The sequence below is a fragment of the Melospiza melodia genome, chromosome 3 (genome assembly GCF_035770615.1).
Source record: "Melospiza melodia melodia isolate bMelMel2 chromosome 3, bMelMel2.pri, whole genome shotgun sequence".
NCBI classification, from domain to species: Eukaryota; Metazoa; Chordata; class Aves; order Passeriformes; family Passerellidae; genus Melospiza; species Melospiza melodia.
Genome location: NC_086196.1, coordinates 118,888,050 through 119,032,228, shown reverse-complemented (window position 1 = coordinate 119,032,228; position 144,179 = coordinate 118,888,050). Strand labels below are relative to the sequence as shown.

The window sequence follows — 144,179 nt, the reverse complement described above, 5'->3', positions numbered from 1 at the left end:
CAATTTAAATAATATCTATCTGTAATGTGACAGGCTTGAAGGAACTTGATTACTTGTCTAGTAGTCTAATTTGAAACCCCAGAGGTAATCACTGAAATCCAAAGGAAACAAAGTTTAATTTGACTATGTGACCTCGTGTGTTGATCTAGATTAGTTGTTTGATGATCTCCAAAACCCTTATCAGTTTAACAGCCACCCTGTAATAAGCTCCCAGTAAACAAATCTTCCTCCTCCATCTACCTATTTTTTATTTTAAAGAAGGCAAAAATTGGTTACATACAGAATGAAAACTAAAAAACAGTGAAGCAAATACTCAACTAGATAGAAAATAGCAAACTGTCACAATACCCAGACCCCTTATTCTGTTTTGATTGCAAGTCCTAACTTCTGGATACATCTAATTTAAATGCAAAATAAAACTTCAGAGCTATACTATGTATTGCTAGTTTACAGCTGTTTTCACAGTTTTACATTAGATTTTCTTCATATTTCTTATTTGAAAGAAATAGATCTGTTCTCTTGCAAAAAAGTTTGGTTTGGTTGTTTTTATGTTATTTGCCTGATCTAATGGTAAGGATTTTAATGTACCTCATCTTCACTTGATTTATTCATCTGCTTGATTGGTTAAACAGTGATCACACATGCAGATCTTCCTAGGATGTGCTTTCTCTTCTTTTTTTTATGAACTTGGAGTCCTGTGTGCTGAATACTTACCAGTTGTCATCTTGGCAAGGTCTGAATTCAATTACAGGACTTTGTGTTTCACTTCGCTGTTTGAGTTGGGTGATTCCATTCAGAAGGTTATTTAACCTGTCCATTATCTTGCAAAATAGTGTTTCCAAATAACTTTCTTCATTTCTTATCTATAATTTGCTTTCTCATGGCCTTTTCTGACTGCTTCAAAATTTTCTTATTCGAATTCCCATGGTCTGACTCTTCCTTCAGCATCAGAACAGGACAACCTGGACAATATAACTAAGTGTTTTGAAGTTCCTAGAATTGTAAATCCTGGTTTTCTTTCCCCCAAGCTTGACTTTCCTATACTTCCCCGTGTCATTACTTCAGCAAACTTTTTTTTGGACATTTTTCAGAGCCAGCATCCTGTGGGTAATATGGGGTTTTGTGGTTCTTTAATGCCATTTCTCTTGTCCTGTTTCTTATCCTATTTCTCCACCCTGGAAGACTTCCAGTACAGCTCGGCCTCTAGCAATGCAGTTGTCAAGATGTTTAAAGAGTAGAGAAGTTACTTTTTAGCTCTTTACACTTTTAAATGAGGCTTTCTTGTACTTTTTTGTAGAATTTTTGAAATACAAGGAAGCTTTTCCAGCATCTGGAAATCATTACGCAAAGGGGCAAATGCTACAGCAGCCTCTGCACCATGAGCAGGTTGTCTGTATGCCAGTAAAAGGTCTGGGGACACAAAAATGCTAACTGCTGGACATAAATCTCTGTGCTTCAGGAGCTATAATATTAGAAGTTCTTGAACTCCCAGACCTTCTGATAGCAGCAAATAAAGACTTTGGCACTACTTCTAATATCCAACTGTGAGAAGGGGCAATTCTCAGGAGTTCAAAAGAAAATATATGCATATGGGTGGGATGGGTATGTTTCATGGTATGGAACCATCTTGTTACTGAGCACTTGGGAATGCCTTACAGAACTGCAGCTGGACAAAATCCCCAGGGAGGACAGGTCAGTGGGGTCTGACCATCCCATCTGACAACCTCAGCAACTGCAGCCTAACCTTTTCATAGTAGAAGTCACCCTGAAATGGGCATGAGAGGGGAGAGCCTGAAATGCAGCCTGTTTTCAATATGCAGGTAGCAACTAGGATTTGCATGGAAGGGCAAGGAGGGGACTTTATAGAGGGACATTGTATTTGGGAAATGAGCTTTAGGAACCTCTGGCACAAACCACCACAGATGGTCCAGAGAACATCTGCTGTTCTACCCTGAGAGGGAGCTCTTGGGGTTACTGCTGGCTGGTAGTAGGCCTAGCACTGTAAATTTTCTTGCTCCATAAGATTTTTGCATACTTTCAGAGGAAAAAAAGCATCTTTATGGACCACTGTAAACATACATCTGATTCAACCAGATTTACCTGTGAACAGAGAAAAGGAGAGAGCAAAGACAGCTAATAAAGGTGTGTCATACTGACTAACTATACAAACCAAAAGGGAAAGCAGTATCTTTTAGATGTTAGACCTCCTAATAGTTATTTCACATCTGCAACACCTGGGACCTGTGCAGAACAGGATTTGTTTTCAGACCTCATGGCCATGATTTCCTATGGTCATTCATTTCTTGTATACTCCTGCATTCTTAGAAATATGCATAAAATACTGCTGATCAGTCTGGATCTTTTTAAATCAACTGATTCTTTCCTGTAAAACAACCAGAAGCATAACAAAAATACAGTCATTAATGGATAATAAGTTTGTACTCTCCAGGAAAGACAAGATTACAGTGTGGGACTGTCAATCATTGTGGTAATAAAAAAGAGTGAAATAAAGATTATATGGATGAAAACAGAAAGGATTTTGGTCAGTTGTATTGTGGAAAGCTTGCAAAAGAGATTTCACTGAGGCAGTCTCTGAAATACTGCACAGGCAGGTGAACAGACATCTCTATATTTCCAGTAAATTCTTATCGCTGTGATTACAATTTTTCCAGGTGTATGCTGGAGGACATGTATAAATAATACTGATAAAGCTCAGTTATTACAACATAGCCACATGTACAGGAATAAAAGACAATGGAATGCCAACCATAGATGGGACAGAGGTTTCTGCACCCTGATGAGTTGAGTTGATGATTGAGTTTACAGAAATGGGACAACATTCAGTGGCATTTGTGAAGATTCTTCATAAGGCCAAGAATTAAGGAGTAGTATCTAGAGTTTCTGCATTAAATCAAGTCATATTTTGGAACAATGCAAAAAAAAAAAAGATATCTAGTAGAGATCCTGTGATAGCCTGATTTGATGCAGCCATATGAAAACATCTTCTCATGAATAGAAATGTAATAAACAGTATTCTAGCAAGAGTTTACCTGGAATATAGTGTACAATTACAGCTGCTTACACAAGATAATTAAGCATGCTGAAAAGCAAAGAAAGGCATCTAAGATGCTTAGAGGGAAGAAAGTTTTCACATGATCAGAGGCTTAGAGTACCTCTCCTATGAAGACAGGCTGATAGAGCTGGGGTTGTTAGCCTGGAATAAAGAAAGCTCTAGGAAAAGCTTATTCCAGCCTTTCAATACTTAGAGGGGTGGGTCATAAGAAAGAAGGGAGAGACTTTTAACCAGAGTCAGTAGCAATAGGACAAGAGGGAATGGGATTAACCTAGAAGAGGAGAGATTTAGGTTAGGTGTTAGGGAAGATGGTCTTTACTGTGAGGGTGGGGAGGCATCGGCACAGGTTGCCCAGAAAAGTTGTGGACGTGTCATCCGTGGAAGTGTTCAAGGCCAACTTGGATGCAGCTTAAAGCAACCTGATGTTGTGAAAGACATCCCTGCCCAAGGCAGAGGAGTTGGACTAGATGACCTTTAAAGCTCCTTTCCAACACAAACCATTTTGTGGTTCTGTCTTTCAAAAGGAACTTGGTTTTCATAGCCTAACAAAATGTTGCATGTCCATAATATTGCATGTTAATACACCAGAGAAAAGCCATTTGAACTAATAGCCACTGCTGGCACAAGAACAAATGGGTATGAACTGGCTATTTATAAATTTATCCTGAAAAGGTTTCTAAGCATCAGAGCAACAACAATTTGGAACAATTTTTCTAGTTGCAGCACAAAATTTATTGTGGTTAAACAGAACAATAACAACCTGGATTAAATTGTATGATCAACCAACTAAGCAGAACTCCTGTGCTTTCCTATGGCCTATATTATTAGAAAGAAATGTAATACAAGGGTTTGGGCAATACAGATATAGCTCCTATATCTCTAGATAAGGTTCTGAGTTCAGCACACACCAAAAAATGCATTTGGTGCTGCTGATTTTTTGTGCTTCACCTAATACTTAGTTTCTGTGTCTGTTGTTCATTACAACACTTATGACCTTGATTATGCTTTGGTTTTATCACTGTTTAGGTACTTAATTGCATTTCCATCACTAAATATGCACTAATTCTTTCAAATGAAACTTTTAAAAAATATTTTTTCATTAGATTATATCTTTCCAATATATTGTGAATCTTGCTGTTATAGTATTACATTTCAGCTTGGCATGCTGATGTGTAATGTCCATTCCCCTCTCCTGTTAGGGTTTTATTGGTTGCTATAGTTACCGACCATTGCTCCGTTCATGTCATTTATGTAGGCTAAATTCTTAGTGACCCTAAATCTGTTATCATGCACACCTTGTTGTTCCTATATTGTGAGATGTCAAGGCACCCAACATGTTATGAGGAAGACTTCCAAAAAAATTAGTAGAGCTTGTCTGCATGACAGTCTGGATTTGCAGGGCTGATCCCTCCATGCATTGCCATATTTTTACATCCACCTTAAGAGTAAATCAGCCAGGTCTTGTACATGCTGCAACACAGTCTATCTTGATATTTATTATTTAATCTATTAAAACATTTGGCTGTCTCCACACACAGTTGGGGGACCAATTAAAAGTCCAGAAAAACTATACAAAGTTTCTCATGTAATTAGACGTTTCAGGGCATGCTATTAAGGGCCATCTGTTCTCCTGGATGACTGAGTATGACTGAGAAATGAGATGTTTCCTTCTGTGCTTGAGGTTCCGTCTGTCTTGATTCTATATTTGATTAACTCTGTATGGGGGTGGGGACTGAATTTATTTATAATGGTCTTAATCTGTATAGCAGGTTAAGTATGATTCGGGTAGGATATTGAGCTGTTTAGCATTTGAGATACCCTTTATTGTTTCAGAGCAAATAACTGTCTTGAACGTTTTTCTAGGAGAATCCCCACTGCTTTTCTGTTGTTTACATTTCCCCACTGCCTGTTTTTTCCCTTTGTTATCAGTGATCCAATTTTCCCATAGAATAAATGGTTACAACTAGAGAAAAATCACTGCCATTTTATGCATTTTGAATTTGGCTAGTAAAGCCAGGCAGATCTGAGCAGTGCAGCAAAACATATGCTGTAAACTTATGACAACTGGCTTGCTTTCCCCATGGTAACATCTGTGCAGGCTCACCAAAGGTAACGTAGAACATGCCAGACTGCTGCAAAACGTGGAGATACCCAAATTAACTTTTAATTTAGGTATTTCTGCTGTTCTGCCAGCTGTGATGTGCCAATACCCTTAAGAGCAGATTTCAGTCGCTTTTTATCAGTGCAGCTGGCTGCCTACACTTTTCCCTCTAAGTGCCTCTAAATCCTAACAGAGCAATGACATGCAGCAATACTTGTGTTTAACATTTCTAACAACAACTGGTGGCTTTAGCCAGACTTTTGCATTATCACACACACATTTAAAACTTAAATCTGGCTATAAATAATACTTCAGCTTCTTTGTATAAATTTTTGCAAATAAGATCAAAGGTCTCCTATGCTCTGCATATAGCAAAGTATTTAAAAATCTGTGCCAAGCCAAGACATCTGGTCATTGTGTTTTGGTCATAGTAATGTGGGTTTTTATATCTACCATGTTTTCTTTGACATTTCACCCACTTTACACACAGCAGCAAGTACAGTTATATCGATATTCAAAGAACACATTCACTTATTCATTTAAATGCAATATTGTTTGAAAAATTAAACAGGAAATAGTTTATGACACTCTGTTGCACACTTTGCACTGCTAATGCCACTGCCCTAGCATCACCCTTAGGCATGTAAACCTGGCACTTTCCCAGGCTTCCAGTTGATTTCAGGAATGGTTATCATACACAGTTTAAGACTAGTATTTGATGATAATTGTAGGCACTTAGAATAGAAACATATCAACAAAATTTAGATACAGCTAGCTATCAAGGAGTGAGTTAGTTACCTTTCACCTCCTTTATGTCAGCAAATAATACCAAGGAATTTCCAATTTGAAGTAACTTTTCCTGACTTAGAGAAGATGTGTAATTGGGTATCTCCCTTGGAGTGAGGTATATCACCTGGGAGCCCACATTCCTCATCCCTTTGAAGAGGTCAGTCTTAACTTCTCTTTTAATTCCTTGAAGTTAACTTCACCGCTCCCCTAAGTTTCCTTGGCCTGCAATGTGATGAACTCAGTATTTTTTAGCAATTAGTATCTGACTCTAGAAACTACTTCATTTTCTCTCTCTTGAGGAGAAAGTGCGTGGTTCTTTCTACAAAGAAAATATAAGTGCAGCTATCGTGACCATGCAGCTATAGCTGTTAATGATGCACATCACAGTGAACATGATTCATACAGTCATCTGGAATTTATTATCTACTGTGAAGGAGATGTGGACTTTTTTGTGTAATCAGAAAGAGAATATAAATTCTGTTTTAAAGAATTTTTCCTGAAATGAAAAGCCTAATTTCTCTTATTATTATTCAAAGTGAGTAAAGTTGTTTAAAGAACACCACAAAAGCTATTAAAACTTTGACAGATGTTCTGGTGAAATGTGAAACTGTTTTTTTTACCTTCAGGAATGACATTATTTTACTATTGTGATAATTCTATGATCAGAAAACTGGAAAAATTAACTTTGATGGATTTTCTTTTTTCCTGGAATGTTTCTTTCATAAGAGAAGAGCACAAGAAATCTGGAAGCATCAAGATTTGGCAAGCAATTAAATCATTCAGAAAGTGGAATTTTAATCCTTATTGGAGCTCTACTTAAAGTGTCATCTCACAAATGTGTTTTCATCTTGGGAATGGTCATGTTGGCTGTCTGCTCCCTTGACAATAATAATGTACATCTGTTCTCACAGTTTTCATAAAATGGAGGATAGTATAAATCACTGCAGATTATAAAATCACTGCATAGTGAAAACACTGAGTTTATAGATGTTTTTACATCGTTTTCTATGTATTTTAATATGTATATTGCTCATGTGCTACAGGAGTGGCTTTGCTTTCTGAAAATTCAATAATAATCAGAAATCCTTAACACATTCCTTAATACAAGTTATGTTACAGAGAACTAAAAAAAGGTGTGCGCATGAAAATCAAGGTTTATATAATCTTCCTGCTACACTAGGAGCAGGATGGAAAAAGGTGAGTTTTCTGTCCCTCTTGGTTTTTCTGGGCCCTGTTAAAAGTATCTGGGTTTTTCAGGCTCCTCCCCTGTCTCAGCTAGAAACATGGGACATGTTTTCTTATAATTGAGACAGTAAAGCCTCTGCTATTCAGTGGCATCATTTTCCAATACAATACTTCACCTATAGACACAGCAGATCCTTTTTCTCTCAGGATCTAAATTAATTACAGGTTTTTATCCTATGTAGAAATTCCTTTGTGATAACGTGTTGTTTTGCATGCTAGAGAGGAGGTCACGGGAGATCACTACAGCCTGATCTGGCTGCAAGAACCTGTGAAAAGTTCAGAGCTGTTACCAGTGACAATCCTGTTCACGGGGGAATTGCAGGTGAAGTCATTTGTCCCCCAATGACCCCTGAAGCTTGTGTCCCATCTGCCTCAGCCTGTTGAGCCCCAAGAGCCTGGGTCCCTTGTGCCTGGTGCATTTCTCCACGAGGATGAAGCCCCAGCAGCACAAAGGGGGTGCTCCTGCTTTGAGGAGCAGTTGTCCAAAAGATACTTGGGGAGCTTCTGCATCAGTGGGGTTAGTAGCTTTTTGGGGGCTTAAAGCTTGTTTTTGTTGAGGAACAAATGAGAATGGATATGTGAAAACTCTCCTGTCAGGCAGAATAATATAGACTGTGTTCAAGCTGTATTTTAATTAACGGTATCAAAAATAGAGTGTCATACAGACTGAATGCTAGGGATGATTTAACAGGCAGAAAGAACAATGAGTGAGAGCTTAGCAAACTAATATAAGGTTGGAAAACAAGATTTGATGACCTTTTAATCACTGAATTTCTCAGTATGTAGAGGAAGATAATTTATTTTCTCAATGCTTCAGTTTTTTTCTGTACAGTGGGGACAATAAAACTCCTTTAAATAAGCCTTTTAGGGAGAAATGTTAAATATTGGCAATTGCTTACAGCTTTGATCAAAGAATCACACTGGCTATTTACTTTGGGAAGTAAATGCTATGTGTAGATACAGAATTTCAAAGTATAATAGGTCATGAAACCATGATATGAGAAGGCATTCCTCTCAGACTTGTGAAGTAAAAAAGCCAACTGGACATGAAAGGGCCTTTGACAATCTTCAGAGGAAAGAACAGGTGAGCACCTTTAAATCTGAAATTACAGATAAATACATTTTCCTTCCTTAAACCCACTGCAGATCCAATTAGGGATTTTACTTCTCCCTTCCCTCCCAAAGTGTGGCACAATGCTGCTATGCATTATTGAACATGCTGCTGTGCCTTACTTGACCCCAGAGGTGACTGCTTCTGGCACCGGACAAAACGAGTCACACAGATTCCTTGAGTACCTCACTGAGAGATTGTGACTAGCTTAATTAGAGAATGCTCAAGAAGTGTTGTGAGAGACTTGGATTACAGGCATTGTGTAAGGCCAAATTAGTTATGAGCATTAATACAATCTTGATCTAAAGAGTAATTTGAATAAGGGATGAAATAATAACAAGATCCCTTTGAGTCCCATACAGCACAATTTGTTTTCCCACATAAAATATCTCGCACATCATTTAAAATGTTTCTGTGGAGCAGAGCAAGGCAGTGCCACTCAGAAGTGCCAGGAAAATGCACTACCAGATGTGAGTCATTGCTGAACTCCAGCATTTGTTTTTTTGTTCACCTTTCAAGCACAAGACAACCTGTTCCCTACTGCAGAGTTGCCTGCAGGTGCCTTGATGGAACTTGCAGTGAGGAGCCTGCCAGTCAAGGGGGGGTTGTTTGATTTTCTTCTGAAGTTTGAGGAATTACCTTCATTTCCTGAGAACACCTGGGGTGATGTGGCACAACCATCTTTGTCCTTGGGTGAAATCTTAGCATTTCTGAAGTCAAAGAAATCTTCCCTTTTATCTTTCAGTGGTATACCAGGATTTCCACCATACACATGTTTCAGTGCCATGCTCTTTCAGGTAAGGAAACAGTGAAGTGCTGGAAATGACATGAATTTCTGTAGCCATGTGGTCAATTTCCCTACCAAGGTGGAAGAATCAGACTGGATGTAAATGACCAATCACCAAATCAGTCTTGGAAGTTGGATGGCCAGAATGGGTTTCCACTGCAGCTTTTTGCATGGTAAGCTTCACACATTTTGTGGATACCTAGAAAGTTTGGTAGCAGGTTTACTTTAATGAAATCTGAACACAAGGAGATCAGATTTCTAAGTCTAAACTTCGTATATTTCTAGGATAGATTCTTTTGATTAAATACACATATCCACAGTGTATTTAGGACATCCCAATTCTAAGATGAATTGAGTTACTCCCTAGATCTGCATTGACTCTTAAGAGTAACTGGCTACAATTAGTCACACAAATCTCATACTTTTATACTTATTCTTTGTAAGTACTCTAGGGTTTTAATGAAATGGGGCTGGAATACTAAATTATTTATTGTTACTAAGCTAGTTAGCACAGAAACGTGAGCAGAGAATTGTATTTTAACTTTACAAGCAGGCTATCTCTGCAAAATTTTCCCTTTGATTACTACCAAATGAAATATCTCAGCTGAATAACCATTTTATTTTCAGATATTGAACAAATATCCCTAACAAATACTCTTCACACAAGCTCCACTTGTAAGACCAGAATTCCACATGCAAATTTCCTTTGAATGTAAAACCTAGGGTGGCTATCTAAAGCTAAGCATACAAATGGCATTCTGAACATTTAGTTCTATTCCATTTATTTTTGTTTAGTTCTGTGCTCCATTATAATGAGATACACGTTTTTGTGTATCGAGGACTATAATTACTCGTGTCCATAGAGCAGCTCAGCAGAGAGTATAATTATTGCTCACATTCAGCTCAAGGGAAGAATTAGACTCAAAAGTCTGACATGGTCATTACTCCTACATTTTAATTTTTTCACCTCCAGGAAGCACCTAACAGATCACCTATGCCTGTTCTAATTTTTCAATACAAAGAGATTAAACTCCTGCCTCTGTATCCTTTTTTTGTGAGGGAGACAGTCATACCTGAGAATGAAGCTGGTTCTTCATTCATGTCAGAAGGACACAGAGCTGGTTCTGGGAGAGGACCACAGGGCAGCACAGGGCCACGTGTGCAGCACTGCCAACATCACAGACACATCTGAGGCTGCAAAGATGTGACAGATGGGCCTGGGTGCACAGAGGTGGAGGGTGTTCTCTTTCTTTGGAAAAATCAAGCAAGGTCTTGGGGCAAGCTAAGCATTTGCCACAGCTGGAGAGATTTTTTTCAGTCTGGAAGTGACATAGCCATTGCTCATGAGCTATGTGTAGATCAAAAACTGGTTTGATGTGGCTGCCAAAGACCCCTTCAAGACAGGGGCTACAGCAGGGGTGACCAGAGAGCCTGCATTGTATGCTCTCTGTAGGTGCCCCTCATGCCCACCTACCTCCAAGTGCAACTTGCTCCAGAATTGAAAAGCACTTTTAGCACAGGAAGACACTGGACTGTCCCTTACTCAGCTGGAGAATGGGAGCAGACAAGGGCTGCTGTCCAGCACAGGTACCCACCCACTGCTGTTGCACTGGCCTGTGCACTGCTGACACTTCTCTTTTCTTCTGTTTTTTTGTTTTCTGTCTTAATGGGGCACCATTAAATTTCCTGAGAACTATCACAGTTCAGTACAACAAAAACCTTCAGGCTTTAACACAGTGTATTGGGTTTGTGGTTTGTGCTATTATGTTGAGCAAAACCAAACAAGTTATAAAGCCACAAAAAACCTTCAAACATCCCTCCTTTGCCTATTACCAGTGAATCCTGGCTCTCTAAATAATTAAAAAATATCTGGTACTTAGGCTTTTTTTGGCTGACTTTCTCTGAGTTTGTGTGAAGACTTTCCTCCACAACAGAAAGCCCTGACCATCTCAGTGCTATATATTCAGGGCATGTCTGCATACTTTCCATTATTTTGGGAACTACAGACAGAGATACAATGCTACAGTTGGCCAAGATTTCTCCATAAGGCCCTGGTAAGGTACAGGAGCCTACACAGAGATAATCATCTCATCACAGAGATGATTACCCTGCTCTCTACCCTATGACTGAGTGAATAAAGGAACCACTTTTTCCTCTATATTCATACAACTAATCACAAAACAATAATATTTTTTCAGAAAATTGTCTCCATTACAGCAATGTTGGAAGTAGTAGGGTGAAAGTGAGTCAGCTGCGAAAATTAAAAATTCTGTTTTAATATATTTTAGTAATAAATGTTCAGAAACAAGCACAAATTAAGTTTGTTCTCTATATTTTAAATTAATTTTTACTCTTCAGTTTATAAGACTCATGTCTCACTATATGATTTTAAGTGGTTTCACAAAATTGCTTCAAAAGAAATGATTCTGTAGAGTTTGCATATACTTGATACATATCTTTGAAATTATTTGCTCTTGTGCATGTTTTTAGTTACAGAATAAAGACTGCTTAAAGTTTTATTGAGAAAATTCAAGTAATTCCCTTATAACTAAATGAAAAGCACATCATTAAAAGAAGATTTAAAGGCAAGAAAAAATCCTTTTATGAGGGCACAACTCTTGAATAATTACTTCAGCTCTGGCAGTGAATACTTTGTTATTTAATGAAATCATAGTATGCAGTACTTTATCCCAAATGTGTCACGCATTTTCAGTGAGAGAAAATGAACTTTGGTCCTAATGTGTACTCTGGGAGTGAGAGGCACATGGCAAATATTACAGCAGTTCACTTTGAATGTTATTTGCTCAGGTATCTTTGCTCAGGTAGTATCTGGGGCGTCAATAACAGCAATTTCATGTTCTCTGTCAGGCTCTACAGGAAAAAATGCATCAGAGTCCTTTGCCTCCTCACCCACTGGCTATGGATCTCTCAGGCTGATGCACAGTCCGTGTCCCCAGGTGTCCCCCAGCACCCTCACTGTGACTCAGCTGCAGCTCTTCACCCCCTGTGGTGTTCACTGATGCACAGTCCGTGTCCCCAGGTGTCCCCCAGCACCCTCCCTGTGTCTCAGCTGCAGCTCCTGTGGTGCTCACCCGAGCCCCTCTGTGCCCGTTCCGTGCGATGCTCGGGGGCACACAGCCGCACACTGCTGGCCGTGCCTGAACCCCAGAGTGCAGCACAGTGTCTGCACTGGTGCTGCAATTCCTCTCACCTAACCTCAGCTTTCCAAAGGTTAGAAATATAGATATTACTCTAGTCCCTTTCCAGCTAATGGAAGGAGACAGGCACAGCTGGCCAAGATTTCTCTGGGTGGACCTCACCGCTCTCCAAAGGTGTCAGTCCTGCACCTGCAGGGACATCAGCTGGATAACGCTAACTGCATGTGGCAATGCCAGGTCTCAAGAGTTTGCAGAGACAGAGCTTGACCTTAATGTGCACCAAAATGATTTTAGCATTAACAGGACCATTTTTGGCAATCACGTTGCTCTACATAATGAAAGATCTGCACATGTTCCTCCCAGTGCTTGGGCCTGATATTTCAAATGCTGCAGATTATAAGATGCAAGAGCAATACAAACAAAAAGTTTTATCAGTGATAATGAAACATCATTCGAAGTTAGTGAAATACTTTTCTAAACCATTTAAAACCATTTTGCCAATAGGTCGGCTGCAAACTAAGTTAACTCAAAAGGACTACAAATACTGATTTTTGAAAATAATTAAAATAAATAAAACAATACTAATATTACCTGAGCAAAATTAAAGTTGGAGCCAAGAAAAGTAGATGCAAATTATGTATATTTCTCAAAGATAATTGCTGGAAGTATATTTATGTCTCTAAGTACAAAGGGGAAATTGAAAATAACATTATTTAAATCTCACACATTTAAAGTAATATTACATATGTAATTCCAATAAGGATAAGTTAAATTAAAAGCCATACAGCATAGAAGAACTGTGCTCTCATTATGTGAAGTGCTTCCTAATACGTAAGTGAACCACTGAGCAAATTCTTTTTATTCATAACCTGCACAGAAGAAGACAGGGGTAATCAGTGGAACAAAAAACTCTGTCAGTGTCCAATATGAAGTTCTTGTTTAGTGCCAGATTAAACTTCTCAGCTTTTGTCTGTCACTATTCTTTGGTTTTTTATGTTAAAGATATATTTCAATGGAAAGCCATTTGTAAATATGAAATAATCTAAAATATTATTAAATACATTTATCAGTATGTGATTTTACAGACCTTGTGGTTTATTGAATAGATTTTAAGCTCTTTTTGGAGGAAAAAAAACCCAAACAACTTACTTGCTTTCTTTCTAAAAGCAAGCACTACCAGTTACTTTTTTACAAATACACTTTCTGTACCTTATTTTTTCGTGATGGAGATGTTTTGACTGATGTCACAGTTTTAAAAGTCTGTGAAAAATCTATTTCACTGAAGTGGAAGCCCTGATCAGGCATTGCTTTTTCTTCTTAAACCTGAAGCAAGTATAAAAGCATGTCTCTTAGAACATTTAGATCAAGCTTTTTTTCCTGCTCATGAGCAAAGAATTCAGGAGTAAAAGAAAAAGACAAAGGATTTCTCTGTGACAGGAGAGAAAGGCAGGGGAAAAAAACCAAGACAAAACAATATAAAAGCCCAACCATTTCTCCTTAAAATCCTTAGGAGACCAACTCTCCTCCTCACTTTGTGTTTTGTGGATGGAGAGGTTTGAGCTGATTGATGACAGAGTTGGGTTAGCACAAGGACCATTTACTGAAGTGAGGAAAAGTAGCTCTTCAGTCAAATACTTCCATATCTTTTGCTTTTTCCAGTGGCTCCTTTGTACTGTTTTCTGAAACAACATTACTATGTTGATTACTGCTCCAAGAAGATTATTACTGTAAAAATGTTCAACTGACAAAGATTTCAGAGTGGGTATTATCAATTTGTGTGAGTCAGACCTTTGTTGGCAAAATCTCAATGGAATTGCAAAATACAGTTTTTCAGCTTGGCAGACTTGTACCAGACACGTACAATGCTACGCAGAAATGTCAGTTCCATGCATCAGAGGAAAGGTTTTCAGCATGTTGCAAAGCAAACAAACAAACAAACAAAACAAAAAACTGTATTCATCTCAGAAGATGAAAAACAACTGTCTGAATGTGAATAAACACATACACACACACACACACACACACTTATCTACACACGTGCTCTAACACACATGAAACATCAGTCAGGCTTCTAATATCTGCACTCAAAATAGCAAAGAGGAACTCTTTGACACAAGACCATACTGACAAATGCCAATACTGAACTGAAAAGGTGAGGATATATTTTTTTAACTGTTCCTCTTACTGTCAGCACCAATATAACTGACAGAGCTATCCTATCTCTCATCAATTACTTTTTTAATTGCTGTAGGTGAAAGCTAGATTTAAACAAAAGCTTTGGAGGCATGAAGTTTCATATAATATTTCAGTAAACAGCCAGTATTATCAGTTTAGATTTCATTCACTTGTGAGGAAAGTATAAAAGATTCTGGACATTTTATTTGAGCTGTTTACAAGAATTTACAGAACAATTGTAAAAATCAAGTTATAATAGTATTGCTGATACAAAAAAAAATAGAATTAGTGAAGAAATTTACATTAAAATGTCCAAAACTTCCAAGAATTTTAGAAGACTGGATTTCTTCTAAAAGCCTTTTTTCTCAATTTAGCAGTGCTCAATAAAACTGAAAAGCTATTAAGCTAAGTGAATAAACTATCAGAAGCTATTCACTTTTTGATGAGTCAGCATATCCAGTTGTAACAACAGCCCTGGTGTCAGATTAGGAAAACTCATGGGTCTAGATAGGATCTTAGAGGACAAATTTCAATGTAAAAATAACAAATGGTTTCCATGTAGCTTTGAATTTTTATTTAGCTTCTTTAAACTATATTAGGAAATGAAATTTTATTCTCTCACATACCAAGGAGGAGCTAGGCAAGTTTAGCAACAATATTCTGGATAGATGGTTACACAATACTGAGTATTGCAATAGGATGTGACATGCTGCACATTGCAAATTACATAAATCATTAAATGTTTTAATGCTGAAGGCTTTAAAGTAATTTATGCAATTTACTGGTTGGTCTACAAGTCAGTGTTTCAAGATTATTCTTATACTGCTATGAGTTGTTCAACAATGTCAGCAATCAGTTCTCTTCCCTCTGCCTTATTTTGTGGTTGTCATTAGCAATATTGCTTAATGCTTTATTGAACCTCCACTTGCCTGTTTCTCACTATGTAGATATATTTCTATTCCCTGTAGCCAAGTACCCACAGAATGATATGAATACTATTAACTTTAAAATGTAATGTCATTATGAATACTTGCTTAAATGAAGCACACAAAAATTGTTTGGGTTCAGAGGCCAGTGAATAAGGACTCAAGCCAATCTCTGATGCTATTGTCAAAGTCTTCTTATTTTTCTTAGGTTTGTACAGAATCATATACAGAATCATATGATTGCCTTGTTAAAAAAAAATACTGGGATCACATTCATAATTTCTGTTGGTTTTGTACTAGTATACACTCCACTTTATCATCTTAGACAATTAAGAAAAGAGAATTGTGGGTTTGGTTCATCACTGCTCAAAATACAAAGTGTTACTCCAATCTATTTGAAGTTTTATCTGAAAATTTTAGCACTGAGTGATTATTGAAATACTCACAGAACAGAAAGGAGAATCCTATAAACTCAATTAAAATGGAAACACAAATATCAAGCACCAAAAATCTCACAAACTGTCAATTATTCCTTTAACATCATCCTGTTCTATTAGGCAACTGTGAAAGTAAATTCCTCATTGTTGGAGGAAATACCAAGCCATATGCTATTACTGTACCCTGTGATTTTAAAGAAGATGCATAAAGTCAAAATGTTTTATTCCCAAAATGTACCTGACATTTTATTTTTCATTATGCCTGTTTGTACGTGTTACAAGATTTATTTTGATGAAATGAATGGAAAAAAATAGGGCAGTAGAAATAAAAAGTGAAATCAAGGCAAAAATAAATTATCTATATTTTATTAGTTATTATAGTATATCAGCATCTCTCTGTAAAAATAGCAAATATCTCTGGCACTGCGATAATTAGGTGCTTTCTGTGACAAAGGATATACAGGAGGCACTACTTCACCACAAACTGTATGGGCTTTCATTGGTGGTATCCAGTCTTCTCAGGTCCATGCAGCCCAAAGTCCACCTGGAGAGAAGCTCCAGTTCCAGCTGCAGATCCACATCTCTGGGTCCCCTGACCTGGTCACTCCTGTCACATGAAATCTTCAAGGTCAGCATGAAGAAACTTGTGCTTTTCTAGAGAGGCAGGACAGGAACAGTAAGTCCTGCCTTGGGCTGGTGCAAGCAGTGTTTGTCTCATTTTTATATCATGATTTCCTTTCGTCACCTGTTGATGCAAAGAATGTAATTAGACTAATACAAAATACAAAACCACCAGCCATGAGCAGTGTTATTGTAGTGTAAATTCATGCCAGTGAATGGAGGATGGATGAACAGAGATATTTTTCTCCTGTGCCTTTGTCTTATTAATAATATCAATGAGCAACATCAGTTGTCTTGTTAGGCAGGTTGGGGAACACAAGCAACTGTGCCTGCTCATTATCTCATTTACCCAAGTAGTCTTTGCTAAACAGGCACATATTCTTGTATCCTCACTGCACAGACAAGACAAGATTGATGGAGATAAACCCCCCCCCCCCAAAAAAAAAAAAAAAAAAACCACAAAAAAAACCCCCACAAAAAACCCCCCAAAGATAAACCCAGATGGACAGCAGGTATTTATTTAATGACAGGACTTGATTTTCGTAAGGTATTTGCTTACTTGAATTGAAACCATTCATAATAAGGAATAAGCAATTCACTGAAATTTCACTGAAATTTGAGCATTAGACATCAAACCAAGTCTATTTTATCTGTTGAAGTAAACTGAAAAGAAAATTTCACAGTGTCTGACACAGTCAAAGGTAGAAATCCTTCCTCTTCATTACCCTCCCCCAGATGCTTAGACCTTGTCTCCAGGAATACATCACGTGAGAAACTTGTCAATTATCAAAACTTTTAACTCTAATACTGTGATTAGACAGAAAATAGAAATATGTTTCAAAATTAATGCAGTAAAGAACTATGGCAGTAATAAAAGAAGCCTTAAGCTTCCTTTCAATATTTCCTCATTTTAGTTATTGGTTTGCAATATCAGCATCCCATTACAGTCTAAGCTACAAAGACTTCAGGATAATAGATCTTCCTTTAGGCATCAGTGTTTGAAGGGAGGACAATTTAATATTCTAAAATCAGTGGAACTGTGTGGGCAGTAAGGAAGAGGGGCTTATCTGTAGATTTACTGTGAAACAATTATGCTTCTGCAAGCTCTAAATCCCTCTCCTACTCACAATTAAAGGCATAGATAACTTCCTAATGTACAGCAGCTGACAGATCAGATGATGGAAAGCCAATATCTATCACTCTCTGTTTACTTCTTACTTTGTATGGGAAAAATCAGCCATATGCAGAATTCATTTGGGATAAAAAGAGCTTGGGTAGCAGAGCATAGTAGGAAACTGTTTCATCCATCAACTCTCCCCAGAAAGACAGGACTGGATGTTTCATTTGCAGGGCAGAGGAAGAGATACCAAAGGATGAAGTAATCGGTTCAATAACAAAGGGAAAACTCACAAGCAGAATTTCAAGCTCTTAAATGACTTCCTGAAAGGCCCTTGCACAGCTCCTTATTGGTTCTTTTGTTTGTCCTCAGAAAGGTAATTGCCAGAAACTTGATTTCAATTTGAAAGCTTTCATTTATAAAGAATGCAGCACCAAAGGAACCAACCAGTGTGGCATATTAACTGGTACAGTGAATCAAATCTTGAAGACTTTCTTCAGAGTTTGTGTTTTACAGCCTATAAAAACTCTAGAAATCAGACCTTGCAGAATCTTTAGCACTTCAGGAACCCCAGAATTTGGCCTGCTGGGTTTATCTGTGAAGCTCCTGCCTTTAATTTTTAAACAGTTTGTACATCCAAACTCAGTTTATGTCACTAGTAAAATTAATCCAATCCACCAACAAAGCTTACATTTAATGCACATTACTGTTCTCTTATGTCAGAGAAAGCTATGAAAGTGATCCTGCTGAATCCAAAGCATCCTATGACTCTCCTAAAGCTCTTTGGAGGCAGAGAGACTTGCCCACTGCAGGAGGAGGGATTTACTGCCTGCGAACTCAACATCTGTGATACTTAGATTGTCAGCTTAAGTACTTTAAAACTTTCTTCTGTGTCCTTATTTTTCCCATTAATCTCTTATCTTATTCAATATAAAAAGAAGACTGACAAAATAAATTGTGCAAGTAGGAATCCAAATGGGTAGTTTGGCTTGTCTCCAAAATATCAGTAGAAACATCCCCATTTTCACAATACTTTTCAAATTTCTGTATTCTTCCTTCTCCCCTTCTCTTAAATTCACAGGAGATTCCTGGCTGATCCTTACTTGTCATAAAGATTTTCCAAGGAATTTTTGAAGGGAGATTTAATTAGGATGGCCAGTAATAGCTCGCTTTTGTTAACTCAAGCACAGCATCACCAGCTGGGCAAGGGAGGGGATTGTCCTGCTCTGCTCTGCACTGGGGCAGCCTCACCTCCAGTGCTGGGGGCAGCTCTGGGCACCACAAGGTAAGAAAGACATTAAACTATCAGAGAGTGTCCGAGGAGGGCAACAAAGATGGGGAAGGGCCTTGAGGGGAAGCTGTGTGAGGAGCGGCTGAGGGCACTGGGTCTGTTCAGCCTGGAGGAGACTGAGGGGAGACCTCACTGCAGTGGCAGCTTCCTTGGGAGGGGACAAGAAAGGGCAGGCACTGATCTCTGCTCTGTGGGGACAGTGACAGGACCCAAGGGAATGGCCTGAAGCTGTGTCAGGAGAGGTTTAGGCTGGATATCAGGAAAAGTTTTTTAACCCAGAGGGTGGCTGGGCACTGGAACAGGCTCCCCAGGGAAGTGATCACAGCACCAGCCTGACAGAGTTCGACATGTTTGGACAATGCTCTCAGGCACAGGGTGTGATTCTTGGGAATGGTGCTGTGCAGAACATTGATGGACTCAGTGATCCTTGTGGGTCCCTTCCAACTGTGCATTTTCTGTGATTCTATGACTGAGGAGACCTACACCTTCCTCCATCTGCCAACATTTCCGGGTCCAAGCCCTGATGCCTGATATATAAGTGCAAATCTGCATGAAACAACTTGCACACAGAGTCTGCTTGCCTGGCCCAACAACTACACAGAAGCCTGATAGATTCCAGCTAAGAGCAGGTCCTCTGAAGGAAACATACCAGTTTCCTGGGCGCTACCCCAAAGGCCCACTGCTCTAAGGGATATGTGAAAGGAGCTGAATCAAACCAATGACAAATCTTTATTGAAAAAAAGAGTCTATTCTTCACATCTCCTGATGACATAAGCAACACCTTAACCTCCAAAACATTTACCTAAGGGGAAACGTTATCTCAGTCTTCAGAAAATCTGGATACTTTTCACAGTGTTATATGTCAATGACTGAAATGAAGTCAAAACCACTGTGTCAATTGTGCTTCTTCAGGATTACATTTCAGTTGCAGTGAGACTGATGCAAATAAGTAATGACCATAGCAGATACCGGTCAACAAGTAAATTACTTCCTTTTTATTCACTGACCCATAGCTGAAGTGACTGGAAATCACCCTCCCAGAAAATGGTATGAAAAAAGCAGGTTCAGCTGTTTTTCATCCAACTGGCTGTTTATGTTTAAATCTTTGCAGCAGAGTTTTGGGGTTTTTTGAAAGAAAGGATGCTTGCTTTGATCTTACAAATGTGTATCATTATTTTTTTAATCAGTTCAATTGTGAACGTGAGAAGCATGTTTTTGTGCTTAAACATATTGTGCAGAGACTTGCACAAAGGAAAACAATAAAAGGAATTGTAACAATTCTTGTTTCCAGTTTCTGTAGAAGTTTCTACAGTTACTTCCATCCAGTTTCAAAGTCTTGGTGTTAATTTCAGTTGTTATTATTAATGGCTATTTAAACAAGAAAACACTTTTTAATGAGGCTTTGGGGGGCTTATTTTAATGTTAGACATCAGAAGACAATGACCTGTTTTGACAGATTAAAAAACATAATTTAAAATGAGATGCTACTGTATTGGATGTGTCTGAGACAGGGCTAGTTTCCCCATTGCAGCCCTCATAGTGCTGTGCAGTGTAGGAGATCTAGAAAGGTGTTGATACTGCAGCATCAGTGCTGTCCCTCCAAGACTCCCCTACTGAACCCAGTAGACTGGGGGACAAGGTCTTGGGAGGGGACAGCTGACCCAAAGTAACCAAAGGGATATCCAAACCATAGGGCATCAGTTCAGCAGATGTTCTCAGCAGAGTAGTGCAGCATTTGTCTTCCAAAGCAACTGCTATTCATACTAATACCCCTACATGTGAAGTGACTGGACATTACCTGCTGATGGGAAGTACAGAAGAAATATTTTGGTCTTCCTTTGCTTCCATGTACAACCTTTGCTTTTGCTTTATTAAAGTGCCTTTACCTTGAATCATGAGTTTTCCTGCTTCTTATTTGCTCCACCTGTATCCTGCTAAGGAGGGTAGAAAATAGGGTGTCTTGGAAGGCATCTGGCACCCAGCCCAGGTTAACCATCACAACTATCAAGTATTTTTAGCATCTTTTAGAATCAAAGGTGCATTTACCCTTATAATTTTTGTCACATGTTTTTTGGCAGTATTTATAACTAGGGCATCAAACAACTCACTACCAAGCATGACTGCTTACTTTTTTCTCTCTCTTTGAAATATTCAGCAGATTGTTCTATGTGCTAATCATCATGCAAGAAACTTTAGCTTCTAGGTGATTCCAGAAATCACGACTCAAACTAGGGGAAAATAATGAACAGCATGTGAAACTTTCCAATGCACAGATTTACCCTGTAGGTTTTGTGGAGACTCAAAATTATTTTATAGTCTTATTGGTTTTTTGTTTTAAATTGAAAAACACAAATCCATGCTTTATCATTTTTTCATTTCAGTTTGAACTGTTTTAATCACCTAGCAATCAATCCAATGTTCATGATTTTCTGATATTTATAACTCAGTATTTCCTTTAAATTATTTCCTTTGAAATCTCACTGTCTAAGCCCTTATAAAAGTCCAATTTGAGTGGCATTTATGATTTTATAATTTTTTTAGATTTTCCCATATTTGACAGGATTTTGCAAGGTTTCTGTGAGCTACTTAGATATTTCACAGGGGCTTTCTTAGCCTTGTGGTGCAAACTAACTGCATCACAGTCATTCAAACTGTAATTTAAGCACAGAAAATCTGTATGGGATGACATTTGATGCAGTACTTAATAGCAACTCTTTCAGTTACAAATGCTATAGTATCTTCTGAGTTCTGTTAGAAAAATATAAATCTGAAAACGTACAAAAATTTAGGTTGGAGGAATAATGGTTTGGACACATGTAAAAACCTACTCTATTTAATTTAAAACCAATTTAGCACCCAGTTTTTCAAAACTGAATTAACATCTCTGATGCATAAATATACATGTATTTGGAAAATATAAATAGTGATATTTTTTATACAGCCTGACTTACAGCTGTCATTTCACCAAAGAAGGAGAAAAAAAACATTGCATAATTTCAACCCATCAAAATAAGTCCTCTAGCAAAAAAAATGAAGTAAGGCTCTGTAAAATTTAGTTGATGAGCTTTGATGGTAATATAAATGGAAAGCAGCCACTTTTGAGAAAGGCAAATTAACAGAAACCAACTGCTCTTTGATGTCTCCAAATTCTTTGTTGCTTTAAGTTCTCTGTCAACCTTATTGAACTCCTCCCTTTTGCTTTACTGAAGACAGTTTCATCTTACAATCTAAATTTAAAAGAGTTTGGTATTTTCTGCTAATGGAGTGTCCAATGGCTATCAGGTGACTTATCTCCTGTGGATAATTAGCTGAAATCATCTAACTATGATCAATAACACTTGGAAGGAGATACGGTTAAAAAGCATTACTTATATTAGTAAAGACTATGTGTATAAATTGCATTTTTCCTTTGAACATAACAGACAAGAAAACTTAGTGGACGATCTTGGAAACAAATATTACCACACCGAAGAAGGCTAAATAAATGAACATTGAAGAAAGCAACTAGGTTAAAAAAAGTTGGCAAAACTTAAGTCCAACTTAGTTGCTAATCAGTATTTTTCTTAATCACATGGGTCAAATAGGGTAACTGACCTTATTAGATAGGGTGCTAGTAGAGAAGCTGGAGACAAAAGTTTAGTTCCCTCACTCCGTGGCTGATCTCCTATCTCACTCTGTTCAATAAAATTGAAGCAATGGCACATTCTTACCAAAAAGATACAAGCAAAACAGAAGGATCATAGAATCATAAGATTATAGAATAGTTAGGGTTGGAAGGAACCTTAAAGATCATCTAGTACCAAGCCCCCCACCATGTGCCAGGACACACCTCACTAGACCAGGTTGCTCAGAGCCCCATCCAACTTGATTTTGATGGGGCATCTTCAACTTCCCTGGGCAACCTGTACCAGTGTCTCACCACCCTCACACAGTAAAGAAGTTCCTCCTGATATCTAATCTAAACCTACTCTCTTTTAAGTTGAATCCATTCCCCCTTGTCCAATTAACAAAAGCCCTTATAAAAAGTTCCTCTCTGTCTTTCTTGTAGGCTCCCTTTGGGTACTGGAAGGCTGCAAATAGGTCACCTCAATATGTTCTCTTTTCCAGGCTGAATAAACCAAATTCTTTCAGCCTTTCCTCATTGGAGAGGTGCTACATCCCTGTAATCATCTTTAGAGGTGGCCTCCTCTGGGCTTGTTTCAATAGGTCCATGTATTTCTTATGCTGAGGACCCCAGAGCTGGACACAGTACAGGAAACATATACTGACCAGGACTGAAGGACGATCATTTACAGCAGTAATGAAGAGCTCAACAGTGTCTACAAGCTGAAACAGCACACACTGAAGAAAATACATGCCAGCAAATAAACTCTAAAAAACATTCTAACAGCCTTTCCCACTGCACTAGATGAGAGACAAAACTGGGCTAGGTAGACCCTGTGTCTCACTTACTGAGGTGTGTATTATGTTTCCAATGTGTGCTTCCCTCCTTGGTGTTACTTGCTACTTGACATACTAGTTAGAGAGATCCAGGTGAAATGTATTGATTGACAGTCCAAGGAATGATCTGTGGGACATTGGGACCATCTCTTTGGCTCAGTATTGACTTTAAACTGAATGAATTCCCAGAGCATTCAGGCAGTCTACCTGATCTGTTTTCCACAAATAAAATGTAAGTAGCAAGGACAAGCTCATCTTCATGAATATTGGCAGAACAACTTTTAGCCCTGAAAACAAGTGTACAAGTAATTCCTTATGAGGAAAGAGGGTTTCTTAGCACATGAAGAAATGCCAGCAGCACAGATATCTTTAGTTTGACAGTACTTCAAAAACTCTGGACAGTGTGAAACAGTTAAAAGCTGCAGCATTCTAAATGTTGGAAGACATTTAATAGCAAGGAATAGTGTTCTGAAGGCTACATATATGAATATTTCAATGAGGAAACAAAGAGGAAAACATTTTTTTAATAGAACCTCACTTGCAATGGCAACAATTCAGATTGAGAAGGTATTTAATTTCTATTATGACATACAGAGGTTTAAGAACATGATCTGTTGTGCTAATATTGTTCATGTTTGTTCATTACCCAACAATAAATTATTATCAAAGGGTAGAAAAAATCCAGTCTGGCTAGTTCTGAGGTATGGAATACAAACTAACAGATTCCTGAATACTTTGAAAAATGTTAAGGTTGCCCTTTTACACTCCAACTCATGTAGCTTTTATCTTGACATATATCTGCCTTTGGCATGTTTGAAGAAATCTGGTTTTGAAATAATCAAGTTATGCATCTTAGAACTGCCTGCCCTGGTCACAAATGTGCCACATTGCATATTTATTGACAGACAACTTTTCTCTTGAGAGAATTATATTCATATGTGCATGGCTCTCAATGTATTCCTTCACATTATCTGTGTGTCAGATATGAGAATAAAGCATAAATAATATATTAGAGTTGAAGAGGAAATAAAAATATGAAAGCTATTGGAAAAACAACTCCTCTCCAAATGCAAGGTGCATGGGAATACAAGAGGATCATCTCCATAAATACATTTCTTCATCCAATTTCACCTTAGGTTCTCACACATCAGTGCAGAGCACAACTTCTGATTAAACTTCAATTTAATTTTCTTACAGACCTTAAGGAAATTATATACAAAGCACATATATCAAGTATCACATGCACTCCACAGAATTCATATTTCTTTATTCTCAGATATGAATTATCCAAGTAACCTACATAAGAATTTCACTCTGCTGAGTTGCTGCTTTCATTGTTTCCCAAATCCTTGAGACAAGAAGTTATACAGTCACTCAAGCTTAGAGAGCAAATGAATGTCACAGCTGAAATGAAGAACTGTGCATTTATTTTACATAACTGAAAGATCAAACAGTGAATTATTTCAACAAAAGTCTAGAATTTAGTTAGAACAAAATTCAATAGAACTTAGTTAAGTGAATTTAGTTCACTTTATGAACTACACTTATACAGTAGTTTCCACGGATTTAGGTGGAATTTGAAGCGTCCCTCCCTTTAATAGGGGTTTTATGTTGTTGTAAGTCATGACATCTATGTCTAGTCCCAAAATTACGCATGTAATAAAATTTAGGTTCACTTTTATTGCAGCCAATTCCTTTTAATCGCTTGTTTTCTTCATAATTACAGGGTTTAGCAATCCTGGTTTTGGTTTGGTTTTGTGGGGTTTTTGGGGGGATATTGTTTTGGGTTTTTTTTTTATTTTTTTGTTTTGTTTTCTACTCATTCAGCAGAAACATGATTAAAGACAGCAAAGATATTTTAGTAGATGGGTAATTATCTCTTAAAACCTTCTATGGAATGGCTGTTTGTAGCAACTTAAGAGCACATGCAATTTTCTCCCTTTAAAATATGCACAGCCCAATCTTTCTAGTTCTAATCTTTCTGAGTCCCACATATGGACGTTCAGATTTCTGACCAGCTGCATGAGGACATAACTTCTACAGACTGATTTGAATTTCAAATTGTATCACTTGATTCACATCATGCAACTTTTATATGGCATCTTCATTTGTACCTACTGGTGCTCACATTTGTATGTCACCACCATTTCATATCAGGCGTGGGAACCATGGTAATGTGACCCTCTCATGCTGGAAGCAGATGATCTTCTCTGAAGCAAAAGCCCAGCTGCTGGGAGAAAGGATTTATGTCAGTCCATGGCCCTTCCCTGGTGAGTGCCTGGAGCCACAGGAAGCACAGGTTAAGAGTTCCAAAGCAGATACAATATTGATTACAGCTACCTTGATCTGTTGGAATTATCTACAGCCCTTCAGCTGTAAGGCAGAGCAACCATTGACCCAGGATATGTGATGGGATTTTTCTGAGGAAAGGAAGTTTCATGTAAAGGAAATCTTAGGAAGCCTGTTATAGTTGAAACATATTCATCAGATAAATAAAAATACTTTCTTTGCCTTTTTACCACACCCTGGTCACCTTGTCACTTCTGTACCTATCTATCCATCCATCTAAAAGCATATATGCTTATATATATTTGGTAAATGGATACCTCTATAAATGACCTATTCTATTTATACAGCATTTGCATTAGAAATTCCTTTTACTAGATGAAAAGATTTAATTTTTTCTGAGGAGTGTTTTTTTCTTCTCCAATCTTCTTTACACAGTTGCCAGATACAAGGAATTCTGGGCTTCAAGAATCTACATTTTTAATATTAACCTGAAGCCTACATTTTGCACTAGGAAAAATGAATGAATTAATGGTTTAAGCTTGTTAAATTCCGTTGGACATATTTACAATTAGAGCAAACTGACAAAACTCATTTTAAGTGAATGAAATGGTGACAATTTGCATGGCTGAGCAGATGGCACTCCCTCTCCTCGCCTACAAGAGCAGTACAGCATGGTCGTTTTGAGGAAAGACATTAGCATAACTTTGAATACTAAACTGGACTGCACAGTCTATAAGAATAAATTTATTAAGCACTACTTATGTGTGCACCTAGCCTAACATGCCAGCGCATGACCATGATAGTGCCACAATATAGCACAAGTCCTTAAAACAGCTTCCAGGTTGCTATGCAGTGCAAAGATTGTGGATTTTTTAGTAGGGGACTTCTCAGCACTATTGCCAAGGATCCTGGGAGGGATGAAACTGGCAAATGCAGGTGCCATGGGGGAGAGTCTTGCATTAATCAAAAGTCTTACCTGTGTGTAAGACTGCCAGACCACATGCTATTTTCTCCAGTGTAGATCAGACATATGTCCATATAGAGCTAAGAACCTCCAAAAACTCTCCTGTGATTTTATGTCTGGAATACTAAAGTTATTACAAAATACAGGTAATAGCTATGCTAACCAATTTCTGTCCAATAACTCAGTAGTCAGAGTGCTGGCACACGCAAACTCCTTTCACTTCTGTGTCAGTGTTAAAGCTCACCTTTTTCACCTTGCAAACCAATTAACCAGGCTACAACCAATCTTCAGATGGGTCAGATAGAATATCAGAGCAGAATACTGAGTTTGGTTTGGTTTAGTTTGGCTCAGTTTGATTTGGTTTGAAAGAAGTTCTAGAAGTTCTTACTTACTTCTAGAACTTCTTACTAGTCAAGTAAGACTATCACTAAGACAACACTGCTATTACAGCTCTTCCATCAAAGCAATGATGGATGAGACAGCACAGGATCATAGAAACACTTGGAATCATTGGAAAAGGCCTCTAAGATCATTGAGTCCAGCCCTTCACCCAACACTATCAAGTCCAACACTAAACCATGCCTTGAAGAATCACATTTGCAAGTCATGTGGTATCATACATAACCCTTCACAGGAAGGTAATTTGATTTCTTATCTGAAAATAGGGCAAATTTCACTTGTCTCGAATGAAAAATATATGCTACCTGGACCAGAGATACAAAATTGGAGCCCTCATCTTCCTGCCTGTTAATTACTTTTTCACCACATTAAAGCTCCCTGTAGCCTAAACACTATTTAATTTCACCCAAAGCAGGGCATTTTGGCAAAGGGTATTGAAACAAATCCCTTCCAGAACATCACTGTGATTACTGGGTGCAATGCTCCTTTGGGAAACAGGGTGCAAACTACCTGAATAAAAAAACAAACAACTGTATCCTTTAAGCTCTAAGCAGGTTAGACAGGCAAGGTGCTAGAAGCAATAGCACAACCACTGTGTCTCAAGTGGGCACCTGCCCTTTCCAGTGTTTGAAGTGTTTTAAGTGTGTTAAGTCAGTATGGTCCAGGAAATGTAACTCACTTCATCAAAACTTATGCCTGACCCAGCTGAGTCAACAGAAAAAAATGGACACTGTAACCCAGGGTTGAGCTGACACCTCATGCTTGCACAGAAGAACTAATCAAAATGTCTCAGGATTCAATCACCTTCATGTGGATATTCTAATGCATTCAATTATCTGTATTATGAGGCAGTTAAAAAGGACTGCTCACATGTTGCTTGGTTAAAGTTCTGTGTATAGAACTGTAATCTGTATTTTCTACATCCTAGGACATCTATATTGTAGCAATTACCTACTTACCTCTTTGCCTTTTTAAAAACTTCATGAAGAAAACCTTGTGAAACTACAATAAAAAAGTACTAAATTAAATGAAAACTCTTTATATGTTCTTTAATTCTTCTTTCTTCTCAGGCATCTGTTGCCGTATAGAAGGAAAGTCTTGCAACATTCCTGTTTTGTTACCCTTAGATAAATGATGAAATTTAAATGCAGAAAATTACCTGCTATATTGTCACATTAATTTTTAAGTACCATTCTGACTACTTGCTAACATGCTTTTATCGTTTTTCTTACCTAGTGGAGTGAGAATCTTTCAGTACTGATTTCCAGGCAGTGAAATTCTTTGAGGGAAAGGTTTTATCTTTCCTTAGGATATATTGTATAGAAAGAATTGGAATCTGTTGTCATTAATTTTATGTGATGACAAAGCACTATGAAGTATCTATTCATAATTGATGGTATGATGCCTATAAACAGTAGCAATTTTTTTAGTTTCCCTGTTCTCCTCATATCATGTCTAACTTTTTATATTGTTTTTATAGAACAAGGTTTTCATTGCATCAGACACTGAAATGTGATCCTTTTTTCCCTGATGATAATGCTTTGTTTCTCAACAGAAAAAAAAGATGTCATTGCATAACTCACTGAACATCCCGGATCAGATATGTTTAGAATTGCAGATTATGCTCAAAGGGACTGCTGGAGCCATACTGGTTCTATCAGAATTACACAGAAAATAGAGCCATCAAAACCACATTACATTCTGTTTTGAAAACAGCTTGATGCTGAGTAATAAAGTATCATGATGCCATTTTTTAAACATATTTTTAATTAAATATAGCACTGAAACACATGGGGGGAAAAGGGTCCAATGAGAAGATTTTGATGCTCCTGCACATGATTTTCACATGCATTTAAAAACATTCTACCTCTTGCCCTACCTCAGCTAAACAAAATTGCAGCTATGATAGTTGAGACAGGGGATTTCATATGTTGTCAGACACTTCCAGTTCTCAGGCAAAAAACCATGCATTAAAATATAAAGATGTCCTATAAATTCTAATAGCCTGTAGTTCTCCAAATGAAAATTATTTTTCCATGCTTAAATTGTTACTGATACCGTAACCATCCACTAGGCAGGGCATGCCTGTTTGACAGTAATGTAATCCACTTTTAACAACTGATTGAAGCCTGTGGTTTTGGGGTTTGGTTTTACTTCACCACTCAGTTGTTTGAAATCATTCAGCATGTGGATTAGTTAAATACTGAGAACTCATGACCTCTAGTGTGATTAAACACCTCACTGCTTTTATGTTTAATTAATAACAAAAGCAGCTAATAATTTTGTATGACCTTTTGGCACAAAGATATTCTTTGACTGTTCTTGAGATCAAAAGACATATTCACAAAAAGATCAAAATAATTTATGTGCAACTAGTAGAATCAGCTTCCTTCACAAACTACAAACTGCTTATTTCAAACTGAAGCTTCATTTCTCTGTTGTCTCATTTGAGTTTACATACAGTGCTAATCACCCCATGTTTGGATAGCTTATTTTTTATTTATCAGATATACTATTAATTTGCAGCATGCACCAATACATATGCACATACACATTGATCATTTATGAAAAAGTAATGTTAGATTATGCTGCTTGGATGTCACAAAGAAACTCTTCACTGAAAAGTTGGTCAGGCATTGGAATGGGGTGCCTAGGAGGGGATGGAGTCACTGTCCCTGGCGGTGTTCAGGAAATAACTGGATGTGGCACTCAGTGCCATGGTCTAATTAACAGTCAAAGATTGGATTTGATGATCTTGAAGGTCTTTTCCAGCCTTAATGATTCCATGATTCTATGTAATCACTGAGAATACTCACTGAATAAAGTTAATGCAAGTTCTACACATTATTTTTTAGAAGTGTTCTTCAATAGAACAGGAACACACATCTCAGTGATTCTGCAGTTGATTTCACCCAGATTTTGCTGCTTTCAGATTAATAAAAAAGTTGTTACAGACGCTCTGTTAATGGTGGGGGTGCAGCAGCATTTTTCCACCTTGAAAATATCAAGATTCTTCAACTTATTTTGAAAGCAAACTTAAAAATGGTAGTAGGTTGTACTTTGGTTGGTATTCTGAAGTGGTGCACAGTAACTCTGCAAGTTACTTAAACTTGCAAATTTAAGAAACATTCCTTCTAACTACTAGCTCCAAGTTAAAAAAAATATAAAAATGGGAACTGTGCATCTAAAACTGTATTTATACAGCTCTTTTTCTTTAATTAATATAGTTTAAGTACAAAACAATAAAGTGAAAAACATCTCTCCAGGCAGGTGCCTAATGGTAGAAGGCCTCAGGATTTTTAGGTGCCACTCAATAAGCCTACAATTGCAAGCAGAACTGCTACTCTCAGAAAAAGTAAAGCCAGTTTCTTTTTTAGAACAGTAATAATCTTGTCTCTGCCGAATTCTACTTTTTAGATTCAGCTCTCAGCATACAGGTGACAGGTTTGCAGGTAAAAGCACTGATGTCTCTGAATCTTTTATTTCAGTCTCAGCTGAAAAGATTAAATGAAAACATGTGTGTTCCAATCTATATAATGAGTGTCCAGTTTGCAAAGCATCCGCATCACTTACATGCACAAAAGATGCACAGAAAATGACAGGGTAGCTGCTGATATGTCAGTTATAGAAGACTGGAGAATGTTTTGTTATTTTTTTTCCCCTTGAATTTCATTGAGAAGTTAAGTAGTGCTGTCAGACTGAAAATGCTCTCCAACTTTTTCCATCTAATTCATTTTTCTAATTTGAAGTCTAAAATGAAAGTTCCAGTGTGTTAACAGTTCTCTGTAGTTCAGAAGGTAAATCCTTCAAAATCTTAAAAAAAAAGAAAATGCGTATTTGCTCAGAAATTTTCCACTATGTATATTGATAAAAAAGTTTTTTGCATTATTATTATTATTATTTAGTATTATTATTATTATTAAAGAGCATTATTAAAATAATACTCCTTAGATTATCCAAGAAATGGGGATGAGGTTACAAAAGTGTGTATTGTTTGTCACATCTAAATACTTACGCATTCAGAAAGATTGACTACCCTCTACTTAAAAACTTGACGTATTGTGATGAGCCTAACTGCACCTAATGCACCTGACTTCATTATTCATTTTTTATCTCTCCTGTCTTCCCTTCTCAGCCACCTCAACAAAGTATTAGTAAAAATTTCTTTGGGCTGTCAAGCATTAGAACAGGCTGTCCAGGGAAGTGGTGGAGTCACTCTCCGAGAAAAGTATTTAGAAGTTGTGTAGATGCGGCACTGAAGGACATGATTGAGTCATGGACTTGAAGTGCTGCGTTAATGGTTGGAATCAATGATCTTAAAGGTCTTCTCCAGCCAAAATGATTCTGATTCTATGCCTCTATAGATTCCATTTCTGGCCAAGAAGGCTTATCACAGCCTTTTCAGCACAGTTTGTGTAGAGAACATAATATTTCATACAAAGATAATTTCTTAACTGGTGAGCTTGGCTCATGGGAGTTTCTGCTAAAAGGCACCTTCTATTTCCAATGCATGGTTAAAGAAGTTTCATAATCCCATTTCCTCTTACGATATTGTGCTGGTTTTGGCCGGGATAGAGTTAATTTTCTTCAGAGTGGCTAGCATGGGGCTATGCTTTAGGTAAGAAAAGTTTAAAGAGGCGTAAGTTAATCAGCAAAACACTCTGAGAGACCTTAATGGAATTTATAGAAAAAAGAAGTGTAAAAAAGTGTCAAAAAGTGTAAGAAAGTGGGGGTGGTTTCGGTGGCCCAGGCGATGGGTGAGCTCTGCCACCCGGACCCCGAGCAGGCCCAGCGTGCGGCCGGACTCCAGGGCCGGGACAGGCAGGCCACGCTCCCTAAAAACCTGCCCACAGCTCCGCTCCCGTCCTTCCCTGGCGGAAGGACCAGGGGCCTTCAGATGGGTCCTGCGGGGTTCCACGGCTTCCCCCCTCCTGCACCTTCCCGACTGAGGCGGCCTTTGCAGCCAGCCGGCCTTCGCGCTTCCCTCTCATCCCAGCCCCCGCAGCGGGAAGCGAGGCCCGCGCGTCCGCGGGCTCTGCCGGCTCCCGCAGGGAACAGCCGCTTCGGTCCAGATAACCGCGGGCGGGAGCGAAGGAGCTGCCAGCCCTGCGCCCCGGGGCCGGGGCTGTGCCTGACCGCAGCGGGGCCGGGGAGGTGGCGGTCGGGCCCGGGCCATGGAGCCGGGGCGCGGCCCCCGCTGCGCTGCTGCAGGTGGGTGCGAGCCGGGGCCATCGCGGCTTCCGGGGAGGCTCTGAGGGAGGCTCCGAGAGGGCTCCGGGAGATGTCCCCAGCCCGCGGCGTCCCTGGCCTTAGGGGAAATCCCTCATGGGCAAAGGCTGCCTCGGGCAGCCCCCAGGTTCTCTTGGTTCCCCTGGAACCACCACCTGGTTCCCCTGGGACACCTACCTTGTCTCCGTGCAGGAGGCCTTACCTGGAGAGCCTCAGGTCATCAGAGTGGTTTCCTGGATGTGAAAAACGCCAATCACTTGCTTTTAAAATTTTAAAAGTTTAATAGTAATAAAATGGTTATGAAAACGGTAATACAAGTAGAGTAATAATAATTTGGACAATTTGAATTAGGACAATATGACACAACAAATACAAAGAGTTACGGACGTCCGGGTACCTTTTTCTGGGCAGCACGAGCCCGAAAAAGGACCCCCGTTAACAAAGGATTAACGCTATAAAGCCTTTTGCGTAGTCATACACTTCATACATGATGCATAAATTCCATTCAAATACAGGATTCTGTCTGGTCATCGTCAGCTTCTTTCTCCGAATTCTAACAGCACCTTCGAGGCGGGAAGAAGATCGTTTCTTCTGATAAGAGGGCCATAAATTCTTTTTCGCTGAAAGATTTAGGTGTCCTGTGGCTGGTATCTTGCTTCGAGTCCTTTCTTTAAGAAAAGTATCCTACATAGCATCGTTTCTATTTTAACAATTTTTATAACCTAAAACTATATTTGACACACTACTTAAGAGATTTAATACAGCATTACTTTCTAAAACAACACATATAATATTCATTTTAATATTTGCAAAAAGCCAATCATTTTTCACACTGAGGAAAGGTTGAGTTTATTTGGGAGGAAATGGGAGCCTTCTCATGAAAGCTTCACTGCTTTGGTTATTAACAATAAAGGAATCACCTATTGATTACTTGTCTCTATTAGTCACAAATCTGAAGTTTTCTCCTGTCCACTTCACCTGAGTCACAAGGAAAAATCATTATTGTGAAGTTTTGTTGGATAGATGCTGGGATTCAATTAATGTTGTTAGCGCTCCTGTTTAAAAAAATGGTTGTGTGAATATGCAGATATAATAGAGTATCAAAGAATTATCAGTTACCAATATTTTTCCCTGATTATTTCCAATGTTAGTGAATTGAAATGATAGTTTCTGATCACTGTGACCTTAGGAATCCAAAAATCATAGGGCTTAGTCACTTGCATTTTTCTCATTGACTGATGGAAGAAAGTAATGATTAATTTTGTATTATCGCAGAATGGCCTGGAATTAAAGGTCCTTAAAGATCCTCTGGTTCCAACCCTTCTGCCATGAGCAGGGTCATCTTCCACTAGACCAGGCTGCTCAAAATCCCATCCATCCTGGTCTTAAACAGTTCTAGAGATGGCGTTTAACCCCAGCTGGCAACTAAGTACCACACAGGCTTTTGTTCAGTCCCCCCACCCCAACGGGGATAATCATAAAGAAAAGGTAAATCTAATGGGTTGAGATAATAATAATCAAATAATTGAAATAAAATATTATAATTGTGATACTAAGTATGCTAATGACATGATTAATAGGATGAATTGTCAAAAGGAAAGGAAGAGAGAGTAAAAGAACCCAAGAGAAACAAGTGATGAACATGGTTGCTCAGCTCCTGATAACCAATGCTCAGCCCATTTCTGAGCAGAGATCCCAATATTCCTTTGGCCAGTTTGGGTCACCTGTCCTGGCCTTGCTCACATCCATAAATTAATATTTAGTCACTACATATTTAAATGTTGTTATAGTTACATTAGTGTCTACAGTATATGCAAGGATTCATTATTTATTGTATGCTGTATGCTTTTTAGACTACTGGATTCCTAGCAGTATTCCCTCTTTTCCCTGTCCTCTATAACAAACATTTCCTTTCTTCTGAACAATCTCATCTTTCTTTCTGCCAATATGAAATTTCTGTAAGAAACCCAAAACCAAGGGTTTTAAAATACAGTGGGTGCATTCTGGAAGGTTACCTGAATGAATCACTATCACTGAAAGATACTGATCTTGTAGATTTAAAAACTTGTGGAAACTGAACTGTTCAGGTTAAGGCTGGAAGTGTGAAACTGAAAAGGAAATTATGGTGATATTTTAGTCACTATATTTTAACATGGGAAGAGGAGATATGCAAACTAGTCTTCGTATAAAACTCCAAACTCTTGATTATTGCCTTTTTTTGAACTCTGCTTTGAAATTCTGCATTCAAAAGCTAATACAGTCATTGCAGTAGGTAAAAATGGGGAGATAAAGGCTGCTTTCTTGTTGGAACTTGGCAGTACATAAAGGCTGGGGTTGTTTTCCACAGTCCCTAATGCCAACTGTAAATTTACTCTTTATGTAATTATAATTAGCATTTTGAAACTTTGTAAAAGAATAAGGGTCTGAACTTCATGGTTTCATAAATTTCATCTCATAAAGCTATAATGAAAAGTACATCCTCAGTTCCCATACTAAATGGATTTACACCCAGCTGATGAAGTGAGCACAGTTCTGTTTTGGTAGCAGAAGAAATCTGTGCTGACATAAGAATAGATAAATTTGCACCACTGAGTTATACTTTAATTTCTGAACAGCAGGTTTTATAGAATAAATTCCCTATTCTGGAAACATATTCGTGTCTTTAGTAGTCAGAATAGTAAAGAAGAAAGATGGTAGTGGTACTGTGTGCCAGATTCACTATATATTGTTGTGAATGACACATAAAAAAATTTTCCTCCTGTTGGAGGAGGAAAAGGACTACCAAAGGAAGAAGTCTTAGCTTGTAAGGGGAATATATACACAATTTTAAACTGCCATAAAACTCAAGTTTAAATTACTGTTTCCAAGTGATCTTGTTGAAGAGTGAGGCCCAGAAACTTTGAGGAGCCAAACCAATTTTTTATGCTCATATAATTCCAAACATACTTGTAGTTTCTCATGTCTTTAATTTGCACCTGCCTGCTATTTGTACATTGTAATATGTTTGCAAGGTTATTCTCACAAACTTTTTTCCATGACTTCTGGGTTTTTTTCTAGAAAGCTTCCCCCCCCCCCCCCCCCAGAGGTATCAAAAAGATCTGGAATTACAAACTTCTTTTAAAGGGTGATGCTCTCAGCCTTGCAAAATTTCTCTTGTTAGCTAGGTACCTTAAATAGGTCTTTGAAGGTCTCAGCTTTAGCTGCCTGTGGTGCACCAGCTCATCTCAGTGCAGCCGGCTGTCCACAGTACACGTGTGTGCATCTGATGTAGTCATCTTAACACTCTTTGTAGTCCGTGGGGGGAAACAAATGTTTCTGGGTCATGACTTTACCACAAAATGCACAAATGACTTGGCTTATTTTTAACATTAGAAGTCTCTGTTTCTGCCCATTGATGATAAAAGAAGTCCAGACAGCTAGGTCAGTTGTGGCTACCTAAACTGTAGGTTTCTGTAGTTAAGAGGAGATAAATCCTACGTCAGAAACGTTACTGAAATCCTGAGGGATTATGTTTGCTTATCTTCTTAAATTCTCTGAAATGGTTATAATTAGGGAACATTAGTAAGTTCTAAAATGTTTTTTTCAACTCATTCATGTTACTTGGATTTGGAGGATTTGTAACATTTGATTTCAGAAGCTAAAATTATTTAAAAGTTAGAGTTTGAAGAAATAAATCATGCTACATCTAAGTTTCCTTATGATTTTGACATAAATTATTTTAAACATCTATTATTTTCAGTATTGTTTGACCATTTTGAGTTCATTTGAAAAAAATATGCTGGAGTTATTGTTAGGCTTGCTGTAGGAAGAGCAATTTCTTCCCTCACTATGTCCACATTACGTGTCTTCGTATATTTTGGCATAGGTTGTTTAAAGATGACACCATGGAGTAGCCTTGGTTTAACACACATTTTTACAATAAACACTGTGTAATTGGAGGCATACTTCAGTTCATCTTGATTGTGTAGCTGTCCCATTATCATTGTTTATAATATACGCAAATGTCATTTTGTTAGGCATACCAATTTAATCAAGTTTATTTTATTGTTGCTTAATGTTGTGGCCGTATGTCTCTGAGCTCAGCCCAGTTCCACTACAGCAATTGCAGCATTTTGTGCTCCATCATAATAAGTCAATATCTTGGTTTCTATTGTATAAAGCAGATGAGGTTACAAAGGTGTGGGTGATTTTTTCACCTTTATTTACACTGTGTAATGGACAGACTAGTTAAAGTAAAATCATGGTAAAAAACCAGTTTTTCCTTAACTGTTTGTACCTTTAAGGACAGACCATACTCTTAAATTTAGACGGAAAAGCTTTTTTTTTTTTTTATGTTTAGGGATGTCTGAAGATTCTTTGCTGTATAGTAGTGGTAAACAGCAATTTGTTTCTGTCCTGAGAAATCCTCTTATTTTTAAATAAAAATTTCACATATGGAGAAAACCGAGCTCTGGAATGGCCTGGAAGTTATATGAATTACAGTCTATTTTGTATTTTATACTATTAATTTTTGAAATCATTTTTTAAATTCATATGATAGTGGTCTGAATAACAAATGAGTGTCTTGACATAATCAATAAGGTTTTGTCTATGACATTTGCAGCAGTTTCCTCCATTATTAGCCATGAATTTCATGGCCAAATTTGCAAATCACACCTGAGGTCTGTAATTCTTTGACAGTGCTGATAACTACTCCAGTGTTGAATTATTCCAAGTGAATTTAGGTTTGAGGTTTGGTTCGAGGTACACTATAATTTTAAATCATAGCATAACTTAGCTAGCTTCCCCCCATTTCTCTCTGATTTACCCATTTCCAAGGTCAGTGAGAACTGACCTATGTGCCTCTTGGAAAAGTAAAGTATATAAAATTCACTTCCTTTACCCATAAACATCCCTGAAAGATTTCTTAAAACCTCTGCAGGTGAGTATTCACCTTCTTCTGCAAATGGCCAATTCTTTGAGTCATTAACCCTTAGCATTTCAATCTCTCCACATGAGCTGCTGCAGCAGATGCACCTGCAAAACTGCACAGGCAGATTGGTGGATTAGGGTAGTGCTTAGGAATCAGATTTATCCTGGTTCTTTCTGTTATCCTGTTTCCTGCTTATATCAGAGGTCTTCAATGGATCTTGCACCACATGTCAGTTCCCCCTGGTTATGTTACACAGAGCTGTGTGGGACGGTTCATCACTTCTTTTGTGATTATTTCAGCAGGTGAATAATTGCTCAGCAGCCTTCCATGGCTAGGATCTCAGCAGGTCTGTGGGTTCTCAGTACCCTCTCTCTGCATGAGAGCTGGAAGCGTGGAATGTCATTCTTGTGTTGGAAATCTATAGACTTAGCCCCGTTTTACAGTGTTGTTAATCCATTGTGTCCTCTGAGTGGTCTTCCAGTGTCAGTTTGTGGATTAAAGGGTTTGCATAGGGAACCTGTCACCAGGTGGTATCTGTTGTTAGGGTGCTGAGCCCTGCTTCCAGCAGAGTTTGCAAGGGATTACTGGTTCTCTCCTTAACACTGAGGTATCACAGGAATGGAGCTTTGGATAATTCTTGAACCTTTCTCTTTATGTCAGAGGTATTTTGGCATTAGCACCTGGAATTAGACGGAGACTCTGTTCTGCTCTTGGTCGGGTACTGTTCTCAGTCAAGGAAACTCTTTGGTCTGGTTCTAAAACTTTTCTGCCTAACCAGTGGTCTAATTTCTGTGCTGATAGGAGCAAAAACATTATTGATAAAACTCTGTAGCTGCCAATATGCTTTCAGTGGAATTTATTTGGTGGTTTAGCACTTCCTGAGAGCAACAGATTGCTGTGCAATTTTTGCTAATGCACAGTTGGCCCACATCACCATATTTCTAATAGTGTCATCCGGTGTGGTTTTTTCTAGAAGACTTACATAGTAGTTTCTGAGAGAGCAGTTGTTCCTTTAGGGGAATGGTGAAAAACCTCATTCAACTCTTAGAACTTCTGCTTTTTGATAAACAAACTTCTCTTTTCCTAATGAGAAAAGAAATAAAGAGACATAGTGTCAGTAACAGAAAGCAAGTGAAAGAGCTGTTTATTCTCCATAAAATCTTTAATAAATCCATTCTTTCTTGAAATACATCCAGGAATATTGCTATTTGTCATTAATTATCTGCTTTTAAACTAGAGATTTTGTGATCCAACAGAATGACTTCTCCAAAAACTATGTGAGTTGTTCCTAAGAAGAACCATCTGTGTTCTGTGATCTGTCCTGCTGGTGGGTTTTTTTTCTAACGACATCTTTACAAGTAATTTTTCCAGAAAAGTAGTGACTTTTTTCCTCCAAAGTAAGAATATCTCCCTAAACTCATTCAGTGTAAGGCACTCCTACTGCAGAAGTGACTCTGTATAAGATGTTAAAGAGGAAAAGGCCTCCCTCAAACTCCAAATTAATTCATTAATTAAATGTATGTCTTAAGTGTTAAGGTGGAATGCTATTTAAGATTCTCAAAGCCAAATCAGGTAATGGTTTATATGGTTTATCTGACTTACTAGGGATACATCTACTTTAGAAAAAATCTTTTTGGAATGTTGCAGTTGAAAGATCCTTTTACTTATCTCCATTGTACCATTATCTTGTGCACTAAGGTTTTTGTTATGCTTGAAACACAGTAGTCACTTTCCAGATAAAATGAAAAAGTGACTCTCTTTATTTTGGTAATGGGTGGCCAAAAATGCTACCACAGTAGCATTTCATACTGGTAGCATAGTGGTAATATGTCGGTGGTTGGACAGCAAACTTCTTATTTTTTTTTTTTTTTTGTATTTTCTCTGTATTTTCTGTGTAACAGTGTATTTTATGTGTAACAGTATGTCCTGTAAGGAGAAATAGAATGCAATAAATAATGTATTGGTGGTGACTCTGATGATAAAAGGCACCTGAGCATTCATGAAATGCTGGCACAAATACCACTTCCAAGTCCATACTGGAATGTTGGTCATTTTGCAACTTCTGTGAATGTAATTTAAAGGAGAAAACTTATATTGGCAAAGCATGTTATGAAGCAGAAAGTAAATATGTGTTTGTCCTTAAAAGGAAGATGAATCAGAAAGCTTTGGCAGAGTGGTCTCTGGAGGTACCAAAATGTTAAAGGGGCAGTGTAAGACATTTTTCTGCCTGCCCTAATTTATCATTCTGCTCTGCACAGGAACTTTGTAAGAATGGAGCTTGACAGACCCCGTTTGAATAAAATCTGGGTGAAATTTCTATTGATGAGGTAATCTGGGAAGCACCTTTCAGATTCAAAGCTAAATATTTTAGATACCTTACTTTTACTATTTAATCTTCTTTCAGTGTAGTTCCACATATTTCATTTTATTCACAGCTTTGAAGGCAGTTCATTTACTTGCATGCTTTTGTATTTGTAAACATTTCCTTTCATGTATAGGGCAAGCAAAAGTCTTACACCAGCTTGCTGTCCCAGAGGTGCTAATCCTTTGAGTTTGAGAGAATCACCTTCTGCTTTTCACTGAAATTCTAGATATGAATTGAAAAGTTGTATGAAAAAGATTTTCTTTATCAGAAATTTTGCAAAAGTACCATTTAACGTATAACTGCTTTAAGTAAAGGATATATATAGTATAGTTCAGTCTCTAAAGGCTTACTATTTAATTAAAGAATGCACAGGTGGCTTAGATTAGGTGATTTTGCCCTGACAAATGACAGAAATGGAATATTTCAGGTGGAGAAGAGTAGCTTAAAATATAGCAGTAGGTAAATTGATCCCAAGGAATGTTTGCACTCTTGTCCTTTGTGCTCTGTACGATGTAAAGTCTTAACTGGCTGCTGTGTCTGAATGGACAGAGTGCAAGGAGTACCCAGGAGTTCTTTGTGCATTTCAGAAGTATTTGAAAGGTGAAAGAAATACATAAAAAACAGTGCCTTCTGTAAGTGTCCCTGATGGATAAATGAATATTCGATGATTTATGACTTACTATCTAAAGTCAAGTACAACCAGGGGAAGAAATCAGCTTAGCGATAGCAGATGATGTGGTGAAAGGATGACCTAAAATACCTTTTTCAAATCTTTACTGTGACTATTTCAGAGCTGTTCAACACAAGTTATTAATGCTTAACCTGCAGCTTTGGTGGATAACAAGAAAAAAACAGCATTGTGAAAAAATTGTAGATGTCAAGGTCAGGGCAAAAGTGTAGGAAGTGATTTTTTTTTTCTTAAATTATTATTTTGGGAGTGATATTTTTTGAGGAAAAGAATACATCAAACAACTGAATGAAATGGTGTGGAATTAGGGAAAAAAAGTAACTTTGCTAATTAGGTAGGCTGGTTGATATTAGTTGGTTGTAATTTAATTTTTTCCTTCTCTGCTCCTAGGCCCTGTGCTGTTGCACATGATGTAATCATCTATTTAAATATTTTATTTCTCTGACTCTTTTAATGCCTTTTGCCCCATTCTCACTGTTTGTAACAAAGCTTATGAAATTGTCTTCTTCACTTACCTTACTAGCCACTTGCATCCCTTTGATGCTGTCTGCTTAGCCTTCTGCAGGCTTGAGGCTTAATATAGACTTAAAACTACAAGGGCACCAATACCAGGTGTCCAAAACCAGACACAACCTCAAAGTTTTATGTTTTGAGCACTGAGACCTTCTGGTACACTTTCAAGAAATTACATGTATTTTATTTAAGTATAAATAACCCCAAATGAATTCTTCTGTCATGTCAGAATTCTTTTGAGGGAGAGGGAGTATCAGGGTGAGTTTTTTGGGGTTAGTATTTTTACTTTCTTCATCCTTGCTTTAGTGGACATAACATTTGCATTAAAATTATGCTAGGATAAGCCTATTTGAAGTGCTTACTATTTCCACAGTTATTCTCAGACACTGTCTGAATTTTATTTTTATAGCTGACTGCAGCTCATGTATGTTCTGTTCTCACATTGTGCACAGATGCTTGTAGTTCTGTTCTTGATGATTTAGGAATGCACTAGAAATTAAAGAATTGGCCTCACTGTTGAACAGTCTTCAAAGCCAAGAAAATATTTTGTGTCATTTCCTTAATGGAGTCATAGTGAAGTAACCTTTTTTTTTCTGTTTTTCTAATGCAATAGAAATCAAAGGCGGAAGAGAAAATCAGATTTCGTATTTGAAAATATCAAAACTAGCATTGGCTTTTGCAATTATCCACTCAAAACCACCAGGGAAGAGTTCCAAAGAATACATAGAGTACCTTGCCAGAACTGTATCTGAACAAGATTTTGGATGGAAATGGAAAGTGGAAGTGCTGGAAGCTGAAGTTCTTCGATTACGACAGGAACTTCTTTTGAACAGGATCTCTCCAAGATTCTGCTTGGAAAATAGTAAGTTCCTCAAATAATTTCTGGCTATGTTGCAATAGCAAGGAACCAAACAGCTTTCATCTTGCCTGTACCATTTCTTGTACCTAGATGTGAGAGTCTTCAGTGTTGTACAGTTTTTTATTTTTCCCAAAGTTTTGACATAGTGGAACACTTAATTTATTTGTAGGGATTGTACTTGAGAATTTGATGCTCATGCAGAATTTATATATTTAACCTTCAGAATCAATGTGTATTATACAAAATAATTACAGACAAAAATTTTCAATACACAATGTTACTCTATAACCTTGGAAACACTAGTTTGTAATAACTAGTTTGTATTTACATTTGGAACATGTCTTAAAGACATATTGCATATTTTTTAACCACCCTACAGATTTTTAAATCAGAATTTAAGCCTAAAGTGTTGGAAGTGCTAATCTTTAATATGTGTAACAGGAGCGTAGGGCAGGCTATGTCTGTTGTTTCTGAAAGTGTATTGAGATTGTGGATATGGTGAATGTTTTTTATGGCATATGATAAAATATTGTGAGTCTGATATTATTGGATTCAGGAAAGCTTTTAATCAAAGAAGAGTAAAAAAAAATGCTCTCAAACAGCACTGTTTCTCTGACTTTTGATGTGTAGTAAGTCATGCTCAGTTCAGGATATTGGTGGCACTGTGTGAGCTTGGAAATCAGGCAGTGGAGGATTTCTGCAGGCTCTGGGAAGATACTTTCCTGGGAGATGAGGTCAAAACGCTCTGGGCTGAAGGAGAGAGAAAGTTCACTGCTGAGGGCATCTCTAAAATCAAAATGTATAGCGAATTGCTTTATAAATTGAGATTTTTAAAAGGTTCCCTGGTGGAAAACTTGATGAGGCTTTACCATACTGCTTTTGTACTGAAACAGTAGCTTCTTTATTGCCATCCCTAAAGAGTTCTAATTTGTAATGTTGACTGATGGAGAGATCATTAGACTTCAGTTAGAAGCTCTAATGGTTTATGTATTTAATTAGTATAATAGACCTTTCTCTACAGAGAAGTGATTTAATGACTATTCTTACTTTTTTATTGTCTGTGTGTCTATCTTCTGCAACCTATTGCAAACATGACATTTAAGACTAAAAGTAATTTTTAAATTCAGTTTCCAACAGGTGTCTTATATTTTGAAGAACTGGCTGTGTATTGTCAGGAGAAATTTATAAACATCTAGTGTCTGGAGAGGCTATTCTAATTTTAGATTAAGCAGAACACAGAAAACACTACCAATTAGCAAAACATAGCAAACAAGATCAATTCACTTGCAACTTCTGTGTTCTAAGTCTAATTTTTTGAAAGATTCTCTAACCTCTAAATTTTAATTTTGAGATAGGCAGAGAAAACTGTCCCTGGCAGATAACACCTCTTGCAAAGGATATTAATTTTCATTACCCTAGTGACACTGAAGTTTGTTCACAGACTTAAAATGTGATAATCTTTTCTAATTTTAGATGTCGTACACCTGCACTGTTTCTGCTGAGTGTGCATTCATGATTACAGTTCCACTGGAGACAAATGCTCAGTCTTGCTTTTGAGTAAAGAAAGATTGTTACTGGTACCTGGTGCAATATCTGTTGGTGAGATCTACGTTTTTTTTGGGAGGGCAAGTTGATGATATATGTTAGCAGTAGGGCATCTGTGGTTGACATGTATGGGAAGATGGTCAGAGAAACAAGGCCTGCCTGAAATAGAAGCCACTACACCACTGACATCTGCCCCAAGATAAAAAAAAACGCCTTTCTTGTGTGTTGTGTGCCAGTTTTGAGATTTGTCAAGCCTGTGGTGAATAGAAGCTAAAGGGTAGCTACTGCTGAGATACAAAGTCACAAGGATGTTAAATCTAAGAGGAAAAGTGGTAATAAGTGGTGTTTCATCCTTTCAAGTGAAACTACTATAGACCCATCAAGCCATCTTTATGGTTTCCCAGGTTTACCACCTAATATCACACCAAAAGTTTGCTCTTTAGGGCTGAGGATGATTGTTAGGACTGCTCTTAGCACCAAGTAATCTGCAGACATGGATCCTTTTCCTCTTCCACTCATTTCTCTAGCCTCATTTCTGGAGCTGGTGTTCTGCTTTAAAGAATGCAGCCTCATAAAAATATTTCAAAACCTCAGCCTTTCTATGGCTTTATTCTGTTTTGATTAATGACTTTAGATACAGGAATAGTTGGGTTTCACAAAATCCACCACCAGAAAATCTCATGCAGTGAGGATAAGACTGCGTATGTTCCTGCTGGTGCCTCTTGAGAACTGAAGAGTTTGAGTCCTTCAGACAAGGTTCACTTTGCAGCTGTATGTTCTCTGCTTTGCATCCCAGATGTGAGAGCTTTCCTCTCCCACCTGCTGTTTGTAATAATAGTAGTAGGTCTTTCAGAGACTTCAGGAATGATTAGAAACTGTCCATGGAGTTTTATTTCCCTTATGTGAGAAATTTGTGAGCTGTTTTCCCCCTTCACATACAGTTGAACACAGTACAGATTTGCTAATACATGAAGGATAAAGAACAGAGAGTCCATTTTTAAAATAAATGATGCCTAAATTTCTTTGTTGCACCTGAAAAGTTCTTTGTCCTTAGAGACACTAAAAAAGTTGTGGGTTCCTAACTTAGGGGGAGAAGCATGCTTTGGTGCAGGTAAACTACTTGGTGGTATGAGTTCTTACAGATTAATGTGTTTTTTGTGAAAGTGTTGAGTATTCACTGACTGTTCTGTGTCTGACAGGTTCTTATTTGACTTACTGTTCAGTTATCTTTCTGAATACAAGACTCTCTTCCTTGGTGGTGCTTTTGGCTGTATGTCAATCATATGTGGAGAAGGAGAAGCAAATATTTTTGCAATTATCTGTTATTTTTCACCTTGACAGTATTGTCCTGACAGCTAAGTCCGTGGGTAGAAAAAAAAAGTCAAATCTCATGTTAAATGAAAGTTTCATGCCTTTCTTTGATTTAGATTACAGTTTCACAAAAAGGAAGATAGAAACTTCTTGATGTAATTTCAAGAATAAGCATTTAAAGTATTTGAGCATTCTGTTGTCACTTTGCTTCAGAGCAACAAGAAAAGATAAAGGTTCTTACAAAGCATTGATGAATTGATAGGTTCATGGATTGAAGCACCTGTCCTCTAAAACAAATTCCTTCCCTCTTATCAGTTCATAAAATCAATGATCATATTGTTTCTTGGCAGGCTGTGTTAAAGAGCTCTGAGAAGCCTGCAGCTGTTACTCCAGCCCAAGAAGCCATAAATGCAGTATTCTACCCTTTTTTTGCCAAGCATGTATTTTAGGAATGACAATTTAGAGGATAGATGTTTATTACCTTGGTTGCTTCCAGCTGATACTCTTGAAGGTTCCAAATCGATTATCCAGGGTTTATGTTTAACAAAACTTGTCTCAAGTGTGTGTTCCCTCTTCCTTAGCTTCACCTTCAAACTTGGTTCAAGTTAGTCCCTTCTAATGCAGTGGGTAGGAATTTACTGAACTGCTTGCTCCTCTAATTGAAATTAAAACCATATTCTCTCCACCCTCTACCTTTTCAGAATTGGATTACTCTTCCTTTTATAGGTCATTTACAGTGGAATGTGTTCTGCCATGCCCTGGAGTTCCCTCCTGTTTTTAGCCTCCACAGTAGCACACAAGCCAGTCACCCCACCACAGTGTATCTGTGCTTAGGGAAATGCTGACCTCTGGGTCACACTGTGATTAACCTGAATGTCTGATTTTTAACTCTATCCTGGGGCTGTTTCACCTTTCAGGATACTGTCCTCTAAGTGTCAAAGAAGCAACTTCTATCTCTTTTGGGAATAATACCCAGAGAAAACAAGAATTTTTAATCTCCTGCTTCACTCCTTACCTTGATGTATTTCTTGAGGCATTTAGTTGTACATGTGGAAAAAGGGAACAACTTCCTTTGTACGTTAGTATGAATGAAGACACTTCAGTCTCATTTCTTCTCACTGGGAGCTTTATAGAACTGGAACTAGCCAGTTCAACAGCTGAAGTAAAACTGATTATAAGCATTACATAGCCACAGTTTACCAGCTGCCTTGCTTTGGGCCAGAGAATTCAGCCTTCTCTTCCCTTTCCACTTCCCTGTAAGTAATGGCTTGGTAATTTCTTGCTCAAGAGAGGCAGAAACTCTGGGTGTTCGTGTTACACCCCAGGATTTCCCTGGTAAGCAAAGACAGGATCAGGTACATCCTGCTTTAATGATGTCAAGAAAAATGATGGCCAGTCCAAATATTTTCTGAATAATTGGATTTCAAACTTCTGAAAGGGCAAAGCTCTCCATCATGACTTAAGTAATATAGCTTATGATGTTTTCTCTGCCTCCTTACACTAAAAGGAGTGGTGAGAGAACATAATTGATAATAGATTTTTTAAGCTCATTTTCAAAGAGAAACCAATCAGATGAATTCAGAAAGGTCAGACCAAAACCTGAAGGTTTCCTCAGTGGGTATGTTATCTGCAGCCTCATAAAGAAGTCTTCCTTGTTATGGAGTTAACAGCAGTCTGCATCTGACTGAATAGTAATGATACAAACACGTTAGTCTATTAGGGGAAATTATTTCCCTCTCCAGAAGACATGAAATAGTGTGAAATGTTCACATATGTTGTAAATAGCACTTAGCAACAATTTTAGTTCCTATGACATGGTACTGAGGTCGAGGACTACAGACTAGAATTTCCAAGCCATCATGGTGTGTTTAAGGAAAAGCTATTTTTTCATGTTGGCGTGTTTAAATGTGCTGCTGTTACAGGTTGCTGTGTCCTGTCATCACTTTCCTCTGCTGGTATTTGGAAGGAGTACAAAAGCACAGCAATTGCAGAGGAGCTGTCAGCCTCTGAGGGGTATCTTTTACTTCTTGCTTTTTCTATCTTCCTTTTTCTAAGGTCAGAGTATTCTCCATTGGGCAGCACTCAACTCTTAATTTGATGTTGCCATGGAAAACAGTTCTGATTATTTTTTCAGGTGCTTAGGGATCTTATGTTTCTGCATAAAGACATTCTACCTCCCTATTTCTTCCTTCCCCATCCCCCCAGATAAAAATTGGTGTCTTTCTCTTCATTCAGACCCATAAGGGCAGCCCAGTGTGTCATCTCAACATATTTTCTCTAAGGCTTAGGGGTGTCACGCAAACAGCACTTCAGAAATGAAATTTGACATTTTAAGTGTGCTGGTGTACTCCCATGCATCTACCAGTGGTAATAATGCAAGTAGGCAGCATGGCAAGGAATGTCTCACAACCTAAGAAGTATTTTATGTTTTTATGAGGAGAACAAAGAAATGAAAGCAGATCTGTGAGATGGCAAAAATGAAGTTAAATTGTGTTTATCACAGATTTATAGGAATATGGCTGTTGGAATATGATGATGAGATAAATCTGTTCTCCATAATTGTATTGACACAATGGGGAACTTCATGAAAGCTGAGGCCTTTTCAGGATAATTAAATAAGTTAATTTGCAATCTGTAAAAAGCACCAGCTGGAGTGTAATGATTCATTGAAATCTCAGAGTACTGCTCCTCCCATGGATAACAGGTCTGTTTTGGTTGTGGAAACTTTCTCCCTTTGAAAGCAGGTGCTGCCTGTCTTATCTGATGGCATTGCTACAGCTGTTCTAAGCACATAATTGGGGCAAAAGGACCCAAGAAACATCCTTGTCTTTGCAGATTTCTGTGTAAGGAAGGCGTCCAGAGGCAAAACCAACCCAATTTTTCCAGCAAGAGAAAGGGTTTGTTATTATTTTATTAATTGGTTATAAGATGTGTAGTAATTATTAGGAATAATATTCATAAAAATAAGTGGGATTTATAGTTTAGTGTAGATTATCTTCTTTTCTTCTTGGTAACATAACAATAGTTTTGGGGAAAACTGAATGTATATGGTAAGAACAGATTAAGAAGTAGCAATTAGGATCCTTTTGCCTTTAAGTCTACTGTGGAAAGCTAAGAATCAGTCAGTTTTTTTCCTGGAAATACAGAATCACAGAATGGTGGAGGTTGGATGGGGCCACTGAAGATCATTTTGTCCAAGCCTCTTGTCAAGCGTGGTCATGTAGAGCCAGTTGTGCAGCACCATGTCCAGACATTTTCTAAGTTTCTCTGAGTGGAGATTTCACAACCCTTTTGGACAACCTTGACCCAACTCAAACTTGGAATCTAGTTCCTCAAGCAGATCTTTGTTTGTGTCCTGGGTATACAGACAGAAAAGCAGGCATTTATACCATGTTGTATTCAAGAAAAGCAGTATTTTTAGCTAGGTACACTTTAGCTGACTTCTTAAGGAGTCCATCTCATTTTAGCCTCCATCTCACTAAGTTGCATCCAGATCATTGCACTCTTCATAGGCTGATATTTCCTGTCTCTTAGCAAAGCTCAGTTTGTTTCATAATGCAGAACATTTTTAATAAGACATAATGCTTACAGATTAGTACTACCAGTTCAGTCAGGTAGTCTATTTAGAGATAACATTAATTCATTTAGTATTTTGAAATATCCCCTATCTGGCTTAGAACTCACATTTCAGTCACATCATTGAGATGGTCAATATTGTAAAGCTTGTCAGATCTTTTGTTGTTGAAGCTGCTTAGTGAGCATTAACTGACCCAAATCTGTATGTTTGTCATCTGATTATTTACCCTTTCATATCTTCACTGCAAGTTTGCTTTGTTTGACCCAAACTACAGAAGATTTGTGCTGTCATCTACAGAGATCCCTTAAAAATGAAGGTTTATATCCTCAAAATCCTTCTCAGTTCTTACTGAATTCTAAACATTTAGGTGCCTTATGTGAGCAAAATACCTAACAAATTGAAGTATATGCTTCTAAGCCTTTAGAAAAGCACTTAAATCCTAGCATTGAACAATTTGAGAATTTAGATACTCAGTCCTATATTCATTTCTGTGAAATTATCCCTAAATGGGATAAACTATGTCAGCATCCACCTTTAGCGTTAAAAAGCACCTTCCATTCAAACAAAGGACCTTTCTCGTCCAAGTCAGTTATGGAAAAAACCCCATGGAGATGCAGAAGCAAAGTGTGGGATACAAGGCTTCTAAGAGTTCTTATTTGGACAATTCTAATAATATCTTGTCATATTTTTGAATTATTATTATGGAATAATTCAAATAGAAGTTTGGCTTCATTCCAATGGGGTGCTAAACACATAAGGGTTCATGACGAAGGGAGAGTTGCTTTTTCCTCAACCAGTCAGCTTAGTTAGTAATGAAAACAGCAGAAGAGAGGCAGCATTACACATGAAAGAAAGGCAAGGAAAATGTATGGCTTTTTAAATAAGAGAATAAACTTGATTCATTATTCATGGAAAGTGCACTTCAAACAAACTGATCAATGAAAATTAAATGAAGAATAACAGAGCTCTGAAAAATGTAGATGCGGACATAATTTCACATATGTTTTCATTTCCTTTTAGAGGTTACTGACTGAACACCTACTTGGAAAGCAGAATGCTATTATTGTCTCATTTTTAGTTGTCTCTTGTTTTTTCTTTTAGAAGTAGAACTGAGAGTATCAACTGTAACTGAGTTTTAAGAGAACTTTACATGTCTGATGTCAGTGGTCTTGATTTTCAAGTGATAATCCATGTGTCTGCTCATGAAATGAGGGAATATAAACAACAGCTAATGCTTGAAACGGTAGTAATTTTCTCTTTGCAGAATTCAGATCACATCTTCACTTTGCTTCTCACCTCTGCCACCTTCAAGCCACTTTTCTGTCACCATCTTATTACAGGCATTCCATACTGTTGCCTCCTTATTGCAAAAGTTTCACACTTTCTTGATATTATCTCATGGGCATCTCTTCAGAGCACTGCCTCTTTCTTCACAAAGCAGCCAAGTGACTCCAACTCAATTCTCAACCAGCCACCCCACTCTTTTATAGCATCTTCTTCCCATTGGTTACAGCTGTGGCCTGGGAAAGTCAGGCCTGTTCCGAGTCTTTAATAATTGGCACAGCTGCAACTCTTTAGGGGTAAGATTACTTTCTACACTATCTTTATTTTCTTATATTCTATCCCCCTACACTTTTCTGTTCTGCAGTCCCTGTTGGTGGTGAAACTGCAGGTAGATTAAGTTTTTCAGAAGACTTGAAGATCATTTTACCATTTCACAGTAATTTCATCAGTTGAGGACCCTTCTTCCAGGTTTTAATTGTAGAACTATTTGCAGCATTTGGCCTTTCTCTTTCAAATGCTCTCCAGTCTGAGGCAGCCACCAGCAGAGTGTCTTAGGAAAGCATCTTCCACCACTCCAGCTCCTACTACACAGATCTTAAACCTGCTGCTTCTTCTACTCCCCACTGGGTAGTGAGAGAATGAATGTGGGAGATAGGATTGACTTTGGTGTTTTCTAGAGCTCTGCTTCCTTAGGACTAGCTGAAGGCTCCCTATTCTCTAATCATGGGGCTGGTTGCTGTCTCACTGCCCTGATGAAAGCCTCTATTTTGTGATCCCACTGCAGTATGTAAGTTCCTAGTGCCAGCACACCCTGCTGACACACTGCAGTATGTAAGTCACTCCCTCATCCCTCGAGTGCCTTCTGATTTTCAGGTCACAGTTTTTCTGCAGGAATGTGTATGTGTAGAGGGATGTGAGTTCTTCAGCCTGTGCACCACAAGGCTCTTTGTGGTACCATATCTTGCTTTGCTTTTCAGCTCAGGAACTCAGTTTAGTAAGGAACTAAAGTACTAAATAGGAATTAAGAACTTAAATATTTCCTGAATTTGATGTGACAAAACTGTAAAATTGTTCACAACCAGATATTTCATTACTTATAGTGTTGTAAAATTTGTGGTCACTTTATCACACACACTATATTTTCATATTTCTTGTTCCAATACACTTAGAGTCAAATGTTCTTGAAATTAGTATTTAAAGATTCTTGTTAGTCTGAAGCAGGCTTAATGCCATTTCTGTTATTTTTTTTTTTACTTGATAACCACATGGTGTGAACATCAAGACTGCTTTCTCATTTGAATAGTAGGTAAGTACAAATTAATGAGTTTTGCTTCTTTCAAGAAAAAAAATTACAAGCTATTTCTAGACATGTAGAGGGAAGTAATGAGTATTTCCTGGTGCATTGTTATTTTTGTCTTACAACATAACTGCCACCTCCTCCCCAAATGACTGAAACATGTAAATCACTTAACAATTTTAAGAATTTTGTATTATTCATTTAGCTGGAAATACACTGATATTGGGGACTTACTGTAGCAGGGTTTTCTGGAAGCTCATCATGGAACAGGAGTTTGATATTGCAGTGACTAGGGACCTAACCATAAATGAAATATTGTTTCCTAGTAGATGGAGTGTTTCATTGAGTACCCTTCCTCTTTTATTTGGGAACATCTTAAGTTTGGTTTCTATGGGTATTGCTGTACTATTCTTCCCTTTTTCTTCTCATTACTTCACCTTTCTTTCACCTCTTCAGTGTTTGGTTGTTTGGGTTTTTTTTCCTATTACACTTCCACAAGAGAATCAGAAAACATACATATGGGGGTTTTTGCACATACTTCTTGCTTTGCAGCTTCTGACATTAAATCCTCATGAGCAATTTTCATGTTGTCCCCTGGGATTGAGAACAGGAACAAAATAACCACATAGTGGAACTCACAGTAGATGGATTCCCTGGAAAGGCCTATTTTCCTTAAATGGCACCAAAAAAACACTTTTCAATTTTTTTTTTTTCTGAAATGTGTTTTGCACAAAACCCAAGGGAGAGAAGACATGAAAGATGGATTCCTGTTCTTGTTAGTCAGACCATGGGAAGTGTGCTTTGCTTCTTTGCTTGCTTTCCAAGTTGAAAATGCTAGGCTGGCCTTAAATGTCCAGCTTTTCCTACTTTCTGGAAACAGCAGTTGATTTCCCTACAGTTAGCCCTTTGATTTTGAGTCAGTTGGTGCCAATACTGTGCAATTTCAAATATGTCTGAATGTTGAAGACATGAAACTCAATAATAAATAAACCACATTTCCAGTTTTGATCTCGATAATGGTACTTTCATTGATACTGGTATGTTTTCAGAGATTTGATGGTCAGAATTTAATTTGAATAGGTGAATTTAATGAAGTCCATATTAAAATTTTTGAATAGTTTTTTATTAACATACAGAATATTGTAGGTTGCTGCTTAGGGATGTTTTCTATGTTAAAAATGCTTTTTTTTAACTTGCTATGAAATGTAACATCTATTTCCTGTGCGGCAAAACCATCTATAATTTGTTTTAATTAATTTAAGAAGCGTATGGTACTGCATGGGATCCTTGTGGAAAATGAACAGTATAGTCAAGTTTTCCAAGACTGAGAAGGGAAGCAGGGCTGAGCCAGGAGTTGGTCAGATGGGGTTCAAGCTTTGCCTCGTGGCGCTGAGATGTTTATGGGTGTTGGTCTTACACTTCACTTCTCTGGCTTGTTTTGACTCTAATCCTTTGTCATAGGCAGCATGTAAAAAAGGTGTCTTTTGTCACCTAGAGCTGAGTTTATGTCAAGAGGCATTGCCTTAAATGTATTTAATGTGTGAAATGGGATGAAAGAGATTCTAAAGTAGCACGCAAAAGTAATTTATTGGTGTGAATGTACTGTATACTCTTGTAATGTAGTTTATGTGTCTTTGAAGGAGACGGTATGAGATAGGTGATGACTGAAAAAGCTTTTGATTCTCAGTGTTCCTCTTTGTTAAATAATGAAAAAATCAAACCTAATGTTCTGTTCAACTTTGACTGTTAGAATTTCCTACCTGACTAGGGAGAGAGAGTACACATAAAGCAGAATATTTTATTTGATGCAGTTATAGTAACAGACTTTCACTGCCTTCTAAAAGCAGTCTGAGTTTTTGAGAATAAAAGCAGTGAAAATGTTTGGAGGACCAGAAATTTACATGCATTTTCTTCCCTGGAAATTAATGGGAGTGTATATGTTCACTTAAATTGCTTGTTTACTTAAATTATATATAGGAAAAATTAAGATTTCTGACAGTTTTAAACTCAAAATTACTGTTCATATTACTATGAGCATAAAACATCTTGTTCACAAATAGATATTAACTTCTGAATTTTTAACTTTCATTTATAAATATCTTCTTCCACAGCTAAGTTCTAGTCATGGGAAGTTCTTGGGGAGCCAACACATGCATGCACTACATGAATTTTGCATGGAAGCAAAAAGGAGAAAGTATATATGGCACTTTCAATTAGCATGTATGTAAGCATTGCACAAATGTAATTTTCATGTTTGCATTTCAGGAAAACAGGATACCTCTGCTGAAACTCTTCTGGGTCAGGAATCTATAAACCCTACAAGTTACTCAAGCCAGCTAGAAGACTCTGGATGTGATGTCTGTAATGACTCTGCATTTGATTCTTTAGGCATAGCTTCAGATTTTCACCAATCTGAGCATAATTTCAACACTTCTAAACATTGGTTGGAAAGAGTTCCTCCCCTGAATCTTTGCCATACTAGCAAGGAGCAATCTCTGACTGCTCCAGTGCATTTTTTGCAACGTTTGCTTGAAATAAGAAAACTGTCAGAAAGAGGAGTTCTTCAAGCAGACTTCTCAGAGCTTGAGAATGATTCTTTCACCATATGCAATTCAGTGTCTCAGTTGCTTGATGGACTGACTTTTTTTTACAACAGCCCTAAATTCCCAGCTCCAGGTTTCCTTACTGAAGGGGTTTGTGTTTTGCTGAGTTTAATAACTGATACGAAATTATCAAATCATGTTTTGAAGAAGTGTTTCAAGAAGATTGAAGAATTTAAGAAAAATCTAATTCAAGTTATTTTAGGAAATAGGAGTGTCAATAGGGTAAGTTTAAAAAATTCCTTCTTTCATATCCTACTTCCATATACTGTAATATTCTCCTGGTTTTATGCACTCTTAAAACACCAGTTTGTCTTGTATTTTGAAGAGCACCAGAGATATTTGTGATTTTCTTTTTGGAATATGGATAATAAATCCTCTGAAGCACTTGAAAAAGTTCTTGCTCATGCATGCAAGAGCTTCTAGCCTATTCCCAAGTACAAGACTTCTAAATAACTGATAAAAATGCAGTTTAGAGCAATTTTATAGATAATATGCAGGAAAAACACATTGTTTCTCCTGCTATATGGAGATATACTGTAGATATTTATTTATATGCAATGAACTTCTTTCTTTAGCATCCACATAAAATAGTTTGTTTGCTTCAGATATCCATCATTCTGTAGCTACTTGCAAATTTGTGTTTTAAAAATATATAAGCAAATGAGTGAAGAGTTAAAAAATAATGTCCCCATCACAAACAACAAGTAGGACTGAATTGCATTTTTTTTGTATTCATTGGTGTGTGTAAAAATCAACATGTACCATCATGTTAATTTCCTCATTCAGCTGAAATTTGTCTTTCTTCACAAGATGCCCTGCAGATAGTGAATCCCATTGCCCGTTTTAGGATTTTTAGTTTTTATTCTGGATTTTAGAGTATCTTGGAACAGACATGATGGTTGTATTTTTTGACACTTAGATGTAACAATTTCGTGTCCCCATGTGAGTAACTGTGCTACCAGAGAAGCAAATTATCTTATCCCTGTAATCCTTGGAGCCTAAAGAATGTTTTCTGGGTACTAGGTCCCTATTCTAGGATAAATTCTAAAGTTGCCTTTCTCAAAATGAGAGCCTGGACATCTGATATGCCTATGGATGGATGTACCCATTTGTCTTAATTTAAAGTGAATCCAACGCACTGTGTATTGAATGTTTACCCCAGAACATGAACATCAAATAAATATTGTCACCAAATTAAGAGAGGATTGGGGGAAAAGGATGTAATTGTATTTTTGTTAGGAAGCATTCAGACTGAAATCTTTCCAGGACTAGAGCTTTGTGTTTCTAGTATCAGAAACATTTCCACTTTAGTGTCTGCATGGTGTAAGACTCAGTTTTTAACTAGAGGTGTCCCTGGTCAGTGTTTTGAAAGGATATGACCATACATTCCATTTATGTGACATCAGAAATGGAGTTATACAGGTGTGACTCCTTTTGTGTGTGTGTGTGTGATCACTGGATAAAAAAAAAGGTGTGAACAGTCCTTCATTAAGGACTTCTTTATAATTGATGATGTCCACTGTTTCCACCATTTCCCATCCTCTTCCTGAATGGGAAGTCAGTAAATAATTGAAATAAGTTTGTGTGGAAGAGCAACCCAGAGATTATCCAGAGACAGATTTTATGTTGATTGGAGAAATCTGGCAAAGTCTAAGTGAGAGGTGTCACATCTTAAATGGGAGAAGATGTTCTGATAGATCAGGGGTGTTTCAGGCCTGTAAAGTATTTTTATGAATCATTCAGGAGAGACAGAGTACGTCCACATAATTTGAAAGTGGCATGTTTTCTCTGAATAACTTCACTAAAACAGATGGCTTTTTATGAGATGTGTTGTATCTTGCTTCCACAAAATATTGACATAAGAGTCATTACTACTGGCAGCCATTACTTCAGTCAAACAGATCCAAAGAGTTTAAAAATTGTATAAACCAATTACTAAGGGGGATAATCTTGGATTCTAATCTCCTAGATTAGAGGTTTGGTTTTCTTTAAACTGAATTGAAAATGGAAACAAATGTGTAGCATTCAGAATTAGTAGTGTAAATTGTATAACTAATCCTTCATGTGCTGTGTACCAGATATCTCCCAGGAACACTTTATACAAGTGATGATTGAAATATCACAATTATAGGTTTAAAAAAGAATTACCATTACTTACAAGGCTATCTTCTGGAAAGGGTTGCAAATGGTATGAATTTCAGTTCCAGGAAAATACTTAAATCCCTCCAGCATAAAAATATAAAGAATTTTGTTGTATCTAACCTTACTGTCAGAAAGCATTTGTATAGACAGCCATGCAGCAATGTAGTATTTGACACAGCTTTCCCTTTATCATTCTCATCATTAAAACTGTCAGGATCTTGCAAGAAGGACAAAGGTCTGTGAGAAATGCCTTCAAAAACCTCACCAAGAGAAGTGGCGGTGGATTACACTTAACTAATTAATTACATCTTCAAAAGCAATCTCAGATTTTTTCAGAGCAAGTTAAATAACTTTAAATAATCTTTGAGAACTGGGAAATGAGTCATTATCTCTACCTTAGATGTAAAGGAATAAAAACAGCAGCAGAATTACTTTCTGTAACTCTGGAGTCCTATTGTTTGAAATGTTTCTAATTATAAAGCATTGAAGCTGTTAGAACCAGCAAAGATGTGTATTCAGAAATTTTTTCCTGAACTCAGCTGCCTAAAGCTGCCTAAACTCTTGGATAGAGTCTGACCTGAAACTCCAAACTGACATAGATATCAAAAAGAAAAAAAAAAAGTCAGTTGATTAAGGTATGTGACAGAAAATAAAAGGTAATTTTACATAAAATATTAAATTATTTATATCGAAAAATTAAAAATAGCCTCTTGAATTTTCCTTTTTTAAATTTTCTTTTTTCCCCTCCAAGTTTGGAGAGCAGCTCAGAAATATGCACATAGTTGTTAGATATACAATTTTTTGGAATAAACCTTCTGGAAATATCTCAAAAAGGGAGCCTCAAGTCACAGCTGCTCAGGGTGAAGCATGAATTTTCAGAGGTTCAACTGTCTGTGCAAGGCCTAACTTTGCACCTTCTGCTGTGGTGCAAAGCACAGCAGAAGGTGCAAAATTTTGCAGTTGTGCAGTTTTGCATCCCTGTATATCCCACAGAAAGTGGGATATAGAAAAGTTTTTGAGGATTCTGAGTCTAACTCTGGTATAGATGAGCTGTTGCTTTCATGCAGCAAAATGTGTGAGTCACTGGTGATCTGTGGTGCAAGTGCTTTGTTCATAACCAGTTTTTGACTCCTCAGCACTGAGACCTTGGAGGTTTGTAGAGGTGTGTATTGCCTTGCAGTTTGTAAGTTGTTCATTTATGTTCAGTCACTCCACTGACACACACTGTTATGTCAGCAGAACCACTGTTGTATTTATGTAGTTTCCTTGAAAGTCCTGCTTTCAAGCAGACCGAAGTGTACTATAAAACTCTGTGAGATTGTATTCAGTTGGCAGAGCCACTGGCTCTGGCTTTCAAATAGACTCTACAACCTGACAAAACATGGGAAAACATTTGGCATGGAAAACTCTGGTTGGAGTTATGGTATGTAATTTCAGCCCCAGTGGAGTAGAAACTTCAGAAAGGAAACACTGGAACATTGTTTGGTGCTTAATCTACCTGCTTGGGATTTGACAATGTCTGTCTTTGTCCACCTCTACAGAGACACAGCAAAATGTACATTTCTCCTGCTCCTAGTTGCATCACTCGCTCACTGGCACTGCAGTGTGCCTGTTGTGTTGATGTTTGTATCTGTTGTCCAGAATGTGTTCGAACAGGGGATCATCTCTCCTATATCAGAAGAATACAACAGTTGGAGGCACTGGGGATTCCCAACTCCCTGTGCTGTTTAGGGTAGCATATATGTTTTGTATTTCTGGTAGAGGTTTTGGCAGCAGAGCACTTCAGAGATGACATCCTGAAGCTTGCCTGGAAGCCTCCTGTGGTGAATCTGGGCTTGCTGTAAGTTCATAATATATGGAATTAGCTTTAAAAGTCAAAGCCATCTGACAGAAATTAAGACGCTTTGTATGTGTCATGTTTACATCTCTTGTCTATACAGCTGTGTGAAACTTCAAAACAGTTATTTGAGGGAATCCAGAGTCTCATTTATTACTTTGGAGATAGAAGAAAAATAGGTTTATTTTTAGCCTCTTTCAGTGCCATTCAGTTGTGTTCAAAGCTGTCATGGCCAAGTACATCACAGGATGCTGCATTACGTAGGATTTCTGTGGTGTGATCCTTAGTGGTGTCACAACAATTTGTCAGCATTGTAGACAATTCAGTTCACTGACTGTACTTCTTTTAGGTGCAGCTGATACTGTAATTCAGAGCCTGGTTAATGCATCTGTTACAGGCCAAAAGATCCTGGCCTTAGTCATGGGTTTTTTACAGAGATCTGTGTGTGTTTCTTGGACCTCATGTTTTAAGGAGTTAACCAAAACACAAAGACAGTACTTCTGGGATTCTAACGTTGAGCTGTATTGAGCTCCTGTTCAACAAATACCTCATCTCTCTGGCCCATCTCACTCATAATGTCTTTCAGGCAAGACCTGGAAAGAAAAGAGATATGTTTTGGTGGTCTGTTGTTTGTTTCTTCTCATGCTGTGTTTAAAACATCAGTACTGACTTTGAAGATGATGTTAAGTCATGAATTGCCATTCCAGTCAAACAGCACACACATAAAAAAAGGTTATGTGATGCTTCTTTCCTTTTTTTTAAACCTTTTTCTTTTTCAGAAATTGTCTGCCTTTAGGGTAGTTGTTTTGAATTTACTAGCGTTAACAGCACCTGGAGGGACACTGAGACATCAACATAGTTTTAGGAACTTCTTATGTCCTGTTTGGGACTTTACTACCCATTTTAATTTTTCTCTCATGTTTCACCTAAAAGCCTTTATGTAAAATTTTGCCACTGCTCAAAATACTACTATTGATAACATTTAACAGAAAAGCAATTGCAAGAGTTCGGAGTAGTATTTTGCTGCCTTTACTGGGTATTTGTGTGAGAAAGAATTCACAATTCTTCATGAAAATAACAAGTTGAAAAGTAATACATTGAAAAGCAGAAAGAGAAATGTTTAAATCTCAGTGGCAATTATATAATGAAATGTATATGTGTGCATGTGCAGTTTAAACAGCACACATTCATCAGAACCATGGTTTTGAATCTTTTCTTATCTAGGATACAGTTTGTATGATTCATTAATGACTGAATGATCCTGGAAGAGAGCCATCATAAACTTACTCTGATGCTTGAATACATGCAGCAGTATGCATTTAATACATGCTGCAGTCAGTTGTGGTTGACAATAAACTTCCCCAACTGTGCATAGCTTTGCAGTATCTTTTGTCAGCCACAGCCAAGACAGGCTGTGTCATTCATTGGTTTGCAAGAGCCTTTCCTGCTTAGGGACAAATAAGATTTGGAAATAGTTATTCATGTCACTGGTGGTTTTCAAGTGTAAAATGAGCAGGTTTCAGTTTTCCTAATTAATTGAGTCCCAAGGGGAATACTGTGGGTGCATTTTCATACACCAAAAGATTTTACTTTTATGGGGAAGAGCACTTCATTTGTATGAATATTAAAACATGTTGCCTAGATTTTGAGGTCTAGTAAGAGTCAATGCTTGAATCTCTTGATTATTGAATTAAATTTTCTCAGCAATCTGTTGTCCTTATGTAGAGAGTTAAGTCAAATGGTAATCAGAATCCATTGTTTTGAAAATTGCTACTGTCTAAAGCAATCACCAAACTGACTGACCCTCATTTACTTCAGTAAAGTGGATCATAGAAGTAACATAGACAAGAATGAATGGAAGAAAATGTTGTCTATCTTCCCCTTTCAGCTAGCTTCAGCTGATGCGGTGGATCATACCAAAGCTACAACTATGGAAGAATACAGAACAAAGTTGGCTTGTCCAGCAGATGCTGAGTGGGCTGAAGCTCCCCATCAAGACAAGAGCCTGTGAGCTTAATGCCTCTTGCAAAAAGACTTAGTCAATAGGCTCCCCTTGATCAGGGGCATGTAGTGAACCCCAGTCACAAGGTTCCCTTTGTTGCCTCTGATTCCTGCCCACAGGCTTTCAAGCTGCTCATGATTGTTCTTCTAAGACAAGTCTCCCCACTCAATCCAGCTCTTGAGGCAGAGAGCAATCTCTCCACTTCTCCTTCCTCCCCTGTCTATTCTGAACACTCTTTAGCCTTCCAATCATGCTCCAGTCATGGGATTTTTCCCGCTGAGCTTCAGTAATGGCAACAAGGTTGTAGCTTTCTAGCAGCACGTGGCTTCCAGCTCCTCCAGTTTTTGCCCATGCTGTGTGCACTGGTGTAAAGGCACCTCAACTGAGTTGTCAGCCATGTCACCTTCCTAGAGGAACACCCATAAATTCCTTTGAGACATTTGTCTCCCTGGTGTTTCCCTGTTGGCTTCTGTTACCTCAGGAGTCCCTGGCTCATCTCCCTAAGACTGCAAGTGTGCTTCAGTGCAGCTAGCACGTTTCTGAATCAGCAGCAGAGCATCCTCACCAGCACCCACGGCTCTAATCTTTGCATATCACCCCACAGCATGCCAGGGACAAGCCTGACAGTGACAGCCCCCAGCAGTGGAGCCAACTGATGGTTCTACTGTAGAACATAAGGTTGAGAAGAGTGGAGAAAAGCATGAACAAGATTATGAAAGAGGGGAAATTTAGCCCAAGTATTAAGAAGAAATTCTCTACTGTGAGGGCAGTGAGATGCTGAAACAGGTTGCCCTTAGAAGTTGTGGATGTGCCAGGCCTGCCACTGTTCAAGGTTGTGCTGGATAAGGCCTTGGGCAATCTGGTCTGGTGGGAGAGTCTCTGCCCATGGCAGAGAGGGTTGGGAGTAGATGATCTTTAAGGTCCCTTCCAACCTTTACATTCCATGATTGTATGATTCAGTGGAGGTGTAAGGGCAGAGTAAGGGCTGGAAATGTGGTCTGCAGAGCAAAGAGTTGAAATAATATGTATAAATTTTCAAGACTGATAGAAGAAATACTGGCAAGTAAACAGGAAGAGAGAGATACATGAGAAGCATCAATTAAAAAACGAAGCAACTTGAAGATAAGAAAAGGGGTGCTAATGTTCTCTGTATAGAAGTGAGGTTTTGAACTGGCTGTGATGATTAGGAGTGGAAGTCAGGCTGAACTAAATTGGCAAGGGTAATGTGAAATCAAAGATGAAAATAGTTTTGTTTGTAGGACTTCACAATTTGAGGATTCCTGCCATAATTATTTGCCTGTCCTGTATTGCCAAATATGTGAGTTTATTAGGAAAGAGAGCTGTTACTTGGGACAAAAACTGTAACCAGAAAAACAGAAAGTAATGTGCAGTTGACACAGCTGCATGGTGTAGTGAATCATGCAACTCATGAAGGAATTTAACTCAGAAATTTTAGATCTCCTCTATTAAAAAAAAATCTAAGATGCTGATAAATGAGTTCTAAAAAACTAATTTTTTAAGTTTTTTAAGCTGTTTCCTGGGGAACAGGGCTTACAGTGTGTGTGCTGTCTGCTTTGGTTATCAGTCATTTCCTCTGCAAGTAAATTTTGATAGCCAGGTTGAAATCACTTGGAAAGAAGTGAAAGGTCAATAATGCCTTTAAGTAGGCTTTAAAATCTTTAGCTGGGTGAAGGAGAGACCAGTTAGAACACCTGAGATAAGCTGAACATTGACATTATATATTCATTTTGGCAACAGCCAGGTTGACAATGCACACATCCTTCCCAGCTGCTGACACAGCATTGCCCTCTCCTGCTCTGCATCCTGAATAACATGAGAAGACAGTAGAACCTGGGATGTGGGAGGAGGGCTGGGAAGAGGTGATGCAGGACCTGAACAGTGAATCAGGCTCCATTGCTTCCTGTTTCTAATGGTATATATTTTACAATCCAGTTTTTTGACTGCTTTTACATGAGGATTCCTGAAATGCATTGGTTTTATTTCGTCTACAACATTAAACAAGCCTAAGGGATTAAAAGATTTCTGTTCCTTTTTAACATTGGATAGATTAGAGCATTGAATATATGCTTTTATCTTTAATGAAACTATATACTGTTAGATTTTTTGTTTGAATGTTTCCAGAGAAAAATTGGCAATACACGAGCATTGCTGTACAACAAGGTCTTACTTTTCTTTGCTATTTGCAGATTCATTGCTTATATGCTGCATTGCTTATATGCTTATTTGTTCTGTGTGCATTTAATCCACACAGTCTATGAGCATTATTTTAACCTTCTTTGTTGTCTCTTATTTTTTCAAAATATTCTTATAGGAATATAAGAGGTCCACCAAGATACAATGGAAAAACTGTGCTCTTTAACAAATCAGTGGGATGTAAAAAATCCGTATTAATATTTATTAAAGATAATTACAATATATTTTCTATAATATGTAACTGGGAAATATTTTATTATAAGGATACATTTAATAAGAATATGTATTAAGTATTAATAAATTCACCAGTGACATTTTTCAGTGCCATTGATACTCATATCTCAAGTACCCTAAGTGGCATCATTACTAAATAAAAAATACCTACTTACTTCTCTTAGTAGAGGCTGAGTCTTTAAATTTCAAGGTCCGTTGTTATCTAGTCTTCAAAAATTCCAAACAGAAAATGGCAACTCTTGCCGAACCATAAAAGATATGGAAATTTTGTGAAAGATTCTATTTTAGTTAAATCTCAGCTGGTAGCATTAATAATTGCACCAAAAATATCATTGCTGCATTAGCTATCATAAAAATTATGTAAGCAAATAGAAGGGAGCTTAAACAAGAACAATATTTATATTTTACTGTGATCTTTTGGAGAGGTTAACCTGAAAAACTGCTCTGGATTGCATAGCTTGCTTGCTCACCTAAGGAAAATTAGCAAGTATACTCAATGTTATGCTCTGAAAATATAGAACTGTAAAATTTGTATCCCTCCTTAATTTATTAAAAGAAATAAAAATGAATGGTAACTTTACTGAAAAATGTGCTATTTTTAAGGCATTTTTTAAACCTTGAGTTGAAGCAGTTGTAGCCTTGGGAACATGGGTGCTGTCAAAGCAGAACTATCCAGGTGTTGTAAACTTGTTTCTAGTAGATACTGCGGAATATGTTTTCAAAATGGTAATTTCTACCTTATTTTTAGAAAGAGGAGTCATTGTTTTGTTTGGAAGGGTGTATATTTCTAGTATATGAATGTCTCATTTTAATTTATATAGCCTTAAAGCATAGGTAGGTGCATGCATTACATTATCCCTTTATATAATTTTCATTATTCAGAAACCTATTTTTATCACATCTTCATTCACATTTCATATTTATAGACTCTTTGGTGTATGTGGTAATGAATAACTTTAATTACACAGGTTTTCAAAGCTGCATGTGTACAATTTATGAATTCTTTTTAATAGGAGGAGTTTGCTTTGTATCTCTGCATGAAGATTTGGTTCTGAACTTGAGACTTGTATCTCTTTTGTAGATTTCTTTTGATACTTGTTTTGGGATAACATGCAGAAGTGAGATGATTGAGGGCAAAGTTTTATTAAAGTTGGATTGGACTGTGCATAGGAGTCTCATGGTGGGCAGATGATAACCTAGCTGATCCAACTCTTTACCAGCTGGAAGAGGCTGGGAAATAGACATTGCATCACCCGCTGATCAGGCGGTCAAGCAAGAACTGTAAATGCGAAGCTGCCTAATAAATGGGTTTTACAGCAAAAGATTTCAGTCACCTCACTGTCCACTTCCCTGGCCCAAAATTTGATCAGTGACAATTTTACAGGAGGCTGTGTTGAAAACCATGGTAAAGTTGAGGTAAATGCTTCCCCTAAATAAAATCATGCTGACTGCTCCTGGAACACCTTCCTGCCCTTTGTGTGTTTGGAAAAGTTTTCCAGCAGGATTCAAACTTGTAAATGGTGGGCAAGTATTTTTTTTCATATATATGTCTGTGTGTATCTACATATATATAGATATATATTTGTCTGCATCTGTATACACATGTGAATTGGCTGGAGGTATAATCTAGATTGTTAGTAGGGTGCAGTGATCTGTTTGGAGTGGTTCAGACATCATAGTTATTCTTAGGCATACGGATTTGTGTAAGAAATAATTGTAATTAATGTGTCTTCTTTTTCCTTTGAAATAACTCCAGTATGTTTACATATAGAAAAATCTTGTGTACTTTGTAGAGAAGTATGCTTCATTACATAATAGCTATTTATTTCAATTTCAGGGAACAAAGAAAACAGTATTTTTTTTTTAGTAGAAGAAACTGTGGCAAAAAAATTACTAACATAATTCTCATGTAAGTCTACATCACTCCTCTTGTGGTTCAGGAGAAATGCATTGTTAAAGAACAATATGAAAGTGAATTACTTGAATTTGAAAATACATACAGATACATAGTGTGTCTTCTAGCAGTTAGCAATTGTTTTTTTCCTGATAACTATATTGACAACACCCTAGTACAGCTCTCAGCTTGCATGTTTGAATTTCTAAGAGTTTGTTCATTTATTTGTCTATCTCTGAAAAGCAGAAGAACTGTATGTGCAGAGTAGTCACCAATTTGCTATGTGAGGAGATGGGTATGGTGACATCTAATCCTGAAAAGCAGTGTCCTGGGGAGTTCACACTTTTGGAGGAGTTTGTTCCTGTGACAGTTTCCTATAGTGTTATTCTTGTGAGGATGGATGTCGATTTCTCATAGATCTCATAGTCTGTAATCAATAGAATTTTGAACTGGACTTTTTCCTTTAACATGTTAATATGTAAATCCCATTTCTACTTAAAGTAATAATTTGGGATAAAAAAAGACTGAGATGCATTTTGAAAGATTAAATTTACTGTTATTTCTCTTTAGTTTCAGGCACTGCACTCTGTATCACAAACGCTGGGTTTACTAGGAAGGAACAACATACTAAGAAATTCTTTAATACCCCTTCTCCTATCGGGAGTCCGTCAGTTTGCTGAGCAGTTGTTGCAGGCTCACCAGGTACTGTCATCTTTTCTTTTCAAGAAAGCCCAGAGAGTGGTGTTGGGCAGTGTTTTGGCTGTATTTATTTGTTTCTTAAAATGTAGAAAATCATCATTCTATAGAATATTCAAATTTATGAACCCAGAAAATGCTAGGAGCTACCTTAAACAGCAAATTCAAAAAGAGAGGCATAAAGTAAGAGAAAATTCCATACAGAAAGGTAAAATTATCAGACTGGATAATAAATAGACTGTATAGGTTTTTAGATCATACTATATAATTTGCAAAATACTTAAAATAATGAGTTAGAAGATTTAGTACAATGTATAAATTGTTGACTGTGCAGGCAATACAACTTTGGTATTCAGCTAAACAGACTATATAACTTTGATATTCTCTCCTTAGCTCATGTAAAACTGGAAAGTCAGCTGCTTTATTTTATTTCAGAATCAGATGTCATGTTTCACATTATTGTTATTTCAAATTATTAATTTTCCTGATGCAAAAGTTGTCCAGCACATATTTAATTTGTTACAATGAGTAGGAGCTAAATAGCAGAATAGAACTTTTGGTAAAATTTATTCTTAACTTAAATTATTTCCAGTAAACTATAGAGGAAAGAGAGAGACAATAGATGTTCCTTTAACATTTGAAAAAAAGATATATGCGCTAAATAGGGGTTTCATAGATTTTTCATGCATTTGTATGTGTTGGTGTGTATTTTATGCAAAAAGGTTCAGCTTCACTTGGGATTGCAACTGGATTTTACACTATCCTAAAAACTTTTTATTTGGTGGAAGATAAACTCTTAGATTTATTTTGCGGTGGTCTAATTTAACAAAAGGCTTAAGTGTTGCTCAAGCAGTTTTAATTTTTTCTCTGTAGGGTATGATGTAGTAGTAAGTTGGACTGTTGGAGAAAGAATATGTAATTGCCAACCCAGATTTCTAGTGTGTTTGAATCATGTTCTGAAAATGCCAGTTTTGAAAAAATAAGACAATGAGCTGTGCCTTATTTTAGGTTACTGTTTGCATACAAGATTTATTGATGGCAACCAAGTCAAAAGACTTTTGACAATTGTAAGGATAGGGTAGAGTGTAATTAAAAACAATAATTGTTTTTTTAAGTTTAAAGCAGCTGTTCATTTTTAACGTTATTAAATCTCACCTGTTTAACAGAATTAGTCATCTTTCTTTTCAGAGTTTTGCCAGTGGCAATGCAGAACCTTTCAGTTCTCCACAGTGATGTCAAGCTCATACTGAGCATTGTGCTTTGCTGAGTTAGTTACTATGGAACTGCTTAACCTTGCCATACTGTAATTATTTTTATTGCTTTTATATTTGGTGAAGCCTCAGGAGCTGGGCATCTATCAATCTGTAGCTGACACTGTAGGAATTTGTAAAGATGCAGTACGTGTAGGGCAAGTAACTGAAGTTCTGGTTTGCTTAGCTTGTGATGAAGTCAGTGTTTTTAAAGTTCATGCATTCTTGCACTTAGTCCCAATAGATGTATTGTGTTCACTTAAAATCCCTCATATATTCTGTATGTGATAATATTCTGGCAATAGATCACACTAGCACTCAATTCTGATGGCCTGATTTATGGACCAGCTTCCAAATGTGTCTGAATTTGTGTAGCATGACTTCTGGTAGATATGATTCTAAAAAGGATTAAAGTATTTTTTCTTGTTTTATAATCAAATCTAATGATACAGTATCAGTTTGAAATAAAAACCCCCAGCTTTAAAACAAAAACTTTTCATAAATACTTAAATTAGAGTTTGGAGAAAGATAATACTTCATATAATCAAACTTCATTAGCTGACAAGTATTCTAATTGTGTTTTGTTACTTAAGCAAAACCACTGTTAATTGCAAAGAGTATCTCCCATTTAAAACAATCAAATTAGAGATTCTTAATTTTAGTTATGATTAGAGGTGTGGAAATACATGAGGTTTGTTTTGCTTCACTGTTAGTTAGTTTTAATGTTTTAGGCACAAAACAGAAATAAAGAATTACCTAAGGCATGTATCCAGGTTAGTTTGCAATTAACTTTTGAAAATTTGATGGAAAACAGAAATTAAAAAATTAGTTTATTCATCCAGGCAAATTTCTGTTTTATTTTTTATAGTAATTTTTTTAAATTGGAGATGGTTTTCAACAGTGACCTGGAATAAAAAGCACATTCCTTTTAGTTTTTCTAAATGAATCATCTAGATAGCTCAACATTTCTGTTTTAATTTCCTCATTAAGACTTGAGCTAAGTTCCAAGTAGTTTGCCAAATGCATGAATTCAAGAATATGCAACTTTATATTCCATCATGTCTTCAGAAGGAAGTGTGCTCAGCTCAACCCCTTGCAGGTTTGTGTATACATCTTTGATAAATATTGAACATATTTTAATTTCAAATTCTGAATGATTTTAGAGAGTTTGTAACTGTGTCATGTTGGAACAAGCTTATCAGTCGATGACCCACAGTTCCAAAGTGCTATCTGTGCCCCATGCTTTAAAAATTAAAAAATTAAGTTGTGGATTGGAAAGTGTTTCCAATAAACTACAAGAGAAAAGTACAGGGATTACTCTAAATATTTTTATATTGTTGTCTAATTGGTTAAATCCTTTAATCTTACAATAGGCAAATTATTGTCAAATACATGAATCATAAAATTTTGTATACAATATTTCCACATGTTAATATGGAAATTAAAAATAATTAAGGAGCATGTAAAACAGTATAGTCATCCTGATTTTCCACACAGTTAAGATTATTTTTATGTTACTAAACTCTTAAGCAAGTTAGTAGTTTGCTTTAATTCATTTAGGTACTTCATCATGGGCTCAAAGTAAAGCCCTTACTTAAGTGCTTTGCTGACACCAGCATGCTGAATTCTAGGCAAAAGCATATTAATATAAACTCAGTTGGATCTCCTTATTTTTACAGATGTTGCATATGGTCTTTTAAGTTTTATGTCTAATAAGAAGCTTTTATGCTTCATAAATAAAATTTATAAGAATACTGTAATTGAACCTTAAGTTACTATGAAATAGAAATTTTCTGATCCCCAACTGGATTTCTACTGCAGAACAGATAGAGGTGTAAGATACTAAGATTTCCGAATCAAAGATTTCAGATACTGTGGAAGACGGATTAATTTTCACATGTTGAGCTCCTCTCATGATAGCAGATTTGCCTTTATGATAACTTTCAAAGACAGAAGGCTAGAAATGGAAAGGACATAGTGGTTTACTGCATTTACTGCTCATTTTTAACCCCTCCAGTATTAATTCCAAGAATTCTGAAAAAGAAAATTAGAAACCAGAAAATTGATTCTGAAATAGGAAAGAAAGACATACTACGAGGTTTTGAAAAGCTCTGTTATTCAGTAATTGCTGCTGCATAGCTTGGGTAGCATTACCCAAGTTTTATCACATTACTTTCTACGTACCATTTTTACCTTTTTGAAAATTTAAAATCGTTTTATCACAAAAGCTGTACACTGTATAGCTGTTTGTGTGGGGTTTTGTAATCAAAGCCCCACATGTAATTCTCAATATTCTATGTAAGCATTAAGTCCAAATTCAGATGTGGGTGCTGACTTCTCACCTGAAGTGAATGACAGAGGACATAAAGGGAGAGATTTCCTCTTTAGTTTAGGTGTATGTAGTAGACCTTGCTGTCTGCTTCTTGTAAAAGTCAAACAAGCAGCTAAGATTAGCTAAACATTTGGCAACATGAATATAAACAGTCATGCAAGGCTTTCCTGAATGTTACAAAAATTCTTGAGAATCGGGCTCATTACAACAAAACAGCTTTAACTCAAAAGAGCTAAAGGATTTAGACATAAGGTGGGATTTGTCCCACTTGAATTCAGATGTGTATGATATTTCCATTTGACACATAAGGTGGGATTTGTCCCACTTGAATTCAGATGTGTATGATATTTCCATTTGACATTCTTATTTAAGCTTTCCATTGTAGTCAAGGGAGGGGAAAAGTCATTTCTTGTCCAAGCTATGTTTTCTTAGATAATTATGATAATTGGTCCCAGACTTGTTTGCTTCTTTCTTCTGCCTATGAGAAAAGACATTTAAGTCCTTTCCTGAAGGGCAGATATTTATGCTAAAAAATTCCAAAGTTAAGGGATGAAAATCCCATAATATCTCTACAAAAATGTCTTTTTGGATGATCTGGGCAAGACATGTTGTTTGGAGCAAAGACCTGATCCTGCAGAACATTGTAACAGGTAGTCATGCAAAGCCTACTTCTCTCTGTACACTGACACACATGAGTAACGTTATCAGATGTTTGGAACAAGTTATATTTTAGTTACTGTAATTAATAAGTTAACTTCGTTATCATACATTTGAATTCTTCAGTGTCCGCAACTGGTGACTGATGCTGATGGGTTGTGCAGGATATGGGGGTTGGAGCTTCTTGTAAGATGCATTCAGCCATGGTGTGTCTGATGCATGTGCCTCTGAACAGGCAGACCTGTAACACCTGCAGTCTATGCAGGCAGTGTATTGAGGCAGAAGGAGAACAAAGGGGAGCACAGAAGCACTATGATTTTGAGTATTTCCCGAGATTTTCGTTGCTATTCACCGCTGTGTAGCTAACAGGCTTGTCACTGGAATGTCAAACTGCACAGGAACAGCTCTATATGGAAGCAAATGAAGGGCTGAAATATTCCTGTGGATGCAGAGCCTTTTTTTTTTTTCCCAGCTGGCCTGCAAATTAGAGGCTTTATGAATGTCAAGTTGGACTAGCACAGTTGGTAATCAGTTCATCAGGGAAAATGGAGTTTTCCTGTAGCTGAGTTCAGCTAGATGATCAAAAGGTTTAAAGTGCTGAGAACTGAGCTATTAATGTCAGAGCTTGTCTTCATAAGCCTTTCTCCATGTATCCATTCTGTATCCAATGGTTGCTCTGGGCAGGTGTGGTACCCACGACATGCTTTAGTCCAAAGGCAAGTGTGTCTGATGTGATGTAGAGAATTCTTCAGACAAGCTCCTCTTTCCAAGAAGTTTACTTCATTTATGCAGTACGTCTAATCTCTTCAAACATAAGTTTATATTAGTTTATATACATTGTAATAAAGGTTTCCTATGCATTAGAAAAAAAAGCTATACTATTTTTTCTCAACTATGATAGAAAATGGCTAAAATAGTTAATAAGAAAAAACAACTGAGAATATTATGCAGCTAGAGAAGCTAAATACCTTTTGCAGTCTGCTGTTGTTTGAGGTACTAAAATGGCTACCAAGTATATTTGGCTTTTTATAATTTCTACTGTTGACTTTTGCTGATGCATAAGATTAATATGCAAGAGACTGGTGTTATGTAGACCTTATGAAAATAATTTAACTTGCATCTGGACATCTGTTCATCCTGTCTAAGATGTAATTTCTTTCCTTGTTATGCTTGTAAGCAGAGATTGTAGTGTATTTTAAATTGTGAATTCTAAAAGATGCTGCAAAATAGTGCTCTGAGTAAATGTAATGTAATTTTTATTCCATTCAACTGCTGATGCTACTGATAACAAAGAAAATAATGGATGGATAGAATAATTAATGGATCTGCATTATTTCTTATATACCTTGTGTGGAGATACAGTTTTGGGAATCTGTAAAACTCTTCCCTGAAAGGCAGGAATGAGAGAATCAGTCAAGACTGGGTATATGCCAAAAGAGTTCCATATACCTTTGAAGTGTATACTTGCTTTTGCTGCATGTGTCATCCCCTATTACAGATTAGATTTTAAGATGCTTACATGTCAGACAGAGCTGGAAAATGACAAATGGTTCATGCCGTGTTCTCTTCCCTCTCATATTATCTTGAAATGATACCATTAAGGAGAAAGGAGTTTAGAAGTGTTCCTACAGAACTCAAAGGTAGCAGGGCTGTGACTACACTTAGGTGCTTGGCAAAATTGAGGATGACATGTAATCAGAAAACCTCAGATGTGTTTGGGAACAGAAGCAGCAAATATCGATTACATGAGGAGAACTGTCGACTAGGGTAGTATTACTCTTAATATTGGTGAATCATGTCATTCATGGAAATATGATACTGGAAAAGGAAAAATGCTTAATTAAAAATACCAAAATATATTATATCTGAAAATGTTACTAAGTATTATTTCTGGAAATCTTGTTTCAAACAGTGCACAAAATTCAGGCTTAAAAAAAGGCCAAAAAAACCAACAACAAAAAATAAGAAAACCCCCCTCAAAAAAAACCCCACAAAAAACTCCAAAATGAAACAAATAAAAAAAAAAAGCCCCTAAAAATCCCATAAGCCAAAACCCAACAAAACCAAAAATAACATGATTATAACTTAAATGAAATTGCCTATTTGAATTTCTGGTGCAGTTAAGCTTTCATTACATCTTTTTTAAAATGTGGGTTGATGCTGCTTTTACTTCCTTATTCTCAGTCCCTAAAAGGACTGTTAATACTGTCCTTTTTCTATTGCTTTCTTTGCAGCTCATTTAGTTCTTTTACATACCTGAAAGCAGAACATGAATAAGGACAAAATGTCAGATTTTTGTGGCATGTGTGGTAAACCTGCTAGTCTGGAAGACCATTTGATTTTTACTTAAACCTGTGTCTTCAAATAGATAGCTTTAATGTTCCCATTAGGCTCCCTTCCTTATTGAGCATTCCTGCTTACAGACAATGATTTGCAAAATAGAATGATGTTACAGAAAATTGAGCACTGCTTCCTTAATGCTTTTTGGTTATTGCAGTTGTCTGTGTGAATAGCATATATATACCATATGTGCTCTTAAAAGTCCAATTTCCAGGAAAGGTAACAGATTTTGTTACAGATTTACCTTTGGCTTTTGATTTTGGAGAATTGTTTAACATTCTCATTATGCATGTTTTTAAGACAGCTTCACTAAATGCTTTCTTGGGATATGTTATAAATGCACAGTTCTTGTGTCAGTGGCTTTGCAGTCTGTTTGCTGCTTTAGTATTTCACATCTTCAGAAAATGGAAAAATAGAGTTGTAGTCCTAGAATTTCTAACAAGGAATCACTGATAAAATGACTTTTTGTTTAAAAAATAACTACAGCTTATAATTAAAACTCTTTTTAAGACCTTAGATAAATATAATAAAATGTAAGTGAAAACTATGGAATTATAGAGGATACTGGTGTAAACTCATAACTCCATCTTTCTTTCAAACCAATCTTTTCATTTTACAGGACACATCCATATCTTGGATATCCTAGGTTTGCACACACTTGTCTTTCTAAACATGTCTGACAGATCTATACATAATGACTTAGAACATCAGCTTGCCCCGTTGGAACCTCCTTTGCTGGTTCCATTTGGTTTTGCTAAAACTACATTTAGAGCAGTGTTTATCTACCTATAGAGCTTATGCACAGCCATCACTATTTTAAAGACCAGGAAGATTAACTGATATTTGTTTGGTGCTTTCTAAAATGTTCAAGTGCTGCCGCCACAGTCAGAAGGGACTGCTGTCCCAAGTTTGGCTCTGAAACAAGCAGACTTTGTGTCTCATGGATTTAACTGATGCAGAATTTATTAACAGAGTAGGTTTATATCAGGGACAAAAGGTACTAGCTGCATAGAGTTTGCTTTGTGGCTAAGATTGAAATTATGGTTTGCATGGCTGAGACGTGGAAGATGAAATCTGGTTCCATAGCATATTTTAAACTTAGTATATATGCTGGGTGACAGCACTCTGCCTGGCTGGGTAAGGCTTGATCTGGCAAGACAGCAAACCATGATTAATTCTGTGCCCAGAGGGAAAAGAGGGTTCCTCAACTGGTGTCCGCAGCCACTCCTATTCTTTGCCACATTGACAGCATTTCTGGTGTAGATTTAATTAAGGGAGATAGAGTGGGATGATCTAATGCTGAACATCTTCATAGAGGGTATCAGAGAGAGATTTTAGTTTGTTGTGCTGAGGAATTAGGGATCTGAGGGTTCAGTTTTAGGTAGGCACTGATGATGTAGCCTCATACCACAACTGATTCAGTGCAGCTAATGAATTGGTGAACCTGAGTAAGTGTCAGAGTGAGTTTATTGGGACTCATAGGGACTTTAGAGATATGGGAATGGGATACTGGACTAGGTTTGTGGTGAGAGAGAAAGAGAGCAGCAGCTAAATGTGTTTAGATCTGTGCATTAATTATGTGAGTTGCTGGATTCACGTAAGGCTTGGATGTCCAGGATTTGTGCAGCAGAGGATGTTTTGCTGAGGTTGGAGGTGCTCCCAAAAGAGAAGCTGAAGTGTTCTCAGTCAGGATGTATGATTTATATGGCTTGATTAGACTGAGGATTAAGACATTGCTGGTTGCAGTCTCGAATTTGCATGAAAGGCAGGTAACCAGGTACCTCTGCTGAGTTGAACCACAATTGTCAATGCACACTTGCACTCATGTAGTATTACAGAAAAATTTATGGCAGCACAATTTGTGTTGCATGTCCTGTAGAAATATTCCTTTCCTGCTAAAGTATACATTTGAAATGCATGTAGCACCAACATTACAGAATTAAAATCAGTTTTAGAAAATAATCATCTTGAATCCACTCCAGTTTAGCGTCCTATTATATAAGAAAGGATTATTTTCACTTGATTGCAATAGCAATTCACATAGGGAGAAGTCAAATGCATAGAGCAGAAAAATGAGAAAAATAGAAGAAAAATCTATGCTTCTTTCTCCTTTCTCATAGATAATGACAGGTTGCATGATTATAGTGCAGACTTTGAAGATGTAACTTTTATGTTTTGAATTTCTTGGCATCTGTCATTCCTGAAATTGAATTGGCAAAGCCCAATTAAACCTCTGGGTGTATTGTCTTGAAACAAGATCATTTGGGCTCTGTTTCATCTTTATAATTAATTCTTTCATTAAAAGTTAGTACTAGTGCCTCTTGAGTTTTCAGATTATTAAACTTCTAGCTGAACTTGCAGTTTTCAAGAATGCTTCGTGGAGCATTATCACTTAATCAAAGATCTTTTACTTAGCCTAGCTACAACATTTTATACAGAATACTATAGTGAATTTTGTATGATAAATATGAGAGTGGAGTAATAGAGTTAAAAATTTAAGTAGTATTTCTACTTATTGTCATAAGTTATAAAAAAACTTGGTTAAGAGTAACTGAATAAGTTAACCATTTTGAGTTCTTCCTACATAAATGATTATTTTACCTATGAATCAGTTCTGTTGATTAACTTAAACAGAGTAAATTCATTGAATGATTGTCAAAGTATGGAATGGAAAAGGTTGGAAACAACATCTAGAAATAATCTAGTATAACAACATGCTCAAAGCATTTTTTATACTTCTATTTGCAGCAACTCAGGATTTCTTTTGGCAGTTTCTCCAGCCTTTTGAGATCATTCTGAATGCTAGCACAATCCTCTAGTGTGTCCATCACTTGTGCTGTTGTGTCTTCTCTAAACCTACAGTGTTTGATAAATTTTCTAGAAGTGAGATTATAGTTGCAATTTAGTTGAGTTCCTAGAAGAAAAGATGTTAAGTCATGTACAGACAAGTCATTTTTCTACCTACGAAGGAGGTAGAAATACTGTTCAGGAAAGCTTATAGGAACTTCAGTAACACTCCAGGAGTTGCAAACTAGCGAAGGTATAATTATCAGTTTATGGAAACATAAGGTGAAAATTGAGGCATGCTCTGAAACTCCTAATTTTTCTGAAGCATCCTGTAGAACAGCCTTCATGCACCTAAGAAACCCAGAGGATAGCACATAACCCACTAAATTAGCCCTTAGCCTTCTAGGGCTGAAAGATGTTTCAGAGGGACCTTGAATAACAGCTAGAACTAATTATATTTAAGTATGTCCCATATCTTTTTCTCTTGTTATTTTTAAATTGTTTTAATGAAGGAAGAAGTTTCAAGAAAAGCAACACATTAGCTTCTCTCTCTGTTTAATTTAGAACTTGCCTGATTTTAATAAGGGTGTTGAATAACTTGAGCAAGCTAGCAAAATTATTTATCTAGAAACTGGAGTACTCGGATCTTTTAGGAGCTGTTTTGTTTTTCACCTGGATAGTTTAGTTGGGAAGCATGCAGCTTATATGATAAGCTTGATGAAACTTTCTTTGTGTCCACTCATGTCAGAGAACATACTTTTTTTTTTTTTTTTTTTTTTCTGCTCGGGGAGGTAAAGTGCTGCTGTTTAGGCCATGCAGAGGGAACAGGTAAATGACCAAGGATTACTGAGAACTCAAATTACATCTAGAGCAGTGCTTGCCAGGAGCAGGAGTCATCAACATGGTGATCCTTCACTGTGATTAACCTCCCTTTTGTATCCATCTAGATAGTCTCATTGTCTGCTACTATTGTGCTACTGCTAGGTCTTTGATGTTACCACACCTCCCTTCCAGCCACCTAAACCCCATCACAATTATCTTCATTTTACTTCTCAAACCTGATTTCATGCCAAACCTTGTCTGTCTTTCACAGACTCTTAGCTCCAGAATAGCCAGGAGGAGGTAACACCAGAAGTTTGGGGCTGAAGAGGGCAAGGTACTTTTAAGCTTGAAAACTCTTTCTCACTGAAAATAAGAAGTAATTCTAGATAATAGGTATGTTTTTCTCAAAAGTAAATGGTGTATAATTCCAGTTAGTATTTCCAATATTGATAGCAAAATTAGACTAGTGGGTTGTGCTTTTGTCAGATAAATGCTGCATTGTTGAAAGACATTATTGTACCATCTGCTGAAAACAGAATAAATTTTCAGGTATAATGTGAAAAGAATACTTTTCTCTCTCAGAAGCACGACAAAATAATCAATTTTCACACAGTAAAATTCGCCCACATTGTAGATCAGGTAAATGATAGTGTTTTCTATCATTAGAGGTTTTTTTCAGTTTGTAAATTTTTGGAAAATGTTTACTATTCAGACTGAAACTTTTTTTCTTTCTCAGACCATTTTTTTCTGTGAAGAGGAAGACATAAGTGTCCACAGTTTTCACAGAAGCCAGCATAGGCTTTGCTTTGAATTTATGTATTTCTGTGTAATAGCAGGCATTGTAAACTCACATCCCAGACAGCCATGAATGCATTAGCAGCTAGATTTAAAAGATTCTTTCTTAAAAATAGAAAAGCATTACCTCATTCTAAAAGCATTTATGAAGATAAAGTAATATTTGGGGTATGTGTGGGATTATAGCAATGATTGTCATAAAAAGAAGAAAGTTTTAATTCTGTCTTCAGAAGAGACTGAATACTACACATTTCATGCCCATGCATATAACAAGAACAGAAAAAATACTGAATAACATTTCTTCTAATTGAGCATCATCTATTTTCTATAGTAATAGAAGCAAGAACCCTTTTCAAAAAGAAAAACAAACCAAAAAAACCAAATCACAGCCCAACACCTGTAGGCATAAAAGAAACAAATTAGGATTGTAGTGCCATTATATGGATTTAAAACTGCCATTCCTAGTAAAAGCAGGGAGCTAGTAGTACTTTAAGAAACTATATAAAATAAACAAGATCATTATTTGCAATATTAAAGAACATTATCTGAATCACAAACCTTAATTTCTTCTACATTTCATAATTCTGCTAGTGAATGCTTTGGCCAACTTTTGGAATGCATCATGCTACTTTATTCTGCATGGTGATTGCTCAAGAACTGCTCAACTCTGCTTAGCTTGGAAGAAGAATCTACTTAAATTTGAGTGTCTTAATTTAATTAATTAGAAGTTCGTACCTATGTTTTTGTAATGTAGAAGTCAGTTCCAGTCTGTGGGTTATTCAAGATACAGTCTTCCATGGTCATGGGTTATTAAAAATTAATTTTCATGCAAAAGACAGCTCTTTCTAAATCCGTCTGTTTCTCTAGAGTGTAGATACCACTGTAGAAAAAGTAGAGGAAGTTAACTTCCAGGGAAAGCATAAAGCTGCTGAGATTCTCCTTGTACATGATTTAAGATTAACAAAAAGAAAGACAGTTTCTGCTCCCCTAATGACTTCAGAGAATCATGTGGGAATTAAAATGCCTACAGAATTATCTTTTTTGTGGGATAATTTTTTTTTATTTGCTATACAGCATAACTAATCACCTTTAAAGTGTAACTTTTGAAATAATGGAAAAATTATTAATATATTTCTCAAAATTCGTCTGTTTTCTACAGATAGTGTTGTTAAATAGGCCCAGCAGTAAAAGGTGTTTTGTGATGAGGACTAATAGTCATTGTAATTGTAATGTAGTATTCATTATAATTGTGCTAGTATATAACTAGGCAACCTATGATATATGAGAAAGAGTTGCTCAAAATGCAAAAAATAAATTATAATCACTAAAACCAATTATTATTGGTTAGTTTGTGGTTTGGGTTTGTTTTCAACATTTTGCATCTATTTAAAAATACCATAAATCATAGATAGGGCATTTCCATCTTTCATGGGATTCTTTGTCTGCATATTTGATGTGTTCAGAGATATTGTTGACAAAATGTTAGTTTCCATAAAATAATCTGGAAAAAGAGAGGACTGAGGGGGAAGAGAAGTTGTAATTGCCTCCCAGAACATGAAAAGTTGTTATACAAGGAGTAATCCTTTTGTGTACTGGTGTGAACAAGAAGAAATGTACTCTGTGATTAAGGATAGATGTCAGACTCACTGAAGTACTGAAATACATTCATGATGAGCATCTTTTGGAAGTGCCCTAAATATACAGGAGCCTATCTCAGGGTGAGGGGTGGGATTAAACACTTCAGCACCCTTTCAGCCATATATCTGAGCTCTTAAGTGCCTATTTATATATTATATTAACATTAATAATTATGGTCAAAATTTCACAAAGGAGGAAAAAGGAGGCAGAACTATACTGCAGATTTTCCCTGCTTCTGAGATCTAGAAGAAATTGAAATACTGTTCTAACTAAGAGTGTGAATGCTAGTTTTGGGGAGATTGGTAAAATAAGGGTGTAATACTTAATGCTAGTAGGTCAGGAAAGAGGCTTTACAGAAAATTTACAAAAATTTGACTCATATTAGAAAACTACTAACACATCCCACAGTTAGGATTTCAAATTGCAGGAGGTTAAACTTTCTTCTTCAGGCAGTAATAAAATTCAGGATGTTAATAAATAATAAAATGCAGGCATGTTAAACAGGTAATTTTTGCATGAAAGTGACTGGTTTGCATCAGAGGAAGCCTTTTGGGGATTTCATATTTGGAGTCCTGTGAATTCTGTGTTTCTCAGAGAGATTACTTCTGATGTCCCTGCTAATATTCAATATTCACTGTAACACCTGTTTATAATATAATTTATCTCTAAAGATGGAAGAAATAGTAAGCATAAGAGAGGGGGAAACTGGGGGAAAAAAATATAGTTGAAGACTGGCCTGCGCCACTGCTGGAGACCTTAGAGAGTCGTGCACAGTTACATGTAAGGATCTGAGTAACGAGTAGATTACAGCTGTGTTCACTTCAATAGCCTTTCAAAGAATTTCAGCTGTTCTGGGTTGTGTTATGCTAATGACAAAATGATACTCAAGAACCTTTTTTCTCATGTGTGAATATGTCTATTTATCATAAGAGCTGTTCTTCAAAATGTATTTTAGCAGACATTTCAATTTCAAGACCTACTTTTTAACTTCCTTACAAAATATTTTAAACTCATTTGAAAGTTAAATTATATTATTGATTCAGGGATTCTGAGGTCAGAAGGAGTCATTTAGTCCAAACACCTTTCTACACAAATTTTTCCAGATGCTGAATTTAAGAATGTGTTAATACATCAAATCCGAAAGCTGGTATTGATTCTGTTTATTGTTTAAAATTATTATTTGCCTCATTCTTTAATAATAGCTTATGAATTTTGGCTTTCTCTATCTGAATTTTATTGCCTAAAATTAAGTAACAGCTAATTAAAAAAAACCAAAGCAAAACTCAAGAAAATCCGTAATCAAGATTGATACAATATGTTGAAATAGTATTACAGCTGCATAAAGTTATATAGGGCAATATATAAAATATAATTGCATAGTAAGTTAGAGATATGACTGAACTGTAAGCAATTGTCCAACCAGGTTTATGTTGAATCAACTCAAATCAGTCGTACTGACTAAATATTGTTTTGTTTTTCTATGTATTATCTATTTATTAAAATATTGTTTGAGGAAGAAATCCATCTATGGGAAACTAAATCTTTCCTAGAACTCATGGTTCAATAGTAATTCTGAATACCATTAAATTCAAAATTTAAAGACCAGATCCAGAGCCTATTGCAATAACTAGAGGACTCCATTTTACAGTCAAATTACATTAAATTTTTGCACTTATACTATGCTAACATTATGTATTTGCTGAGTTTGAGTACTGTTGAAATAATATAATTAACTTAGAATTAATAATATTTAAGACGAGAATTGAGAATTTTTTCATGTAAGTATGATGGAGTTTCCTTTTCTTCTGTTTAGAATCTATATAGAATCCTTCTATAAGGATTCTGTAAATCCTTCCTAGTGTTTTATAATTCTTGCTTCTTCTTCTTCACATAGGTCCTTAATTTGTATCTGACTGAATTTTATTATGGCTCTATATAAGGCGTGGCTTCATCATTTTTTGTTGTTTATGGAACAAACTCTTATCTAATGCTACCTGTACTTGTCAGTGATGTCTGCCCTGGTTGTCTCTCCTACCTGATGTTCTGAAACACAGTTCTCTCCTCTGTCTCCTCATTCACAAAGTGTACCACATTTAGCAAACCTGAAGTATTCTAACTGCATTTTCAAACTTTGTATCCTCCACTTTAGTTATCACTCCTATAAGAAAGCATCAGTTACAGTAATATGTATTCAGTATCAAAAACTAATGTCTGGTTTAAAGAGAAAAGAAATCTTAGCAGTCTAAGATATCTGTACTATGTTATGATTGTTTTCATGCCATCCACATTTTCCTTCTCTTACTGCTCTTGTTTGAACAGTCTTAAACTGTAGTGTAGTATATTCAAGGAAGAAATTAAGTAGAGATTTTGAGGGGCTACCAGGATACAAAGAAAACAGTATTTGAGATTGCTCCAGCAATTCAGTGTTATTGATTCTTAATACTGTAGGAATGGGGAAGAAATTTTTTGGTTTTAACCCAACCCCCAGAAAGATATATCCGAAATAAGATGTACTATACATAGAAGAGTTCATAGCACAGTTTCCATGGCAAAGCTGTTCTCTGTGTGGCAGGGGAAGTAACTGGGAGGGCTCCTGCTTTTCCATGTGCCCCTGGTAGCCCGTCAGCCTCCAGTCCTGTGGGACAGCACCCTGGGGAGCTGCTGCCGAGCCAGAGAGCAGCAGTTCTGCCATAGAGCCAAGGGATCATTTGCTGACTTGGCACCCTGGCACGGCTTTCCTCTTCCCGAGCTGCTTCCTGATTGATTCTCCTGCCTGAAAGGTGAAGGCAGAGGAACCAATGCAGGGCTTTTTAAGTACCTTTGCTGGCAGTTTTGGACACTTTACTGTGACTGTTGCAGGTATGAGAAATTCTGTCAGAATAGCAGCATGCGACATTGCTTTTAACTCTACATGTAGCACCACCACCTCTCCAGCCAAAATATGCCAATTTTTTGCTGGTTGTATTGTCTTTAAAGATGCATTCCTCATGACCACTATTTCTTCAAATAAGCAGTTCAGTGTTAGGAAAGAATGTGACTTTATTTTTCCACCTTAATCAGTATTCATTTGGAGATTTCAGTTCTCTGTGAGCAACTGAGTGCAGTTCATGTGTGCAGAAGTTTTGGTTCCCAATGAATTTCTGCACATACAGGAATTGGACTAAAATAAATATGGCAAATTTTGTTGTAATCTGTGCACAAGGTACCTTTTTTTTTTAATTGCAATTGACTCAGCGGGAGACAGACTTCTGAAATTTCACTGACAAAGATACCCTGCCTGTAGCCATTTTATCAGTAATATCTTACTTGTAAATTACCTCCCTATGCTAAGTTCCAAATTCCAAAGACTTTACAAAAGTAATAAAAAAATCTAAAGCCAAGAGTCTAAAATACCAACTTGTTCCTAAGGAGCCTGTTTCTCCAGTAGGAATTTAAAAGACACAGGATTTTTAGTCAAATGCATAATGGGAAATACAAAGAATTAGAGAAATTTTGAAGCTATTGGTGCAGTTATGAAACTAAGTTGACAGCCCAGCCTGTGGATGTTTTTATGGATTTAATTATGTTGAAATTGAGGCACATTGATTTACTTGCTCTTATGGTATATTGAGGGTCTTCTGGAGCAGCAATGGACAATTCTCTTATCCAATCATAATTGTTTCTGTCATTGGAAAGAGATTTTTTTTCCCCCAAGGTCTGAATATTTAAGTGTAAAAGCATTTGCATGTAAAAAACAAACTCAGAAACAGACCTCCACTTTTCATTGACATATTTCTAACAAGGCCTTCAGGGCTTTGTTGCTATAGGGAAATATTAGCAATTAATGTGAAATTCAGTAAGTGCACATCTGTCTGCTAAGCTAATAAATAAAACATAGATGGGTTATGTTAGTTGCCAATTGTATCCAGGAGCATAAGCAGTGAACTGTGATACTTAAAATAAATTGGCATCTTACAAATACTGTTTGAGAAATAATTATGGTCCCTAAAATGATTATCCATAATAATAAATTTTATTTTTCCATTTCTTCATGCTATTCTAAAATTAATTAACTATGTAGAAGTAAAAATATGTTTTTGTAATTTAATCAAATATCTATTAGTGCCAAGAACTTTCTGGGGTTGAAAAAAGGTCTGCTTCCTTTGATAGTCTTTATTTGCCGTCCAAACCATGAAATGCTATGTTTGTATTGAACATAACACTTTTTACACTAGAAAATTTTTATTTTCATAACATTTAGTGTGAATGTGGAGCCAGAATTGTGTTTCAGTCAATTCATCATTGTACTAGAATAAAGGAAACTCCCTAGCAAACAGGCTCCACTGTCTTTTTGGCAAATGCATTATTCTGTTGAAGCAGATCTTCCAAGCAGTTATCTAGAATAAATGTACAAAGTTGATGTTTTAATTCATTGTGAGAAATACTGCAAGGGTGCTCTGGGAGGAATTCGAGAGCATCTCCGAATGAAGTCTTTGGTTGTTGCAGATCATTTTTCATATCTGCAGTTTTTTAGTTCCATCCACACTATCATATGGAATAGAAATGTATTTTTCTTCTTCCACTTCAGGATTGGAGAGCAGAAACCATTGTGGACAATTTCTAGTTTGTTTTTTTTTCCACAACTACTTACTTTCCTACTTACCTTTAGTAGGATGTCTTTCTTTTTATCTGTGGCTTTACTTTAACTCCTAATATCTCTTAAAGTTTTTCCTTTTGGGTTTTTTTGATGGGGGTGTTTGTTTGGGGGCTTTTTTTGTTTGGTTTGGTTTTTCTGTTTTGTGGTTGTTTTGTTTGGTTGGTTGTTCAGTTGGACAGGGTTTTTTACTCTAGCACTTAATGATATTCTATGATCCTTTTAGCTTCTCTCATCAATTGCTTGCATGACAATATTTATCTTACCTTCAGTTCCATTCATTGCCACCTGTTCTACTTCCTACATATAGATTATTTAATGTTTTATCAGTGCTTTCACATTTTCTTTTAATAAGTCACTTTTACATGAGCACACTTTTCCATTTCCCCTTTGGTTGGTACTTGGAAGATTCAGCTGTTGCACCAGCAACTTACATGGAGAAACAGTGACTTCTATAGTTTGTCATTTTTAAGATAAAGTTATGTATATTTCCGAAAGACAATTAAATTCGCTTTCTGGGAATTTTCAGATCAAGCAGTGTGGTCTGTTTGGTCCTTTCTTGACTTAAAAGTCAGGCTATGTAAAAACTTCATAAACATGATTTAATACTTTCAGATACTTTATAAATCTTTCTTTCATTAAGAACTTGGAATTCTTTTTTAATGGAGGCAGAATTACTTCTTTGTTTTTTGTTTGTTTGGTTGTTTTTTTTTTTTGTGTTTCTTTGATGTAAGAACTTTAAGTAAAAATATTTGTTCATAAAAATCTGAATTCGTTCATTTAGTTTGGTTTTACTTATTCTTTCCAACCCTTCAAGGGCAGTGCTGTAAAAATACCAATGAATGGATATTAATTTCAAATTAGGAAGGTTATGTCTTATGTCATAAGATATGAGTACAGCAAAAAGAAAGCCTCTGAGAATTTATTTCTAAGTAAGAAAGGGGTTTTTTAAACTTTTTTTTATTCTATAGACTGTGTAAAATTTCAGCCTTCTGCAGTCTGATACACACACAAAAATAGAAACAATAAAGCCTGTCACAAACTTAAGGAGATGCTACACATAATACACAACCAAGCTGTGTTTGTTGTAAATTCTAAAAGTAACTGCTTTCTTACCACCTAACTGTTTCTGGTGCTTAATTTATGGGCCTGCTTGTACTTAATATTTGAGACTGAGCAGTAGATGTGTTTTCCTGTTTAGGGTGCACTGCTCAAAATGTGCTTGGCTTTTTGCTGTCAGCCAGTTTTTGCTGTCTTTCTCAAATCTTTTTGCAACTCCGTCAGCTTTGGATTATTAATAATTTTTCCCTACTATTTCACTATACAGTTTGCTTTAAGACTTGATTTTTTTTAGTTTTAGAACTTCATACTTTTGATTGACTACTTTTGGAAACCAAACTGCTATTCATTTAATTTTTAGTAAATATTCATATTTTTAAGAAAATGAGTCATCAGGAAACGTCATGAGACATCATTTTGATTTTAAAACCCCAACAGGTATCCTTTGTACTGTTAGTTAAAGAAAAGGGTTCATCTTAAATTTTGTTTTTCTGTGCATCTCACCTGCAGTATTGCAGTTTGCAAACCCTAAGTGGTTTCCATAGTGAAGCACCTAAGCCATTTATTTCAAGTTGGAAATGGGAAGGAGATTTGTCCTTTTAGATGAAATCAGTACATAGAAGTGCACCTGATGTCTCATTTCTTACAAAGAATTACTTTTTTGCAAAGAGATAGATTTGGACAGCCTACTTGCTGACTTAGACCAACAGATTGTGCTGTTCTTCACAGCTTGCTATATTCTTTACCGTACCACTTACATAACATACACATTTGATAAATAAGAACAGTAAAACCAGTCTGGGAATAAATAGGAAAAACACTTGTGTCATTGTGTCGCCTTCCACAGTACTTGGACAACATGAGTTAGCAGCACAGGATGTCTCCTGTTAGACACATTACATTTATCAGTGTCCTGATCCCAGCCACAACAGGAGAAGGAGGTTATTCTGTAGCACCTCACGTCATGTCCAGGGGCAAGAGGAAGGGCATGTCTTCTGAGGAGAAAGGGGTTCCCTCCTACAGCGACGGTGTGGGGAGGGAGCAGTTATGTGGTGATGTTCCCCTTTTTCTTGTCCTTTCTGTCGTTAGTATTGTTGCTGTTATCGTTCATTTTCTTATCTCCTTGCTATTTCCAGTAAATTGCTCTTATCCCGACCCATGGTCTTTTGTGTTTGTGCCTCCAGTTCTCCACTCCAGCCCTCCAAAGGGGAGGGGTATGTGGGGAGCAAATGGCAGCGTGGTTTCAGTGGGAGCACTAAATTGGAGAATACCATTCTAAACCAGGACATCCAATCTTTCTATTTCATGGTTTCTCACCAAAACTATCCTTAAGTATTGTGTTATGCTAATTTTCTTATAGATAATTTGTATTTTGTATTTGTATTGCATTTTCTCCTCTTTCATTTGCCTTTGAACCATGTTAACATCCATTCATTCTTAAAACAGATTATGAATTTGCATGAGTTTCTTAATCATCTGTGTCAGTATGCTCTAATCATGTTACTATCATGCTGTATCTTTCTAAAACAAATTTGAGCTTGATTGTCTCTGTAGTGAATACTGCAGTTACTGGAGTAATCACTGTACATGAAATAGTTAATTTGTCTTTAAAAACAAATAGCAAAGAAATACTTTCAGACATGCACAAAGTCAAAATAAATCTAAAAATGTTCATGTGTTCCTACAAAATTATTCCCACCACTCAATGACTGTCTTCTCAAATGCTTTTAATATAATTGCAAGGAGAGCATTTCAAAACATGAGTATTATAAAAGCAGTAGAAGGGCAATTACAGTCTGTATGGAATACTAATGTGCTACGTAGTGTGAAGTAGGCCTGTGTTGCAAGTTCAATTTATAGGTGAGGCAATGTAGATTGTTTTCAATATGAAGTATGACAGGCAGTGATATTAATAAAAACTTGTTGCACATATTGCCGTCACTTATTATGCAATTAAGTACAGTTTTAAATCCTAAGATAAATCATACTGCATGCAAGAGCAGCAAATTAAAAACCACTCCAACTATTTTGTCATTATTCTTAAATTAATTAAGGTAGCAATGTGGTGCTAGCTATTGTAAATTTAAATTTTGAAGATTGTGGTTACTGTAATTTTTATTCATTAATATAATGAATTATTATTTTGTTTAACCTCCAAGAGCTAGTTCTTTAATGTCATTAACCTAGTACAGAAAATAAGGTTATAGCTATTGTTCCAATGCAGAGCAACTGTTCTGAAATATTTATTAAGGTTGTAAGAGAAACGAGTAACGATATAAATGATGAGTGGCAGCAAAATTGGTCATGTGATAATGTCTTCTCAGAAACTACGTAACAGACTAGAGAGAGTTTTGGATAAAATTAGAGACTTGTAAAGTCCTTGATTTTGAGAGAACAAAAGATTATGACTTAAAGAGCGAACAAGTGAGAGTAACAACAGAAATATATAAACCAGTCTATGGTATAAAGAAGAGAAACTGAGTATTTTTACTGCCCTTTATCATTGTGCAAGAACTAAATTGAAATTTGAAGGTACGAAAAATCCCTGCATCGGATAGACACCTTTGTTCAAAGTTAATATCTAGTGTATTTTCTTTCCTGATCTTCGGATCCTACACAAGAACATTCTAGCTACATTCTCTGTGTGAATATTCCATAAAAATTCTTGTCATATGAGCTAATTCTCTTTAATCTTTCTTCCTAATTCACCTCTTATCTGTTGATAAAGGTCATCTTTTGGCCTGTTGATATCACTGCAGATGTGCTTCTCTCTAAGGCAGAATTTTCAGCCAATAATTTGTGCTTCTCTGAGGATCCACATCTAATGGATCCTAAAGGCTGAATTAGAAGAGTAAATTCTGGAAGTACTGAGATTCTAACAGATATCTTGTTCTCAGAAACTGTTAGAGGGTGCTGCAATTTGAAAAAGGAGTCCTAAATGTAGTAAGGAATCAAAAAATCGAAATTTTTTTGGAAAAAAAATGGTGTTTCTGGATGTTTCCAAAACTGTTTTGGTTTTTCAGAAGGACAATGAGGTACCTGTTGCCAAGGATAGGATGAGCAGATCATTTCTATCATCACCATAGTCTCCCACCTTTGAAAGAAGCAATGCATGTGGATTACCCACTTGATCTGTTCAGCTTTGTTTTTTTTCTTTTTTTGTTACAAATGTGATGAGAAAACATTGGTTTAAGAATGTTTTATTGACTGTCTTAATCTCCCCATTCTTACAGTCTTGCTAATCGCCAAATATAGTTTAACTTTTTGCTGCAGTTTTGCTTGACAAAAAGGCAGTGTCTTAAGTCAGGCAGTATGAACTTAATGTTCAAACAGAGCTGTGAAATGAAAGATGTTTGTCCCAAACAATGATGATTTTCAACTGATGAGTGAAGGCAGAAAGCTGACTTTTTAGGATCTACTGCCTTTTATCAGTTAAGGAAAAAAATTTGTGAAGCTTTGCAAAATTTCTGCTGTTAGTAACAGTTCTGTCATTCACCTCTAATGAAGCTAAAGAAAGGCAGCAAAAGGCATTGACTTTATCCAGAAGAAGGTCTTTAGTTTCATGTTTCAGCACCAGCAGGAGATGCATATATTGTGTCTGGCATCACTTCATTATTACTATTTAAGACTGTGGTATATCAGAATACCTTTGGAATTGCTTGAATTCTTTCAGACAACCTCAGGCTAGACCAGCTGGCTCGGGGATTTGGTAGTATTTTGAAGCTCCCATTCTTGAGACTTGTTATGCTCCTCTCGATGACACAACTGACTTCCTTTTGTGAGCTCTGACTTCCCACAAGCATGAGATTCTCCCTCCTTCCTTTTTTCAGTTGTTTACCAAGTGAGAGCATAGGAGAAGCAACACAAATCCTTCTAGAAAATTAGTTGTCATCCTCATGAAAGTAATGAGGGAGTATTGTACGGTTCAGCATGTGTATACTCTGTATGCTTCTGGGATCAGCCTACGTGGTATTTCCCAGGTTGATCCCTGAGGCTTTTCAGCCTGCAATTCATTCTGATTTGATCATAAGATCACTGTACATCCATGTCTAGAATGCTTCCTTTTTCACCAGATGTTGGCCAGAATATCTTCCTGTTTATAAGGCTATTTTAAATCTGGCAAAGTCATAAAAATCTCCAGTTTCAACCTGTGTAATTAATAGATACATTAAACAAAAACAAAGCAAAACCAACAAAAACCCCCAAACCAACCAACCAGCCAAAACCAAAAAAAATCAACATAGGTTGATTTACTTTTCATTTCATTTGGGTGAAGGAGGTTTGTTGATATTTCTGTGGCTGCATGGGAACAAGTGGAATATAAATGTGTATGAAAGTTAATTTCTAGGCATTAGACCAGAAGCATGACATTGGAATTGGGAAGAAGTTGCAGTGATTTGCATCATCACCTTCTCTAGCTAGTTATTAAGGTACTTATGACTTATGCAGATTTAAGTTCGGCCTAAACTGCCCTCCCTCAACAGGCAGACCAACGTTTTTGTAATGTCTTTAAGAGTTTTTCTTCCAACGTTTATTCATTCATCATATGGATGTTATAGGCAGCAGTGGTTGTGTTGATATTCCCTGTCAAGCAAGGTGTTGTACAGTTTTCATAAGAAGTATCTTCAAGTTTGAGTCTCTGTTCTTACCTAGAAAATGCCTTTCCCTGTGGTCATCTACCTGTAGGTAATTCATTCTTTCAAATGATAGAGTAGATGAGGTATTTCTTTTCACTAAAGATTTTAGAACTATATTAAGATCCCTTGCCTTAATGAGAGTTACTTTTCAGAGGAATCCAGTTCTGTGCATCATACTTAGTGGGGCTATACTTCACTGTCCCACATGTACAGCCAGAGTTGGGTCCACTTAAATAATGGTGTTATCATCACCCACATGACAGCCTAGTTTCAGAAAAGTTCTATAAGATATCTACTCTCACACTGCAGTAGACTCAAGAGGCCTAATGCATTCCTCTTATTATTTATTACTTTTTCCAATTTTGACTATAATGCCTTATTTTGAGAATTGCATTTACTCTATATCTTTGTGTGTACATTTGTATTATCACAGCCAGAAGTGGTTCCATTTCATTTTAAATGTTGTCACCTGGAATTGTTAACTTTACCCCTTTCAAGGAATGATGCTCATTAAGAGCTTTCACAACAGGTAAAGTTTTCTTCTGATCCTAGAAACAAGTGCAAGTTCCTATAAATGGAAAGAAGGTTCTTCAGCTAAGATTTTTGCCTTTTTTTTGTAAGACAGTAGAATTAAAATTAAGATACCAAGTTCCTTCATCTGCGCATGAGTATTTGAGTTGATAATTCTGATAGAATCTCCGACATTCAAATATTGGGTTGGAAAAAAAACCCCAAAATGCATTTCCTTCTTGTTGCTAAATCCTGTGTCACTTGGGGGCAGAAGTGTTTGGAACAAATCATAGGTCATATTTTATTCTGGAAAGATAATATAGCAGGTGAAAAAGTTTCATGGGAAAGTAAAGTAACAGGCAGAGTAGTAATGGTTCAATGCTGACCTTGCTGAACACTAGACTAAGATCCCACTGAGGGAACATTCAGTGGAAGGAGCCTAATTAACCCTTTAGGGTGAAGAAAGTCAAAGTGTTTAAATTCTTATTTTCCAGAGGATTGAGAACCAAAAAGAACATTTAATGAGCTATAGTTCTATATGGTGATAATCCTATTTTATCCCTCTCCAATAGGGAATACAAAATACGGAGTATTACGGAAGAGAGATGGAACTGGGACAAAACCAAATGAGAATTTTTTCCATTTCAGACTGGAAAGCTTAAAAGCTTTACTAAATAAATGACTGTGTGTCCATATGGCGTAGAAGAACCTTAATTCAATTTAAATGAGTTAAATTCAGTAGCAGAAACAGTCGGAGCATGAGTTCCCTATTGGCTAATTCACTGTCATCAGGGAATCTTGAAGGAATGAATTGCCTGGCTTACCTTAGAGCCATAAAAACTTAGCAGTATTCTCTTTCTTATTTGTTCACCCTGCAAGTTGCTGTATTATCCCAGAAGTTTTCCCTGTGCATAGATTTTCTCCCCAAAAGCACAAGAATAGTGACTTTTTTAAATAAAGTAAGTTTGAGCATTAAAATAGGAGGGTTTCTTTATACTGCAGCAGATGCCTTTCACTTATTTGTAATGCTACAATTGCTATGCCTGATATTCCAGACCTTCTAAAAACTAGAAATTTGCTGGGAGTCAGTTACAGCATACCAAAAATGATCTATGTACCTCAATTCTGACAGGATTTGATTTTGTTTCTTCTCTCCTCTTTAAATGAGTCAGTCTCTAATGATTTTCTGCCATGTTTTTGTTAATGTATTCCTGCAGTCATCTGAAATAATTTTGAAGAGCTAGGTGGCCTGTGTGTTTAGTATGACTTGTTAATATGATCTTTTAATATCTTTCACAGTGATTTAAATCTTGTTTGATAAATTAAGCAGTTGTGTTAAATTGTGTTAAATTTACAGCAGAGAGGAAAGAAATGTATTCCTAAAGGCACTTAAAAAGCTTTGCTAAATTCTTGTATGTATTGCCTACTGGTAGTTATTACCTGATTCTAAATAATGTGGTACGTAAATTAACTAGGTATTTTGAATTCTTCATCTGGTCCACAGTTAGGAACATGCTTTATTTCTTGTTCCAAATCATTTAATTAAAAAAACTCAAACCTGTCCCAAACTGAAGCTTAGCTATCTTTTTGAAAGGCTAGTCATCCTCTAAAATGTTAAATTTTTTCTAATCTTTTCAGGCCAATTTTTTAATAAACACCATGCTATATCTAACATTGCATTCCGATGCACAGTACACCTGACAAGTGTGCTGGCAGCTGCAGAAAGACCAGATTTCTCTCTGAGAATATTGAATGTAGATTATCTTAATAGTGATAGGATGATGCTATTTTTTGTTTTACACAAAAGGTCATGTGCTGTCTTTATGGTGGTGAGGATTAGGGACTGTTTTCTGTTACCTTCTTGAAACTCAAAAATAAGCCTTGAAATTGTTTAGGTAAATATCATATCCTAATTGCATTTTTAAACTCAGCTTTCCATTGAAGCAGCTTGCAGAGTTTTACATAGTGCTAATTAGTTCGCTAGTCCAGTCCACTTCAAAACATCCATGGTTTTGTAGTGAATATAAAGAGATTTGAGTCTTTTACTTCAGGTTGAAGATTTGCTTATTTTCCACTCTTCCATTTTCCCCCCCCAATACCATGTTCTTGTGGGAAGTTCAAATTTAAATTTAAAAAAATTTGTATTTTGTCCAGATTTCAAAATCAGAGACATGGGCCAGACCCATGGTCATGCCAGTGGGACATTTGTCTTCTGTTTTCTAGAGATGGGGGATGGAAAAATTAGAGAAAAGCCAAAAGGATGGTGATGGGAGTACAGCATGGAAAGGAATGGTAGAGCAGTTTGTAGCTGCTAAGGAAGACAAGGGAGGTTTTCAGATGCAATTCATGTATCATTAGTTCAGGCCATCAGAGGAAATCACAGCCTTAGCTGAAGGGTGTATTTCAACTTCTTTTTTTCCAAAAAACTAGAACTAGATTATCTTTAAGGTCCCTTCCAACCCAAGTAATTCTAAAATTCAGTTCCAACAAGTGCAAGTATGTTCTCGACTTCCAGTGGCATCCTTGACATGCTTTCTTTTGCTGCCATTGTTTATGTTAGTCTCTGGTGTTATTCTGGTTTTCTTCAGTACTATGACATTTCTTTTATGCATTCATGTAATTCACATGAATGACAGTGTGTTTCTGGAAACTTCAGCTTACTCACTGTTATCAGGGTCCCATAAGGGCCCCTACAGGTACATTTAGGTCAGCTTTCTGTAACAGACCCACCAGACACCTCAGTCATATACCTAAAACACTGTCTTCTTGGTTTCTCAAGTCAAGTGTTGTTTCAGTGGACTTTGTTCAGATCCTTTTTGACTTTGAATGTACTTGGAGCTCAAGTTGGGTTGGTTTTCCTTTGGTTGTAATTTTTTCCAGAATTAATGCTTCTGATTCAAATTTAATTGCCTTAAACTTCTATAATATTTCTGTAGTTTGGTTGTAATAGCCTCCTTTTGGGTGACTCAGTGCAAGAGTGCTCTTCTGCTCAATTTTAGCTTTTTTTTTCCTTAAATATTTGTCTTAGCAAAGCCATTTGATAAAATCATCTGTATTTTTGCTAGGGTATTCAGTTCTAATGTACCCAATTCAATCTCAGAACATTGTCCTTCAAACAGGTTCTGTGAAGAATAAAAAAGTCTGTAGTTCTCCACTACTTTTCAGTTCTTTATAGTTTTATATAAAGCTATAGTTTTAATGAGCGGTGTTGAAGCTTTTGCATAAGAAATTGTACCAGAGCAAAAAAATCACATGCTTCTCTTGCCATATGTAAATATTCCTGAATTTTCTTCAGTTTTCCTCTAGGTCATTTCAAGCCCTTCCATTCCCAGATTCCTTTCTTGATAGTATCCTTCTAGCACAAGGAATGAGGCCTGCTCTAAACCACACCATGCTCGCTGAAAATAGTGGTGTTGTGCATCCAAATTTTGGCTTGACTCTGCACTCTTGAAGACATTGTCCTTTAGTCAAGGCCAGTTGTACCCTCGTCAGCCTACATATTTGAGATTTACAGAATCATCCAGGTGACAGGTTTGCCATGTAGAAACTCTTGCACAGCAGACAACTTTCCACAGACTACTTCAAATGGGAGTCAAACTATTTTATGAAAAGGAAGCCCTTGGACTTGGTATGACCTAGTAAATTTCACTACTTAATAAACTCAGAGCACAGAACTTTCTTCAATAATTCTTTCATTATTTGTTTCACCTGATATCATAAATTTTAGAATTATAAACATTTTCCTTTCGATAATCATTCCTGTGTATTTCTTATATATTCTTCTTCAAAGCTAGAAAAACTAGTTGGCTTCTGATGGTCAATTTAGAATTTAATCCCCTTCAAGTGTACTCTGCTTTTTTTGTGTTCTGTCAGGACGCTGCAATTTTCACACTAGTTACAGAAGATTTTCAGTTTCAAAAGGATCTTTCTAAGTGTAACTGTCTTTAGACTTATTGCTGGCATGCTGAACTTTAGAAGGCCAATCTTGCACTGCATATCACTTCTTTCCAGCATCATGACACTAACACATTCTAAACTGCTGCTCTGGAGCTCTTAAAAACCTGTCTTTTTACACTACTGAACTGCTAAAGCAGCTGAAACAAACAAGCAAACAAACAAACAAATTTTAAAAAGTAGAGTTGTCTAGACAACTTCTCTTTTTGGATCTTTCCAGAAGAATCTACCAGATAATTAAAGGAAAAGTAAAATGTGAAAGCAAAACCATATTTGCTTATAGTCATACCCATCTGGTTTCTGTAAAGCCTAAAAAGATTGTAGATAGCAATCTGTTCCATTTTCCGTTTTATGTTTTTTATCAAAAGGTTTAATTCCTTCCAAGATTAAGTTTTGATGCATGTATGCAAACTTTTAGAAACAGTGTGGTGTTCTCATGATTTCATGACATTTTATATTTTATTTGATTTTCAATTAAATATGTTGAATCTCCAATTTCTCACATCTTTAAGCTGTATAAGAAATATTTTCATGTTGTTCAATTTGATTAACCCACTCAAGATTTATTCTACATATATATTCCACATAGTTTTAAATACAATAAATAAGAAAAATAGCACTGCTTGTTAACCTTGTCAAATGTTTATGAAATTATATATTGAGTCTTCCATGTCTCCCACGTCTCTTGAGTTTTCCTGTTAAAGTTTGGAAGATTCTCATGGTATTCTTTAAAAAAATCAGAGATTGTTATGTGATTTGTTGACAGAATTGTAGTGGAATATGAGTGTTTAAGACAGATAGTAGAATCACTGAAAAACCATTATTGTTTCAGTTATATCTATATTTCAGTATATATCTATTATACCTATTAATCCATTTTAGTAGAATAGTTTGAGGAAACATATATATATATGAAATATAAACTCTTTCCTAAAGGCTTTTTATCTATACAATAAATACAAGATTTTTTCTAAAACAAGAGGAAAGATAAATAGATAGCTAAAACACTTCTACCTGAATCAAAGCTTGGTTTAATATTAAGTTAAATATTGCCTTGAACACTAATAGAATATTAAGCCTTTCATTATGGAAGATGAAAAAGAACTGCATAATGAGAAGGAAACCTGTCTTCTTTAGCAGTATCATTTTTTTATCTATTAAAATTATACAGAGGCTTAGATTGCTTGTATGAAAGGGATTCAGAAAGTAGATGCCAACTTCTTTTTCTTAAAAACATTAAGCTTGTGTTCCAACCAGGTTTGTCTTTTTCCTCACACAGGGCAATGCCTAGAATGACTCCTCTTGCTCCTTAAATGTTTTGTTTTGTCTTGTTTTTTTCCTGGATTTTCTGTTTTCTTCTGCAGCAAATAAATACAAGCATCAAACACAATTTGTTCTCAGTTAGTCCAAAAACACCTAGGTTTGCTTATGTTTGGGCTGTTTTTCTTTATGATTTTGAACCTGGAGTGGTGGATTCTGTCTCTGGCTTTGGAGCAAGGACTGATCTCATTTAAAATGAAGGAGGATTCAGATAGAGCCACTGGTTGTAAGCTTTTAGAGCTGCAAACTAAAAAAGGGAAGATTTTCTTCCCTGAAGTAACTTACTTCAGGTAGAGGGTGGGGCAGAAAATTAAACTGAGATAGAACAACATGGGAATGGCCATTCTGCCTGTCACTGTGCCTACAGTAAATGTTCAGAAGAATTTGGAGATGTTTTCAAGAACATTCTCCCAGTATCCATCTATTTGTGATATTCCAGGTGAAGAGTGATTTATTGATTGATTGAGCATTTCTGTGGATTTCACTGCCATACAACTGTTTACTTTTCTTTCACCCCATATAAGCTTTCAGCTTTCTCAGTGTCCTGTGGCAAGCAATTTAAGGGCATATTCTGTGACAGCCTTCTGCCTTGGTTTGTTCTTGGACCAACCATCTGCCACTTGCTAGGTTCAGTTGATTCTTTCCATCCCTAGCATTGGAAGAGATAATTTTAGGAAGTCAAGCTCTATGTGTGGCAAAGTCATCGTGCTTTTAGGAAAAAAAGGCTTTATGAGATGAAAAACATGTTGAAAAACTTCTTTTCAAAAATTAATGAATTATGATTCAGTACAAATAAATGTGTATCTTGCATTACTGTCAGGGTTGCCTGCCCAGTGCTAGAGTCATTAAAGCAAAGTGATTGCTATTTATTTTCCGAGTTTCTTCTGCATTTTCTAAAAGAGGTGAACTATCAAATCTTTTGAAACTAATGTAGCTGTATTTTTCAGCATTCCATTGCTTTCTGATGTGCCTTTAATTAATGGAGGAATTTTTATTATTGCTATTATTCAAAACTTAATCTTATTACCTTCATATCCTATTACCTTTAAAATTTTTATATATATGATGTTTCTTTTCAAGACTTGCTTAGAGCACTGTCCTTGCTGTACTTACAACACTTCTTGCAGGACAGAACTTAATTTCTTACATCAACAAACAGCGTCTATTATTTCAAATATGGTTATTTCATGTAGTACTCTTACACCTGTAAGTAGGCAAGTCCTCCAAAACCACAAACCACAAAAAAGCCCTTTCTCTAATACTGAAGTTCATAACGGAGAAATTTTATTCATTGTTTTGTTGATTGCTTTCTCCTGATAGAGACTTTATGTGGGATAGCCTGACCTATAATTTCATTTTCAAGTTAGAAATATTCTTAAGCAGCCCATTTGATTTGTAAGGACTCACACTATAACAAGATATATTCACAATCTTTATTTCAGTTTATTTTCTGAGAAAAAATATAAAAGCAAAATCAAACCAAAATATTTCACATGCTTCAATTTGTGAAGAATTAATTTTTATAGTTTTAGAACAAGTTTCAAAAATAACATCTGTGAGAAGTCAGATTTGAAGTATAATTGTAGATTGGAATAAAATGTGTTTATAAGTTCCCATTATCCTAAGAAGGTTCACAGATTTGTACTTTTTGGCTGTTTTTTCCAAATGAGATAGCTTTGTGACTTATATTTTAGCTTTCTTTAATTGGATAAAGGGGATTAAAATTTGAGTTTTAAAGCTTTCTGCATCCGTGTTAGGTTACTTGCAAGGCAATTGTGAGTCCTACTCCAAAATGGAAACGTCAGTGCTCTGCTGCTGACATATTTAATTTTTTACAATATGTTGTGGAAATTGTATTACTAGATAAGAATATTGCTGAAGATGTCTTGGGAATTTCTTGTAATTCAGTGTGTCACGCTAAGGGCTAGTAACAGATGACCCTGCTAAGTGATGTGTGGAAGAGGCACGATGCAGAGATGCTTCAGGGATATAAGTATCTTCACCTTGGGAGATAGCAAAGACAATAAACACTTCAAATTCTATCAGAAGTATTTTCCAGGGTATGCCAAATAATTATGTGTGGACAGATACTATTTTGCAAGATTCTTACTATTGTTTCTGAAACCTCTCTTGCATGAGGCTGTTCAGGGTTTCTAAAGTGAAGGACTAGTGACTGCACATGCTGTAGATTAAATTGTTCTAAGAGTTTAGCTCCTCTGGAATTTAACTGTTAAAAATGTTGGTAATTCCTTAACCCTTTCTGCAGTCACATTTGATCTTGATCTGCAAGCAGAATAGTTGAAACTTAGGGATCTACTTGAGAATAAAGGGATAGATACTCAGCATGAGTAAAGACAGAAATAGAATTTCAGAACCCATGGAATAAAAGATGAAAATATTTTGAAAATTTGGTCTGTGAGAGTATAAATTTAAATAAGGGATTTCACATTATATGAATTTTGCTTGAGATACTGAAAGAGTTCATATATTGGTTTGAATTTACTTGGCAAGTGAATAATTGACATGGTTATGAGGATTATGATTATTGGGAGGGTTGTTCAGGAGATTGGCATTTCAAATCACAAAACAAGCTCCTAAAGAGACATGCTAATCAGCTAAAAACTAAACCCTGCATCATGACAATTTGTAATTACCCTTTACCTTAACACAGTAGTACTAGAAATAGAACAGAAATATTTCTAGTAAAGACTTTAATGCATGCCTGCCTTAAATATTTTAGAGGTATTTATTTTATTATTTTATATAATATATATTATATATTTGTGTTATTTTTATATATGTTATTTATTATGTTATTTAAACACTAAACAGCAATTATAGATAATCTCTTTATCCTACTGTGATTTTGTATGCTGTGGATATTTTTGGGTTTGTAAATTTTAATGATCAGAGGTTATTTACAGGTTTGCAGACCATCCACTTAAGATTTCTGTCTTGTTTTGAAATTAAATGCCAACTATCCAAATGTTCTTTCTCTTGTATTTAGCACTTGAACACAGCAGTAAGTAACCTGGATAGGGATTTCTCAGAGGAAAACTGAAGTGTCAAGAACAGAATTCCCTGTGAGAATTCATCTTCATTATTCATAAAATGAGAATGTATTGACTTAAGGAAACAATTCAGTGATTCTTGAAACATATTTCCATTAACCTCTAGTCTAGACTGGATGAGTAGAGTTAAACAGTGTTGATTCTACTAAAAATTTAGGTTTTCACCATTCCCTTTGTAAACACAAAATTTACAAAATTCACAAAATGGTGGCCATTTGTTGATAGAGTTTCCAGTCAGTCACTTTTTTCTGGTTTTTCATTATGCTCATTTAGAAACATTTTTTCTTAGAAAGTGATGCTGTCAAATATTGCTCCATTTAGGAACTGATAGTTATAATTATATACTCATTAGAACTGTAGTGTTAAAATGCAGAAAAACATTTCAGTCTCCCTCCCATATGGAGGCATAGTGAGCACAGAAATAAGTTTTTAATTTAGGTGAGCATCAGTGACTGCATTTGGTATGTCACTTCCTTTTTGTTTAGTCTCAGTCACCACCCTCTCAGTTCTAAATGGAGCATCCCCTCTTACCAGAAAGACAAGGCAGCAATAAAATGAAATAACAACAAAGAGTTGGGGTAATTGTCTACTAAACAGCACACCCAGGACTGTATGTCTCTAGAAACATGTAAATCAAGCTCAGAGATTTTCTATCAGGCTTGTTCCTCTTCAGACATTTTCAAGTGGTTTGGGTAACTTCCATGTTCCTGTGGGACATCAGCTGCCACTTGCTCTGTGGCCTCCTGGCCCATGAATTTTAACTTTCTTGCCCAGAATTCAGTCTACATGTGTACTTGCCTTTAGTAGGCACCGGCAAGGAATCAAGGGGCATTGGGGCTGTTTGCTGAAATGGTGTTCATTGGTATAAGCTATGTCAAGAGAAATGTAAGCCCTTTGTTTCTACCTTCTCTGGAAGATTTCTAGGAGCTTTGGCTATATTTTCTTACCAGAGGAGGGGACAGACAGGCCATGGGGGATTTTTCCTGGAAGTGGCTTGATGGCAGATTTGGTTCTGTTCTATCCTTCATGCTCCTTAACCAAGTAGTCACAGCCCAGAAGCTGATGCTGCTGCAATTCCTGCTGCCTGTGCTTCCATTGGAAGGCAAAACTAGCCAAGCTGTAGCAGTTCTTTTTGTGTATTTTGGTCTACCCTTTATGCTTCTCTGACAAATACACATGTAAAAGAGGAGAAATACTACCTTTTATCACTTGATGTTCCAGTGAAATTTTGCTTAGAATCTCTTGAAACATAAAAAGACACTTTACTAGCATAAAAAGTTATATCCCTGATGAATAGTAGAGGTTTGCCAAGAAATGGAACAGGCAAAACTTGCAAGATAAAAATTACAAGAAGCAAAACTGTAAGGATATGATGGATTGGGGAGATCTGGGCAGAATACTTTTCTGCTAAAATAACTATCTAGAAGTGTCAATTTTATTACTTTCTAAACACTTTTACTTCCAGTTTGATTAAAGTTTATATTGGTATGTCAGTGTTTTATATAGGATTTTGTTGTGTAGAACTACTTGTTGAAACTTATATTTAAACTTGGTATTGCCATGGGACTTAAAAAGCCTAAATAGATGTTAGTTAATTATAGAGATAGAAAAAGAGGAAAGCTTTTTGTCTCTAATCAGATGTAATGGTGCTTTGAAATAATTTTAATTGTTTTCATTTTGTCAGAAGTTTCAGCATTTAAATCTTCTGTTCTAAACCAAAAAAAAAAAAGTTTTCCCAAATTAGCACCATTTTTCCTATATTCCAGAGAGCATGCTGACACTTCTGCATAAGCATCTGAGCTGCATGAAAGCAGTTGCCGTGAACATACTCTCTTTCATCTATTTTTTGTTTGCACTGGTAAAGTGTTGTCTCTGTTCTGTACATACTTTGAGATGTAAAAGGAATAAAATTACTTTCCTCTACTCAGAAAATGTCATCAGCCTCCTGCATGTGAAAATCCCAGGCCCAACAGGCTGCGTCATTGGAAATATGACTTGTGGCTGGTGATATAAGAATTGTAGAGAATTCCTTCAATTTCTTTGCTTGTTTTATATTGCTGTTACTAATGACATTTGAATAAATTTAAAAAATGTGCATAAACCATTAAGACAAGAAAACAAAAATATTCTAAGTACAATTAGGAAACTGTTTTCTAATCTGTTTATCAAGACTCCAAATCTGTCCATTAAGACAGCAGCAGTTTGGAATTTGATCTGGGGCCCCCTGATCTGTTTGTTTGGTTTTTTTGGGTTTTTTTTTGCAAAGAGGAACTATAATAAAGGGCCAGGGACCTGGAACACAGCATATATTGTGGAATAGCAGTATTTATATATATATATATATATATATATGAGACTTGCTTTATAGAAGCACCCTCTGAACTTTTCTGGTGTGTACACATACATGCACAGTTACCCACTCACACACATTGGTGGGCAAGATTAATAGGCCTATTATCTGACTCTGCACCATTAGGGAACAATAAAAGCATCCCTTTAGCAATTATGCAGCATAAATTTGTATTAGTGGTAGTTGCATCAATCAGTGCTACAGATGACATCTAACAAAACAAATAGAGACACATTTTGTTCAGATTATTAAATGGATTGGAAAGGTTAATAATAAGCCTTGAGCCAGAAAATGTTATAGACTGATCTTTCCCCCCCTCAGTTATATAATGCAATATTTCAAAGTGTATTTGTCTCCAGAAAAATAATTATCTCAAACAGTACTTTCTCCTTGCTATCATACTTACCCTTTCTTTTCAATATCAGTTCTGTGTGATTAAAGCAATTTTCCTTTAATGCAGTAGTATTTGTAGAGGAAGCTAATTAGTTAACTTGTGGATCCTATTATCTATAATCAGATAGTTTACTAAGCTGCAATTAGTTGCATCTTTTAAGACCCACTGAAAGTAACACAATTGCTTAACTGCTTGGAAGAGCCTGAGGTTATGGGAGTAAGTGAAGTGATATAATTTCCCTTTCTAAAACATTTTATATTGATTACTCATGTAAAAGGAGTGAATTTTCAAGGCCAACACTTCAGAGTCAAACAAAGAATTTTTGTTTGTAATGTTGAATGTCTAATTTCCAAATTGCAGGAACTAAGAGCATAGAACTTCCATTTATGTATCTACATAGTCATTTTTTTCTGAGCACAGTCACACTTTACCACTGTAGAGACTTCCAGGACGTGGTATATCTGTGGTTCTAGTTTGGAGTGGGATGAATTACATGCTGAAGGATCCTGGGAACTGCTCAGTTACAAAAGCTCAGGTGTCTAATAGCACACCTAAGGTATTCCTCCTGGCTTATATCTGCTGCCCTGGGGCATGTGAAATGGCAATAGGCATCTACACTCAAACAGCTCTGGGCCACCCCTTGCTTCCCTCCATCAGCTGAAACAGGAACAAGGGAAAACTGTCTCAGCTTGTTCATGCCTGTGTTTGGTCAGATGACCCCTACACTGAAAATCTTTGTAGGGCTTTAGAATCATCTATTTCCTAGAAATTCAATAAATCACCAATAGCACCTACTTTCACAACTTTGAAAGCTGTAGTTTAGTCAAATAAGCAAAGTAAATATATTTAGCTCCTTTCTGTTAGTTAACAGTCAAAACAATCAGTGTGAAGTCAGGATTGGTCTAGAGTTGGATGTTCAATATTTGAAGAAACAGTCATATTACCTTGGATTTGGAAGAAGCTTTTCCCAAATTAGGCAGTTTGATAGGCAGAACTGAACTTCAGAAATATGCAAATACTTAATATACTTTTATTAAATAATGTAATACTTTTTCATTTTTCACTCTCTGTTCTGATAAGAATGTCAATACTGAATTCTTAGCAGCAGCTTCTGAACTGTACATTTTTCTTAGCAGGGTCCAGGGAGACAGAATAAGAGTATGCAAGGCTAGGAATGATATGTTTTGGTAATGAGCCTATATTTCAAGATTTCTAGAAAACTCAGCAAAATTCTTTTTCTACACTGAACCTTTGCAACAGGATGGCTGTGCTGTCTTAATTTTGTTTCTGAGGTGGGAGTCTACCTGAAAACCATTACCCCAGAGTGCTTCAACACAGATTTTAGGCTTAACAACTGCTCTCTTAGAAAGCAAAATGAGCAATCTCTGAACCAACATCTTCCTCAGTTTTAGCTGGAGAAGGTAAAGTGCTGTCTTTTTCTTAGATTCTAGAATAGAATTCTTGGAATAAAAAAAAACCCATATATTTTTGTGAAACAGATGACTGTATAATAGATTTCACACTTTGAAAAGTCTTACAGTTTGTAATCTAGACTGAGGAAGATGATTTGATGTCTTTTCATAGACCCATGTTGAAGCTCTGACCCATCTGGCTTTGTACCACAGGTCTAAACAGTTCTTTAGATTTGCTAGAGCTACTGGTCCATTTTCTAAAATATATAATTAATTTTCTAGCAGTTATGATTTTACCTTTCAGTTCTGTTCCTCTACCTGCAGTAAAATTGCAGCCTTTTTCAGAGCAAGGTCATCTCATATTATTAGTAGATTTTGCTGTTAAGAACATAAAATTTCATTCCAGAGAGACAATTCTTCAAGGTTTAAGTTTTTATCTTACCAGTTATTTCCTATATACAGAAAGCTTCTATGTAAATTTCCAGTTTCTAGATAAAGGACAGGTAAATTTATATTGGATAAAGCTATAAGAGTTCTAAAAAATTTTTAGTTTGGTCAGTGTCCTTGTTCCAGCTTATTTGACAAACTGAATATTCAGCTTTAAGTGGCTCAGAACAGGCTTATACGTTTTCAGTTGAGATTTTGGACTTTTAATTTGCTTTTTGGAGGTGTCACTTGAATAGATGAGTGTCTATATTTAGGAGTAAAAAATTCTTTTTTGCTTGTTATTTTATTTCTCAGAAATCCACCAATTCTAATTATATGCCCAAAACAAACAAAGCTGTTATTGTAGTTGTTTTTCTGTACATCACTATGGTATGTCACAGCCTGTGGATAATTAGGTAAAGCAAACTCTCTCATGAAGAGGAGGTTATGTTGACTTTTCATTTGGTAGTGTGATGCAGTCTTAGTTGTTTGACTGTTACCACAAAAAGGAAAAAATTTTTTAGAAGTAATCATACTGAATGTATAGCTGTACTGATTATGTAAATAATACTGCAAATTTTAACAGTATTCCTTAAACTGTCATCTGAGATGTTAGGCTGCAGAAATGTTTTCACACTCTACTTACGTACTGATTTTTCTTTATTCCCAGGTCCAGTCTGTGTATGACATTGCCCAGTATGAAAATATTTTTCTTTTGTGCATGATTCTGGAACAACTTCTTCAAAATGAGACAGAAGAAAGTAATATTTCAAGCTCAGACTATGGAGGAGAAGAAAAAATCAAATTTTTGAAGAATCTTGATCAAGTTATTCTTCAGCTCTCAGATGAATTCCCTTTGTTTTCTTTATATTTGTGGAGAGTGAGTGTTCTTTTGAACTCAGGTCAAATGCAAATTGATTAAAACAAGCAGTCTACTTTTTAACTATGCATTTCTTGTGGGATTGCATTGGAAAATTTTTGAGCTAGACAATGATATTATCCTTATTGAAAAACATTTACTTTATACTACTATTCTATACAGCAGTTGCAGAGATAATGCAATTTATTTCCGATTCTGAATATAGAAAAAATGTAATAATCCAGGTGCCATTTTCAATAAATGCTATTTCTTGTAATAGAAAAGAGTGTTTTGGTGTTTGTCCACACAGTGAAAATGGAACAAAGAAAGTTGTTTCAGGTGCTGTTTGAAATAAACGCTATGAATTTTAAAGTACAGTCATAGTATGTGTGTAGAGCTTCCAAGCTAGGAGACTAATGCCTCTCCTTTAAGAGTTGTGTAGTTTCTCTGTGACTTCGAGACAGTGTCTGGTTGGTTGAAATAAAAATGGTAATTTTAAACTTGATAACTTCTCAGTAAAAAATCTTACAGGACAGACTTTGTTACTGATAATCAAATGAGTCATTACTTGAGCAAAATAAAACCTGGTGCTCAGTTTCACAAATTTCTTAAATTCATTGTATACTGCTTGGCTTTACTTGTGTATGCACAAGTTTAGGTACAACAGGCCTAATTCACTCTGAGCTGAGTAATGATTTCAGAGAAGTGTAACTCATTTCATAGTTATTTTAAACCTTTCTGTTCAAAATTAATGAATATTTCTAAAATCCCTCTTGATATATTTACATATTATCTGATATTTAATGGGTTTTTTTCTGTGTGATGGTATTATTTGCATAGTAATAATTAAAATAACAATTTTAACAGAAATTGTCTTAAAAGGTCTTTATAGTGTGAGCTCAACAATATCTTAACTGAACCATAGTCTTTGATAAATCTAATGCGTAACTATTATAATGAATTGCTCTTTTTTTCTGTTAGATAAACAAGGTTTTATTATGTCTCCTAGAAGTGTATATTCACTATAAATGCAAAACATTTTGAGCATTAGTCCTTGTCCTTCCCCTTGAACTTGTCAATCAATTTTTATGTCAGGAAAATTGTCTGAAACACCAGTATCTTGTTAATTTGAATGCATTTATTTTGTAATAAACCTCTTCTCTTTATATATATGTAAAATACATTGATATTTAAAAAGCTTTGATGGTGAATTGGCTCCCCAGAGTGTTTCTTAGTTAAGACACTGGCCCCCGTTCTCATTTTTAAACTTCCTATTTGATATGTCATATGGTAACCTTTGTTTAATGCTTTCTTCTTGCTAGCTTTCTTCCAACAGAAATGCTTGATTTGCAAAACAAGTATTTCATACTAGTCACATGAGAAAAATCAGATAAGTTGAGCCAAAGTAAAGAAAATAATTCAGTGTGTAAGTTTGGTAGCCACTCAGGAACTGTGCCATTTTTGTTGCTGCTTTACTTTGTTTCTTTGTTTGTTTCATTCTGGTGGAGGATCAGTTCTTCCTTCTCCCTTCACAGCACTGAAAGCCTGACTGCAAAAACAAAAAGGAAAGGAATAAACAAAATGAACAATTATCTAACTGATATAATAATTTTAATTTTTTCTAAAAAGCTTCATTCAAATATAGTAAGTAACCAAAAGACACAAAATGCAGAAGGATACTGATATCTTTATAATGGCAAAATGTGTAGTTTCAAGCCTGTGATTTGAAAGAAAAGTTTCAACCTTAGATTGCATACCATATTTGCTCACTGATTGGCAAAAAGTATTTTTGTTGTTAGAAAAACAACTCAGGCAAAAAGGGACACATTTTCTTCTTATTGATAGCACTTTCTCACCAGCAAGCTCTCTAAGCCACTAAAGAAGCAATAGATATTTTGGGAAATTTATTCATCCTTGGTGAATTTTGAAATGACTGCTCACTTGAGACATGATTTTTGAAATATGTTTTTTCACAGCATACAGAAAGAGAAGCTTTTTTATCCAGAGATGACACAACTACATGGCACTTAGACTCTGACAGGGATTTGGAACCATTGCACCACTTTGAAATTGTTGAGGCAGATTGAGAGTTCCCCTTGCAGTGCCATTGCAGCAATCCAGGCACACACACACATCTCTCTGCAAAAGTGCTGTAAGCTGCTCAGCTGGGCCCTCCTTATCTGCTCAGTGCAGAGTTAAATAGGGCAGTGAACACCTCAGCTTTGGTGTGGGCAATAACCCCTGTGATCAGAATACTTGCTAGATTGTTGTCTCTTGTTTCTTGGAGATTTTTCACTAAAAGGGGACTTGCCCCAAGATGAAAATGCACAAACGTAGACTTGTGCTTTTACGTGTCTCCATGTGGTTGAGATATCTAATCTACGAAACAAAGTGTTTTGGTCTGGATATCTAGCTGTTACCCCAAAGGACTACAGATCTTCTCTAACTCTTGTGTCACGTTTCCTCTCTTCATGTAGATGCCTGTGATAGCTTGAAGCACCTTTAGTGGCCCTGTCACTTGAAAGTGTCTGTTTAGAGAACCAAACAGTGATGATAGCATGAGCTTAGATATGGAACTCACCACTACAAACATGCATTTAGGTGTCTTAACCTGAAAACTAAACCCCCACATTTGTGATACCTTATATGTTTTAGTAGGAAATCCTAAGTTTAAATCCCTGCTCTTCAGACAATTTCTGCTCTTATCCAATGACTATCAGATTTAATTTGAGTAAACACCACCATCTTTAGTTTTGAAATTACCAGGATGACTGAGATAGTCCCTGGAGGATTTGCAACCAGGTTACAAGAAACCTGCCTGCAGGTTTAAACAAAGTCTTCAAGTACTTACTAAGTAGGTTTGACCATGTCCAGGTTTTACCTGTCTGGCCTCCAGAGAGGAATACCAAATCCAGAGAAAGTGCTCTTTGCTGAGTGTAGGCTATTGGATGTCTCAAAAGAACAATCTCAAGGTCTGATGTGCTGAGCACAACATCTCATAGACTTAAAGAGGGAACACTGAAAATAATTTGGTCTGACCTGTCATCGTTCTCTGGAGTGTTTTACATTATTTACCCTTGGAGTTTTAAAATGAGCAGTTCAAGGATTTTTTTTTGTATTGCACATCTCTTTTTCTGTAAATACATGTATTTTAGATGTTGGCAAAATGCAAGTGTTCTGCAAATGTAAATTGTTCAGCCTTATAAAAACAAATGTATATATAAGCACACACAGTTAAATTATATATTTATGTGGTTGAATTACCAATGCTTATTTATTAGTAGCCTAATAACAGTTTATGATTTTATAATTTGTTGTTCTGCCACATTTGTAGCTTTCTGGGTGACTGACTTTCATGCCTGTCTCTATCTGTTAAAAAGGATTTTGTAGTAGAGTGTCTCGTTTTACTAAAATAGAAAAATTATGAAAAAAAGAAAATAAATTTTTATTCTACTGTTTCTTCATTGACTGTTCTATTCCCCGAAGAGTTTTTCATGCCTGCTAAATGGCAGCAGTGGGTGAGACTTTGCAGTAGACTTTGTAAACTTAGTTTGGAATTTTTTCGTAATCTGTTCACAATTTATTGATTTTACACATTATTGCTTATATATGTTGGTAACAGTGAAAATGGAGCTGCAGCTTATTTTAATCCTGTAATAATATTTTTTTCATTCTGTTATCTATGCATTACTGTCTGTTACAGTTTGTAGTTTACAGTGATGCAACAATAGTTGATGTTCACAGGATCATAGGAAAATCTGGGTTGGAGGAGACTTCAAGGTCTCTAGTCCAGCTTCCTGCTTCAATCAACATTAACTGTGGGATCAAATCAATGTTGGTTAAATCAATGTTGTCTGTTGCTATTTCAGTATTCAGTCAGATATTGAAAACTCTGCAGTAGGAGACGGAGCCTGGATCTGCTCTTTCGCTTGGCTGTCTTCATGGTGAAAAAATGTTCCCTTGTGCACAGTCTGCCCTGGTATGCAGTTACTTCATTTACGATCAGTGTCTTATGTCTTTTCACCACCCGGAGCCTGGATCTGTCCCTTGATATCTTTCCCATAGGGCTGCTATTGGGTCCCCCTACAACCATCTCTTTCCCAGCTGTTCAGGCCCAGCTCCCTTAACCCCCCTGGCAGGTCAGATGCTCAAGCCCCAGACATTTCAGTAGCCCTGTGCTGAATAGCTTCAGTTTATCCACATCTTTTTACTGGGGGCCCAAAATGGGCAGCAGTATAGCTGCAGATGAACAGGTGCTGATTAGAGGGAGGTAATCCCTTCCCATAAACTGTGCTCCTGCTGGCACAGGCCAGGATGCCTTGGCTCTCGTCACTACCACGGGCACTGCAGGCTCACAGTCAGTGCCCACTTCATTGCCCACCAGGGCCTGAGAGCTTTGCCTGCACAAATGCTGTCCAGCCAGGCGCTCCCAACCTGTATCACTGGAAAGGAGACTTCCTTCCCAGGCTGGGCACTTTGCATTGGTCCTTCCTGAAGTGCAAGTCTCAGTGATCAGCTTGAGAGAGTAGTAGTTAAAAACCACAGTCAGATAAAATCAGAGGACTACATTAACATTAGCATCTTACTCTATTTCAGTTTAATAATGAAAAGAAGGATGAGTTTTAAAGTATTTTTAACTATTCATAATGCTAAGCACAAACACAGGAGAAGCAAAGGATGTTTGTTGTGTTTGTTTTCATTCCCTGAGCAGCTGTCCATATATATATGCTCCCCTTTAGAACTCAAAGTTTTATTGATTTTTTATATACTTCTAGCTTTCCTAGATTGTGGTTTTTTTGTCTGTCACATGCCAGTAAGGGTTTTTTTCTGTTCAGCAGTTCTTAATTGCCTTGATTTGCAACAGTTTCTGCAACTTCATCCAGATGGTCTGTTTCACTTAGGCCTTTATTAAATCAGCTCCCCCTTATGTAAATTGTTTCACTTTCTTTATCTTGTAGTTTTTCATATTTTGCATATAAGTAAATTTACTTAGTCTGCACCTGCTTCTTTAATTGAACAAAGAAAGTTAGTTTACAGCCTTGTTTTAATTAGGCCATTCTTTCAGTATGGTTTCTTCTAAACTTGATTTCAAATTCATCTTGAATTTTTAGGGGTTATGCCACGCTTAAAATAGTTATACTGAAGAGAGGCTCATCCTTGTGAAGAGCTCTGTTTGCATACCACCTGTTTACCAGGCTTAAGTTCATGTTTGAGACAGTCTTTCAAATTTTACTTAAGGAAACATTCCCTGCAAACCAGTAACATCCCCCAGTGCGCAGAAATAGTTTCAAGACAAGATCTTTGTTTGGGGTTCTTTAAAAGGGAGCAACCTTTTTTCTTTGCTTATTCTCATAAATGCCAGTGATTCCTGTGACTTAGGCCAATTCTGGCACCTTACAGAATTCAGCTGTTTAGTACATGTAGCTTAAAAAGAAGCACGCACGCACTCATCAACAATTTCTCCAGCACACACAGGAAAAACTTACACTACAGATTTTAGCAGTGATGCTGGTTACTCCTCTAAGATGTCCCAGCAATTTCTTGTTTTCTTCTGTTTGCTGCAGTTTCTGGTTCTATCAAAGTGTAGGGATTTTTTTTTCTTATTTTTTTCTTTTTTTTTTTTTTTCTTTTTTTTTCAGTTTTAATTACTGAATTTACTTATCTTCTTCAAAGACTTTCCTTCCAGTCTGTGGAGTCTGAAATTCATTTCTGTCCTCCAGAGTAGCTGACCTCCCCTGATCCCAGCATGATGACACCTACAAATTTCATAAATGCACTCTCTGATGTATTCAGCTGAGCTTGTACAGTCAGAGGAATATTATAAAGTAAAATCTCTGGAGAAAACAACAGAAATTAAAACTCCTGTAAATGACTACTCTGTTCTGAAACAAGATAAAATATTGAAAGCAAAGGTACCATTACAAGGCAAATACAGAGCCTAATCTGTTTTCTTGCAACATAAATGTGCTCCCTTGCTTTAGTGAAGCATTTACTTTATATTTCTGCTGAATGCAAGAAAAAATTGTGTCAGTCTAATTTTTTGTTATCTTTTTGACATTAAGAATTTACAAAAAGGAGAGCTGTAAACAACCACAGAAGGCTGTGAGCACACTTCTGTACTACACCTTTTTTCCTTGATGAAGATACTGGGTAATTTCTGACCTTTATAGCTCTTCGTTCTGTCTTCCTCTGCAAAGTTGTTACTTTTGGCCATTGTGTATTCTGAGCTTTTTCTTTTGAACCAGAGATCAGGAAATACATCGTGAGCCAGAAAAAGAAAGAATGGAAGATTAATCTTGTAGCTTACTATTTTTCTTAGAGACTGACTCCTTTGAACTCTTTTTTCTTATAGAGGGATAGGATGAGGGTGGAAAGAAGACAGCACATGGGAATTCTCAATATGTGCATTCAGGATTTTTACAGGATATCAAGGTACCTCAGTGGTACCTCAGTGGTACCTCAGTGGTATTCCTTATTCATGTGGTAATGAGTCCTATCAAGATCAAGGTTCTTCAGGCCTTATGAACAACTGAGTGTTTTTCAGCTGATCTTTCCATTTATTTTAGGAGCCATCCACAAAAACAATTCTAAGGGCTGACATAATTCCACATTAACTTTACTCTGAGTCTGTCTTATCCTCACAATACATGGAAACAAGACAGATGAGAAAAAGAAACAAAAAGATGAACTTCTATGAGACCTCCCAGAATGTGCAAGCTCCAGTGAAATTTTCTAAAATCCTTCAGCAGTGTGTCAGCCTTTTATGGGTCCAGGCAGCATGAACAAATCATGCCTTTCAGGGTCCTTGCTACTAGCCTGGAGGGAGCACAGTCAGTAAGAAAAATGTTTCCTCCAATGGGTTTGGATCACTAGGGCAGGAACCTGGACACTTAGCAGGTAATTCACTACTGGTCTTCTTTATAAAATTAAGCATAGTCTGCTTCCTAAATAAAGAGTCATTTACGGGTTTTTCATGTGTGTTTTGTCAAAAAAAAAAAAAAAATCAACCCCACATAACTAGGCAATGTAAATTGCTAATGTCCCATTTGATTATTTTTCTGTTAGCTATCACTTTTTTAAGGCCAACATGCCAACTATTTCAAAGGAGACACTGTTTTTCTATTTTTGTTTTTATATAAAATGCTCTTGTGACTAGAGAGAATTTATAAGAGCCTATGCAACACTTTAAATGTTAGGCCACCACCATTAGAATGTAATAGATTTTTTTGGTAGGTTTTTAGTGCAGCAATTTGTTCTACTTTTCAGAAAACAGATTGTACTCTTTGAGCTGTCAAAAGTCTACTCATATATTAGAAGCTAATAGAAGCACAAAGGAAGCCTGTTCCACATGGATACTACTACAAATTCCTTGTTGGACTAAGGTATGATTGCAAACACCAGTGTGTGACATTAATGTATACTCTTGAGCAGCATACTCAACTTCACTTTTTTCTTCCTAATCTTTATACAAACCAAAATTGACATCCCAAACTGTAAGAAGTAAACAGACTAAAACTTTAGGCTTCTGTTTGGCATTTCTAGTTTTTGCTCCAAATGAGAAAGAAAATCTACTTAACATTGTAGCTGTAGTATTAAAATCACTTAAGGCAGTAAGTAAAATGAATAAGTTAAAGAAATATGTGCCAGTTGTGTATCTCACCAGAATTGTTTTTGACACTTCCTGGTTTTTCCACTCAGTTTTTTAGTAAAGTTGAAAACGGCACTGGAGGCAGGTTGTACTCAAATCATTTCACTGCTAAGTTAATGATCCTGTTCTACACAAAGTTCCCTTATGGCCATTTTGAAATAAACTAAGGGTTTTCATTTTTAACAAGGGAAAATATTGATGGCTGAAAGGCATTGTTGTGTTCTGTGTCTAGACTGCTGCAATACCACATCTGCCCTTACTGTTAACACCTTCCCATACAGTGACAGCTATCTGTACCTGTTTGGCAGGTAATGAGAAGGAAGAAATTCTGAAATTGTGTGATCACCTTTAAAATGAAAAAATTCCAAGGTCTTCTGAGCTGTTTTAGTTTTGCAGGATCTTTCACATTGGTGAAAATGTGTTTTGGTGGCTGCAGGCACATAGACCTAAGGATTAGATTCTACATTCTTTATTCATGGTAACTTACAGTGGGGTTTTTTATTCCCATTCCTGGTTTATTAATTTTAACTTCAGCATGCACCCATGATGCAGGAATTAATATAAAAGCAGAAACATGAATCCTAAGATCCCATAGCACTCTACTCAAAGAGCAGAAAAGAAAAAACTTATAAATTACCCTGATGAATAAGGCTGTATAGTTTTTAGGGGGGCTTTATGTAGTTCTTCTGGATGGATTATTTTCAAAACCATTTTGAAGAAAAGGGCTTATCATAACCAAACTATCAAATCCACTTTCAAGCTCAGTGACTGAATTCACATCAGTAGCACTTTAAAGGAAGATGAGAAATTATAAATGAAAAAATATCTTACTGATTTCCAGACTGATAAATATATCAGAACATTTTACATATTGTCTTGGCAATGTGCTACGAAGTGTTGATAAACAGGAATACATCCATTTAATATTCCTTGTCCCTGACAGATCTTATATTCTTCACTGGTTTTCATTTAACTCTCTATGCTCTCCCCTATGATTCAGGTTTTCTAGGCAACATTATTTGTGTTGATATCCTGAGCTGATTTGATAATAACTCTCTGATAACATTGTTCTGCTTGGAAAGTAGTAATTCTAGCTGAGACTGTACCTGGTCTGCTTTGTGTCATTGCAATCTTCCTTGAGCATGTTGCAGCTGCTTGTACAAAAACACTGTTCATTGTGCTAGATGCATTAGACACTTAAGTGCACTAACACTACTGGACAGGTTTGTGCATTAAGATTTAGATGTGGAGGTTTTTAATTTTTTTTTTTCAGTGGAAGAAGTGGTTAAACTCTTCTAACCAGTCTCTGATCGCACTGGTATTGGTATTTGGTTAGGATGGCTCAGTCTGGCACAAACATGCTCTTCATTTCAACTGAGATGGTTTTGTTTTAGGAAGAGGAGCAGTTCAGTCGGCTGTCATGATCCCAGGCAACTGCAGTCTAGAAGTAATTTTGAGAAGTGACCTTTTCAGTCAGTTCAGATGCAGTCAGGAAAAAGTGTGTCTGCAACCTTACCGATTCTGGGCTCTCCTTTTCTCTTTGCACGCTTAACAGTTTTGTCTTTCCCCCTCCCTCTTTTTAATTTTCTTTTTGTGATAGATAGATCCTGTACAATTTGCATCACTCACCACACAGATTTATAAAGAATTATCTTAAGCCAGTATGACCTGCTGGGCTTCTCACAGATGCCTTTGCAGTCTCCTGGTTCAAAAGGTGGCCCCAGAAGGCAGTAGTAAGGATATTTGTTTGTTCTTCTTATGCAGTATCCAGGTGGGTCATCCACCCAACTGTGGAAAATCACTGATCCCTGTTCATCTGACATTTCAGCAATAGTTGATTTAACCTCTCTGTCTTGACACTCTTTAATTCACCAGTACAGACAAAGTCCTCGGGTTTCAAAGGTCATGCAGAGACTGAAATATATTTTTTGTACAGATGTGAGTGTTGCCAGAAATTTGTGTGGATGTGTTATGCTTTGCCTAATATTTACTAATGTGTGTTTACCAATTCCACTGCAGCGTTTGTGCCCTTTGCTTTAAATGCCACCTTACCCCGAAGGAAATGTCACCAGAGGTTCTCAGCTCTGCAGAGGGTGTCAGGAAAAGTCCTAGAAGAAGCAGGGGAGCAGAGCATTAGATGGGTAACAAGCCAAGGGAGCTGAACTTCCAGGAAAGGGAACAAAGGGCAGTCAAAGTAAAATGATTCCTGAAAAGTAGAGCTAGTGCCTGTGCTTCTGAAGCAGGTAGCATGTGACAGATCATAAATTAGCAGCTGGAGACAAGATACTGTCAAGTGCTGAAATCACTAGTATATACGAGACTATTTTCTTCCTGGGGACATTATTTTTTTCTGTTAATTGAAATTTTCTGTGTTTTATTTATTCCTCTGATTAATTTTGCCTGTTGATTTCTGCCACATTCGTGATTTGCAAGGTCTCTCCTTATGCCCTCCCTATGTTTGAGTGTCACTAATACAATCTGTTTTTTCTTGCAGATCACTTCTGACAGTATCAAACACTGTCAGTCCTGTCACCATCCTCCGCAATACACTCCAGGATAGCTCTCTGCAGTCATTCACCAGCATTCAACATTATCTTTTGCTAATGCTGCTTCTGTCAGTTTTTTTCCTCAAGTAGTAGCATGTCTGAGCCATGGACAGACTTCCAAGGGAAATTTAAATGACAATCTAAATAAGGTCCCCAAGATAGAGAAGAACAAGCCAGGCTTAAAGGGGGGATCATCAACGCTAAGAATCCCGTTGTACATTCAGATTCCATCTCCAGCAGCTGTTTAAATCTTTGATAATACCACTGGTCTTACCCATTTATCAACTCCAGTGTTTATCATCCTGAAGGAGATAGTAACTGTAAGGGGGAGCAGCTGACAGTAAAGAAATTAAGACTCAGGGGAGGGTAAATCACTCAGAAAATAAGAGTATCTTGGTTTGACCTTCAAAAAGACAGCTTTAGTGGGAATAGAGCCTCAAAGCATATGATGGAAAAAAGAAACTTTTATAAAAATCTGTAACAATTCAAAAAGTTACAGTAGGAGGTAGCTGTTTTTCAATAAAGGCTGTCTCCTGAAATAGCTGCAGCTGAATTATTACAGAAGAGAAAAGCTGAAAGTGAAGATGGATTCAGTAGTGTGCAAGAAATTAAGAAGGTAAATAAACAATAAAAAATAAAAAGTATATTTGTGCAAGTAATATAAGTAATATTGACTTCTTCAGCTTTAATAAGTTCATTAGGGATTGTGATAAAATTGTGATTGTGATTGTTGTGAATTTATGTTAGTGTAGATTTCTCTGCCCAGCACTTTGAAGATTAACCTTTACAGTGCTGATATCATAATGAAATCAGGAGGGGTAAGTTTTCATTTACAGATATTGAGATTAAGGAGATACATTAGAGTTAGTAGTTTCTTGTAATCAAACCAATGTATTCTGGACTTTTATTAGAATTATCAAGCATTGTGTTTCTATTTTTATCTGGTTTTATAGAATTTTTTTTCAAAACCTATTAGCTTCATAAGATTAATACATGGAAGTAAGCTGATTTTGAAATTTTCATTTTAAGTTCTAAAAATTGAGGCCAGCTACACCCAGTAACAACTTCCACATATTGAAGTCTTCCGACTGCCCAAAATTTTTAAAAAAACCCTCCTCTAGCACAGAAGCTCTGTAACTTACCAAGACAAAAATTGTGAACATACTGACTTGACCTGGGAATGATTTCAAAGGAAAAAAGTTGAGCATAAGATGGATCTGGAGTGAATTGAAAGTGCTGATATTAAATTTTGCTTTAGAGTTGCAAAACTTGAGTGCTGTGTCCAGTTCTGGCCCCTCAGTTTGGGAAGGACGTTGAGACACTTGAGCATATCCAGAGGAGGCAACGAGGCTGTGAGGGGCTGGGAACACAAACCCTGTGAGGAACAACTGAGGGAGCTGGGGCTGTTTAGCCTGGAGAAAAGGAGACTCAGGGGTGACCTTGTTACTCTCTACAATCCCTGAAAGTCGGAGGGGTTGGTCTCTTTCTCCAGACAGCCACTGACAGAACAGGACACAATCTTAAGCTGCACCAAGGGAAAATATAGGTTGGATATTAGAAAAAAGTTTTTTACAGAACGTGTGATAAAGTACCGGAATGGTCTGCTGAGGGAGATGGTGGAGTCACCATCCCTGGAAGGGTTTAAAAAAAGATTGGATGTGGGACTTGGTGCCATGGTTTAGTTGAGGGGTTTGGGCATGGGTTGGACTCGATACTCTTGAAGATGTCTTCCAACCTACTGATTCTGAAGTTCTGTGAATTATGAAATTTTGATAGTACTTTGCATGAAATATAATTTCTGCAACTCCCTAGTTTGTCTTTTTTCTTTTCTGTATTGGAATCTTAGCTTTGAAATTCTCTTTTTAATTATAGACTGTTTTTTCTGTTTCTAAATTATTTCTGTTTTTAAATGCATATGCATATGTACTTATGCTTTATATATATCTTACTTGTATATTTCATTTTATTTTAGATTTATTTCTTCTATGTGCTGTAATTTTGTAATAAATTATGCAAACTTATTAATGATTATTGGTATGCCATAGCAACTGAAACTTCTATGATTTGAAGTGTTGCTTCATCTTTGGTTTACATCTTATAAGTAGCTGTTTCTCAGTTCTTCTTGAAATATGTTTGTAATTTTTTTTTTGGGGCCTCCAGTTTGAAACTTGAGATGTTTCTGCAGTCATTGTCTCCTAAGACAGAAAAGTGTCTGTCTCTAAGTTTGATATTTTTTTCAGTAGCACTTGCTAGAGATCTGCTATCCATAAGTGTTTGTTCTTATGTAGAGTTTATGCTTACAAAGTTTGCACAGCTTACTTGGATTTCTAGATTGCCTGTTACCTGTTACCTTTCAAGATTGTTTTGTTTTAGCATTTGTATATAATTCCAGCTTAAACTCTGTAGATGTGCTTCACACCACAGTCAATTTGTCTCGTTCAGAAAATAATTATATCCAACATAAGTATACAGAAAGATTGTTCCAGTACTTTGAGTTTGAAAAGGTTTTAGACTGCAAGTGACTCCATAAAGTGCTAATAATTAAGGATTTCGTTCAGCATATCAGATTGCATTAAGTTGAGCTCAGAGTTGTTTAGACATGTCAACAATTAATCCTATAGAAACAAACATTTTCCATTAATGAGCTGGAACCCACTAATATACACCCTTTTGAAAACATAAGCTGCAATTATAGCAGTATGTAGTCCTCTGATGGAACAGTTAGAAAGTTTGTCTCTTTCTAAAAGCTTTCCTAATGCCTCACTGATTTCTATTTCCTACTCATTAAATTATGGCCTAATTAGTATAGAGCTTTGTTGCAGAGAAACAGTTTTCACTTTTTAAAATGCCGATCTTTTCATAGTTCTTCTTTCAGCAGTATTTTCTGTCTAAAAATGATGCAGCTCTGCATCAAAGTTGCCACTTCATTTACTGTTATAAAATGCTGAGGTGATGAGAACTGTGGAAATTGCTGTAATTATGCAAGTATTTGTGTTTTCTTATTGTCTCACAGCTGCCTAAGTGTTATTTGAAGACAGGGCTCAGCAGCAAACAAAAACTTGATTTGCTGAGGTTTTTTTTGTCTTTCACATTAAATTCCTTCCAGTACAGTAGAAAAGACAAACCTTCAACGAAAAGAAATCCCTCACATAGACCCAATTTCAAGGTTTTTTTCCTCTCTGCAGTTTGGTTGAATGAAGATCTTGAATCTGTTTCTATCATTTTACCTGCCTTAGCTTACAAATTGTCCATCTCTCTGTCGCTCACAGCTTGGATATTCTTGGTGTGATTAAAATCTCATTTACCTGTTACTTTTAAATCTGATTAAAAATTCTACATAAATTTAAGAATACTTACTCAGCAAAACTTATTTTTTTAATTAAAACTGCCCTGAAAAATAGGTTTGTCTGGTGGGCATTTTTCTACCAAAAAAAAAGTTTTTTTGAAAGTTTCCAGTCAGCTCTATTTAGCCCCTGAAAAGGGGAACGTTTTGCTTTTATAAATCATGCACAGCACTTAAAGATAATTTGTGGAGCAATTAAAGTAGCTACTAAGGTTTTATGGTGTGCAATTATGTTTCTTCCATCAGAACATAATTAGGAGAACACTTGTTTGCCCTTGCAAGTGAGGTTGTTAAATGTAAAGAAAAATGCAACTGGCAAGCCATAAAGGGCAGATTAAGGGACAAATAAGATGTCCAAAGAGTTCCTTATGAGTAGGCCTTTTTTTGCTTACTCAGCTCTTGTTTTTCTAGCCTTCCCTGGAAAGCTCAGAAAACGTATTTCATTCCATATAGTTGACTGACAATTTAAATGCAACTTCATGCTTCAGTGATAAATATACTGGGTCATAGTTAAAAAAAAAAAAAAAAAAAAAAAAGCAGTACGTGCTAAACTTGTGAGCATTACAAAATAGCATTGGATACACCTGGTTTTTTCAGAGTTTTAGTGACTCCCCAAAAGGTAGGAGTCACTTGTCATTTTTTAGGACTGTCGGAAAATTCGGGTTGGAAACGATCTCAAAATGTCCAGGCCTGCCTCCAGCTCAGGGCAGCATCCACTAGAAGGGTAAGCCAGGTTGGTCGGTGATTTATCCAGTTGAACTTTGAAAAATTCCAAGGATGCTCAGTTGGAAGCATGACCAGTTCATAGTCTCCATGACCACTCAGGTCAGCATATTCTGCTATTTGTTTGGGCTCATGGTGAGAATGTTTCTCCTTACTCAGTTTTGATGCCTTTTATTTCTATTATTTCTTTTATTCTTGTTATCTCTCTTCTTTTCAGGAATCACTGTGAAAAGCCTGTCTTTGGCCCACTGATAATCTCTCTGCAGGCAAAGAATTGGTGGTGGGGTTGTTGGTTTTTTACAATCCTTCATGATTAGACATCTACCATGATGTTTGTGGGAACACTGGAAAAGTAGAATTCTTTAGTCTAATAAAGAGAAAACTTAGGGGAACAATTAATAGAAGCTTTTAAGTACATAAGAGGTGTATTTAAATGTTACATCTGATTCAGAATTTCTGGTTCATATGCACACTGAAGCTTATAAAGTGACTTGCAGGAATCAGCATGGCAGAACAGAGTTGTCAGATGGAACATACTCTGGCTGAACTCCAGATTAAAAAGGATTGGTTTAAAGTACAGACAGAACTAAGTCATGCATTACTCTCTGTCAGAAACTTGATCTTTCAGCTGCAATTAAAAAAAAAAAAAAGATGAAAGCAGAAAGTAGCTTGAGGTATTTTTTCTGTTTAATCCATACTTTTTAGAAGAGATAAAAATGGAATGAGAATAAGGTCTGTTCAGAGAAAATACCCGAACCTCTTGTTCATATTTGGCATCCTCGTGTTTTAGGGAGAAAGTGAAGGCTGGAAAAGAAGACCTCTCTGTTTACTGAACAGGCTATTCAAGAGTGGTAACATTTGTGTCATTCTATTTCTTGCTGCACTCCTGAGAGAAGCAGAAATAATTCATCTCTGAGCAGTACACTCGATTCCCAGATGTCCATGTTGAAAGTGTATTTAATTTCTCATTTCAGACTTCAACTGAGTAGTCTAATATTTTGGCTGACACTGTTTTCCTATAGGAGTGAAAACCACTTATTTTAACCTCTGCAGCTAGAATAGAAGTAAAATATGAAAAACCCCAGGTCAGCAAACACTTAATAATGTGGGTAATAGATTTCTACACAACTTCACTCAGAATTTCCATTTTTTCTTCTCAATTGCATCACCGTCTCTTACCAGACTTCACTACAAATTAAATTCAAATTTACATAAAAAATATATGTTTCTGCCATAAGTAATTCTGAGTTTGAATTAAATTTTACAAAGCAGTATGCCAAAGCTAGAAGACCAGTTATAAGAGCAGATGACATAATAAAAACTTGGTTTTTTTCATATTTTTAAAATTAATATTGTTTGAATTTGGGAGTTAATGGCCAGAGGGAAGATATGATATACTATGGACTAGTTCAGAATAAAAAAACACCAGTTTTGTGATATTAAAATTACTTAAAGTGACATTTTTAAATTCTTCTACTCTCATTAAATTTCTGGATAATACATATGCCAAACCATGCCTGACTGAAGGATTGTGAACTTTTGTGATATTTTAGGTAATTTCTCAAACATTCCTTTGTCTAATGCTCTGTGTAAGGCTGCCATTCAAAAACCGGGGTGATTCTCATTTCCTTTTGCCAGCAGTGGCTCAAGACAGATGCAACATTTCCTATGTAGCACTTCTGTTCTCTCCAATATAGTCTCTTCTTCATCACTTATTGGTTTGCCTTGGCCATGAAAGGTTCGTTGATTATCTTTTTTTTGTTGTGTCACGTTGTCATTGGCCATCAACCTCCATCTACAGCAGCTGAACACAGCCACTGTGTTATGCATGTTTCAACAAAGAACATCTCAGGAAAATGAGACTAAACTCAAAAAATGCTGCACAAGCAGCTTTTGGAGTTTTTCTCTGACTGAAAAGGGCTAGAGGCCCTGGGTCTTCAGCTCCATGTCTGGAATGTGTCACACTTTTGAGCAGCTGCCAAGTTCCAAGCCCTGAGAGACCCTGAGAGGCCACTTGCTTAATAACTTTGCATCAGGACCCTCTTCAGTTTCTCTGAGTAACCCTCTAGCCAGAGCTTTTTCAGCATAGTCCCATGAATTCACAAATCCCATGGCCTGAGGATGTATTATCTATATTGTTCTTTTGCTGTCTGGCAGCCTTCCCCTTTCTGGGGACTCTTTCAAGACCTAGAGGACTCTGAGAGCCCATTTTTCCATCCCTAGACAAGGTTAACATTGCATCTGATTTTTAAGTGTCTTTCTATTTTTGGTAGTATCACCGGGTAGGGAAAAAAGGTTTGAGTTCTGTCGTTCATCCTCTCTCTACAAATACATGGGTTCCCTGGAGTTTCTGAGATTTATTTAATTCAGAGGGCAAATCTACCTCTATTCTATTGAGAACTTCTTATCCCAAAAGTGGACTCATTCTTCAGCACCTCCTTTGTGAAAAGCATATTGCTTTTCACCACAGAAATCAGTCCCCAAGATTGTTTCTACTGGTAATTGGGAAAACTAAATGTAGGATTATCTCCTGCTAGAGGTTCTTAAACTAGATAAATGAGACATGTCAAGGTCCAATATAAGCCTAGCAGGATGAGGGCTATCCTCAGCACTCCCTGGGATTCAATAAAAGCTCTGTTTCCATTAAGAGATAGCCATGGGTATTTATGATGCAGGAGGTGTATTACTGACACACACCAAGATGCTGCTTCCACCCAAGTCCAGTTTTTCAGGCATTAGAATCCCTCAGGGCCTTGGGTGACCTACTTTGTAGCTTTCTTTTGGTTTGACTCTGAGCCTCACACATCCGGTAAGAGTTGCCTACAAGCAATGACTCCAAGGTACAACAAAAAGATTATTTGCCACATTCATGGCTCATATGCCCTTCTGTGCTTTTCCTTACAGAATTTTAAAAAACTGAATTGTGTTTGAGTGTGTATTACAGCATTCACAGTGGGGCCACAGTCGTGTGTGTCTCTATGGACTCCAAGAGTAATATATTTCTCAAGTCTGATTTAAGGGAGCAACAATTTTGATAGACAATAAGAAGGCAGTCTGAGTGAGGTTATATTTTGCAATGTAAATTCCTAAGCAATAATTGCAGTAAATTTCCTATCAACATCTATGACACTGGGTCTGATGCCTTTTTAGACAGTCTATCTCTGGGTTCTGTTCTATTAATCATGTCTGGGTTTTGGCCCACACTCTTTCCTAGTAAAATTTAGACTGGTAAAATGTTGGCCAATCTTCATCTCAGCCTCTGGATCCTCTCTTGCCTCAGTCTTTAGGTTATTGCCTTCTTTTCTCACTTTCTTGGCCTAACTCCTGCTTCATCGTGCATCTCCAATGTTCTTCCCTCTTCTGGCTTCACTCTCATCTTGTCCTCAAGGTCTTCCTCCTATTTGTACCTAACAACTCCCATGAAGAGCAACACTGTTCAAGCAGGATCTCAGATCTTAATCATCTACTTGTCCTGTTCTTTTATTGTTTTGAGTTTTTTTATAATTTTATGTTGGCTATTATCTAAATTCGTGTAGTTAAGATGAAAGAATTGTGCTGGAGTTGTTAATTTTTCAGTAGTTACCTCTATTTTTTAAGACTTATGTTAATTTCTGTGAAGGAAACAGGACGAAAAAGTCATTTTAGCTGCAGTGAGATTTTAGCATTTGAATGAAGAGAAAGTACTTAAATCTCATTATTTCTCTCCAATTAGCTGCCCTTTTGGGTCAACTCCCTGAGTAAAAGAACTACATTAAGAATGAGCATTCAAGTTTTTTTACTATTAAGTCAAGGCCATAGCAGCAGACAGGGTATTAGTTACTGGGCAGAAAGCTGACAGATGGACAGGTTTTTGGCTTTTATGTTTTCTGAAGCAGGAGATGTAATACATCTTCCAGCAGTTTCTCTATGCATGAATTGTAGGAGTTTCTAAAGAGACATTTTTGCCTCATGTCAGCTTCATGATTAATTCTCTGTTTTAATTCAGTGACTTGATAATTTCAAAATTTTAGAGCAAATTATTATTGATTCATTGGTTGATTCACTCAGTCTATGATTTGATATATTCACTGTTTATTTTTAATTAGCAGAACAATTTACAGTAATTTAGCCCCAGTCATTGTTATTGTTATTCACTTCTTCCTTTAATCATAATCCCTACACACAGAAGAGAATTGATCTTTCAAATTGCATCGTTAACTCCATGTTTGTCAATAAGTTGGTAAATAACTTCAGTTACTTAGGCCATTTCTTCTAAATTAATGCTTCTGTGTCCCCCACAAATGAACTCTAAAGTCAGCAATTAAAAGCAAATAAGGAACATTCATGTGTTTTGAGAGAAAGATATACTGCAGGTGAACACAAAGCGAGAGACCGTGGCTCCGTGTCAGTCAGTGTCTGTCAGTGCCTGCTAAATGGTGTGAGGTGTCTTGAGGAAGCTTTGGAAGGAAGATACAGAATCACAGAACCACAGAATCACAGAATCACAGAAGTTCAAGACTGGAAGAGACCTATAAGATCATCAAGTCCAGCCGAAGTTCTAACTGTTCAACTAGATCATGGCAGCAAGTGCCACATCCAGTCTTTTTTTGAATTCTTCAAGGGATGATGACTCTACCACCTCGCTGGGTAAATGATTCCAGTATCTGAACACTCTTTCTGTGAAATATTTCCTTCTTACTTCTAACTTACATCTCGCTTGACGCAGCTTGAGACTGTGTCCTCTTGTTTTATCTGTTGTCGCCCGGAGAAAGAGGCCGACCCCCAGCTCACTACAGCCACCCTTCAGGAAGTAGGGTACTCCACATTTGGGCCATCCTTCAAATCAAGTCATCATGAATTAATGTCTGGGGCTCCTCTGTGGTTTCCAGCTAGTTTAGCTGCATTTTAGAACATTATTCCAAGTGTAAGGCTGCCTCTGTTCCTCCAATTTTGGTACATTCCTCTGTTGTGACAATGCTTCCCAACATTGTGTCTGTTGTTGATTTATTTCACCTTTCATTATCTATGAATAATACTTCTATTCTTAAATAATCATAAAATAGATTGGGTTGGAAGGGACTTTTAACAAATTCTTTAACATCTAGTCTAACCCTCAAGTAAGATTTGTCCAGAAAGCAACCTTCAGAGGAAATCCTCATCTGTCCTTTTAGTCTAACTGCAATTATTTTCTTCTGTCCAACTGCTGATGGCTTATTTGGATCGCACAACTCTGCTTGTTTTACTACATGTGATTAAAAAAATATAACATTGTTCCTAATTCCCATTTTGCAACAGTGATAATTAGGGAGGAGCAATGGTCAATAGATATGGCTTTACTTTAAAGAAATACCATGGGAACCCAACTTGATTAATACATTAACTACTTTTTTACTTTTATTATGCACTATTATGCAAATTGTTGTTTATGATTGCTTTCTTTTCTTTCCCTCTGAGAAAATAAATAAACCTGGAGATCTGGCCTGACTCAAAACCGAGCACTGAAACAATTCTGTGATGTTCTCTAGACACATTATTCCTGACTTTATATGACAAGTTTATTGGAAACATTCAGGTAAAATATTTTGACTTATGGCCTTTCCATGGTAGATTTACTGAATGCATAAAACTTCAGTGAAATTGAATAGGATTTTCATTAAATTATGCATGCAAAAGCATTTTGGTATGAGTGAGAGATCACAATTTTAATTTTATTTTAATGTGTTCTTTTATTCTTTACTATTGCATCAATTGTACAGCCTTTTTCACCCCTGATGTCTTCTTGTTAATATTTCAATCACACTTCAAATGTGTTTGAAACAAACACAATGTGTTTGAAAAAATGGGATTTTAAGCACTGGGATTTTTTGTGTTACATTTTGTGGATTGTAAACCTGTTATAGGAGGGTATTCACCTAAAATTAACAATATATTTCACATGCTGTGTGAAATAAGAAATGAGAAGTACATCTTGTCTCCTCTTAACATCATCTGGTGATGAGGTATTTTAAGTAAAGCTCTGATCATTAATATTAAGAAGGGCCAAACCTGTCCTTCTCATCACCATTCAGCATGATGTGACTACAGAGAAAATGAGACACTGCAAATCCTCAAGGGCCTCAGAACATTAAAAAAAAAAAAAAGGAATTAATACTAAACACCACAAATTGGCCATATGTTTGGAGAATAAGATCTCCAATAGGCTGAAATCAAAAATCTTGCCTTGTGAAAGGAAGGGATGCTCTGGTGCAGGGTGTTCTGTAAGGATGGGTGTGGTTATTTACTTGGACAGAATAAGGAAATGTTTTCTGGAGGCATTGTAGGGCATTAAGTTTCTCTATTAGTGTGATGGTTGAGGGATTTGGAATAAATTTTACATAAACATACACTAGTGTTTCAAAAGCTTGCAATAGATTATATGCTTTAAACTGTATTTCAATAGTATAAATTTGCTCCTACTAGGCTGGGTTTGACTTAACTTTACATGGTTAAGCTCACATAACAAAGATAACTTTAATTTTTTTTTCCAGTCCCAAAACTAACATATGAATTTTAAAAACTGGATCTAAATTTAAGTTTTAATGGTTTTTGGTTTAGAAGTGGTAATCAAGCCATGTGTTCATTTATAAATTCTAATTCCTCTGGGCATTGCTGGGAAATACTAGTTAAGCAGTGAATTTCTTTTTTCTTGATAATATTGAAATGGATTCTTGATAAAATTGAAATAGGTTACTTCTGTCTGAAGTAAGAAAAAGTTTCTTTCTCTCAAAAACTTTCTTTTCTTCCAATCTCAGAAAAGTACACCTGTCAATATCAACTTATTTCTTAATCTTTTATGTGGCAAACCTAGGGCAAATAGTAATCTTCAAAAGGTTTGGATAATTTTTGGTTCTAAGCATTTCCAGCATGTTCCACCTGGGATATGTTGTGATTATTGGAGCAAAACTCATTTGTGTTGGAACGCTGACATATTTTATTTAGCAGACTTTGATAGGAGCAATTTTAATGGCAGAAATCACAAAAGCTTAACCAATTTCCCCTTCTTTCTACAGTTAAAAGGTTTTGTAGTAGAACAAATAGGCTTTTCTAAGTGTTCTATACAATGTTACGCATGAAGTGCTTTAGAATGGTTGCCAAACTGGTGTTAGTATTTTACAGAGAAGCCATTCTGTTTGTGAGAGGCATTGCATTAAGAGACAAAAAGAACAAAACCTTTAAATTATGCTTCATGTAAATGTGCACATTAGGAAACATTGCGGAACAAAGATATTGTTATTTGTGTTCTGTGCAAAAGCCACATGGGTTTTGTGACTGATGTCAGAAACTGCAGTGACGCAGGAGTTCAGAATTGGATAGACTGGTATCTGATGAGCAGCTTAATAAGCTCTATTACTTCAGAAATTGATTCACAATTAATGATACAACTATATGCACTCTTCTAGGGAATGGTATCTAGTATGCTTGTCACCTGGAAAACTTGTTGCTGAGTCAATAGGTTGAATACCATGGGAAGAAAGGGAAATACTCCAAACACACCCAACCCCCAAACCTTTCTATATAATGTAATATCTCAACATATATCTCTGCCTTTGTTACATTCCAACAGTACACATATATATATATATATATATATATATATACACACCTTTTTTTTTTAAACCACAATATTCTTAATTATTTCCACTAAGTTAGTTGTGGGATTTTTCAATAGGGAAACTCATTTATTCATTTAACTTCATTTACTCTTACTTCATCATCAAGGAAATTGTATGATTTAGCATTTTTGATGTAAGATGAAACATGATCAGGCTTACAAAGGAAAGAAATAAACATTATGCCTTTATTTCAAAACTTTTAGTAGAGTTGTTTCAGAATTCATAATTACCATAGCCCTTCTTAATTAGTCTTAGTTTTCTAGTGACTGCATTTGCAAATTTCAAATGCTATCATTTAACTAAGTCTGTGTTTTTTCTGTGACTTAGTGGCACATATCAATAGATATTTCCTTTTCTGTTTGTCTGTTATCATTAATGCCTGTGTGGAAGCTGTGTTTTTAAAAATGGAGAAGACATGATTTTTGGAGACAGTGGAGATGATAATGCTGCAGCAAATTTGTAGGAAAATTAAAATGGAAGTGGCTTTGGCCTATAATGAACTTGTGGAGGCAGACCAGCCATGAGCCTGACACTGCCAAGTCCAGCACTAAACCATTCCCTGAGCACCACGGTGTATGTATCTTCTAAATACCTTCAGGGATGGTGCTCACCAACTTCCCTGGGCAGGCTGCTGCAGTGCTTGATCACAGCTAGCTACCACCTTCTCAGCCAAGAAAAAGATGCAAAGAACCAGCTGCTGATGGATGGTAGAGAAGAAGAGGTCACAGGCTGTCATGTACTGACTTGCTGTGCGCCCTTCTGCTGCTCCTGCTGCTGGCTCCTTGTCCCGGGCAGAGGAGGGCAGGGGGGAGCCCAGCCCAGCAGCCTCCCCTGAACCCCTGCTGCTGCTCTGCCAGGGCTTGCCCTGCACGGCATCTGATGGAGAGAAAGGGGAAATTGACTTTTCTAAGCTGTGATTATACAGGCTTTGCAATGGAACTGAACAGACTTCTGTAAAGTATCTCCAAAGCCTGCTAGTGAGTCACAGGAGGGAGCTCAGTTGTACATGGCTTAAATGAGTCCAGTGTTTCTCTGAGCTGGGGCATTTTGTCCTTATGTGACACATCAGAGAGAGAAACACAACCAGGTAATAATTCCACACAGGCAGAGCTACTGTTCAGTAATTATCTCTCACCATTCCTATTTTATCTTTTAAACAAAATCAAAGCAACAAGCAAAAAAATAACTTTCCCACAGGATAAACAAATGTGCTTTTAAAATTGTTACTAAACTCTATTTGTCATCTTAAAATACAGAATAAAACTGCAATACTTTCACCAACAGGATTGTTTTACAACTCAGTTTCCTTGGATAGTATTTTTTCTTTTTTTTTATTCTAATTGTGTCTGCAGAGAAGCCAATCTATGTATGTGATGCTTATTTTGTTTTCTAAATCATAAAAAGTTATTGTTTAATTACAGAATTACTGTCCTATGTGGCAATGGAAACTGAGATTCAATATGAAGCATGCATCCAAATTACAGGGAACTGTGTGTGCACAAGAACTCACCTAGTTATGTTTGAGAGTTACTGACAAATATTGTAGGTAAAAAATCACTGTATTTTAGAGGACCCACTTTATGTTTATTGCATGTTCCAAACTCTCACTAAAACTCTCAGTAAAGGGGCAAATTGGTTAAGAAATGACCATTGGACCCCAGGGACTTTTGCACAGGCTCTCTGGTGAGTTTTAAAATGATACTGGGTACACCACGTAGTGTATCATGGGAGTCTGGTAAGGTAAAGAGAGTTTGCATTTCTGTAAAATTGAAGAGCTGCTACGGAGAAATAGATTTTCCTGAGCTGATAGAGCTAGTGCCTTTTTTTTTTTTCATTTCATTTTGGTTTTTTTGGTTGGGGTTTTTTTGTTTGTTTGTTTTTGTCTGCAGAAATTTGTAGCATTCATACAGGTTTTCTACATGAATGTCACTTGTTCCAGCATACTTATTTATTCATATCATTATGGTAGCCATAATGAGAGGATTTACTATCCCATGCTATGATTTTTCTCTCTGGTTAATGGGGAAGAGAAAATCAGACAAAATTATCTGAGCAATGAGAAGAAAGTATGTGTTGTGTTAGTGACACATTGCCCTTGTGTTGTGTGCGTAGAGCAGCGTGCACTGTGTGTTTAAATGTGCGCTGTGGAGGAGCCCTGTGCCAGCAGAAAGGTTCTGGCAGGACAGGGGCACAGCAAGGAGCAGAACAGTAGGATGGAATTGAACAGCTTCTGAGTCAGTGGTGGAAACTTTCAGGAATGAGCTAGTGAGAGTGGGCTTGCATGATGAGAAACAAAAGGGAAAGAAAAAGGTGCTTCAGTATCAAAGGTACATTGTAAAGCAGGCTTCTAATACAAACCAGAGTTTCAGGTAAGGAGAAAAATCTTCAGGATATACTGGATGGTCCAAATAGAGAAGAGGAAGGGGAGGGCAAGATCAGAGGTGTAGAATAAGCATGGAGGAGAGTGTAGAAGAGAGGTCAGAAAGTCTACTGGAGATTCTTAAGAGAAGGAGGAAAAGTTTTAATTTGATTTAAAAATACCACAAAGGCTAAGGAAAGGATTGATGAAGTGCAGCTTCTGGAATATAAAATATCCAGCACCTGACATGTGGGGTGTACTTACTGCAAAGACTTAGAGAGATGAAGAGCAACAGTCAAGACAAGAGGACTTCAAATCTGAAAGTGTTCCAGGAGGTGCTTAAAGCAGACAATTGGAATGCCGGAATGAATTGTAGTAAGGTTTCAAGGATGAGGATAGCCTTTCTCATAGCAAAAATCACATGAAGAAAAAGCATATATTAGCTATGAAAGCCTGTCAATGTTCTTCCAATAATTGGGCTCTAAGAAGAAAGTCAAAGCGTGAAATTCAGTACCTAATCAAGGTGCCCAGCAAAGAAAAGGTTGTAATAATATTCTGTGATTGACTAGCTCTCTAATTTATCTGGTTGAGATGGATAAACAAGAACAAAGTTTAGTTGGGAAGGAGATAGAATAAATCAGCCTAGAGAAGATAAAATTAAAGCTCTCTTGTTTCTGTAAGTTCCTGCCACTCAAAATAGGCCTAGATTTAGATAGCTCACTTCCAAATGTAGTGTAAGGCAACATAATTTTAAAATTTAAGCAGGTGAGGTATGGAGTCACCTAGAGTTAGAGGAAAGCACAGCTGAATAAAACAAGGAGATGGTGTAAATAAAAATCTGGAAGCCCAGTGCTGCTGACCATTCATCACTTTGGGATACATGGTTTGAACACTGTCTTCATCCTACATCCCCTTTTTTCAAAGAACTGAGAAGGGATCCCTCAGATGCATGAAAGCTATTCTACACCAACACCAGGCAAACTTCAAACTTTTGCCATGCTGGATAACTCTCTCTCACCTGTGGAGTTTGAGGTCTCTTTTTTATTGCCTTTTAAGTTTCATGCAGAATAATTGGAACAGAACAAAAATTCAGATTTTCCCACAGGATGTTTAATTTGTCCAGCCCCTTTTACTATCTCTCCTCAGTGTTCTAGTTGCTAAGAGTTTTTCCAGTCTCAGCACCATGAGTGTTTTGTATTATCTTTTGCCTTGCATTTTAAAGAGAGTCTCTTCTCCATGTGTCCAGAGTAGGTGCTAAAGGCAAAGGCACACAGCTATCACAGCTGTTTCTTCATTTGCCATCTGAAATGACATGACAAAAGGATCTAGGAATTATACATTTATTCAAGAAAAATTTGGAGATTACTGGAATAAAATGCAACAGCTGCTCTCTATGGAAGCCAATAGCACTATGGCAGAAGTAAAATCAGCTCCCTTTTAAGCCAGATGTCTCTAAATTAGGAACAGACCAAATAAAATACTTAAATATTGGTGTGCTGTGTGAAGATACTGTAATCACTTAGTCAGGATTTTGTTTCTGACAAAGCAACCCAAAGTTCACTTCAGTACACACTCATAGTAATCTTTGTGTGAGGATCATCAGGCATGTCAGAACGAGATACAAGTGGGTAAAACACTGGATAAGTGGTTGTTGGAAGCTGGATACCCTGACAGGTTAGGAAGACGCCTAAATGTAGTTTGAAGACCCACACTGATATTCCAGAGCAGGCGGCTTAAAAATACCTATATGGAAGCCCTTCTTTCTGGTCTAATCACCCATCAGATGTGTAGCCTTCTTCTCAGAGCATGTCTGTGATAATTAATTTTAGGGGGCAAGGCTTAGCCTTTTCTTTTAAAGGATAGATTGCTTGCTTCTTATATACATTCAAAAAGTTTGATATTCAAGGGAAAAAGTCTTAGGTTCAAAGTTCTCTTTAGCTCCTGTGTTCCTGAAGATTTTTTTAACCATCAGTTTGGAGGTTACAGTAGACATGGTACAGAGGTACTCCTTTAGAGCTGAGATAAGTAGGAAATTCATTGTCAGACACCACAATGGTTGTCATGGCAGCCAAGGCAGTCACCCTTTTCTGGGAGAAACACCATTCTGCAGAGTCCATCAGGTGCAATCACAGCAGAGCAGCTCTGCTGACTCAAACTCACTTTGCTGGGAGTGTGAAATATTAAAAATTTAAGCCACAATGGCGAATACAGATTGAAAATAACAAGGTAATTTATGAGATGTTAGTTGGCATATGGTGTACTTCAAAAAAGAGCATTACAAAATAAGTGGAATACCAGCTTTGTGGTTAATACTGATGATGCCAAGCAGGCAGGAGCTGAGCCCAGCCACAGCTGAATAACTCCAGAGGAGCACCTGCACTATGCTGATACAAAGAGTCCTGGCAAATGAAATGCAGTCCATGTTTGCTGTACTGAGTATAATCCGTTGTAACTGCTTGGTCACATAAAGGATTATTCTTTTTACTCTTATTAATATAACATCTCTACTACATTCTACTTCACATTAGTAGAAATGTTACACTCTTTGGACAATATCATTTCTCTAAAAAATAAGATTGTCGAACAGGCAAGTCAGTGCTTGTATGGCAAGAATGGACACTAACAAGAAGATTAATTTACCTGAGGAATTCAGAATTTTTGTGTTGTGAATACTGTGTAAGTGCTACATAACACCAATGGAAAATACAGGTACTTCAGTTTTTTGGGAAATAAATCTTGCTTTTGAACTGAAAGAGCCACCTCCTCGATTAAAGATATCTCACACCAGCTATAAACTGTCTCTGACAGTTCAATTTAGCATACAAGTCAGGATTTTCAGGCAACACATTCTAATCAAGTTAGAAAAATATAAACAGTTTAAAATCTTTTGAAAGATGAATGAAAGAATATTTAATATTGAGTCATGTGGTTGGAAGTAGGAACTTCTGGGCAGCAGAGCTATAGATTTATTTTTTTTTTTTACCTTCAATCTCTTTTTTCCTGTAACCTCCCATGGCTATCATCAAGTGCAAAAAGCAAATAAAATAGCAGCAAAGAATGTGTTTAATATTGAATGTCATCCTTAATCATAGAAACATATAAAAGTATTAGATGTGATTTCTCTCATTGTTAGGTTTTTCAGTGGAGGCACCCAGTGAAAAAGAATGCAGCTTATTGAAAATAATACATAAAAAAGTTACTTTTGTGAACTTAAATGTACTCATGCACTGTTTGCTTATTCTTTTGAGGAGATTGGTGCATGATGTTCTGGAGCTTGTTATCCATGGGCCAGGTGGTACTGTTGCACCAGGTGAGGAGCCAGTCCAGGACCCTTCTCAATGAGGCAATCCAGGGGTTAAAATGCATTGTTTGGTAGTGTTTGTCATCCAAATTCATCAGAGGAGCTATGGTACAAAGTGCAGATAGTTCTGCCTGTCTGTTTTTAATCAAGAAGGTGAACATATATTGCACAGTAGCATGGAGACTCCATTTCCCTCTAGTGCAGGTGTTATCAAGACTGCTAAAACTTTCTTGTACACAGAATTTATACAGGCTACAAAGAATTCTGCCAACCAAAAATCATCTAATAATCTTTGAAAATCTCAAAGCTTATGTAACTATTTAGTTCTCTGACGAAGAGGACTAAAATAATGATTACAGAGATGGAAGGATAATTTGCCTTACACATGGCAGAAAACATTCAGGATGGTCTCAATCAGACCAGCTAGTGTTGCTGTGAAGGACTCTCACTGAGATATGCTTCCACTTTCCTCCCCTCATAATCTTTTATGTCAGCTTGTTTAGCTTATTTATAATTTTAAAAATTATTGTCAATTACTCATTCTGATCTCAATTTTCTTACCTAAGAACTTAGGGTAAGACTTTTTTATTCTGATCTTGATCATAGGGATAATGATCCTCTCACTTGAGGTCTTGTCAACTGGTTGTTGGCCTATTTTAAAGCATATTGTTCATTTGACATATCCAAGAAGGAATAAATGGCAATACAGAGGCATTTTTATGTTCCAAGTTGTGCTCAAATACTGAAAGGTGTCATTGAAGGTGTCACAGAGGGGTTGTGTCTTTTCTATCTGTAATCTAAACAAGGTTGTTTATGTTTCTTCCCAGATTAATGATTAGTGCATCAGCTTTAATCTTGTTCATCAGGAAGCTGTAAAGAAAATTTTAAAAATCATGACTTGTGATTCTGACCATCTTGGCTTGTAGAAGATTCACAAGACATCTTGTGTCTCCACTGAGAGACATAGCCAGTGTATTATTTTGAAGAACTACATTTTTTTTCCTCTGGTAGGAAAGCAAACATCGAAAAAAGCTGTAATCAGGATCAGATTTTTTGGTTTCAGTTAGCTACTGTCGAAGATCAAAGCTCTGAGTCCTGAACAAGGAGAAGGTGCCCAAAGGTTAATTCATAATTCATCTAATTGAAACTTGCATGATAGATGTGATCAGAATAAGGACCAGAAGTCATGGGTTGTAGGGGAGTTTTGACTGAAAACCTGAGATGAGGTTGAAAAGATCTGGCAAGGATCCAGGGAAGTGAAGTGAGGTACACAGAGTCCTTCTTGGAGGGATGGATCCACAAATGTGTTTGAATTAAAACACAACTGAAAAGAAACCTAATATGGCAAACTGTGTACATTTAGATGATAAAGGTTTAGGAGCTTCCTAGAATATCTGTAGGATTTGTTTCTCCTCTTGTTTTTTGACACATTTATGGAATTTTTCACTGTCTCAATCATTGTGCTTTGCTGGAAGAGAAAGTAAAATAGTTTTATTAATTCAAGTGTCTTCCTGTGCTGTTAGTCCAATTCTTTTTCTTTTTTTCTTTTTTTTTAATAAACCATGTTCCTTGGTTTCATTTTCTTGTAATATTCTGTCTTGCATTGCTAGAATATAGTGTTATTGATTTTAGTCATCTCACTACGTCCTTTGTAAGGGCTAGAAGAATTTCTTATGATGTGCCAAATTTTTAAGTACATTCATAAAGAGATGAAGTACCGAAAAGATTCCCCAAGAGTCATCTCATCCCACTTGTGCAAGCTCAGCAGATATTTTATGATGACTATTTTTCTAACCTGTTCCTAAAAAATTTCTGAAATCTGCTATTTGTGAACCCATTCTTTCTACAATAAATAAATAAATAAATAAAAACTGCAGTGTACTAAAAAAGCAGCATTGAATTAGTGAGAATTTTTCACTATAAATTTTTTAGTAGATATTTCAGCTTCAAAAGCATGTTTAAGTCCTTTCACCTTAGTATTATTAGATAAAAATTGTATTCTGTCATCTTGGTTCACCATTAACACGTGCTTTACTTCTATATAATGAACTAATAAATCAAATGGATTAAATCCCTGGAGAAAGAAAGAAAGAAAGAAAGAAAGAAAGAAAGAAAGAAAGAAAGAAAGAAAGAAAGAAAGAAAGAAAGAAAGAAAGAAAGAAAGAAAGAAAGAAAGAAAGAAAGAAAGAAAGAAAGAAAGAAAGAAAGAAAGAAAGAAAGAAAGAAAGAAAGAAAGAAAGAAAGAAAGAAAGAAAGAAAGAAAGAAAGAAAGAAAGAAAGAAAGAAAGAAAGGAATTTTTAGCAGATATTTAGGAAATTACGTGATCTCCTCAACAATGAATGACTTCCTAGATGACAGCAACTACTTCGAGCTGAAAAACTGACAGCTATTCTCTATCCTTGAGAAGAAATACAAATCATTGCTTGCTCACAATTGAGGCCCTCAAAGCTCATCTGTTTTGTACTAAAGTCACTCCAGTGCACAGCAGCCAAGCTGAACAGCCCCATGTTAGTGTGTGTAACAGCTGAACCCACTGAGACAGCGTGTCTGTACCCCTGAGCCTCAGGGCTCCATGGCCCTTTGGGTGCACAAGCACCCCAGGCTATATTCTGTTTGCAGGGACCTCATGAGCACAGCTTGAGGTAGGACATGTGATGGGCTTCTTGGCTGGAGAGAAATTGCCTGATGCATCCTGAAATTGCATTACATTGCAGCTGCTGGGATTGATAATAATCTCAACTTGGAGCTGAGCTCCTGCATCAAAGTTGTGCTAAATGGCCAATATAATTTGTGCGCTGTAGCAGTTCAGTATTCTTATTATTCAAAATGGTTTGCAGTTTTGTTTTAGATTTTGGATTGTGATCCAAGTTTCATTGCCCTGTAGAAACCAGGAAAAATCCCTTCCTGATGGTTTTGAGGCAGCATCAGTGGATTTTTTCACATTTAGTTAAAATATCTAAGTAACAATCTGGGAATGCTCAATATTTTTAATAGGAAGCAAAGGATTAGTAGAAAATGTGATTTTTGCAAAATAGAATTAAGCAATCAAGCCTTATTACTTCTGATGGAGACCTAAACTTTTGGACATTTTTTTTCTCTTCCTAATACCAGGCAAAGCATTTACTTTAAAGAGAGTGTCATAAATATCTTGCTGCTGTCCCTCACAGGATTGTTCTGGACAAAATGTCCATCTCACGACAAACACATCATGGGTGAGCAGCTGGCTCACAGATCAGGCACAAAGGGTTACAGTGAATAGGGCGATATCAGACTGGTGACCTGTCACTAGAGGGGTTCCACAGGGCCCCAATCCTCAGCCCTGTGCTTGTCAACATCTTCATAAATGGCTCGGAGGCAGGACTGGGAGACATACTGAGCAAGTTCATAGATGATACAAAACTGGGAGGAGCTGCTGACTGCCTCCAGGGCAGGGAGGCCCTGCAGAGACCTTGACAAATCAGAGGGCTGGGCAACCACCAACCACATGAAGTTCAACAAGGGAAAATGCTGGATTCTGCACCTGGAACAGGCCAACCCTGGATGTACAGACAGACTGGGGAATGGGATACTGGAAAGCAGTGCCAGGAAAAGGGATTTGGTCGATGGCAAGTTGAACATGAGCCAGCAGTGCCCTGGCAGCCAGGAGGGCCAACCCTGTCCTGGGGGCATCAGGCCCAGCATCACCAGCTGGGCAAGGGAGGGGATTGTCCTGCTCTGCTCTGCTCTGGGGCAGCCTCACCTCCAGTGCTGGGGGCAGCTCTGGGCACCACAATGTAAGAAAGACATTAAACTATCAGAGAGTGTCCAAGGAGGGCAACAAAGATGGGGAAGGGCCTTGAGGGGAAGCTGTGTGAGGAGCGGCTGAGGGCACTGGGTCTGTTCAGCCTGGAGGAGACTGAGGGGAGACCTCACTGCAGTTACAGCTTCCTTGGGAGGGGACAAGAAAGGGCAGGCACTGATCTCTGCTCTGTGTGACAGTGACAGGACCCAAGGGAATGGCCTGAAGCTGTGTCAGGGGAGGTTTAGGTTGATATCAGGAAATGTTTATTCACCCAGAGAGTGGTTGGGCACTGGAACAGGCTCCCCAGAGAAGTGATCACAGCACCAGCCTGACAGAGTTCAAGAGGTGTTTGGACAATGCTCTCAGGTGCAGAACATTGATGGACTCAGTGATCCTTGTGGGTCCCTTCCAGCTCAGTTTATTCTGTGATTCTGTGCCATGTAACACAGAAGTGGAACTTTTTCAAATTCAAAATTAATAGCAAGATCCATTCTTGTAAAATGATGTGTGTACAAGGCTTAAAGATCTATTTTGAAGCTTTGAAAAAATATTTTCTTATCCGTTCTCTACAAATTTTGTATCTTATTTGCCATAAAAACCATACAAATAAGTTGAATATAAATGTGTTTGCTATCTTTTTCCTGGGGTAATTTATTTAATTTGAATGTAATTTGGGCAGTGTGAAATCCAAGCTTTTAAGTGGTAATCTTATAATAAATTAATACGCCTAACAGCAAAAGAGTTTGGGTTTGGATTGTTTGGGAGTTTTTTGGTATGATATTACTAGCTTTGTTTCTAAATTACAGCCCACTGATCGGTGAAATGATCCTTCATCGCTGTAGTTACACTCTTTTCAAGCAGCACTAATCTTGTTACTGCTTCTCACCAGTCTGCAGAGGGAAATAATGGCTGGGGCAAACTGGGAAAGAGGAGAGGCAGGAGGAGACTGCAGAGCTTAGAAAGTGAGTACCTCAATGGCAGCTGCTGATACTGCTCTATAACCAGAGGATTGCTGGGGTAGTATTTCTAGAAGTATCCCTGAAATTGAGACTTTTGTGTGTTAGTCCCAGGGATGAGATGCAGCTGTTGATGTGTTCTGAACATGCAGTTAAATGTAAAAAAAATGTTTATGCTTCCAAGTGTTTAAGTTACAGCAGAGAAGACCCATCTGTGTCTCCCCATGGGAAAGTAAATAGCTCTTATTCAGAGCTCAGCCTTGCTCCTAAATGCCAGCCCTCACCAGCCTGGAGGACTCTGAATGACCACATATTTCAGAATCTGGCTTATTTCAGAGGATGATTTGGCTAACTCTCTTGCTCCTCTGGGAGACAAGAAGGAAATATGATAGTTTATAAAATGTCTTCTCTCCAATTTCAGAAGTGAGCAGTGTCCCCTCCACATTTCTGATGGGGCTCAGCCTGACAGTGGTGCTGTCCAGGAGGGGTAGCTACCATCTCTCAGTGTGAGTAGTCCTGGGACTTTCAGCTACTCTGACCCTGCCCTATCTCATAAAGGAGCTCTATAAGTGACGTCCCTTGCCTTTTGGCACAAATCAATTGTTTTCCCAGGGACAATTTTTTAATGTGTTTATTGACAATCCATTACAAGAAGCGCACTGTGGACAAGGGAATGTGACTGCCTCTGTGCAAGAGTGAAGACCCAATTTTGCCATTCAGCTTCAAAAAAAAAAAAAAAAACAACCACCTATCAATAAGTGCTGCTAGCTCCTGAGCAGATCTCTGGTTGTCTATAATAATAATTTCCATTGCAGTCCCACACATCCTCCAAGATCCTAACCATGGAGGATGTTGAAACTTCCTTCCCTTTACAGCTCAGCTCCCACAAATACAAAGATAAGCAACAAATAGACAGAAGATCTCTATAATTAAGAGTACATTGCTTGGTGATTTCCTTCCCCTTTCCTAGGGAAGGGATTCATAGGTTTAGTTTACTCCACCACATTTAGTTTTCTGGTCAGCCTGAGTTTTCTAGATGACTGGGTAACAAGCACATCTATGGGGAAGTTTGTCTGGTGTGTTTTACATGGGTTTTCACTTGTTATTTCTACTGACTGCAAAGGATGGAACTGCTAGCAGTCTTATGTAACTACTAATTTGAATGTCTAAATTAGGTAAATGGGCTCCACCTGAGATGCTTGTCTAGTCTCTGTCATTTGCAAAGGATTTATGCCTGTGTGGATGGGAACCCACATCAGGTTTATTTATCATTAGGTTTTTGGCACATTGCAATGGCCTTGTGATAGCTGAACACTCAGTTCTCATAAAAATTTGATGTAGCAAGATTCACTGTATCTCAGAACTGTAATTCTTGCAAATAAGATTTTTGTGGTAGGTTTGTTCTTGTCAAAATAACTTGCATGTATGAGTTCTTAATTCACTAGGAAAAAATGACAGATTTCTGTTTGAAAACAGATTCTAAAAGAGCAATAAAGAGAGATAAGTGGAAAATAACATCTATTTGCTCATGGAAGGCTGAAGAAAGCCAATATTAGTCAAGCTGCCAAAAATCACCTGAAAATATTGAAGGCTGTCAGAGTTCTCATGCTGGAGAAATCTTGGACTCCTTAAGTTTTTTCCTGAGATAAGTAGAAAAAATCAGAACAGCTCCTTCAGCCCAGAGCATTTTGGTATTATGCAACTGCAAATTTTCATGCCAATACTTCACATTGTTTAGTGCTCAGGCTCCTTCCCCACCCAAAATTTCTGCATGTTACTTAACTACCCCGCCACAGGAAATTATTCCTCTTGCTCTGTGGTGAATCCATCTCTGCAACTGCTCTCTTGTCAGTTTTTTCTCTGCTCTCCATGTGCTCTTATGGGGATTCCTGAGCCCCAGTCCCTGCTCTGCCTGCTGCCATCTCCCATATTAGACCTGAGAAGAGCTGAAGAAAGAGAGATGGAGAGGAAAGCACAGGTGCTCTCATCAAAGGGCAGAGTGAAAATGGAGGAAGCTAAGCCCGAGGCCTGAGGCTGAAACTGCACCTCCTCACCTCCTCACCTCCTCTTCCATGAAGGGTGCTGGGTTTCTGAGAGGGAATAGGGAATTACCCATCCTCCATGATGAGGTCCTCTGTGGGCTTTTGATGTAGGGAGACAGCTCTAGGAATAGATTCAACCAGGCTGGGCATAGAAGGAGCTCTGTGGCCCCATCTATTGCTGAACATCTTAAAGATTCATCCTTGAAGAATATGAGGATTTTATATTCTTTTTTTCCTACCAATCATTTGAAGCTGCTGTAACTTAACAGGCTCATGGGCTAAGAAAGAAGCTCAAGTCTTACATTACAGGAACATTAGTGTTCCTGTTCTCCTCTCCATGGTGCTTCTACAAGGTGTTTGCAAAGGTAGTAGTTAAAATGCTATGTCTACAGCTAAATACTCACAAAAGCTATGGGTGAGAGCAGCAGGGCTGAGTCCTACTGAACATCTTTCTACTAAGCAGCTTTATGAACTGAGGTTCCTACAACTGAATTAATGGAGTCATAGGATTGGGTAGTTTCTCAGGAAAAATGCAAAAGGTAGGTAAGGCAATACCAAGCAATACTAAAGCTGTGAGTGAAGGGGATGTGGTTGGAAGGAAGAAAGGAAAATGAGCCGTAAAAGAGTATTTATTTATCAAATGCGTGTACAGCTGGGTGAGGAGCTGGAGAAGTGGACTGCTTACTGTCAGCATTTGCAAGAGGAAAGGCGAATTTTGCCATGTAGAGTTGCACCTTATTTTCCCTAAGCTGATGCTGAGCTTTCATGTAGACTCACAGTTTATGGAAATGTAAATCTGAAAACATGGCCTATTAGAGGTACCTAAGGAAGGCATTTAGATTTTCCAGAAGTTTAGAGTTGAGATTGCAGCTGATGTTTCTTTACTTTGCAGGGCGTTGGTTTTCCTCATAGAAGATGTAAGGTTTTTTAAGGGTTTTCCATATGGTTTAAAGGTAAATTGTGGTACTTGTGTCTTTACCATGTTGTAAAGAGCAGCAGATTTTATGGGACAGGTCTTCAGGGATTTCTATCCAGCTTGGTTATTAAAACAATAGGAACACAAAAATTTGTAAAAGGACCTTTCCTTACGTCTTGTTAGTTTCTATAATAAATTCTCTGGAAGAACCTTGTCAGTTGCAGAGAATCCCAATAAATCACACCTGCTGGATCACCTTTATCCACACAGTCATTGATATCCTAGTCAGGCACCGGCTTGTTAGTGCAGCAGGCACAGACACCACACTGTCACCTTCCCAGCAGTCCATCTCCATCCATCTCCTCCTCGTTCTTCGTTACAGGCTCTGCTGTCTCATCAGAGCTGAAAGTCAGTCTCCAGAGTCTGTGGTGCCTTGGCTCCCCTGCAGAGACCTTTACACTGATGTGAGGTTGTATCATCAGTCCTCTGGCATAATTGTTGTTTGTGTGACAGGTGACTCCTAAAAGGGGTGAGAAGGGGAGGAAATATCGGTCTGACTTCTCTGGTTGCTGAGGAGCTGATGTTGCTTGTGCTCAGGAAAGAAAACTAATCTGGGCATTAATTAGTAGCAAATACAATGTTAAATAATAGCAAAATGTTTGATGTTTGAAGTTCAATAATTACAAACAAGATAAATCATTCACAAGCTGCTATCTGTGTCTTAGCCATTATGTTCATACACAATAAAAAAGGAACTTTTCAGAAGAAGGATTTCCCTGCCCCAGGTCTTGGGTTCATGTATACACATGCATGCACAGAGTCCTGCAGTCTGACATAATTCTCACTGAATATCCTTAAATTGTCATTCCTGTGACTTTTGCCCATTGTCATTTATTCAGGCCACTCCTGCTCTCCTGATCTAAGTGTGGCTTTGTTTGCAGACTGAGTATAAATATATTTTGAAAGTTTGAAAGCTGAACATATCTAAGGCATCATTAATATAAAAAATATTTTGGATTCTCCATTAAGGCTTTTGCTACTGCCTACAGAAGCAGTGGATGACATCATAGTTATAACAAATGTGTTTCTTCACCACTTTTGGAAATACTGAGGGTGAAGCAGTGCCCTCTCAAATCTGGTATTTACCAGAACTTGTGACTATTATTCTGTGGTTTTATATGGTTAGGGAATGAGGAGCCAGGAACAGATCTAAGAGGAAAAGGATGAAGAGAATGAGAAAATGGGCTCTTTTACATATTATTGCATCAAAATAGCTGCTTGTCTGCAACTTTCTTGTAGAACTGTGCAGCAATAGCATCATGGGAGCAGAACAGAAGCCCAGAAAACTTTGGAACAAGTACATATGGTATACTATCATAAAAGTATAATAATAAGTCTGACTTATTTTATCTTTCAAATTACATTTTTTTAAATAGCCACAGCTGAACTATTTAGGAGGAAAGGAAGTGTGATAGTTGTGTGTTAGTTGATCTTGCAAGACTTTATCATTCCCTGAGCAAAAGTTTCAGATATTCTGTGTAGGCACTTCAAAGGCTATAAAGATGGGTCAGACCTTTGCAACCCCTCCTTGCATTCCATTTCCTTGTAAAATTTTCTTTATCCTGAGTGGACCTAGTCCTGGAGTGGCTTTGTTATCTGTTATCCCCAGAACCCTATGACTGGCCTCTATAAGTGTTCTTGCATGAAAGGCTTTGTACAAAACCCAGATGTTGGGTGATGGGACTGGAGGAGAAAGAAGAGAACCCTTCTGGATGCCTTTGCTTTTGTGACATTCAGCTTCTGTGTTCTTTCTTGAGGTCACTGGTATCATGTTAGTTATCATTGTGTTGTTCACAATAAAATGGCCTCAGATAATCAATGCTCCCTTTTGGTTTAAAAAGTTCACCCCTGCATACCTTGAAAGCCTCTTGTGATTTTGCTGAGTTAATAAGAGATAAAACCATTTTCTGGGAGCTGTAGTGCTGCAGTGCTTGCCCATGTCCTTAAAGGTTATTTAACAGATAATCTCTATTGATTTGAAACATAAAGCCATGGGTAACCCTGGGATAAATTAATAGCTGACACAGAAATAAAACATTTAATCAGCCTCCAAAGCTATTAGGGGGCTGCATTATAAAAGAAATTTTGCTATCCTGTAGCAAGTCATAAAAAGAGAAGAAAAAGTACTGAAAGTCCTTTTGTGTGGTGGCATCAGTGTGCTGAGGTGACCACAGTGTTTTGAGCTCTCTACTTTGTGACTCAGTTGTTCAGTACCTGCTGTTTGTTTTCCCCGTGTTTGCCAGACACTCCAGACCCAAGTCAGAGCTGTAAGTATGAAAGTCCTATCAGAGGCAGGACATTTTGACATCTGTTAACCCTAGGTCTGCTTAGCCCAATGATATGTTTGTCCTTTCACTGTGATGAATTGAGTGGGGGTTTTTTTGGGTTTCCCTCCCATCAAGGCCATTTGGGCTTCCCTGCCATCAATCTCATTGTGCTCACTAACTGTTAAGTTCTTGTTTCCACAATAGCTGAGTTCCTCTGCTGATTTACAAACAGTTTAAGAATTGACTTTTTAGACTGTGCTGGCATCATCCTGCTTCAAAAGAAAAGGGAATAGGGCTGACTGTAAGAGTCAGCTTGTGCTGCTGGGTGAGGATCCTTGGCTAACAGAGAACAGAAAGTCTGAGGTCGTTCTTCAGCACCTCATTGTTGCCTCTCCAGACCCGATGCCTGAGCAGAAGTTGTGTCTCTTTGTGTGTTAAGCTGGTTTGTTAAGTCAGGCTTTTCCCAAGCTTTTCCTGAGAAAGCTTGTATGATTTGACAGCAGCCTTGGCTTGTGCACAAGAATGCAGAGGCCTTTTTATTGGAATAAGATCCCAATATTACCAGGTGGATTGTACCTGGGCTCATCTGACCCCTTGCTACGGGGCCAAAAGCGGCAACTGTGGTGTTTCACCTCAGAGATACTTTTGGCTGGCTGGATGTAGCAGCTAGGTGCTGAAACAAGTCCAGGCTTGTAGAAACTCAGTTTACCTCGGGTGGAAAGGCTTCAGGCTGGGGTGAGGAGGAAAAGGAGACGGATTCTGCCGGAGGGTTTATATCCAGAGTTTTATTCCATGGTCACAGACGTCTGAATCTTAAGTAACAGCCCCAATAGAATCCTGAGCACATGGTCCTTGCTCAATTTAAGCCCAGGGACAGGAGGAGGGGAAGGGACAGGTGAGCACCAACCAGGTGGGAGGGGCAGGGTCTCAGGGGACGATGACACCCAGACAGGCCAATGACCCCAGGCCTGGATTGCATCCTTTAAACTTGACCAGCAACAGGAGGCCTTGCTGGAATGTTAAGACTGATTGAAAGAACTCACTCAGCAAGGAGGAGAGGGGGAAGGGAGAGAGATATTGCCACACCTGGGAAGGGACTGGGAAGTAAAACAGGAAATTGCAACACACTGCAACACCTTTTGTTGACCTGTAACACTACAGTGTATTTGGAAAATCCCATCACAAAGGGGGAGAATTTCTCCTTAGCTTACAAGAGGTCCTCCATAATCTTTCCACAGTCCTCTTGAGAGACTAAATTCTTTCTGTGTGCAGTGAGGAACACAGATGGTTTACTTATTAGTTCTTAAGTAATGGCCTACGTCAATGTTAAATTGCTCTCTGGGTTACTCCCTCATATTTAAAAAAGGAAGAAGCCCCTACATTTGCAAAAAAAAAAAACCCAAACCCCAGAAATAAAAAACCCCACCACCACCACAAAAAAATTTCACAGTGAAGTTGTCTAAGCACAGGAACACATTGCTTTGGGACACTGTAGTGCCTCCACTCCCAGAAATTTTCCAAACTCGAAAAGGCCTTGAAGAAGCTGATCTAACACTAAAGTTAGCCTTGCTTTCAGCTGTGGGTAGCACTAGATGCCTCTGAGGGTCCTTCCCAGCCTGAAATATGTTATGATAATTTTTGTAGTTTTCCCAAAAGGAGCTGTCAGGTTTCTATCTAGCTGAGAATTGTCGGGATTCAAAATATTCCTCCTATCTATTTTTCAGCAATGCACCTCTGCCACACCTCGTTTCTTCAAAGGAACTGTTTGGGACTATAATATCCTCTTCTGGACAGCAAGACAAGTGTCCAGACCCCCCCTGGAGACCTGTTGCTTAGCATGAACAAAGAGAGGTGGGAACAGGGATGTCTCTGTGTGTCTCTTGCAGCTGTGGTTCTATACAGAGGTATTACACCTTGCAGGCTCCTCTTCTCAATGATATCAGCAGATGTCACAGGGAGAACAAGAGCTGAGAGGTCCCATTAACCTTCTTCAGAAAACAAGTAACTGCAGAAGACAGTAAGATTCATTTCTTCTGTAGAAAAAGAAATTAAACCTTGAGCAGAGGTGGAGGATGATTTTTAAGTTTTAACATTCCTCAGCAGTGAGAAGTGACTGTTTTGAAGTCCATCCATCTGCTCTGCCTTCTTGTGAAGGTCTTTGTCTTTCCCAGCACTCTATCTTTAGCAGCTCCTGTGGTGTTTTTTCCCCATCACGTGAAAGTACTCAGCAGAACTGGCAGTGAGAGATTTTTTGAATGACAGCCTCAATTCTTACTGCTCCAAGCATTTCCTTGTGGGTGTGTATTGAAATATTTCTGCTGGAGCTGGAACTGATAAAAAATTCTCTGTAGCTGAACTATGTGTACGTTTGCATTCTCATTGAATTGTCTAAAATTTCAGCCTTGTAGAAAAAAGGAAACCTTACAGCTACAGTTTTTCTAGATGTTTTAATGTCTGAACAGCATGTCTGCTTTTGGTCTTCATTGCCTTTCTAGCAAGGACATGCCACATTTTTCACTCCTTTGAAATTCCTCAAGTTTTGTGTATCCTGTTAATTTGGTGGCTTAGGGGAGCGTGCCTGTTCACATCAGTGCACATCTCCAGCTCACTCACAATCACTGCCATGCTGAATGCTGTCCCCATGCTCCCGCTGGGCTTCCTGGTTCCCATCATTTCCTGTCTGCAGCAATGCCTCATTCCATTACCACATGGTACCTCTGTAGAGGTTCTGCTGTGCAGGTCCCACCCTTGGCTCTATCTCCAGCCATCCAATTAACTTGAGTATAAACAGGCCCATCTTCACCCACATGGGAACATCACAGTGCTCAGCTGATTTTCCTGCAGCTGCAGCCCATGGCATGAGCAGCAGTCAAGCTCAATTTCTGCCTTCTGCAGCCCCTGGCTGAAGCCCTGGCTTACTCAGTTCAGAGCTCAGCATGCTGGTGAGTCTAATGAAAAATAATTTTATATTATTTTTTTGTGTTTAGATAAATAACTCCTATTTTTTTTTTTTCTTCTTGTTTTTCTTCCTCTAGAGCATTCTTCTCTTTACTCCCAGTGTGCAATGCTCTATGGTTTAGCTGAAGGCGAGGGCATTTTTCTTTTACATATGTGTCTTAGCAGCAGCAGCAAGCTGCTCTTCTGATAACAGCTCACAGAATTCTGTCACCTTATAGCAGAATCTCTACAAATCTTTGGCCCTTCTCCAAATCCTCCAAAAAAGGGAGGCAAACCCCCTAGTTTTGTCACATAAAGGACCACACTGTTCCTCAAATGATGGCTTTGAGGACACTGCCGTAAGCAAATCAAGTAGCTGGTCTTCCATGCCCCTGTCCTCATTCAGTCCTCCAGAGGGGAAGAAATATGGGTTAGGCTGGGAAATGAGATGAAAGCTTTGATAAAAGCTGTAAAGACAAACTGGGTGTGTAAATACCAAGGATATGATTATTAACACCAAGTGACACAAATGCATCTCAAGGAAGTGTCTGCTCTGCCTTTCCTGCTGGACAGTTCAGACTTCAGCTAATCATGCTTGGCCATCTCATCAGAAACTTATTGGGACAAAGGCATTTTACAGCCCACAGCAACTGCACGCTGTTAATATCGCCGTAGCAAAATGTGAACAACTGCAGTTGTGGAGACATATCTTAGACTACACTTTATTGTGGTTTTGCTGAGTAGGAGCAAAATTAACATCTCTGTAATTAATGCTGATGACAGCAGCAGCTAAGGCAAACCTGAACTGACTGCAGAAATTCCCCAAGCAGGCTAGTGAACACCTAAATAAAGGGGGAAAAAAGTATCTAATTAGATTTTCATATCCTTTTGCAAGTGCTTGATTTTGTTGAAGATGTATCTCTTTGAGCTGAGGTTTATAGCCACTGTTACCATTTTCTATTGTACCAAACTCCACAAATGTGTGGATTGCTTTTAAACATGACCCAAATAGCTAAAGCACAATTCACATTTTCTTTTTATTGGCAGTATCTATCCTCATTTTCTCAGAGGAGACTAGCTAGATTGGATATAGTAACTGCCGCCAACAGTCCATCTCAGCACAGCTCAGTTTTGTACCAGTAATGAAATTTCACACATGGGTTTTGTTTCATTTAGGGATTTTAAAAGCATTTCATGAAACTGGAATTGTCTCTACATTAAAAAGCAAGGCTCCAAAAAGCTTTTGTCTGGAGAAGGTAAGATGCAACACTATGATGGTACATTTCCCAGGAATTTGAGTAAGAGGCTCTTGGCCCCTAACAGAACAATGTCTGCTTAAACTCTAACTGCTGTGTAATTTGACATGCTTACTCTTTGGAGACTACTGTGAAGATCTACTGAGTTGTAGAAATGATAGAATCATGCCCAACCAAAATCTGAAAGCTGGGAGATGATACTGATATCTTGCCTCAGCACAGTTTATCACAGGTAATCTTTGAAAGATGAATAGCTGGGAGTCTGTATCACTGCTTTACTGTCATCAAGCTGAGAAGTTTGAAGCTGTGCTCTCACTAAAAAAGAGTGCTGAAAAATTAATGTTGCCTTAATTGCAAACAAATAATATATTAGCTTGTACGTCTCTGCCTTATCACCTAATCACAGACCTAAAGAAGGTAGACAAAAGTGAATGCATTTCTTTTTGAACTGGTAGGTATTTTCAAGGGAATGTAAAATGGCTTTTCATTCATACCAACACAAAAAAAAAAGGAAACAAGAATTCTTCTTATCAGGATTCACCAGCTTTACAGCATCAGTAGTGTCTGCAATGTGTTTTTTTTTTTCCAAGTACAACATTCTATCTAATATTACAAAGATACAGAAGTGATTACTTGGTACCAAAGGGCATATTATATTATTATGACTTCTTTGATCTAAGATAAATTAATGGATCCCAAAAATACAAATTCTAAACACTTGTACTGCCCTTAAGCTGTAGAAAGACATTATGTATCTTCCAAGTTAAAGCACTATCCTATTAGATTTCAACTACTGGCAGCTGCTTTCTTGAAAGATATTCCTTCAAGGAACTTGATAATCCTAGTACTTAGTTGGAAAAGCTTCATATTGCAAATGCAGAGGCTAAAAATTGCCTCTTAGTCTTGCATTTCCATTACAAAACTCCTTTTCACTCTTTCCATACATGGTGCTGGAACAAGTGTAATGCAATGCCAATATTTTATATAACAAAATAATGGCCGGAGTCCACACTATGGAGAAGGTTGGAGTCACTTTGATTT

General features: G+C 37.1%; 1 protein-coding gene across 1 annotated transcript; it reads left to right on the top strand.

Annotated features, from left to right (window-relative positions):
- Window positions 1–31,676: 31,676 nt before the first annotated feature.
- MEI4 (meiotic double-stranded break formation protein 4) lies at window positions 31,677–104,784 on the top strand. Its single transcript, XM_063153382.1, has 5 exons — window positions 31,677–31,989; window positions 41,244–41,492; window positions 52,769–53,328; window positions 64,000–64,131; window positions 101,183–104,784. The coding sequence occupies exons 1-5, from the start codon at window positions 31,677–31,679 to the stop codon at window positions 101,432–101,434; spliced, it is 1,506 nt and encodes a 501-aa protein (XP_063009452.1). The 3' UTR covers window positions 101,435–104,784.
- Window positions 104,785–144,179: the final 39,395 nt, after the last annotated feature.

Excerpts from the sequence above, each read along its gene's own strand:
- MEI4 (XM_063153382.1), top strand. The coding sequence starts at position 31,677 with ATGGGTGAGCTCTGCCACCCGGACCCCGAGCAGGCCCAGCGTGCGGCC. Across the intron at positions 31,990-41,243 it reads CGCAGGGAACAGCCGCTTCG|AAATCAAAGGCGGAAGAGAA; the intron begins GTCCAGATAACC and ends CTAATGCAATAG. Across the intron at positions 53,329-63,999 it reads GAAATAGGAGTGTCAATAGG|TTTCAGGCACTGCACTCTGT; the intron begins GTAAGTTTAAAA and ends ATTTCTCTTTAG.